The following is a 144,179-nucleotide window of genomic DNA, read 5'->3' as shown; positions in this document are numbered from 1 at the left end:
CTATACCACCCCTACTATACTATAGAACACTATACCACCTCTACTATACTACAGAACACTATACCACCCCTACTATACTACGGAACACTATACCACCCCTACTATACTACGGAACACTATACCACCCCTACTATACTACGGAACGCTATACCACCCCTACTATACTACGGAACACTATACCACCCCTACTATACTATAGAACACTATACCACCTCTACTATACTACAGAACACTATACCACCCCTACTATACTACGGAACACTATACCACCCCTACTATACTACGGAACACTATACCACCCCTACTATACTACAGAACACTATACCACCCCTACTATACTACGGAACACTATACCACCCCTACTATACTACGGAACACTATACCACCCCTACTATACTACGGAACACTATACCATCCCTACTATACTACGGAACACTATACCACCCCTACTATACTACGGAACACTATATCACCCCTACTATACTACAGAACACTATACCACCCCTACTATACTACGGAACACTATACCACCCCTACTATACTACGGAACACTATACCACCCCTACTATACTACAGAACACTATACCATCCCTACTATACTACAGAACACTATACCACCCCTACTATACTACGGAACACTATACCACCCCTACTATACTACAGAACACTATACCAACCCTACTATACTACAGAACACTATACCACCCCTACTATACTACGGAAGTGTTAATATAGGCTAGAGGCAGTGACTTGTATGGGGGAAGGGACCAGGGAGATTAACTATGAGATATTTAGGGATTTTGTCTTAACTAATAGGTTAATCTAGTATATATATATGAACATGAAGAAAATGTAAATGCCCAGTGTGCCCATGCGCTAAGACGGCACTGATCTGGAAATCATGTATAGTGAAGTAAACTTAAAATGTGTGTGACTGAGTGGACTTCCCCATGAAGATGTCTATTGCTATTGTGTTTTATTTAGGGTTTTTTTTTTTAAAAAAAAACCGTAAATAATATGTGAAATTTAGTTACATATACTCATACACTACACTTATAGGGTGCTATGGACAAGTGTAGCCCTCTGTTAGAATATTCTTTGTCTTGAATAGCTAAACTTCTCCAGTGACCAAACAACAATCAAGACCAGAGCTATAAAGTCTTCTTAAGCAGATTTATTCAATAACAAATTAATATACATACAGTACTGGTTGCTGGAACAAATGCTGGTCACAGGTACTGTAGGCTCAGTATTCTTGGTGAGATGAAGGTGAAAGAGACCTTGCCCTTCTTACCATGCATATTTACCCCCTATACCCTCAGTTAGGATACACGTTGTTACTATATATGGACAATATATGAATTTAAGGAATCCTATTGGAGCAGTCATAGGCTACACTGGCATTCCACAGAAGACCCTCTAAGCTACGTCACATAATTGATAACATATGTGCAGAACAAAATAAAAGTATAAAAATGATTTCTTACACCCTCGTATATACAGTAGGTAAACTTGGCCTAGTGGGCTGAGCTGGTAGGGAAGCTGCCAGTAATGTTCCTTGCTATGCTTGTTAAGCAAGTGCATGGATGATGTAGCGCAAGTAACATAGTCCATTTTAGGATGCTATAAACCCTAGGTTTTGGCCATGCAGCTTCACTTTCTGCAGTTCATAAGGAAGTGTTAGTGGAGATGTCTGTGCCGGTTGAGGGAGTCCAAGGTCTGGGTGCCAAGGTAAGCAGTTTTGCACACTGATAAAGATGTTCCTGCAGAGGACAGGCAGGAGGCTATTATGAATATAAGACAAGGAAGAATAAGAGGTGAAAGATTTTTTTTATAGCTGATAAGACAGGGAAACTACATTGGCAGAATGGTTTTATCTGCTGTCAAATTCTAATACCGTATTTGCTCGATTATAAAACGAGTTTTTTTCCAGAACAAATGCTCTGAAAAATACCCCTCGTCTTATAATCGAGGTCGTCTTCTAATCAGACCTCAAAAAAATGTCTGCTGGGGCCATGCTGCTTACCGGGCTTTGGTCGCGAGCAGCGTCTCTGCTACAAGCAGCAGGAGAACAGGAAGCTAGCACAGTCCTCACATAACTCTAACTCCCCCCTCCTTCCTCTGGGGGTGGGGCCAGAGAAGTTGCTCGCACAGCCGGGCCCCTGCAGAAGTCTGCGAGTGGGAGATCTGCAGTTCAGGTAAGGGGGTGGGGGGTTTGAGCTTGTGTGTGTATGTGTGATTAATGGAATGAATGAGTATTTAAATGTTTGTGAATGAGTGTGTGTGATAGCATGGATGTGTAAGGGGGGTGGTGGTGGTAGCATGGCATAGGGAGGCTGTACTCACACTCCTATCATCCCCAGGTTCCAGCATGTACTGGCTGCCTTGACTTGATAGGAGTGTGATTGCTGTTAGCAGCTTATATATATATATATATATATACCTACAGAATTGCATTTTAACCCCCTATATGCCACTCAGCCCCCTGATATGCCTTTTAACGCCCTATATGCCAGAGTGGCATATAGGGGTAGAAGGCATATCATGGGGCACAGTGGCATATAGGAGGGTATAAGACATTTCTGGAGGCAGAGTGGCATATAGAGGGTTAAAAGACACATCATGGGGCAGAGTGGCAAATAGGGGGGTATAAGGCATTTCTGGGGGCAGAGTGGCAAGCCTGGGGGCAGATGTCCATAACTGGGGGGGGCAGGTTGGCAAATAAAAGGAAATAAAATATGTATATTTTTCTCAATCATAGCTTTTATTAAATAAGAAAAAATAGTTTACATGAATTAATATTTACTAGTAAAACTTTTTTCCTATAGGGTAGTCTTATATTCAGGCTTTTTGTTTTTTTCCTAAATTAATATTTTGATTTTCCGGGGGTCGTCTTATAATCTGGGTCGTCTTATAATCGAGCAAATATGGTATTTGTTTCTACTATGTAATACCGTGCAGGGGTTAAGGGAGAAAGTACAATCTAAAACAAACTAAAGGGAAATGTTATAGGCTGATAAGTCCGGATTTACAGTAGGTTTTGCCTTTAGTACTCTCTTTTAAGATTGTTTCTTACTACCTGTCTCTTTCATCATAACAATCATTAAGCTGACACCACCCCATACTTCAATCATATGTGTTCACAGACTTTTGTATATTCACCCTAATAAATACCAGAGATTATTAATTACAGCAGTGACACAATGCCCCGTCATCACCACTGTCTCTCACTGAATGTGATGGACTCAGGGTATGTCAAATATGACAAATACATTCAAGGTTCTGTTCCTAAAAGTGCACCTGCTCTGCTAAATTTTCTAAACATTTTCTAATTATAAGAAACTGTATTTCTTGCAATGTTAAACCCCTTAAGAACCAGTGACATAGGGGATATGTCATGAAAAACTGGATCTTGAGGACCAAGGATGTATCCCCTATGTCATGGAGTTTTGGCATGAAAGCCTAGTCTGACTCCTTACTGCTGGTTCAAAAATGTGTGGCCCCAGACTCTCAGATGGAATGTGACAACGCTATAATAATTGTAAAAGGGATTTAAATACCCAAACAGAAGTTTGGGGCATTTCATCACTGATGTCAACGGGGATTCCTTTTGATGCGGCAGGGACTCGCAGGATCTTATATAGGAGAACCCCTTGATTGCTGTGCTGGGGAACCCTATTAGGTGATTATTACTAAATTTGGAAGTGATTGGAGATAGATTAGCTGCCTGAAAAGTTTTAAAATGACCCTAGTAAAATACCCTGGGTTGTCTTCTGTTCAGTAACACATATCCTGATCAGCCGTAACATTATCTGCCTTATATTGTGTAGGTCCCCCTTTTGCTGCCAAAACAGCCCTGACCTGTCAAGGCATGGAGTCCACTAGACCTCTAAAGGTGTGCTGTGCTATCTGGCACCAAGACTTTGGCAGTAGATCCTTTAAGTCCTGTAAGTTGTGAGGTGGGTTTCCATGGATGCATCCCGGTGCCATGTGTTTTCCCGCACGTTACAGAAGCTCACACACCTGACCATCCACGTGATATGAAAGAAAACATGATTCATCAGACCAGGCCACCTTCTTCCATTTCTCCATGGTCCAGTTCTTATGCCCAGGTGCCCATTGTAGGCACTTTCGGCAGTGGACAGGGGTCAGCATAGGCACACAACAAGCTGCGATGCATTGTGTGTTCTGACACCTTTCTATCAGAACCAGCAATTTGAGATACAGTAGCTCATCTGTTAGCCAGCATTTTCCCCCCACATGCATCAATAAGCCTTGGCAGCCGATGACCCTGTCGCCGGTTTACTGCTTTTCCTTCCTTGGACCACTTTTGATGACCACTGCAGACCAGGAACACCCCACAAGATGCTCTGTCCCAGTCATCTAGTCATCCCAATTTGTCCCTTGTCAAAGTCCCTCAGATCCTTATGCTTGCCCAACTAAACTTTGAGAACTTAAAATAGTGTTAAAAAAGCCTGCATCCTTTAGTGCTTATTTTACAACTTTCCCAGAAATGATTCTTTAAACATGTAAGATTTTACGTTTTGCATGCAACAGGAAAATAGGCATCGTTGTGCCATTGCCACAGACACTAAAGATTCCTTAGAGCTCTCACGTGGTTTTCATGTAATTAAAATGTTAAAGAATAAAATGGCGGTGAGTGTATATATACCCCAGTGGGGTGTGATCACCTCGTAGAATGACCTGCCCCGGTTTTGTGGCAGGGGAACAACTGACGCCCTTGGCCTAGACCAGAAAACATTACTGGTAGGTACTCATGTGTATAGAATAACTCTTGTTCCAGACACTTCGACAACTGTGCTGGAGCTGAATGATGGAATTGGAGAATTTTACTGGTCCAGCCTAGAGACACTATACGGTCTCAAAACTCTACTACTCAATGGCTGAAACCCTACCTAATTGTCTCGGTTCACTACTGACTATTGTTGTCCTTGTATTTCATATATCACAAAGCACATTCCTCACCTGAAAAATCATTTAAATTAATAACAAGACCATTCAAGGCAATGCTAATTTGGGTTCCGTTTTTGTAAGATCAAGAACATAATTTTCCAGCAAATCAGCAGGGTATTGGCACAAGAAGCTTGTTGTTTTGCTTGTCCTCTATTTGTCGTATCTCACTACCATCATTTATTACATCGGTGAAGTATGTGCCTGGCAAATTCCTACAGCTAACACTGCGGATTACCTACAGATCTTGTTTACCAGGAGAAGGGGGCTGACATCACATGCCGAGGATTAATTGTAACATGCCAGTCCTCGCATGTCTGTTTCTGGATGTAAATATATATATATATATATATTTACTCACAGAGTCCATTGCCCACCATTCCGAATATTCCAAGCCCGGTGCTAGTAACCAGCAGTTTTCATACAAAACATTTTCAAAAGATGGTCAGCACTCCAGGTCTTTAAATTGACAATTTCATTTTATTCAAAGTCAAGTCGACGTTTCAGTCATTGCTGACTTTCATCATAGACCCTTCTATGCCATGTCCTGATGAAAATCAGCAATGACTGAAACGTCGACTTGACTTTGAATAAAATGAAATTGTCAATTTAAAGACCTGGAGTGCTGACCATCTTTTGAAAATGTTTTATATATATATATATATATATATATATATATATATATATACCTATATATATATATATATATTTATATATTCACATCCACAAGAATTTCTGCATCCTCTTTTGCAGTGGATTGAACATTAGTAATATCAGTGTCCAAGCCACACATCATTCTACCTTCTGTCATTCTGTCCAATCCATAAATCAATCTGTCTTTCTATCCCACCATTTCTAACAGCTCAACCTTGTGTCCAAGTTTATCACATTAACTCCACAGCATTAAAATTACCAACAATATGTGTTTTAACAAGAAATAATATGTTTATATATGTTGTTAAAGGCCATTGATGATTGTTTCTTGATGCATGATATGTATATATTTAGGCACCTTTTTGTATAATTTTTCATTGATAGTCCCCTAAAGTGGGTGGAAGTCATTTTACTCGTCATACATTTTTTTGTCTTCCACATAACCAAATCATCAAACATTAACAATGTAAATGCTCCCCATCTCAGCAGCCTACACTTCCAACACTCAACTATCACTCACATGTGGAGGAGATACAGGGAGGGACATGGACAATATACCTGAATCATCCCCAGTCACAATGTCATTGCCAACTCCTCCTTGTCTAGACGCAATTGATTTAAAATTGCAGAAACCATTAATGTCCAGTGAGTCACTAGGCATGCCCCCATCATTCCTTTTTTTCTGTCCATATATTTGGGTCAACTCTCTAGATATGTTCATCACGCTCTTGTGGTTTACTTTAGCAGTTTAGCAGTTTTCAGACGCTTATTTATCTTAATTAATCTAACCAATCTTACCAGTTTTAACAAGAATCACAATGCACAAAACAATGATACAAATCAATAGTTTTAAGAAACAAAGACAATTGCATGCGATGTACAGATGGTTAAAAAAATACATCAAACTAGAACTAGCCGTCCATGTCTGATGTTGCCCTGCTGGAGAGATTGGGTGATGGGGCTGAGAGGCAGCTGGGAAAGACACTGGTCTGTTTCAAACCATGAATAAAATAAATAGTGAAGCTCATGATTTTAAGCAGGGAAAATGTGATTCAAGTCTGCTATTGAAATATGTATTTACTTTTGCTGTTATGAGATATATATATATATATATGTGTGTGTGTGTGTGTGTGTGTCTAGGTATGGCATGTTAGTGTAAGTGTGCGTGTCTGGGTATAGTAGTGTGTTTGTGTCTGGGTATGTAATTGTGCACATACCATAACATAATGTATTGTGTGTTTTATATGTATTACAGATATCCAAGAAATGAAACATACATCCAGGACTTTCAAGTCAAAACTGACCAAGTTTCTGTCACAGCCTTTTCAAGAAATGGTACTGATATGATCCCTGTGTTTCTCTATTATCATAGTAGTCCTAGCGTACCAATGATCTGTAAGAATCCACTTTAACCATAACTACGTGTATTACCCCAGCAGGACCTGCATGCTGTATATCACAGATTTTTGCTTGAAATCATCAGCACCCTTATCATTGTAACATTTTCCCAGGCCTGAAAACACTAAGATTTCAATGACTCTTAATTGCCAGGGAGTTCCCTTAACTAATGCATTTCTCCACCTTCACCCCTGGCATTGAACTATGAAGTGATATGGTGTAAAGAGTAGAACTGAAGCCCAGTAGAGTAGCCCAACGTAAGAATAGAAACGTAGAATGTGTCAGCAGATAAGAACCATTCAGTCCATCTAGTCTGCCTAATTTCTGAATACTTTATATAGTCCCTTGCCTTATCCTATATCTAAGATAGCTTTATGCTCATCCCATGCATGCTTAAACTCCTTCACTGTAATAACCTCTACCAGTTCTCCTGGAAGGCTATTCCATGCATCCACCACCCTCCCAGTAAAGTAATACTCCCTGATATTACTTTTAAGCCTTGTCCTTTAAATTTAAGACCATGCCATCTTGCTGCGGTAGTTTTCTTCTTTTAAACTTGCACTCCTCCTTGTTGAACGCAATCTCAGCCCATTCCATATAACTTGAACACGATGGCGATCCGGAACCATTGTGATTTTCCAATAGCTCGATGTTACCCGGTGAACATTTCACCCACTAACGCACCAACTTCCTCATCTCTCCAATGACATCAGCAGAATTCCGGTGATCTCAAGCACTGTCATATTTGTTTCATTTAACTACTTTGAAAGAAGACATGAAGATGAAGAAGGAATGATGAGAACATCAGGCACGAGAGGGCATGTTTTACTGGAAGTCTGTACATGACGAGGCTGAATAAGACACATTTAATCGTTTAGTGACATCAGCAGGGATAGAGTCATTCTGCCCCGTGAAGCTATATGGGCTTTAGGACTTCAGAATTCTAAAGTCAAAAAAAGAGTGTTTATTATATATGATATTTATGACATTATTATATGAGCGTATATACCCCATCACCTTCGATACAGCCGATCGCCTGTAATTTCTTTTATTCTTTTCCCATTTTCTTAGACCCAACCGAAGTACTGGCATCCAGCCTGGGTGTGTACTCAGGATTCATGGCAATTTTATTACAAAGGTGGAGCCCAGGGCAAGGCCCATCTTACAAATGGATAAAGGTGCAGCCTGCTAGCCCATTGTCTTTCTTGTTTAACCTCTTTTCTGCCAGAGGTAATTTCACTCCATTCTAGTACCTCGCGCAGAGCTGCACATGTACCAGCAATTTGTAAGGAGTTAAAGTGGGAAGAAAGTGAATTGTCTCGACACATTACACATCTTTTGGGTGTGGTTCCTTAGGCTTATTTTTTCCTTGAAATATACCACCAAAATATTTCACAACAATGGCTTGCGAACTATAAAATCCTTGAGGAGACACTTAAAGAAAGGAGGGGTGCGAGAACATTTGCTGTCAGACTGAGCTTATCCATGTAATCAATTCTTTGTATTAATGCGGGAGATAATATTATATGATCGGCATTTTGATTTTAATCATATATATAGCGACAAAAACCCAAAATATTATATAGGGATATTATGCTTTAGTCTCTACTCTGGGACTTAGAATAAGCACACTAGCCTACACTAGTCATGTTATTACATGGTCTCTGCTTCTGATTACGATAACGCCGAATAAAGTAACAGTCCACTACAGACATAAACCGTCTTAAAGGGGCAGTTTATAGTCCCTGGCAGCCCCCTAAGTAATCTGTGAGGGTACCTCAGCATAACCCTTAGAAAGTCTTGTCATTTGAATGATTGTTCAGAAATGATCAGCTATGGTACCCAATAAAAACAATAAGATATATGACAGATATATTCACGGAATTTGATGGCGCTATATAAAACAATAAATAATAATAATAATATAAAATGATCACCCAAAGACTGTTGTTGGATTCTAAATAATAATTCAATAACATCTTAAGGTAATATAAAGAAGATGTATCCCTAGAAGTGCAATTCAGAAGGATCCTGACATCTGCACAAGTATAGCAAACCAGCATCAGCCAACATATCAGATTTATTATTTATTCATTTACTGTAGTATGATTCATAGATTGTATATTTTATATATTTCATCAGACATGTGATTCTGGAATAAATATACTTAAGCACTGCGATATAAATATTATTAAATACAGATAACAATCACATTAAGTAACTTTTCTAATGCTATATTACATTAATTCCGCTTAGACTGACAGGTAAATTCAGGATATCACAGTAATAATCTTGTTCAACCCTTATGTTCTTCTAGTGTACCGGAGGTCTATGTTAAAAAATTCCCATCTCCATTCATCAGTCACCCTGTAACTCAATGAATTATTGGAAGACTACCTGACAACATGTCTTAGGGGTTCCAGGTATAATTTTATTGCTTACATTTTGCAGTGTATCCCATTAATATACAAGTACATTATGGTAGTTTCAGGGCAGAGCTAGTTTTTCTTGTTTTTTTTCCCATACAAATGCCAAATCTGGGTGCCCTAAAGGAACTCCTATGAAAAAAATCCACCATGTGATCAGGAGTGTTGTGACATGTGCTTGGGAGGGGTGTGCTTGTTTATGTCTATGACAGCCGTTGCTTACAGAATGGAAGGGCCTGATTGTGTCTGCAAAATACCTATTCACTGATTAGCTTAGTAGGTTCCTAGCAGTACAGGTGCTAAGATTTACCATAATCCATCAGTGGCCCGAGTTATATGAAAAGTGTGCAATGAATGCGTGTTAAATGCCCATCACTGTGGCTCATTAGTAGTAAGTAACTTTTCTGAACAATTTATTCCTATCTATGTATTATATCTGGGTGTATGGCAGAAATATATAGCAGTTGTGCTTGATGTGTCAGGATCAGAAGGGGTGAGATGGAATTATGACATATATCATAGGAACGGCCTTTACAATTGAGACTTTACATTAATTATGATTAATGAAACCTAGATTACGCCGGGCTGACATTTTTGAATGGTTTGATCATTTGTAAAATATTTTAATTTCAGAGTTACATTAACACAGTATCTTGTGCTTAGAGCATAATAAACACCGCCATGCACCTGACCTCCCCTTCCAAACTGATTTATTTACTTAGTATCTTTTTAAATATTTGTGATTTCTGTTATAGCTGGTGGAAAAATCAGGAGAGCGAAGGGAGTTAAATCTGTGGCTTATTGTATAGCACACTATATGTTATATGTAATATATGTTAGATTTTTTTTTTACTTTTGTGAATAATTGATGTTTTCCATCTACAATGTCCCTGTGCCTTGTAGTCTATTGTTCAGGTGTCTCCGCTATTGGCACCTCACTGAGAGGATGTACTTCAAGTATTTTTACATGCAAGCAGATTAGCGTGTCCATGAGTCTTTAAAAACATGGCCAATGCTGTCACCCAAGAGCAAATACCTAGTACAAGCACCCATGAGGTCAGGTGTGCTCCTCTGGTCCCTGAAATGGGGAAATGCGAAGAGGGTGTTACGCTGAGTACTTTCATGCATTTTCAAGGGGAAACGGTATCGCTATTCTATGCATTAAAGTACATATGATGGCTGGAGTGCCACTTTAAGAAAATTTGTATTAAAGAAAATGTGCGTTATTGGATTTTAACGAAGCACATAAATCAGTATTGCACTTGAATATTGCAAGAAACTACACATTCATATTTTAGTTATTATGTAATCATCTTATTACGTACCCAGGAAATATGTTACATATGTCATTTATGTCTCTGGGCTACAATGTCCCAATATTTGTAAACATGGGTGTATTCACCAAGCATTTCCTAATCAATGATATCAATACTGGACATTTGCCTAGATAGTATTTTAATATATATATTTATTAAATCCAACAGTTGATTATCTTACACTATTGTCCTAAACGTAATTACATAATTATTTATATTTATACTGCACTTCTATATGCCTGTCGTCCCTTTAGTGATTTGGCATCCTCCTTATACATGACATCTGTCACAGATTTCCTAGGAAATAAGAATACTGAAGATTATAGTTTGAAATTTCCAGTAAATGTCTTAATTTATACATAATGGTATATTCTACACTAGGCCTGCAGATCCAACACCTTACACACAATGTAAATCAGTAATAAACATCCTGCACCCAACAATATAATATAATACAATATAATTTAACTCTTTAAAGCCAACACATGTATCATACCATAGGAGATGTCATATCCATTCAGGACAATATATAGCATTTGCAAAAAAAGTGTTATGTGGCCCTTGGCTTTTCTCCTTTTGGAAGTTCTAATCCCAGCCTCTATGGCGATTCGGAAAGGAGTATGTGTAATTCATCTGAGGAAATAACGTGTAACCGCTGCCTAGATCTTCGTTCGGGGCATCAATAAATAAAGCAGGAGCGCGCATAAGTATTCTCAAGACCTCAAATGAGCCTATAGCCTTGAAAACTATAAAGCTGCATAATAATGACAAAGGCAACATTTTTCTATATGTTTTCATATATTTCCATAACAACCATGTCACCATTTATAGATTATGTGTCCGTCTTAAGGTTCACAGCATTTTCTCATTTCCGTATTTGCGACTTATGTGGACACAATTAAAGTAAAAGTCATAAGAGTGACATATAGTCCGCGCCAAACGGCTGAATCACAAGACATTTTAACTGGCTGTATCATACTCAATTAGATTTTACCGTTGTGTCCACACCGACGTGCCCTAAATCTATATATAACTAATGTACAGGTGCTAATGACTAGGGACTTTCTGACACGGAAACTCCCTCTAAACCAAGTTTAATGCTATCTGTTCATTTTTTGTAAACTGCAAATTAATTTATCGCTATATATCTAGTAACTGATAAATCAGAAAGCTCAAGAATATCATTTTGGTTTCTATTCGAAAAGGTCAAATAGTCAGCAAATCAATTTGGTTGAAATTAACAGATATTTTGAGCAATATTTAAGCCGACCGTTTGCCAGCTAGGTCAAATCGCCATATGTACTTTCAAACGGCATATTAATGCCAATCTGCAAATGTGGTGATGAATTAACAACCATGTTCATCAAGGATTTACTCATATACCCAAAGTTACGGTAAATTAAAAATAAACTATTGGTGTATTTCTAAAAGCACCGTGTTAATAGTCAAATGAGACTAGCAATATGGGTTGCAGTTTGATTTCTGGGCTATTCTCATACTGATATATGACATATTGAAGCGTAATGAACGTATTGGTACGGGGATACAGCATACACTTCACCAAAATGTGTAGTCTTAGGGCTGACATAAACCTGCCTAAAAGGTGTTTTCATACCTGCCTTCAAATCATATAGTTTATTTTAATATACCGTATATATCACGTGACTTCACACTAGATCAATGATTTATTATAGGTCATAAAATGCCTGAGTAATCAAACATAATAATACCGAAAGATAATTATAAAGTATCATCATGAACTAGGAATTAATTTGTTACAGACTAATTTTTTAAAACTATTTACCATCGCTTACGAATCAAACCAGAGATGGTTTTTGTGTGTGTTTTTCTTCTTTCTTCACCCTTTATCAAGGTCAACGTAGATAGGGGTGACTTGGAGATGCTGAACTTACGTCTATTTTTTCAACCTCATGAACTATGCATCGCCCTCCTCACCTGTTGTTTCTGTATGTCTTCCTGTTATGTTATATACTAATTGTTATGTCCTGTCTACCCTTTAAATCTGATGGTGCTATATAAAACAATTAATAGTTATAATAATAATAATAATACTGTAACTATGTTTCAAAGAGGATCCTGATGGGAAGCCTGGTATTATTCAGTAATGGAAAAAGGTGAATATGTCTCAGCACCTTATTGTGCACTTAGCACTTCTTGGAGTGTGTCTTCTCACATATACACACAGATAGAGATACCCCTTTAAACGTCTCTTGAGAGATGCCTCTTGTATATGGACATTCAACAACATAAAAAAACAAAATAAATGGATGAGTGAGTTAGTGAATGTATACATGTTTAGGTGCAGAAATGGGACAGGCAGGCTGTTGGGGGGGCAGAGGTGGCACGGACAGGGTACCTAAGAGGTAGATGTGGCACAGGCCAGCTATTTCAGGGGAAGAGGTGGCACAGGCAGGCTGTTTTAGAGCCAGAGGCCTACCATGCCAATATCTGGCTTAGTAAATAGTGATGGGGGTTATGCTACACTACCGTCAATGTCTGGCTCAGAGTATAGTGATGGAGGTTATGCTGTATCACCATCAATGTCTGGCTCAGTATGTAGTGATAGGACTTATGCTGTATGTATATGTTTATTTTTACGTTAATAATTATTTTTTTCCAGTTGACATACAGTTTACAAATTTGTAAAATAAATATTCTTGCCAACATACATTTTTTTACATTTTAAAGTGTGTGTGTGGGGGGTGCCACATACATGATCCAAATACTCAGCTGGCAGCTGATTAAAAAATAATACATTAAAACCAACAGAAAACCACTAATCTTGAGGTGTGTGTCTACACTGGATACATTATCTCACATTTGCATTCTAGAGCATCAAATACTTTGTCTAGAAATATTTACACACTAATCCAAGTCTACACATTACTGAAAGTCAAAACGCTCACCTAGCTCATGCACAGAGAGGCTAATGCACAGTGTAACAACCTTTTCAATGCCATATTTCAATGGTATTTTCAACGACATATTTTATTTTAACAATAAAACAGTAACCATGCTAAACCTGAACGACAAACATTACCAACTATTATCAATTTACATAATTTAACAATCTTGGATAGTTTGAACATTTAAAACTTTTTGAGACTATAAAAGCCATATAGTATCTATCTGTATGTATCTAACCATAATTACAGATTATTAACACATTATTTAATTTACCTTGAAATGTTCCTTTAATCTTATTGAAGGTGAAATGGTTTACATAGAAATCGGCAGCAGAAAGGAACCATTCAGACCATCTAGTCTCAAACCTTAATCAGTCCTTGGTCTTATCTTAGAGCCAGAATAGCCATATACCTATCCCATAAATGTTGAAACTAGACTTGTGCATTCGTATTTGGGCGAACTTGAAAACGAACATGAAGGGTGCATTTTTGTTGTTCAGCCCGAATACCGAACATATGAACATGGCGGCGGCGGCGGCAAAACGTATACTAAGACGAAGACACACAATGCGAAGCTGTCTTGAGTCAGGCCGAGGGCAGCACCCAACATAAACAAGTTATTGCCAGGGACTAAAAAGTTTTCATTTACCAAACATGTAGGCTGGTCGTACATATTTAGAATAACTACATGAAATAACAGTGTAGCATAGAAATATTCCCAATTCACAATGATCTTAAAGAGGTGACAATCATTTATATTACAGTCAATTTAAATAGATTATTTCATTTGCAAAAGGAAAAGCATGATTGGTACAAGACCAAATGGTACTTTAAAGGGATATTTGGAAACATGTGGGGCTATGAGAGTTAAGGGTAATTTTCTCTAATTTCACTTTTTTTGCTGTGATACATAGTTTTAATTTATAGAAAGAAACTCCCTGTCTGAATCCAGATCTTTATAAGCATTCCATGACTAATATGAAATCACCGCAGAGCCAATGGACAAAAAGCTTTTACAATTCCAGTATTTTAGAGATCACTATAGTTGTTAAACTTCTTAGTAAACTATCTCTATTAGAAGTCTTACTGTGGGAGCAGACATGGTTATCCAGTGCCACTAAATAACCCCTCTACCCTGATGGATGCCACCTGGTTATTTCAGCTTAGAAAGAAAGCATGGGCCAGGTGAGGGCAGGTCATGTTAGTAATTAGCTATGCATGTTTTGCCACTGACTGCTATTGAACACAACTTAATTAGTGAGAATTACATTTAAAACATACCTCAACAAAACACACGAGAATCCAAACTCACAAAGACATGGCCCATAGACATGGGTGCGATCGCCCTTCATAAAGACTTAAGGTCGAACATTGGGGATCTCATTTCCGTTTCTCCACTCCTCTGCCATGAATGTCTGAGCGTGATGCTAATTGTTCTTTTTTGCTGTGTTTTTTTTTACTATTAACTGTAAAGTAGTATCATGCTAATAAGCTTGTAATACTTTTGGCATATTTATTTTTTGGCTTTTACTGAGTGCACCTCCATTCAATTATATTCCTATTTGACTTATACCTGGAGGGCACGTTCAATATATATTTATTATTTTTTAGTGTGCCATTCATTTTGTATGATTTTTATAGACATAAACACTGTATGTATATATATATATACATATATATATATATATATATATATATATATATATATATATATACACACACAGTCTAGCAAAGATGGTATTGGGCAAACGTATAATTTCATTGAGATCATTGTTTTGCTCTGGTTGCTCATCATCTTTTATTGCATCCTATGAAAGACTTGCTGGCTCAGCGCAGTCTTCCATGGTGAAAATGGGGCGGTTGGGGAGATTAGGACCCTGATGGCATAAGAGGAATGTAGCCTTGTCTATCCTTAGCCCTAGTCAGCCTAGTCCAGAATACATTGTAGTCAGGTTGCAGACTTAATATTCTGGGAAATGTGGTTTAAAACATACATTAGTCTGTTCTAGAGATGAAGCAAGGTTCAACTGTCTGGCACTATTACGTTTCAAAGATATCAAGAATCAGTAAGAAGTTTGTTTCTGCTCAAGTAGTCTCTCGGAGAAGACAGCATATGAATGGGAGAATATAAAGGATGGGTTTTAACTCCATTGAGAACTATCAGCTCTTATTCCCACGTGATGATGATATGATTGCAATTTTTGCATGTTAATTTGGTAAAGATTTCTAAGCTGTACGAAGGTCGACATGTGGCTATACGCTGGTGATTTGACATCTGTGGTTTCCACTTGTGGGTACAGCTGTTATAATTAAGAGCTATTTACCTGAGTTTTCTTTGTAAAGAGCACCAAGAACAGATAAATAAAAATGACTGCAGACAGGTGTGTCTAAATTACTGACGGAAGGGGATGAAAGAAAATGGGAGCAAGGTGTGGAATTGGGAGGTGGACAAGGAGGGATAAAAAAAGAAGGGAAGGGAACGCAATATAGAATTAACCATTTCAGAAAACATATACATACGCTTATGTGGCTCATAAGGTTGCTATCGGCAACACAATAGCCTTAACCAGTGAATTAATTTGAGTTCCCCAGACTTGAATGTGAATTGTACAGGACCAGTCTGTCACCAAGGAACCCACCAAGGAATAATTCATCATAGGACTAGATCTTTCTTATATTTTAGCAAGATTCCAGAATAGAGGGAAGTAGCTACACACATCTCCCTGACGCAGAGACTATTGTATGCCCCCCCAGGCATTCATTTGCTCACCATGTAATGTGACCAAAGATTGGATGACTTTGGTGAGCTGCAGGATGTTCCAAGCCATCCTGGGTTTTGTCCACGTAGCGCATTGACTGTTTCTTAATCAGAGATGTGGTCAGCGAACTGATGGTTGCTGCACAGTACAAACTTATACTGAATGTAATGGTAGTTTTCTTTGACTACAGACTATTATTGTGATACCTAAAGAGGAGTGGAGTGCAAGTTCACATTCAGTTGGCCTTATTCCCGTCTCCATGGTATTCTCAGATGGGCATCAAGACGTTCATTACCTTTATAAAGCACTAAGGATACTCCTAGACAGCGCAAAATATAGCAGGGTATGCTGTCCAGGGGGTGAGCAACTGTCCCTCTGCCACCCCATTCCTAATTCTCCAAACTGGGTCAGCTGTCCTCAAGACAGGCTCATGCTCTGTGCAAGGTGTGTGTCTGTGTGTTACAGTGAGTGTATCTCTGTGTTAGTGTTTGTTAGTGTGTGTGTAACTGTGTTAGTACCGGTATTTTTATCTATATAAGTTACTGTAGGGGACTAAGGGTTCACTTGGCTTTACATGCCGCCTAGGCCAAAAAGTGTCAGCCCTCCCCTGGTCCTTTGTTACATGCGGCTTCATGTAGTAGAGCGCATATTGGTGTTCTGTCTGCTAAAGTTCAGTCATGTTTTACACTGTAGCCTTTAAATATTAACCGACAGCCGACATACAGATTGCATAAACTATATTTTGTTTTCCTCACTGCTTAAAGCACTGCTGGTGGGAGTTTATGCATAGAATTTCAGCCCATATGCCACACAGAGCAAAATAACAATACTGCACCACATAACTATCGGTGCTACATTCTCCTCCATATTTTGTATAAAGTAAATGTAATGAAATAATGACAATGACACAATTTATATTTTTTACAGGCTCTTTGTATTTGTCTAAAAGAGCTTCAGTGAAGCATTGCAAATGGTTTTGAGTGTGTGCAACTTTAGTGCAGGCTTTAAATCACGGACTCCATCAGGTGTCTGTGAGTTTATAATCTAAAGGAATAATATGCGTAATTGAAACAAAAGGACCTTTTTTATTCTTGCAATGGGCCTGGCTTAAGATGGTGGCTAGCAGAGGGCTTGTTTTGTTTAGTGTGGTGTGGGATTTGGGCCTGGTAACTACTTTCACAGAATTGTCCCATTCATCATACTCAAGGAACCCAAAGCATGCTTGGCATCTCCCGTAGTATACATGAACCAGTCTTGTACAACACATAGTAACCAAATGGGACCCTTTCAAGCACAGGAGAAATCCATTCAGTGTTTAAATGCTCCTTAATTTAACTCTGAACAACCTTGTGGACTCTCATTAAAGCCCATAACTTTCAAAGTGCCTCTGGCAGTGGCCCCAGATCTCCAAGTCAGAAAGTCCCAGGGGCACCCCCCATCCGTTTGTGAGCCTTCTCTTGATCATACTCTTTCCTTCTGCTCATCAAATGAGGATAGGTCAACTGGACTCATCTACCATCCACATCATTTGGTTATTTTTCCCTCCTGCCCAGAGACACGTTATGGGCTGAGTCGATGGTGGCAACCATTGTCTTTTTTTAATAGTTTTATAGTTAACATACATTTATTAAGAGGCTTGGGTAGCTGGGGTTCCGTAGCATTCATGCGTAAGCACTGGACACTTTACTCCCCTATTTGTTCACGTATGCTAATTTATTTTACTGGCACATTTATTTACAGCTTGTCTGTGCAACTACTAACTTTGTTTTTGCAGCATTTGGGTGGGAACAGTGAATTTAAATAAAATGTTTTATGTTTTATTGTTTCACAATTTTCTTCTGACATCTATAGAAGTCTGTTTCCTCATTATTTTCCTAATAATTGAGGTAAGTAACATCAGAATGTCACAGGAACAGGATAACGTTGATAAATAGCTTATTGTATATTACCCTTTGATTAACTTGGCATTGTTTTCATATCCATCAATGCCAAGCTGTACTGATGTCATCGTGGGTTTCAAGTAGAGTCATGATTCTGCAGTTATAATTTTATGCAGAAATACATAGGAATTGACATTAGTGCATGTGAAGAGGGTTGACTCTAACTGCTCGCTGGTACAATTAGCAACACGGGTTCAGCAGATTAAGATAAATTTATTGAGAGCATGCCGGCGTGCTGTATAAATGTACTTGGAAGTAATCTTAGAAAGTACTTCTTTACTACGGGGGTGATGGATAATAACATGGCTTCTCTGTTTCAAAAAGGGACTGTCTATTTTTTTTAATTCATTTGTGCCAATTATGTCTCATTTCCTTCTTCCTCCTTCTTTCCCAACCCATGTGTATTGGGTGGTAATAACCTGGTTAAACTACATGACTCTTGGTTCTTGCTCTATCACTTGATCACAGTGAAATGTACCAAAAAAGTGCCAAATGTCACTTTTTTGATAACCAGTGAACCTAACTCCGATGGCTGCTTTATGCATGGCCCTCATTTTGGAAGACTAACTAAAGGACAGAATTATGAACTTGAAATAAATAAAGAATTTTGCAAGCAGGTCAGAAGACCAAGCAGGTCAAAAGACCATGACTGAGCCATACACATGATTTATTTGATAAAATTAGTAGCACATTTCTCCGACGATATGGATTATAAATTGGCTGGTTTGAAGAACAACAGCTACTTGCAATGCATGAACTGTTCTCGTAAAGAAAACCTGTAGTTCTGCATTCCACATTCAGAGAGTAATCAAAAGTTTATATATTTTGCTATAACCTACTTTGGAAATCAGCTACATTGTGCCAACCGTGATCCAAATAACAACCCTTGGTTACTACAAAAATGAATAAAATGAAACTATGCAATAGAGCGATGAAAGGATCTGAAACTCGTATAAATGCCTTACTCTTGCGTCAGCAAGTAGACTTAATCATGTACTAAATCAGCACTAGATATGCATGGATGTCATTGCTGTGATCACATGATTGTTTCTCTAAAACACGCATTCATGCCACTGCAACCTATGGCACAGACCCAAAAACACATAAATACTGAGCTAATTATCACTCTTTATTTATTATTTTTATTACAGAAAAGTACACTGCACTAGTAAACTTTACTAGCGTACACATAACTGCATTTGGAATAATAATGTTACCAAAACGATAATGAAAGCTAAAATATATGTGTCCTAGCTGTGGAAAACATCTCAATTACAGGGGGGGTAACACAACCCTCTGCAATACCCTTCACCCCATTTCTTCCTGGGGCACAAGTGGGCCCTCGAGGCTGGACCTAATAGAAACATAGAATTTGATGGCATATGAAACCCACATGGGCCATCAGTCTGCACCTTTTCCCTGATGTAAGGACTTTTCTCAGTCCTTGATCTCGTCTTAGATTCAGAATGGCTTTATAATGACATCTGCTGTTGATGACTTAGGAGAAGCTTAAGTAGTTTAGTGGTTACATGTTTTCTGGTTTTAGCATAAATTAAGCACAGAAAACCCATATTATGATAAGTACAGAATAGTACCGCAGAAAGATGGCTAATTCATGACGTGTTCTGCTGGCAGAAGTAACTCTATTGGCGTTGTAAAATAACCAGTGAGGCTGCCTGTTCAATGACACAAAACATTCATATAAATTACACAGGCATCATATCAAATTTTCTAGAGCTCAGAAAAACAGCAAATTCAGAAAGACACACATTTCCTCTTGCAATTCACCATGGGAACTTTGATTAATTACCTGTACGAAACTGTAATGAAATATATCTGAGCAGCAAATCTTACAATGAAACAGATGCCAAGAAGATTATGGAGCCTGGCTATGCTAGGGGAAAACATTAAAGTGAAACCGTGTAGTTCTGTTCTTGAAAAAATTATGATCCGGCAGGTTTTGTTTGTTTGGGTTTTTTCTCCCCATTAGTTTCACATTTGTTGTCGGGAGAAATGCCGATATTAGACAACCTGAAGCACTCTGATTTCTGAGGGACGGCAAATTCATGCGCTGTTTGACAGTCAGTAGTTGATAAGTTCTACAACTAGAGCTAAATGCCTTCTCACCACACCATACATTTTTGGGGCGAGAGGTACCTCTTAAATTGCTAGAGTAGCTCAACTAATTACTGATATTTGAGGTTATCTGAATTTTACATTACAGTATTATATAACTGTTATATGCATTGTCATAATAAAATAGTACAGATAGGTTTAATATAGGTACCAGGTTGCATTATATTTTTATTATTATTATTATATTTATAAAGAAAAAATATTTATATAATATTATTTTATAATATTTATTTTTAACAATTTTTAGCCTGGTAAATTGTTATCTGATTAATGACTTTTAGGTCACTGATTACTGATCTGTCTCACTGATCATCAGCCAGTGACCTCATATGGTGTGTGCATATTATATACAAGTACCTTTGCTACAAAATTGAGTGTAAAGTTAAGTGCTTATTATACACAGAGCTATATTATACTCACAATCTTACAGTATACCTGAACACACTCATACACACAAATCACATATACACACTCACGCTATCCCTCATACACATACTTACATTTAGGCCCCTCTCCCAGCTTGCTTCCCTGGCACTGGAAGAGGGCTCATCACCAGTGGTCCAGCAAATGGAGACAGGTCTGTTACGATGTTCCCGTCGCGGTCATCAGGCTCCCCAGAGCTCAAAAGCCTCTAGGCATGTGCCTTGTACCCCTAATGTATAAGGTACCAATTCAAATGAGAGATACCATTTTTGCTGTTTTGTAAAAATAATTAGAGTCATTAGCACTGGTTGTTGTTATAAGCTTTTAAAGGCCCATGGATGCCAAGAAGCATGGGGGGGTGTAAAAAAAAAACTGGCTAGAGATAATTACCAAATTTATTTTTATTCTAATTGATATTTGCTGAGAAAATCTGCAAGAAAAATACCTTATATGGAATCATATAAGATGAAATGGACCTACTATTAACCCTTGCTGGAGAGTTTGTTCTTACCCCCTCTGGCTCACATACAATAAAAATGGTAGGATTTTTGAGAAAATATGAGTGGAATGTGTGAAAGAAATGGTTCACATTGATATCAGTGTGATTTTCTTGTTTAATATACCGTGCGCTTTGAAGAATATTATAACTCCTTGTCCCGTATGTCCTTTGCACAGATACCCTGTAGATTTTATCAGTAAAAATTCATGTGAGAATGGGTTCCAGGTGAGAAAGGCATGCATAAAAAGAAATATGCCTCCAAGGCAAACATGTCAACTTTATTTATTTCAACTCCTTCTTATTTTTGTCACAGGTTTTTCTTCTGTGGCAACAGTGTTGTAATTGGAAGAGTAAGCCCCAAAATTGGTGATAAGAGACATTGTCTTTCTGTGGAATAAAGATGGACAGATATTCTTGCAAGTTGTCGATGGCAGTTGAGGGCAAGTCGTAAGCCCTCACATACAGTTAAAGGGGTAGTTTGCTATCCCCAATATCCTTGTTAAGGAAGAATGCATACTAAAGTACTTTGTAACATACAGTCTTCTTAAACATAAAAAAAATGTACTTACCTGAGGTAGAAGCTGCAGCTGCCCATTTCCTCTGTGGTCCTACGATTCTTGTGGCATGAGCATATCACGTGAAGGGGCAGCATACAGCTAGGGGATGGGGAAAGGAGAACGCTACGAAAATGAACTTGGACCACACGGCTATCATATGCATTAAAGTTCACATCATGGCTGGATGGCGGGATTAATAACTCAACTCCTTCTTTAATAGACACTGTTATTTATCTATCATCCTAGTCAATGGGAGTAGCAGCGGTCAGTGACGCGTGTGATATCTGAACACTGATTTTTGCTACAATGCGATTGATTGTTGGTTCAGTGGCTTCAATGTGATCGCTACCGAGCATGCAGAAGACCTCTACACACCAATGCTTCGTGGTTCCATAGAGGAATCCAGGGGGGTGGAAATAAGACAGAAGTCCAATGTTCTAACTCCAACAACTAACCAATGCATGCTCTATTTTGAATGCAGTAAATGCATTGGAGTGCATGTAAAACCCAGTACTGTATATTATGGTTAAGGATAAATAGTGTAATTAGAAATATAGTAAATACAGTGCATTGGTTTGACATTATGGGAAACATGTCACGATGTCTATGGTATAATAAGAGCCAGAGGCTGAATGGAGTGTAGCAGGTGATCTGTGTGTCAGAGTTTACCTGGAAGTTTTTTTTGTGGTTGAGAAATTGCAATCATGTAAATTTACAAGATCTTTCCACTCAGTAGGGACAACGTGCATAACTAATGTAGGATGAAAGAGACCATTGGGTTTGTGTGAGTGACAGCTCCATCCTGAAGCAGTAGATTCAGCTCATGGTGAGAAGCCCCTGCAGGCACTGTGCAGGTAAACCTCTTTTACTGTGTACAAATTAGTTTAAGGGGGCATAGTCTTTGAACTCTCCGCTCTAGTATGCTGTTGTTTAACAATGATTCTTAGTTGATTAAATAGTTTAATGTCCCTGACAGCCTCCCAAAAGAAGAATGCATATTAAAGCTCCCTGTTCCATGAAACCATAGATAAGAGCAGCCTCAGTTAACCAAAACTAAATTATCTCTGAACAGCTTCTGTTTTTTGGTGGCAACTCCAAGACGAGAGCTCATGAATTCCCATAAAGTAGGAGTATGGGACAGTGGCAAAAAATATTATAGGCTGTCCCTTGAGGAGGACACATCAACTACCTTCCCAACCAATGGTTGTTATAACATTGCAAGAAAAAGAGAGAAAGACATTGTGAACGTAGCATACCTCTCACATGTCTCTAGCTAAGAGGGAAAGACCCTCACAGTACTCACAGTACTCACTGAACATACATATTTCTTCCCCTACTGTCGGATGACCACTGACCACATGGTCCTTTCAGTTAACATAGGATCTTCAACAGCAATAAATACAGGATTTACTTTGTCCCACAGTTTGATTTCTGGATGGTCTCAGTGGTGTATTCTGACCTAGGACAGCAAATCCAATCGTACAGCAGGCCCTCTGCCACATAACCTGTATAGATTGCATTACTTGGAAATCTGTCTCCCCAGTACACCACTTGACACAGTCAATGCATCAGTTGGGGATATGGAAGGCAGGTTCCTATGGGGCAGAGCATCACAATATACTGTTATAGAGCTCAGTAGAAAAATTGGCGGCTGTGGAAGTAAATGCTGAGGGGCAGTTGAGGTGCTGCCATGATCTGGTGTAGGGCAGCCCACAGCCAAAACACACAGCTGGATGGGGTACCCCATAAACAATTTTGTTTTCAATTAGTTTGTGCGGAGTTGGGTCCTTAGTTTGATGGATACATCAGAGAGAAGTGAATGAGCCAAGGCAAGCTATGTGCGAGCCAAGCTGGACTCACCCGCCATATAAAGAAACTACCAAAATACTAGAGAAGGACCTTTAGCTAGCTTGGCTCTGCCCTGCACTCCTCCACTATTGGTGAAGTGAGCCATGCATTTGGACCAAACCCATCCCAGCTTATAGGTGCACAAAATATTTTTAGGAGAGCTGGCACACTGACAACAAACCTCAAAAGATTCCCAATAACCCCATCGTCATGTGTTGTGGCAGATTCTATTGGTTTATGAAAAGCCAGTAGCATAACATCCTACTTGCATAGTTTTGAGGAAATTGAAATACTTTTGAAGTATTTCACTGAATGAGAAGAATGCATAATTTACAAAAGCCTATCTTCGTGTTAAGAGATTTTGAACAGATTTCAGCTCATCTGCCGTGGAATAAATTATGTTATAAAAATACTGCATACTCAGCATACCCTCCTCCTTTCTTCTAGCATCCGTACAAGCTATAAAACAAGTTACAAAGATTTTAAGAGGTTATAAAATATAGATCAAGGTGTTTAGGTGCATGCTGACAAATAGTATATACAAGCCAAGTACAGAATACATATATTTTAGGCAATGGCTTCAGTTGGATCCTGAGAGTTTGAGCAGTGTACGTTTTCAAATAACAGAATAGAAATACCCTCAGTGAAGTCCATCTCCTATTTAACCTACATTATTTGTCAAAATGTCAAAATATGTAAATGACCCCAGAATATACCCGAAAAATGTAAGAAGTTGGGCATCCAGAAACTACTTGGCATTCTGATAACTATCTGAATGACTAACTGTATGTGTTTACCACAAAACACATTTGTTATGTAGTGAGATAATGTCAACAGTTGTGAACCTTTTTTATGCGGATTGTAGGAGACAGGAATTTAGAACATTTTATTATTGTCTTTTATTGATTTGCTAAAAAGTTGAGTTGCAGAGTGATGAAAAAGTTTTCTAAAAACATGTATGCACTATATTATACAGGGACAGTCTTTTTTGCAGGTGAAACTCATTGAGGTTGGCCCTTTTTAATGGATATTGGATGGCGTAGGGTGACATTTATCATCGCATTCCAACCTAAAGCTCGCCATTTAATGAAAAAGTTGAAGAGGGAAGCATGGAGGAAATCTATCCAAGAATCTTAACAGAAAATATTCGTCTTCTATTAATTGCAGAAGCCACAGTACGCTGGTCCTTTCAATTTGACAAACCATGTCTAACTATAATTACTTCCATTTTTTCCACATGTTTTCCCTCGCAGTCCACTGCCGCAAGAGAGGCAAAACTACTTAATGGCCAGGGATATTGATGTAAATCTTGTGCAAGTAGGAAACAGGAAACGCTGTTCCTATCGGCATAGCCATTGATCTATACTCATTCAGCTTTTTCCAATATAATACACATATTCGTTTTATTTTATTTTTCTAACTATTCAATATAATAAACCCATTCACGTTCTAATGCATCTACTCACAGTATTAATCTAATACCCGATTATAAGGAACATAGGACAGTGGCAAAAATACATTATAGGCTGCCCCTTGGAGAAGGATAACATAAAATTAAGTATATTTAGAACACGTTATGCTATGAAAAAAAATCAGACTTGGCCTGGCTGTCGGGCATTTGGTCAGTAGATTGGTTCCCAATAGCGCCTTCCATTCGCCAGTAAGTCCCTTATTTCACCTGATGTACTCCTTTAGCATGCGGCCATCTGCTGGAGTCTAAAAGAGTAGTGTGTGGCCTTGCCAGAACCGGACTGGCAAGTTAAATTGGCACCTTGTATTTTGTTAGTCCATGGTATAACTGCACATTACTGAGTTCTGACTTCACGCAACATTTAAATTCAAAATAAGAAAAATACATGTAGTCAGGACCCCACAACATTTTGTGTTACCCCGCCAGGCTATGTACTATTATCAACTGTTAAGTGAGGGTGCAGAAATCTTAAAAGACATCTCTCTCTCATGTTCACTCACATAAAAACAACTGTAACCTAATCACTTGCTCGGATTTTTTTTCAAACTCATTTATTACATGCAGGTTTGCCTGGGGCAAAAAAGAGTTGATATAATTGGCTCACACAGCCACCTGCCTGCCTTATTTTAACTGATGTAATCTTCAGGCTGTTTCAACATCCTTTCATTAAGAATCCTCCACCTATGACTTGTTCTCCTGATCTAATTCTCAGCCTACAGCAGCAGAACGCTGATGTGCTTCAGTAGAAGGCAAAGAGGAAGGATCGTACATCTCCCACCAGTATTCTAGAACTCAGGCGTGAAAGCCAAAGTGAAATCCTTTTCCCGGTTCACCTGGTTTAATACGGTTTGCTGAAGACAGTTGGTGTGACTTTACCAGGTAGAAGACGGTGGTTGGATGTCTGGTGAGATACATACACATCTTGGGGAGCTTTATCCCAGAGAACCTTTTTCCACTCTATAAGGAGCATAACCAGAACATCAGAGGACACAGGTAGGCTAAAAAAGATGTACAGTGGGCTCACTAGCCAAAAATATTTTATTATTAATTTATCTTTCATGCATTATTATAATGTACCTGTTGTGAAGTTGGTTCACTATGGCTTCAGCTTGTGATTGTCAAAAAACAGATGTATAAGGTAGATTCAGTTATTTGAAAGTACTGAAAACTACAAGTTTTTTAGTAGTAAGTTTTTGAATATTTTGTACATTTCTTATCTCATTGTGTGCCTTGTCATGACACGCATGGTGGTAAATTCAATGCATCAATATCTTTTTCTGCAGCCTATATAGAGACTCATCTGTGGTCCTGAGTATGCTTCAGAGGTTACTGTGTATAAGACAAAAGTAAACTAGTGGGGAACCTAAGTTTTTTTAATGATCAGTCCTCCTTGCCACAATGGTGAATTGATTTTGCTATGTAGGGTATTCTCACTGGCCCTTCAAAATATACTTCAGTGGAAAAATACACTGTTGGACCCTAAAAGAGACAAGGAACCATCTGAACAATAACATAAACCAACTCATGGGATTTCCTGAAATTATTAAAAAAATAAAATCGTTTTGTCACATTTTGTCAATGTAATCATATAAATATGATTGATTTAAGCCTGTTTCTAAAGCAGGTCATAGCCACCCCCAGGTCTTGTTGGTGCAGGTGTGGGCATAAAAAAACTACAAATTAAATTTAGTAGGACCCAAGGAAAGAAACAGACTTCTTGAGAAAATAAATTTCTCATCAAGCGCCTATTTTTTTCAATGCAACATTCAAGACTTTTTTCTTTACTTCATTTTTAACAGTTTTAGCAACTTTGTACGATGCATTGTCAAAGATGTCCAAATACTATTTATTTGTATGCCTAATACAGCTTATCAAATCTTTTTATCACACAGCAGATCAAAATTTAGCACAATATTTATCGATTATAGGATTTAAAACCAAAATGCATTTGGGGGACATTTGGGAATGCTCTATTTAGTTTAGCACAAGCAGGTGTTTTGCAACTTCATGCTGCTGAAGTTTAATGAGTAATGACTAAATACAGAAACATTCTTTATAATTAATAATGATATTACTTTTAATTCAAATAAATTTCTGTTTTTGTAAACAATTCTGCTCTAAATGTACGGTACATTATTATCTATCTACAAATATTGACTTCTCATTTGGAATCAATAAATATCACATATTAAACCAGAAAACCCTGCCGCTGTTACAAGGTGTTTCTGGCACCTTAACTTTGACATGACATTTGTATGAAAGGAAATTTGCCCTTTTTAACATGACAAAGGTATTCTGACCTTTTATTTGTATCCTGTGCTCCAAGCTTGTTGTCTATGAGAATACTTGCTAAAAGACTGATATGATCCTAAAAGATAGGGTGAGTAGAATGGGAATTGTATTAAACAGATTGTTATTCCGAGGGGTGCAGTTTTAAAAGTATCAAACATTAAAGCAGGGGCCTGTCAGGTTATGACGAACATTCTGACAATACGACATATGTGTATCTTCAACAGCTGAGTACAGTTTGAATGAGCGCTCCACCAACTCCATCATGTGAGCTCATTTGCATGCGATTAGGTAAATAATCCATGGTTGTAAATGTTAGGTTGTCAGCAGGTCCCATGATAACCAGACTTAAAATCCATGTGGCCCTAACACCCTTATGTTTCTGAAATAGTGCATGAGATCTACCACACTACAACCAACATCTATTGGTATGGGTAACTATAGCTATTCCTTACAATTCTTGAAGGGTTACCACCTCTATATTTTTACCAGACATATTTTAGTGAATACTGCTTTGCGTGTATAAAGCATATTGATAAATGTTACCCTAAAAGAAAGCCCAACCAAGAAGTTTGCTGTTCCTGGCCGAGATTTTTCACATACATCCCTAAAATGAGTTGTAAAATGTAGACCTCTGCTGGCTCGGAATGGAATGTTATATCACGGCCTGCGAAATGATCTATTCTGTATTAAAGTATCTTCAATAAACACTGTGAAGATTGAAGGTTATTACATAAAATGTGATGTTCCTTTAGGGGTCACTTTATCGCACAGACAACAGTGATGCCTAGGTGTACATGGATGCGTCTTTAAGTGAATTGGTGAATGAGTTGCAGGATAAAAATTAGCAGTAAAGAGTAGGGGGTAGCGATATTTTTACCTTTGGTGGAAAGGATATTAAATATATAAAGGGATTTAGGAGAATTGATAGAACAAGTGGTCCTAAATCTAGAAGGTCAGAGGCTAACATGTGATGTAAGGAGGTTTTACCACTTGAACGTGCATGGGACCAAGGACTGATTAAGAAAAATGGGCAGACAAGATGGGCTGAATGGTTTAGCTTATCTGCCATCAAATATAGATTGTTTGATCTGTAGAGGAAAACTATTATTCTATGACTAAAATGAGTCAATTTCAAATCAATTTGCATACCAAAGAAATGTGTTGGTGTTTTAGTTGTGTATTAATCACACTACTTAATACTAATTTTAAGGCAGAATCTAATTGACCTCTAATTAACCAGTGGGTTGCATGTCCCATTTGGATCTCAATGGATTAATCATGAAGATTTTAGGGAAGGAATCAAATTGGCATCTTGTCATGGATTGTGCTAGGCGTAAAGATTAATAAACACATGACCAGAGATAAAACTGAGCTGAGTGCTTACTGTACGGTGAAACACATTTCACGCATGCGGTACGTGCAAGAATAACACAGGTGGTGATACCTATTCTGGATTTGGGGGCAGGAGTATAGGGCGTTATGTAGTGAAAAGGCATTTAATTAAAAAAAAAGCAAACAATTAACAATAAAAGTAGAATGAGACCGGAAATCCACCCACTACTGCACAGCTTGGGTGATATTACTTAGCAATATTCTGTTCATTATAAGAAGACAATGCCAAGCCATATTACACTAATACTATTTGTGACCACTCTACCTACGTTTTTACTGGGAGGAGGGCTATACCTAAAATAATCCGGATGTGAGTGAGTCACATGTTTCATGTGACTGTATTTAAATAAGTTGTGCAGTGACTTCGAATTCATTGAAGTATTTTGCTGTCTTGAAAATACAATAGGAATATTTTGTGTTTGTGTACAGGAGAACAGACAGTTATCCTCTGATGGATGTTAACAGAACAAATTTCATTTAATGTAATCTCATGGAACCTAAGGACGATTACTCTCCTCTGGATAAAGAGATGGTGAACTCCCATTCCAGTAAGTAAAGTGCTTGTGAGCCTTTTGCTTTAAAAAAAAAAAGAAGTATTGCTGCAAAAATGTATCAAATTCATTATTTCTAAGACAATGTTTGTCAAAAATTGTTGGCGGACAGGAACTGTTAAAGTAGGCATGCAATAGAAATGAACCTCTGGTCTTACAAAACATCTTTTGGGCCACCAGTTGGACAACAATGATGTAAGATGTTTTAAATAATAATAAATACGTCCTATTGGGCAGCTTGTATCTGTGACATCACGAGAGCAGCTCGACAGAATGAACACAGAGCCACCTGTTAGCAAATATACGTTAATACAGATCATAGATGTACTCCGTCTACAGAGCCCAGTAATTCCAGTATCAAGGAGCTCTGTTACTTTTGTTTTATCGTAATACCAAGTATCGCAGGGGCCACAGTCTAGCACCTCTAACTCTTTTCTTACAACAAGGAACCTATGATCGACCTGTTACCTTCACCTGTTCCTTGATACTATTTGTAAGATATGAATCAACCAAGGCTGAAGGATGTTCTTTTCTATCTACACCCAGCTCATTACTCCTGAATTCCCCTTTAATTTAAGAATGAGTCATCGATTAGAATAAAATAAGTCAATTTTTTTTGTTTTTATCAGCTTGTACATGTAAGTTCATGTGCAAAATAAAATGCATTAATAAACACCTTAGTTTAGAAGTTTTCGTTAAACATACGCAAATCCTTCCTCGGAATACGTTTTTAATAATGCAAAATTTTGCCTTTTACAGATTTTTTTTTACAGAGGATTGCCACAAAAACTAAAAAATAAACATCTTAAAGGTTTCTGTGCTATTTTCTGTGCATAAACCTACAGAGAAAAGAATACAATGGCAGAGCTATATGCTTTACATAATAACTAACGCTTAAACAGCACCTTCACACCATACGATTCTCAGACTCAATGTACTGTCTCTGGACTATATGATCTAATAGAACATCATAGAACACAGATGGGGTGATTTGTGATTAAAAAGATGGACCAAGGCTTTCCACGTAGGGTGAGTGCAGTCTGGAAGCTTAGTGCGGCATCCCGTTGAGCATTTTATTGCACATAAATTAGACCCCAGGCTTAATCTCGTACTAAGTGCTGCCCCATCATCAATAAGTCCTACCGCTGAAACAAAAATAGAATAGTTTATTAAAACAATTAAACAGGTGTACATGGTAATAAATCGCCTAGATCAAACGCTTGAAATGTTTGATATCACTGGGTGCCACCAAGGGCCACTCCTTCAGTTATCCTTTAGGCTGTGTCCCTAATAGTCAAAGAGATTAGATTTGAGTGGAGTTGCCAAACCCAGCAAAGAGTGTACAAGTCCTATCCTGAGGCAAAACCAGACTTCTGTTGTAATTCTACTTTAATATATATAATATACATATATGCTACATTAAATTGAATCTGGGCTGTGTTTTGAGATGATAAGATATAAGCATTGATGCTCTCGGTAGTGGATCCCATGTTAGTTAGGAACATGACATATCTGGACTAATATGGGCCTTATGATATACATACATAAATATTCATGTATAAAAGTGATACAAAATTAAGTGGCATTAACACTAAAGCGAATAATAGAATAGCTCATTCAGCAGGTTGTCATGGTGATAAGACTACTTTTCAAACTTTGCATCAGATTAACTCTTTAATCATAACAAGAAATATGCATAAATTCCTGTCAAGCACTTCTGTACTTTTGTATTGCAATTGTTTCATTGCTGATCATTATTAACATCAGTAATCATTAGTTTGTTTTAGTATGTCCTTTTATTCAAAAATATGTATTTTTGTAACTAATTTTAAATTACCATATTTAAAACAGATCTGTCAGTTTTCCACATCATAGAGTTCACAGTTCACTGCAGTATAGTTATACGCCCAATGTAATATGGTTTACATAGAGCTCCGGGAACAGAAAACTATTTAAAATTCAAGTTGTGACACTTTTCTCCGCAGATCTCAGTGTCTTCCTCCTAAATCTCTTCCAGTTTTTTGTATTCAAAAACAAAAGGCGCAAGCTATGGCTAGTTTTAATAAATTCATTTCGTTATGCTTAAAGATTGTGAAGGTGACAGTCACCCTATAAACGTGTAGGATGAGTATTTAGTGGTCAGGTTGGAACTTGTCAGATGTCTGGAATTTTTTTAAAAGAAACTTTTCTAGCTAAGTCTTTCAAAACGGAGAGAGATCTGACACATAAAGGTGCACTTTAATATTAAACAGAAAAAACAACAACTTTAGTTTATACTTGCATTGACACATACTGCATACTAATTTCCAGTTTAATTAAAATCATCTAGACGTACCTCTAATTTTATAAATGTCCAGAGGCTTTGCCCCTGGGCAACAGTGCTTAAAGCTACAGATTTAACTTAGATAGAGTCAGTCCCATCTTTAAAACAGGGCAAAATGGCCAGCTGCCCGGAGTCCAGGCTTCTTATAGGTCCCCCTTGGGTCTCCTCAACAGCCATCATCCAGGGTTGTCTTTACACATATTGGGGCTCAGGGCAAGCTTCTCCCATGGGCTGTCCCACCTTGGCCAATTGTACCTGAATGCAAGGGAGGTAGAGGTCCCTACCTGTGGTCTGGGAACCACCTGCTGGTTCAGATTGCTGGCATATGATGTCATATCTCAGCTCCCTGCATTAGGTGGCAAGCAGAAGAAGGAAATGTGAGTGGTTATTAAATAACCTTTTGGGTGAAAAAATTGGGTCCAGTGATGTTTGGCATTTCCATGGCTTAAGCTGGGAAACTGCTACCAATATCTTAAGCCAGAAATGGAACCGATATCCAGGAATAGTTATCCAGCCCTGCTTTACCATTGTACTGTATGAGACCCATTTAACACTACTAATTGTATGTCAATTGTCTTTTGGCTTTGTTCTTCTTTCCTTTTAAATTCTCTAAATATAATTTTAAATATCTATTTGAATTTGTAGCCATCTGTAAACTTTGCATGTTACCCAAACAGATGTTTTTACATTAAATATTATTATACGGTATATGAATGGAGTGGGGGTCTGCCTTTAAATAACCGGAATCTCTGCTTCTTGGGTTGACTGTTCAGATATGAAAACATTGTTAATCGATGCTCAGATCAGTTGAGAAACACTGATTTATGGTGCATCGTGAACGGTAGATGATTTGGAGAGGAAATACTGACCACGGCAAGAATTTTGTAATGCAAGGTCATAGAAATTAATGTAGTGTAAAACAGGTACATGTCTGCAGAGTAACTTGAGAGCAATCAGATATGTATTATATCAAAATTATTTGCATCTCATTAACCAACAGGCAACAAACCACAGTTACAAACTGGTGTTTTTTTTATTATCTGGATCCTTTCTTTTCAAAATCTTAAAATTGGGCAAATAGTTGAGCATGATAGAAGAAATTTGTATTCTTATAAAACATGTAGGATTAAATATGTTTTACAGTAAATGCAAGCTTCATTTTAGCACTGGTAGTTTGACCTGACATCTTTACAAGATCCAGAAGCATGAGATCCTTATCCATATCTTATGTTATCTGTGTGTGTGTGTGTGTCTGTCTGTCTGTCGAGATAGAGAAATGTACACTGAGAGAGATACAGAGAAAGACTATGAGTATGAATAATAAATTTCAGTCTATCAATTTTGCTCAGCAAGTTTGGAAAAAATGGTTCTCAACATCATTTCGATTATATTTACACCCAAAGACACAAACCATCAAATGAATTAGTTCTGTCTGTTTGTTGGAACTGCAATTTTAAAAGGTATCCGTTGGGGGAATATCTTAAGTTCCCTTCTGATACATCATGCAATAGCCCTTTTGGTTGGAATGGTAAGAGCATAAACATTTGTAGGGGAAACTATTAGCGATGTATTTCCAAGCTCTTCACCAAACAGTGAATTATAAGAATCTTATACGATATGTGAGTTATTATATTCTTATATGTCTTATATGAATACATGTTCTGTAATGGTCCCTTTAAAATCAATGAGAGATAAATCCTTGTCTATAGTACATATAGTACATATAGTGGCGGCTGCCTATAGTACATATCTGACTACAGTATCTATTTAACATTCTACCACTGAACAGTAAAACACATTTTGATCGTAAAATCAGAGATTTTTTGTAACTGGCCTATTGAGTAGTGGTGCAATCGTGCTATTGCAGTATATGCCCCCCATTTTGAGGCAAAGGGGCTAACAGTAACACCACAGCAACCTGCCACCCTAGGAAAAGTCTCCGTAGGCATTAATACATCGCTGCTCTCCGACTTTGGAGAATTTTACAGAGGGTTCGCTGCTTACAAACTACTGTGAGCAAAATAGCCAACGGGGCCTTCAGACGGCGAACAGAAGAGAAAAAAAATGCCCACAGATAATTATATGGTATTATAGGAATAGTAACCTTTTTTTTAATATAAGGAAGAAGGCTAAATCACTTTCAATAACTCCTTAATCCTGCTAATGACTTTTTAACATAATTATTTTTTCCATAATCTTAAGTGTTTTCCTTTTAGTAATTAGAAATTAATTTTTAGCCCCATATACTGCTAATAATCCGCACCTCTCCATATATTTCTGCTAATAACGTGAAAGCAGTTTGGGAAATCAACAGAAATTCCCTTTCTAATATGGTTTATTTCAGACAATGTAAAATACAACACTTAATGCATGTAATACAACAACAACAAAAAAAAAAGATTTGAACTGCATGCCGCAAAAGACAGATAATTACAGGGCTTAGATTTTAGGCGATTCCCAGCAGGTTGGTGGGAGTGACTGAGGATTGGTCGATAATTGATGTTCTGAACAGGTACGGTAGTCCCTGCTTGGAATATTGTACTAAGAAAGCAAAACAGGGGAAAACTGGGTATGCAGTACTTTCATGTGGGTTTACGCCACACCCAGTATAAAACAAGCTGCCACAGCCAAGAACAGAAACAATTAGGGTGGAACAAGGAACACGCCTTTGTAGTAAAGAAAAGGAAGATGGCACACGATCGCTAAGTGAACTAAGAAAGTGGAATGGGGAGTTTTTCTTCTAGAGATGGATCGGGAAGAACATGGAAAGATTAAACAATAGCAACCAGTCATCAAAGCCAAACCTTATGACCAATCCAATATTAGTTCCAATCGGGACAGATGTCAAGGGCTCCATTTCATTAGCAAGACGTAAGAATAATTCCAATCTTATATTAGTATTGGTATGTTCACAAAAAAACACTCATAAACCACAATATAATTAGCAAATTATCTTAGCCAGATTATAGAAAGGGCATTCTGGTCATTTCAAATATTATATTGAAAATCATCCACCCATACTCATTAACACTCTTTTGTGTATAGGCATTGTTGCATCTTTTTTTTCTTTTCATTCATAAATGAATGTATCTTGTCCCATCACAAAAGTATGTCATGATGTAGGTCAGGTGTTTCTCAACTCTATTCTAGTAGAACAGAAGAACAAGCTTTGTCAAAGAGGATCCTCATTCGTCAACCTCAACTACAAGTTTAGAACATATTGTCTAGGAAACAGTAATTATAATAATTACACCTAGAAACAACGCATGGCAGCCCCCTCCTCATAGCACTACTGCTTCTGCCCATTATAAAAAGGAGGCAGGAGGCAAACCACCCCCCACAAAAGAACTGAAAAGGGGCTGGGGAATGAGCAGGATTTGGGCACACCTAGTATGGGACCAAATACCACTCCTCTGCCTAGAGATTATTTACACTGTCCGAGGGGCACGGTAGTCAGTTCTAATTTCCACAAGGCAAAAAAAGGGAGTGTTCCCAGCTATGCTTTTTGGAGGACTGTAACTCTCTTTGATGCCACCTGATGGTAGTTGAAGAGCAACAACAAAAATCAATAGAACAGGAAACTATATTAATTTAAATGCTTTTTTGGCATCATCTATTGGATTCTCATACCGTAAAACTATTCCATGTTTAGAGGTACCCTCTATAACTCTCCAAATCCATTTTCAAGTTTGTTATGTTAACTGTTTGCCTGTGATTCATTTGGTACAAAGCATACGTTTCATTTCTTGACCTACTTATTAATTTACAACCAAAGGCAGAGCCAAAAGAGGAACAATTTCAGGGACAGAGAACACTGGGAATAAGCTAATTATAACAAGTCAACGATATGTTATCCCATTATGTGCATGAATGATCGCATTACACATCGAGAACAGCAAGCTTGGGTAGTAGGCGTGTGTGCAGGTGAAAGAGGAGATTTATTTAGCTTTCGCATTCAGCTGAAGCAATTAATTGTATCTAAGGAACATTCTTTAGAGCTCGGTTGTAATGACATTTTGGTTTCAGGTTGTATGGTCAGAGTGCATTTGAACTTTGTCTTACCACTGGTACAAGGCAGGTCTAGGCTGTCTGGTGCTCCTTGCCCTCACAACTCCTTACTGATGTTCATTTTGAAGCTCGGTAGTCTTGCTATCGTGTCATACATTCTAAACACACACAGGCTGCACACTCCAAAGTTCCCAATGTGATAGATAATAATTTTGCGGCCTTGCAGAAAAGTAAGATCTAAAATGAATTGAAATCTTATTCTTCAACACAGGGAGTTTAAAGTAATACATTTGCCTTCACCTTGGCTTGTCCAGTGTACTTATATCAAAGTATCTGCTCTTAAACATGGAACCCTGCCACACTGGCTGAGAATCATTGGGAGCTGTAGCATCACATAATTCAAATGACAATTAGAGTGAATTTTTTATATTTTAGGGGTTGTAAAGTTCACAGTATTTAGTCAGTACAACAATGGAAATGCATCTTGGTGGTGTTTCTTTATAATATCGTGGGGATCTTTTCTATTTGCTGTTAACCGGAGGTGCTGGGAATCTCTCATTTCTGTTTAAAGTGAGATGCTAGAATGATCTTGTTTCTGGATAATCCGAGATAGTGTAATGTTTGTTGCTTTGTAACCATAGTTGGGAGATCTCATGATGCGATTTAATTTGGGATCTAGAGGGTCTTCAATTATGAAACCCATATGTCTAATGATATCCTGTAACTCTATGATTTGAGATGTCAGGAATGTTTTTATTGAATAATGCATGAGGTCATTTTTGCTCAGAATGTATGCTGCAGCATGCAGCATAGGGTCCTAATCACAGAACTGTCAGACCCAAACCATACTAACCTAATAATTGTACGTGTTCAGGACCTTCCATTATTTCAGCACCTCACAATTAAGCATACAGAGTTGGGGGTGGGGAGGTGGGGTGTACAGCATGAACTCAGCTGGGTCTAAGCCAGACCTTGATATTGCTTATGGGACTGTAATTGTAATCTCCTCGTAATTGTACAATTGTAGGCATACAAGAACTAAATGTATATTTGCACAATGAGAGCCTATACATCACCTACCCTGTAAACAGAAAAACAATTTAGCCCTTAGTCAGTTTAGCCCTTGTAAGTCACCGGTCCTAGTAAAGTCTAATACAGTGAGGGAATTTAACCATGTAGGGTATAGACATAACCTGAATGTAAGACAAGAGCAAGGACTGATTAAGGTTGTTACATCAAGAAAAGTGGGCACACTAGATGGGCTGAATGGTTCTTATCTGCTATCAAATGTTTCTATGTTATATGGGAGGGCCATTAACCAATGTATTAAGAGAAAGATCAATGACAATAAAAGCAGGACTAGGTTGTATTCCAGTAGGGATAAAGATGAAAGCAGAACCATTGATTGTCCCAAAGACTTGTTTGAACCACCGCTCTTTGGACACTATCATCCCAGTCGCTTCTACTTGATATATATTTGATATATGTAGGTTCTACTCTACTGGTGGCTATTTCCAAGACATTTATGGGCCTGCAATGTAATCTAATCTATGTTATCAATCATCCAATAACATGCTCTTAGGTATCACTAATTTCCATTGTAGCATTGTGTCTTCATAAATGGGCCTCATAAAAATAACAGTTAAGAAGGACAGTGACAATATAGTAGTATATGACAATGGACATGGCAACGTGCCAGAGGATATGTGCCATGGCAACGTGCCAGAGGTTCCTTATCCATGCTAAACTAATTAATCAGTTTCTATTATGAAGTACTGCCAGGCTTCTTTCATTGCTTCAGCTATTTCCACTCACTGCTATATTTTTCAGTAGTGACCTGGTAATAAGAGTATAAGGCTGTCATGCGACATTTACAAAATGCTGTAACAAAATAAGCCATTTGTCAAAGACATTTCCAGCTACTGATATTTAATACTAAAACGTCAGCTGAGGGATTTCATGCGTGCTAGACACATCTGCCTTTCTAAACAGATAAGTTCACCAAAAAGTACTTTTGCTTATATTGAGCAGAAACAATAATAATTTTACTAACTAAAAGTGGACAATCGTCGTTAGTTGGCATTCTACACTTTTACCACATTAAATGTTTAATTTAAATGAATAACCCGTTATACACAATGAAAAAATATAACCCAACCTAAGCCTCTATGCAAACAACTGATTCTACAAAGTGGTGTTGAAAGGAATCACATGTTGTAGGACTAATATTGTTGGAAGGTCCATGATAAAAATTGAGCAATTATTTATTTTTAATAGTTTTCATATTATAATATTTAGGCATTTACATCTTGGGTAATCTCTGAAGCATTCTCTTCATTTCTATGACGCATTGCTGGCTTTCCTGAATAGATCGGTGGTGAAACGTGCCACTGGCTCATGTTTGATTAGTTACCCTCAACTTGAGTTTCAAACCAAAGATCCTATACGATTTGGCCAAATTACATATCAAGAGAACTCAACTGTGTGGCACTTTCTAAAAATCTATAGTCTATGAACAGGTTCCTGGTTCAGAAAGGGCAAATTTAATTAATTCTTAACCTGAAGCCTAAAGCCTTAAGTCCTCACACTTCTCCAGTCTTCTTTTTGAAGAGCAGTTCTGGTGCAACGTGGTAAAAGTAAACAGCAGGAGAATTCCCTTGGATGTTCTAATGATAAGCTACGTACAAATCACTTGTAAATTACATATTATAGTGTACACATGAACTTTACATGACACTTCTTATTATTTTACATACCAGCTCTGGGTTCATCACAAATCTATGTTCTATCCTTAGGCCATGTAGAAAAGTCAGCAATAAAAAGGTTTCTTTTTTTATTTTAAGAAATTTCTTAAAATATTTACTGCACATCACTTGCCTGAGGGAAAAAAAATGGAGATTAACATTTTTATTCAGTCTAATAAATCATCCATTTACATTAAAAGATGAAAGGAGAAAATATCTAGTAATGATAATAGATGACAAAAGGTTTGCTTATTTTATTCACTCTTGCAGCGTTTCCATTGGGTAATTATCAAGAACAAAACATTTTTTATTAAAATAAGAAAAACTAAGCAGTTTAAAAAAAAAAGTCTCTGAAGTTGAATTTATCAATTCTGTTATTTTTTTACCTATTGGAGTTTATCCACTGAGTAAGGGGAATCTAATCTAGACCTGGTCTAACTTTTTCAAAATACACTATTAAGTGTTCAAGTTCACATTGCTTCTACAGGTAACATTGACCTTTGCGTGGCTGGGTGACACTTTTTTACGTGAAATTGAGATAGTTTGCAGGATTTTTTGTAGTGTTTTTATTTTATACATATACTATAACGTTTTTCTCTCACATAATTTATTTCATGTCGCCACCAGGCCCGCATTGATATATAAGCTACTCAAAACTAAACATTCATATTTTTTGGACATTCATGAAAATAGGTTACTGTGCTGTGGCTATGTCCCTCAAAAAAATAAGCACTTGTGTAACTCGTCTGGTGCACCAATATAATTTTTTATTATGTGTTACATTTTAAGAGCTTCCGTGTGATTTGTTTACAGATTTTTTGGTCAGCCAGGATTTGGTGCCTTCCTCGATAATGCAAGATCAATCAAATATGAAGTTTGCTTCTGGATCTCTAGATAATGAATGTACTTCCATAAACCAGTCAGATGATGGAATAATGAATCAGAATGGATCTTCTTGTTTACAAATGGTAGGTAAAAGATTATCTAACTTAAGTAAGACCTGGGGCATCCATTATTTACAAAACATGTTACTAAAGCACACCATGGAACTCCATTTATAAACCCCATAATGTGCTTTTGTAATAATTTACATGCTGAATGCTCAAATAATTAAAGAACAAGTTATACATAAGAATATGGGCATCTCTGAATTAAAAAAAAAATAGATTTACCATATCTTTGTATGATATCACTAGTGTTCTCAATTATTTTCTGTAGATTTATAATTTTCTTGCGAGTTTTTCGCAATGCTTAAGAAGTGAAGTTTTCATCCACAGTTGCTGATCTCGTAGGACATAGCATAGGTCTTCAACCTGTTTTTTTTCCTTAAATACAAAATTGTCAACTTTCAAAATAGACAGCAAACATTCTGTATAGGACTTTGCTCTATCCAGAAATGTTTGAGGGAGTTATGTAGAGGTTACAGTACATTCACTGCCTGCAGCACACCTTGACTGTAAGGTGACCCACACATCTAGGAGTATTTTTTGGTTTCATTCTGCAGCTGCGCAGTCAGCTATACATTTTTATGGTGCTCTTTTAATGACCTCCAGAAATCTGATAACTGAACTTAGTGTCATCCTTTATACAAGATAAGGCAATTCAATTTAGGATCTATGGAATGCAGCACTGCCTTCGGGTGCAAAATGGAAGCACTAACGTAGCAGTTTGAGAGGGCAAAGGAGTTCGATGGGTAGAATGACATAACATACAAGTAAACGGCAGCATTCCCACATGTTTGTATAATTGTGTATACATTTTATCCAACCTATGTGATAACATGTATTTTATTGAAATGTATGCTGTAAAATAAATGTTATTTGGTTGTTGTTAGGACACTGTGAGCTATGTAGGACAGACGCATGATGCTGACAGCCAGGCCAACAGAAAGAATTCCGAATCTTCAATGAGTCCTATTCTGTCCTCGTCGCCTCAGGATCACGGCAACATGAGATTCACGATGAAACGTTCTCCAGATGAGGAATATAGGAGGTACAGCTATGATGACAACACAGAAAGAAGCTACAACAAGTACATGAAGAGCAGAAACCAGTACCATCCCTACAAGAGGCAGTATAGTGATGTTTTCCCAGAGACGCTTCATTCTCTATCCCTCACAGAAAAACCTTACAAAAACATGGATGAAATGGAGAGCTTCGACAATGTCTGTGTGCCCTCTGATCCCGAAACATTCTCCACTCATGATATTTCAGCAGATACAACATGGTGCAACACTCTGCAATATAGCTCAGCTCAAGATGAAGGGTCACAGATAATGGTGAGTTTAACTAAGACGTTACTGCGAACCATACTATCCCATCTAAAGGTGTTTATTCACTAAAGTGGCAGGGTTTCAATTCTCTGAATTCACAATGCCTTATAAAAGGGCCATCTCTGGCAAATTTCTCTGCAAAAAGGGGTGAGATGGCCCTACATAAAAAAAGCTCTTGCGAGGTTACAATCTAGACCAGTGAGGTGTTTTATACAGGGAAATCCAACAATTCTTGGAGCAGAAGCTTGCTGTTCCTCCATGATGTAGTGAAATGGTCACTGTCCTGCAACCTCACCCCACTTTAGTGAATAAACCCCAATATGTGAAATCTACCGAAAGGAAGGTAAGCTTTTATTTCACCAGAGTCAAGTCTCTGGTTTCTCCGTGTTTCTTTTCCACTCCTGTTACCTGTTCCTCTAACATGTAGAGCAGAACAGGCATGGGTTACATGCGTATTACGTGTTTGATTGTTTTCCGATACATGTTCTTGATTTATCTGGTCTGGCAAAAAGCAGAATGGTAATTTACTATGAAAGACTGAAGATTGTGTAAAATTCATAACTCTGTACTGAATATTAATACAAGTTATTGGTGTGCACATTCAAAAATGGCTTTATAATACATGTAAATGTAACGATTTCTGCTTTTCAAATTGTGTCTGGCCTCTAATCAATGGGGACAATGTATAAGCATTAAAACAGGGGAAAATATGGTAGTTTCCTAACTAAGGTTAGGAGAATTTACAATAGGTTCCCTCATCCGTTACAAATTAGGAGATTTATGGTCACTTTATTATAAAGTCTGACAAATATAAGACATTCAAAATTGTAAAAAATGATACTGAAAAAATGATGGTATTGTCACCGTGTATTTAAACATTTTCACGCACGTGGATTCTGTATTTCAGTTGTCCATCACTCCCAACAAGTTATAAATCTTTTAAAACTAGTAAATGTAAAAAATACTGAACGTGTATCTTTGGTATCTTTGGTAATGGAGTTGCACATTAGTGCAAAACAATCTGAGGTGTTGCTTGTTCTGTTATTTTCCAAGGTGGGTCGCCATAAATCAGTCGCTCCTGTAAAACTTTTTAGTGCCTTATTGCAGCTGACTCTTGGACTCTGCTGTTGGATAGGAGGATTCTGGTGGTTTCACTTTTTCAGCATCTCTTGGGGCAAGTATAAGGGCTTCTGCTTTGGCGTGTATGCGTGATGGTGACGGGGAGCGCATGATCCCATGATAGCGGACTGGTATATGATATAAAAGCTTATAATCGCTTCAAGCTTGATCTTTGCTTCCTATTTTACCACGGCTGTTTCGTAACATTTCATGCTTAACTTCTGGAGGAAAACCTTCAAGGACTCTGCAAAGACCCACGTGTATTGTTAAAGCCCACTATATGCAGACATTAAAAAATAGGCAATCTGTAAAGAAGAAAAAGTGTATAATATATTAATGGGGAAATAGGAACAACACAAAATGAAGAAGGTGGACAATCTCACGAAAGCAGTCATTTATAATTTATCCATATCTCATTATCTCGCCTACTTTTGGGTTGTTTGTAACTATGAAGCAAATCATAATGATTGGCCCCGGAAATTAAGCCCTGATAATTCATGATGCAAACTGTGTCTCGTCTGGCTGTGTCAGCGTACGGTCTCTGCATGTTTTTTACTGCAGCATGTGCTTACTCTGCGTGTAAACTATATCCCTGCAAGTATACCTAAAATACATACCATAACACTTAGTGTAGCCAAAATAAAGGTAAAATTACAGTGATCATGTTCCCAGAGTTGTCTTTAATGTTGAGCATAAGGGGCAATCACAGCAGCTGCCCCTTGGGTACCCTCACCAAGTAGACACTAAGGCTGTGATGGAGGTCTGTGCCACCAGCATGGACTTCTTCTGAGCCCAGAACGAGACGGCACAATAATGACAAAGAAGTCCAGCAGATGGACCAACCTTCACCTCTTCCATACTGCACTCCCAGGGGCAAACACCAGGGGGGGCGTGCCCAGGGCCCCATTATTATCAAGGACACCCCTGTATATTGCATGTTTAGCACTCATATGGTTAATGAATGTAACATTAGTACAAAGATACATACTGTGCTGTTAGTCACTGGGAGAAGTTATAATTGTGTATTAAATGCATGGAACTGAATATTAAAAAACATTTATGGTGAGTCACAGATTCAACAACTTCAGGTGTAGCTAATAATAAAATGACATGTTAAGCAACCATGTTTATGGGTATGAGAAGTTATCAAGCATCATGTTTAGCCATAGTTCCCCTTTACAACATTTTGCACCGAAATCAACTACATAACCTCGTTGAAGGCCAAGGAGGGAAATCATAAAACCACAATGCGTCACAAGGCCCCGATTCTACCTGTAAAGATTTTTTCCCCCTAACATAATAATTTATCGAATTTTCAGCTGGGGTCAGAGGTCAAGCTGAAGTCACAGTCTATGGTCATGCGGCAACAAGAAAAAGAACAGAGAATGTATTGGTCCCAGTCCCCAACGCAGCAAATATACTGCACGCCACAGACATTTCCACAGGTAAGACCCCACCTCATTTTATTATAAGACCCCAACGTATGATGCCATTATTTATAGGAAACAAAAATGATGCATTTCAAATTCACGATGTGTTCTAAAATGTTGGTGCAGCTAATCGTTATTAATTTTATGATTTCTGAAAAAGCTGTCATTTTGTTAACGCATTTGAGAGTTTACGTTGGACGTATCTGGAGGACTGTATTTTTTAAAAATGATATTATTATACTTGAAGTGGGAGAAGAACTGGGTACCTCCCTTAGAGCGGTGCCAGCTGGATGACAGCATGTTGGCATAACCCTCTGATACTGTAGCAAACAAAACATTCAGGAATAACACGGACTAGCCGGAACATGTTCACCTCTACAGTTACCAACATATATCCACCTGCGGAGTGGCAGCTTGACAAACTACCCCTACTAAAACTTTGACGATACTTCTCCAATGAGGTGTCAAGCCGCCACAAGGCACGGTCTATACGTTAGGGCATAAATCTTCGTGTTAAAAACACTATATTTTCTAAATTACAGTTTAACTCTTATGCATTTAAAATCAGCACAACATATTGTGGCACTTAAAGTGTCAATCTGTCAGCTTTGAGACACCTACCATATAGAAAACTTAACACATCTGCTGAGAAGAACTCTACGACGCGTGTTAAGAAAGGAACTGCATATGGCCGTATTAGCCTTAGAGAAGATGACGTCTTTAGTCTAAGGTTATAGCTTGTATAGACCCAATACAATTTAGTGACCTTAGAAATCTCTTTCTCAACTTGAATTGAATCGTCCAAAGTCACCGGAAAAACCTTTTACATAGAACCCCTAAAAAAATTACTGATTAGGAAGTTGATCAGAGCCTTGACAATTTGGAATGTCTCTATTTTATTGAAAATAGGATAACTAGCACCATAAAACAATATATATATATTGACCTTTGTTTATATAGCTTAGAAACTAGCTGATCATCATGTCAGCACCCAAATGATTAACGAGGCTATTTTGGGCCGTGACCCTGTTAAAATGTATCGGGCCATCTTTATTATAGGATAAAAGGTTGTAATAACGCAGAGGTACATAAGGTATTATGCAATACATATCCTTGGCATCATCACATACAAGATAATAAAATGTAGGCTCAAATTTCTATTTTAGGAAAAGGGTAAACATGTGCTATCAAGTCTGTGCAGTTTTTGCATGTTTCTCTGAATTATTGATCAAATAAGGAAGAATTTACAAGCCTGTGAAACATCCCTTCTGACTAATAATGTGATTCATTCATACATGTTCACGGTTGGTTCTGACTTAATTGCTGTCAAATATATAATGTTCTACTGTGCATAAAAAATAACTGATTTATAATTGTATTAGTGAAATTACTTGCAAATATTTAAATCTAAAGATAATTTACTGCAATACATAGCCAATATATTGCTAGGTCTTGCAAACTGTATATCTCTATGGCAACACCGTCTAGGTATTTTTTTTTGGTGTACCCAGCTTAATGTATAGATCAAATTCTGTGCACTTTAAAGTGCATTCCTGTCATTTTTGTGAAATTATAATGTTTTTATATATAATAATTTTTTTGTGTGAAACTATAGTGAATGTACCCACGTCCTGCAAACTTGACATCAGTATTCTCAGTCCCCTATCTACCTAATATTCAAAACAGGCACTCCAAATATACATATATATATATATATATATATATATATATATTCTAAGTACTTATTTACGTGACATGGAGCTATACCTAAACAGTGACATTGCCCCTTTGGCGCTTGTCCTAAAAACACTCAACAGCAATCATCGATGGGTTAGTAACAGTATACCGGGCACCTTTATAAATCACTCACACCAACATTTCAGAATTTCCTTTTAATGAACCCAGAAAAAGCCCACGTAGATATCTTTCAGGCAAGACCAAACTTTTCGTAAAATGAACGTGATTAATTGCAGACATGCTACAGTCTCCTAGGTGTAGACGTACACATTTTAGCACACTTTTAGCACCTGTACAGTACGTCTTACATCGGTTAGCTTCCCAGCGGAAGGAGTGACAGCCTGGATGTCATCTCCTTAATTCATTATCTGTGAATAAAAGTAAATATTTCAGCATGACAGCGTAGCGCAATGTAAACTATCTGGTTAACGTCCTCACTCTGTGTAATGTGAATAGAGCGATTCTGTATAGAGAAGTTGATGGGTGGAATAGAAGCTCAGTGGTGGTTTAATGCCACGATCCGTTAGATCCGTTGCTGACCTACAGATGACTCCACCGTTTACAGAAAGTCTGGTCATACGGTCAAAAGGGACTTATTTTTAGGTGATATGAGTATTTGGTAATTATTTAAAAATAAAGACAAAAAGTAAAATACTTCAAAAGGTATGCAAGGAACATAAACACATTCTGTACCATGGAGTTCATAGCCTCAGAATGATCTACTGAGTAGCAGATGATCAGGAAATTTACAGGCGTATTGTATTTATATTTTTCTAGCCATTACCTTATGGCAAGTCAGTGTGGTAAGGGGTTTGATCTCTTCCTGGCACTCCATTTACCTGTACAGGTCACGCACCTCCAAGAGCGGTGACCAAGATACATTCCACCGGCTTCTAATGGAAATTACCATTTTTAGTCTTTGTAAAAACAGACTGGGGAAATTGGCTGTTGAGCAAACCCGTAACATGTAGAAGTGGTAAGTGCGCCAGTAGCCAACCATTACATCATAAAGCTAGTCTGGGATCACGTCTGCTATTCCCACCTATAATAAAACTTTTATATGCAGGCACCCTTTGAAGCATGAAAGTTAAACATCACAACTAAACACATGATTTCCAAGCATGTTTTATATTAATCACGCACACCTTTTCATTTTCCTTTCTAGATAAATTAACAGTTTTATTTATTTTTTATAAGATTTTTAAGTTGCTGCCTTCCTTTTCTCAGTGTTTTCCTGAATGCTACTTATTTCTGAAGCAATTTCACGTTGTTTGAGTAAATATCTGGAAATAAGGCGTTTCACAAGCACTGGTCCATGGGCAATGGATAGAATATTTTCTTCCTAACTCAGTGATGGCCAGGCTTTGGACAAGTCGTAGATTACTGATCTTAAGTGGCTTTATGACCATTTTGAGAATTATTGTCCACAATACCCTGAGTGCCAAAGTTAGTCATTATGATTATAGGACCTCAAGTATTGAAGTTACCCTGTTTTCGAAGAGCTTCAGCATTGCAGGGTTATAGGATCTTGTCTTGTGGGTACTTATCAGTGGTAGATCCAGCAGAAAGACTGAAAGGTGCAGTGATCCAACACAGACTTTTTAGGAGAGTAAAATGTTTGAGCTCAGTAAAGATACTACAGATTATGAAAGGCCAACTCCAGTGAGCAGCTCGTTCAAGCTGGGTCAGCAAAATGTAGAATTCAGGTGGGTAGATCACTTTTCAAGAGATCTCTTGACCTGCCTTGATCTCTTGCATAATGTACAGGGATGTTGGTGGTTTCAAAAGTCCAGTCCAGCTGTAAACTCCCAGGTTTGTGAATGCATCTACGAGACCCTCACTGATCAAATGGTGCTAATGCCACAGATATAGTAATTATGAAAAATGATTGGCTCAAATGGTTATGGATAATCATTAGCTATCATTTAAAAATTATGGTTAGGAAAATAGAGTTGCTTACGTCTTTGGTTAAGTCTCTGTTGTTAGATGTAAAACAGATATTTATTTTAAGTACCTCATATCCAGGATACCATTCAGTTCAAAGTAATAAACATGATGTAATGTGACCATTTACTTTGAAACATCCCTTTGTAGTCTGCTTGTCATTAAGTACGTGGAGTTTTAAAAAAAACTTAAATTTCCAAAATTCAGCATGATGAAGGTCACTACAATATTGAATTCTTCACTTCTCTCATGCTGGTGACTCAGATTTGGGTTACCTGATCGGCAAAAGGGTATTTTTTCAAGATGACTTCTTCATAGACAGGAAAATATTAACAAGTTATTATTATTATTTTTATTATTATCACATTTCATTGATAGAGGTCTGGCAGTTTCCATAGAATACAAAATGAATAAAAACTTCAAACATACAGGTACAGAAGGAGAGTGGCTGGCTTAAGCAAGCGTAAATGTTATTTGATTAAATTATGTTAATTATTTCCAGGGAATTCTCACATTAGAGCCGCGCTACATGCACTACCTGTACCTTTACTTAACAGCTGGCAACCGAGCCATAATGTAAAGCACTAGCGTGCCCTTTGGCGCTGGCAATGACATCTATTGCTAATGGCTATTATCAGGCATACGCAAGGTGTTTGCCATCATAGCTCTGGTTTATTTTTTGCAACATTGGCACTGTGACGGATCGTCCTGTGCCCCAGACTGGACACATCCGCCCGTCAGCTCCTTCCCTCTCCCAGTAAGCGGACACGCTGTGGCTGTCCGAAGAAAGCAGTCACAGACCAGCACTTCCCTCAATCATGAGACAGAACTTCATGCTTTGAGGTTAAAACAGAACTCTCTTTATTTGGGAACAAAGGGGCATTTAAACAGTACAAGGGTTTGAGTTACGTCCAATAGACACACAAGGGAATTGCGTCCAATAGACACAAGGGAATTGCGTCCAATAGACACAAGGGAATTGCGTCCAATAGACACAAGGGAATTGCGTCCAATAGACACAAGGGAATTACATCCTGCCCTCCTTTGCATATGACTGAGCATTAGCACTCAGCACAGTAGGGGGTCTCTACTGTAGTCTGTGTAAGGAGGGAGGGGGCAGGACATGTGGCACCTGGACAGGGTAGCAAACAAGGGGAACAAAAGCACACCCCATAATCACAACATATACTGGGAAATGCAGGTATCACAAACAATAATTATTACAGACGGTACCGATTAACCCGTCACATCTCCCCCCCATAGTCCGGCAGACCCGGCTAGACCCCTAACGGGTCGGCTTGGGGCTGTCCGGGAAAGATAGGTGGGCATTAGGTTGTCTCTGCTGCCCATTCTTTGGAGTGTGGCGCTCTGCACCCGGGCCCATAGTCTGTAGGGAGAAGGCTGGCACTCAGGCCCCTCCAGAAACCCATGGCATGGAGGCCTCTGTGACAGTCCCCTAGCTCGATTGCTCCTACAAAGGTAGCGCTTACCCGGCCAACGTCTGCCTCTCCCGGTGCGTATACCAATCGCTGGAGAGAAGTGCCGACTGCCCCTTCTCCCTGGAGGGTACCCAGCCTCTGGGGAGGGATGCCGCCTGCACCCCCTCCCTGTTGCTCCCTCTGCCGCTGGGGAGATGAGCCGACTGCCTTATCTCCCTGGATCCCTGTTGTAGGTGCTGGGCAGAGACCAGAGGTGCTCTGCCCTGTTGCCAGCACTTCTGCTGGGGCTAAGGGATCTTCGGGTCCGGCCTGCAGCTGGGGGGAGGGAACGGTGTCCCTTGCTACCATCTGCTGCTGAGGAGGGAGGGCAGGTTCCTCTGCTCCCGGGATAGTGGGCTGTTGCTGGGGAGACTGGCTGGCTGTGCCATCTCCCGAGTATGCAATCAGCCGCTGGGGAGGGATGCCGCCTGCACCCCCTCCCTGGCTCTTCTTCTGCCGCTGGGGAGATGGGCCGGCTGCCGCATCTCCCAGGATATCTGCCAGCCGCTGGGGAGGAGGGACGATACCCTCAGCTCCCATCATTGGAATCAGCCACTGGGGAGCGCAGACCGGTTCTTCCGCTCCCGGGTCTGTGAGCTGCTTCTGGGGAGACTGACCAGCTCCGCCATCTCCCGGGTCCTCACTCAGCCGCTGGGGAGGAATGCCGCCTGCACCCCCTCCCTGGTGCTCCTTCTGCCGCTGGGGAGATGGGCCGGCTGCCGCATCTCCCGGGATATCTGCCAGCCGCTGGGGAGGAGGGACGATACCTTCAGCTCCCATCATTGGGATCAGCCGCTGGGGAGCGAGGACCGGTTCCTCCGCTCCCGGGTCTGTGAGCTGCCGCTGGGGAGACTGACCAGCTGCGCCATCTCCCGGGTCCTCACTCAGCCGCTGGGGAAGAGTGCCACCTGCACCCCCTTCCTGGTGCTCCTTCTGCCGCTGGGGAGATGGGCCGGCTGCCGCATCTCCCGGGATATCTGCCAGCCGCTGGGGAGGAGGGACGATACCTTCAGCTCCCATCATTGGGATCAGCCGCTGGGGAGCGAGGACCGGTTCCTCCGCTCCCGGGTCTGTGAGCTGCCGCTGGGGAGACTGAACAGCTGTGCCATCTCCCAGGTCCTCACTCAGCCGCTGGGGAGGAATGCTGCCTGCACCACCTCCCTGGTGCTCCTTCTGCAGCTGGGGAGATGGGCCGGCTGCCGCAACTCCCGGGATATCTGCCAGCCGCTGGGGAGGAGGGACAATACCCTCAGCTCCCATCATTGGGATCAGCCGCTGGGGAGCGAGGACCGGTTCCTCCGCTCCCGGGTCTGTGAGCTGCCGCTGGGGAGACTGACCAGCTGCGCCATCTCCCGTGTCCTCACTCAGCCGCTGGGGAGGGTCGCTACCTGTGCCCCCTCCCGGATGCTCGTGCTGGGGAGAGCCAGATAATGGGGGTGTAAGCAGTGCAGGGCAGAGGTCAGCGACTCTCTGCCCGGTTGCCAGTGCTTCTGCTTGTGCAGGGAACGGTGCTGGGCAGAGAACAGCGTCACTCTGCCTTGTGGCCAGCTCTTCCGCTGGTGGTTCCCTGCTAGCAGGTGGGGAACCTTCGCTGTGGGGCGGGCAGAGGCGAGCAGCACTCTGCCCTGTTGCCGGCGTTTCAGCCAGAGCGAGGATTGCTGATGCAGGACAGAGGTCGGCGACGCTCTGCCCGGTTGCCAGTGCTTCTGCTGGTGCAGGGAATGGTGCTGGGCAGAGAACAGCGTCACTCTGCCCTGTGGTCAGCTCTTCCGCTGGGGGTTCCCTGCTAGCAGGTGGGGACCCTTCACTGTGAGGTGGGCAGAGGCCAGCAGCACTCTGCCCTGTTGCCGGCGTTTCAGCCAGAGCGAGGATTGCTGGTGCAGGACAGAGGTCAGCGACTCTCTCTCCGGGTGCCAGCACTTCTGGGTGGTCCTCGTTAGCCGGCGGGAACACTGTGCTGGGGGATGAGCAGAGGCCCGCAGCACTCTGCCCCGTGGCCGGCTCTTCTGCCGGTCTGGCATTTTGCGGTGCTGGGCAGAGGATCGAGTCGCACTGCCCTGGTGGGTCCCTGCTAGCAGGCAGGGACCTTTCACTGTGGGGCGGGCAGAGGCCAGCGGCACTCTGCCCCGCTGCCGGCGCTTCAGCCGGAGTAGGAGGGGCGCATGGTGCTGGGCAGAGAACAGCGTCCCTCTGCCCTGTTGTCTGCGCTTCTGCCGCCTCTAGTGGAAACCCATAGACCGCTGCCTCAAATTCCGGCGACTGCATGCGGTCCATAATCGCCCGGAAGACTTCCTCCCAAAAGTGATTGCCCACTTTCACCTCTTCGGGCTCTGGCTGCAATACCAGGGGCAGAGTGGCTGAACCTTCAAGTCCGGAGGCTTGCCAATTACAATGAGCGGTCTCCGGAGCTCGCTCTGTGACATCTGTCGGCTCACACTGCAGGGCGTAGCTCCCCTCGAACAGCGCCAAGTATTCTGCCTCGAGGCACCATTCTCTGTCTACTAGTCTCTCAAGGTCTTGGCTGAGTTCACTTGTTGCAGTGGGCGGCAGGGCTCTCCGGCGCTTGTCACTAATGTCCCACCATCGGTCCATGTTGCCATTGCCAAAGACACCCCTTTCCTCGAATGCCTCCCACAACAGGCCAGGCCCGCCAACATCCATCCCTTCCGGAGAATGGGGCTTTCTGGACTTTCGCTGCGGGCCTCGGGCTTCCCAGTATATGGCTCGGTACTCCTCTTCGAGCCCAATCTCCTGTCGGACCAGCCTCTCTAGCTCTGCAACCTCACCTGGAGATGCAGGTCCCCCGAACAAGTAGAGCCTCCCATTCACCTGGTCCCTGATTCGTTGTTCTAGGATGGGCAGATGTGTACCTTGGTGGGCGCTCCACTTTTCTAGGGCCGCTCTCCATCTCACAAGCCGGGCTCGGGTCCGTCTCTCAAACTCCCATACTGGAGTCTCCGATTCGAGGGTCTCAACTCCCCTCCAAGTCACCCCGCATCCCGGTGACTGTTCAATCCACTCCATCTGTGGATCCGTTTGGCTCTTCCTCGCCAGGGTATAACTTTGTTCTGCGGCTAGTTGCTTTGGTCCGCTCTGGTCTGGAAGGAGGAGATCCCACCGCTGCCACCAATGTGACGGATCGTCCTGTGCCCCAGACTGGACACATCCGCCCGTCAGCTCCTTCCCTCTCCCAGTAAGCGGACACGCTGTGGCTGTCCGAAGAAAGCAGTCACAGACCAGCACTTCCCTCAATCATGAGACAGAACTTCATGCTTTGAGGTTAAAACAGAACTCTCTTTATTTGGGAACAAAGGGGCATTTAAACAGTACAAGGGTTTGAGTTACGTCCAATAGACACACAAGGGAATTGCGTCCAATAGACACAAGGGAATTGCGTCCAATAGACACAAGGGAATTGCGTCCAATAGACACAAGGGAATTGCGTCCAATAGACACAAGGGAATTGCGTCCAATAGACACAAGGGAATTACATCCTGCCCTCCTTTGCATATGACTGAGCATTAGCACTCAGCACAGTAGGGGGTCTCTACTGTAGTCTGTGTAAGGAGGGAGGGGGCAGGACATGTGGCACCTGGACAGGGTAGCAAACAAGGGGAACAAAAGCACACCCCATAATCACAACATATACTGGGAAATGCAGGTATCACAAACAATAATTATTACAGACGGTACCGATTAACCCGTCACAGGCACATTGCATGTACTTACTCCATGATATAAATTTGCTTAAGTAAATGCTATTTTAACACTAGAGTAATGGCACAGCCACTCAGATCCAAAACCGGATCGATACATGGAGCGAGGATCGCTTTTCCAGGGGGTCCCCGCTGTTCCCCTGCAGCCAAACTGCTCTTGGATTTTGATTTTGATTCAAAAAAGTGTTATGCTTCTCTCTGTGTTGAAATCATGAAGGGTTATTTTCTATGTGCTCCCAAAATTGTGTTAGCTGCCCCCAGATGTAGATAGCAGTCCATAACTAATGTACTTCTTTCTATTTCAGTATCCCACCGGGGGAAGCTACCCTGTGACATACATTTCCACGCCACATTATCCTTATCAAAGGATCGCACCCCAAGCCGGCATGGAGTCCCAGCAGCCTCTGTATCCTAAACCCATCTATTCCTACAGGTAACAGCCATGCCAAAAGCTGCATTAGACATATGACATATATGTGTCTAGAAATGGCCGTGTGCACCATTGGTTATTGTAGGGTGTAATAGAACTGCCATAAATACACTTGTGGTACATGGCATTACATATCAAGTCATGAATAATATAAAAAAACACTGATTGCTTATCTAGTCTAGAAATAAAGTATGTAAGACAATGTGCCTTTATTTCCAAAGCATTCTGATATTCATGGCTTTGAAGAACAGTAAAACTGGAAGCTTGCCTGTGAGCGAGATCTACAATTTTATGACTGAACACTTTCCTTACTTTAAGGTAAGACTAGCACGCCATTCATTTCTCCTATAAACCATAGAATGAACGTCTTTTTAATTGGATCTGGCAGCGTTTAACTAGGATTATACAGGCTAATGTCAAATCGTATGTTAATGCTAATGTTTTTCAGTCTATTAGAGTAATTAGAGGATGAGAGGTACTGGAGATCAGCCTTCTGTCTGTCCTTGCTAGGCCCAAGGTGTCATCACCATAGACTTATTACGTTTTAGATCTATGTGTTAGTGACAAATACAGACCAGCAGCTTGTAGGATATTATGGATATAACATGTTGCCCCAAAGCATTTTTATAATGAAAAGACACGTATGTTCTAGTTAACTTTGCAGATGTCAACCTGTAAATTGGAACTAAAGCAACATTGAACTGCAGGGTATTTAACGTATTATGTTACATTAGAAGCTTCAACTTTGAAGACCATCAACATAACATATTAAGCCTTTTTAACCTTTTTGGGGGATGAAACATCCACAAATGGCCTGACACAGTTGGGTTTTGCATAAAAAAAGTGATTTTTGGTGAGAAGTTCAAAACCATAGCAGTCTCTTTGTACATGTAAACCTATTGAGCGATCTTGATCCAAAGTGGTAAAAGTGGCGCAATGCGCAGGGAACATTTGATTGGCGGCTATTGAAACCGCGCCACTGTTGCCACTTTGAACCACAATCTTAACCCTTTCAGGTATATTCCACAAGGGAACATGAGATTTCTGTGCTGCAGCTACCTCCACAGCTTACCTGTGGCTTTTATTGTTTACCTCTGTCTTGGCAGGTAAAGAACACATTTATAGAAACAGTACAATTTTTTTTTGTTGAGCTGCATTAATGTTCATTTGTGCAAGAAATAAGAGTGATTTAATCTCCCATTAAAATAGTGGCGTATATACAAGAGGGATTTTTTTTAAATATTTCTTTTATTACTGCAGTTAATTTCTTTCTTCCTTGAAATCCAAGCACCTCCCAATACTTAACAGTGTATTAGTGGAAATGAAAATTCCATGTAATTATCTGGGGTGGAAACTTCATGATAGACGGATGAATATACCTGTTATTATGTATCAAGACGCAGACATAGCTAAAAAGACATGATGCATGAAATATGACATTTTTCTGATTGACATGACTCAATTTGTGGGCAGGGCAAGTGGAAATTAGATTAAGACTTTTCCAAAATATATATAATATAGTGCGTAGATTTACATTTTTCCCCATTACAGCTATACTTTAATTAATAAAACTCCATCTTCAGTAGACAGTCACATTAAATTAGCAGTTAAGCTGCATAAGTAATATTATTAGATTTTCCTAAAACTTTAAATACCAAGATGTTTTACATGGCGTCTCTAGAACAGCCATTGATAATTGGTGTTGTTTTTCTATTCAACACTAGTATATATCATGAAGAAAAAAATAGATTTATAAGCAAGTATGTGTTTGTATTCTCTTCCCATGTATATAAAAATTGGACATTTAACATAAAAAAATATATGGCCTCTTCACCATAGCAACCAAAAGAATGCTACATTTCCAAAGGAACACTGCATTGGTTACATTGGTGATAAAACCACATTTTACACTAAATTCCTTTTTCTATAATAAAAAAAAAGAATAATAAAATAAAAGCGTCAAAATTCCAAACAAGAAACAATGACAAGCTATGTCGAATGTATGAAAAAATAAACAAATAAAAGGCTATGGTATAAGTTTAGATTTAGTTCTGTCCTATCACTGTTGCTCGGTTGTCCATGTACCTAGTGTCCAAGTGATGGGCTTTGATGTCTTCACTCCATTCGCATGGTCAGGTGAGAGCATTAGTGTTTCAGTATCCAATGCATCCAGGTATTCAAGTATTATTGTGTTGTGCCATTGTCTTGGTCTTCCATGAAAATATATTTTTAATGTCTCAGTAACATAAGTTAATTTTTATTTATCAAAGAATTCACACAGTTATTCATTAAGGGGCACGCAGATGAAGTTGTATACAATTGAAGGTCATTTTACCTTTATTTTTAAATGGGGCGATGGCATCTGCACATATTAAAATTTAAAAAATATATATTTTGTCAAAATCTGGTACTCACTGCTCATATACACCAATATATATATAACATGGATATCATGCATATATAAAACACTGAATGGATATTTGGCATATGTAGGAAAACATTCTCCTGTTGTTCATGTATGAATTTTCATCCCATGGGTAATTTTGATTATATCACATTTCCATTATTAGTAGCAGCCCTTAATGTGTTAAATACTTGTGTCCATCTGTTTCAGATTTTAATTAGCATTAGTGGCAGATCCAACTAAACAGAATATATATTTTGTCTCATTAGACAGCGCCAGATGGCTGGAAGAATTCGGTTCGTCACAACCTTTCCCTGAACAAGTGCTTTGAAAAAGTTGAAAATAAATCTGGAAGTTCTTCCCGAAAAGGGTGTCTGTGGGCACTGAACCCTGCCAAAATTGATAAAATGCAAGAGGAGCTACAGAAATGGAAAAGAAAAGATCCAATAACTGTGAGAAAAAGCATGGCAAAGCCAGGTGAGCATAATGCAAAATGAAGCCATCATGTTTTCTCACAGAACGAGAGTTTCAAATAACTAAAAAGGAACCAGTTGTATGCCGATATGTAAAAAGCCAATTAAAAGGTATAGGTAGATTAAGGTATTCATTCTGTGATCGAGAAAATCCTTCAAAGACCAATTTGTTGTCCATTAGTTGGCCCCCAGACCCACTCTACACCTACCATGTGTAATTGAGATAAGGAAGAGAGGGGAGAGAAGGAAAGGAGGGAGTGAAAGTAGCAGGGAAAAGAGAGAAGGAGGGGAGAGAGAGTGGGAGAGGAAGAGAGAAGCAGTGGATAGAAAAGGAGGGTAACTGAATGGTGAAACATTGAGAAGAGGGAGACAGAGAGTTGTGAAAGAGATTTTTTATACATCATTTTAATGATACGCTTGTGTATGTTTAGTTGACTTGTTGTAGACTCTGTCCAGCATGTGGTTTAGTTAGAGAGAATAACTATTTTCCCAACAAATGATATAATAATTAATGGCAGTTTCACTGCTCTGGTATAGAATTTAAGAAGTGTAACATTCTTTTTTTTTTCTCTCCAGAAGACCTTGATAAGCTAATAGGAGAGAGGACAGAGAAACTGAGGTCTTCACTCCTGGCCTGTAACCCAGTTGGAATAGTAAATACATCTGCTCCGATGCAAATGTCAATGCAGACAACACTCTGTGAACCCACGCTTTCTCCCACGGTGCCCACATCGCTGCAATCCATGCATGATATCTCTGGGTCTTTGCACACCAAAAAACTACTAGTAGGTCACGAGCCGCCATGTTATTCTTCAGTACCCCATGGATACCCACAGATATCACCTGCTATGATACAACAGCCTCATGCCATGCCACACAATCAATTCTCAAACCTGGAGAACCACAATGAAGTGGGAGAACAGCCCATAAACCCTCAAGACTCCCCAATTCCTGCTCATACTCCACCCCTTCACAACATGAAGATGCTGGTAGACCATTCACCCACTAGAACAACACAAGACAATGAAGGGGAGCTCAGCAATGACATCGATGCCCTCAACCCGTCTCTAACTGACTTTGAGCTTCAAGGTATGAATATACCTTAACGTATTAAGATCATATATATTTAATGCCATGCTTAGATGTTGGTTTAGCGGATCATGTAATGATTTTGAGATTCCCATCAAAGGCTAATTATTGTACCCAGACGTTTATTTAAGTAGGTAGTAACTGATAACCGATCTGCATGTCTTACTGTTAACTAATTATGAGTTCATGCATATGTATGTTCTGTTCTTTATGGAGAGTGTTCAATTGTTGCTGAAGGAACTTTTATAAATGATACTTTTGAATGATTTAATACAGCCTTGCAGAACATTTTCCAAAAGCTTCTATAGTCAAAGGCGATACCATTGTCATAATTTTCTTACAAAATAATTTAGACTGAGCAGACCTTACTGTACATACAGAATCTATTACCACCATTCCTACCAAGAGTTCTGTCTCTCCTGCTCCATTTAGAAGACAAGAAGGGCATGGGCATCCATATTTAGTAAATAAACCCTCCTGCATAAACCTAGCTCTAAATAGCCTCAAAATGGGAATGGGAGTAAAAAAAAAGCCCAGAGATTAAACACATTGACCCAAAGGCCCAATAATCAGATCAAACTTCCTGAGCCTTCAGGTGAAATCCAGATATTTCTTGGGTATGATTATAACAATTAGTTTTCTTTTGAATTAATTTTAAATTCATATATGCTCCACTTTGTGATCTCATACATTGATGCAATTTTCTGTCGCGTTTAAGTACCCATTGTTTTTATTTATATTGACAGGAAATCTTTGGGAAGAGCTAAAGGATGACAGCCTGGCTATGGATCCTTTGAACCTGATCTCTTCTGCTCCAACGCCACCTCCACCACAATATTTCTTTCCCAATGGGGATTGTGTCAACAACAACAACGAGGTTACTACCCCAAGTAGTACGTCTCATATGGGATTAGGCGACATCCGTCTCACTACAGTGTATTCTTCATTCATGGAACTGGATACAGCAATGTCATCATATATCAATACTTCGGGGGCCAAGCACGTTGCAATAGTATAAGTCAGTATTTATTAGACAACCTGGAAATAATTTGGTCTCAGTGGACTGAGGTGAACGTAGCCAAAGGAGACCTGCAGAAACTGTACAAAATATTCTACTACACTTGAGTAGCCTAGTTTGAGAATTATCTTTAATTCGCTCTCACATGGGCTTTTGATGACATTGGTTGATATGATATCAATCAGCATTGTCATATTTTTGTGTTCGGGATAAAAGCTACAAGCAAACATTATTAGTTATGCAAAAAGGGAATGAGCCTCTAGAGTACAAAATGTTTAAGATGGGTGAGAAAAGAAAAAGTACAATACATCCCCGTATCCTCTCTAAATCCACATTTAAGGCATTGGCTGGTTAGTATATAGAAGTCAGGCTTGATGATAAGATCCCATAGGGAAAGGAGGGGATGATGACAGAATCAGTGGTTCTTTAGAGCAATCTAGGCAACTGAAGGGCTAGTCATCCAAAGGGCTAATACTTTTAGTAAGCTAAATGACTGTAATGTATTCTGGCGAATAAGAAGATATACTCTGTTTATAATAAAGTACAGCGGGTGACCATTTCTTAAATGTTTTAAAGAAGCCACGAACTAATCCTGTGCTGAGACTAACAGACCATCGCTGCTTTAGATGCGTCAGTAACAGTTTCCCCAGGCCGCACTTGTTAAACAAAACTAATTCAGATCCGCAGAAATATGAAGAATATTCATATATCAGAAGAATGTGTTGCCACCAGTGTTACTCTTTATGTGACACTTGTCTACAGGGAAAAAGGGACAAAAGGACGTACATTTTAAGACTCATTTCACTCCCATCAATGATAACGAAGCAGTAATACTTGTGGATCACCAAGAAGACCAAAATGTCTATTTCAGAGAATTTCAGAGTCCTAATATATGCAATATAGTGGTGCAGTTTGGGCCTGCATACTTGTCAATTCAAGGAACTCGAAAACATTTCAGTTAGAAATTCATTTTTGCATACAGTATACGCTGATATGCAATCGATGCAGCAAGCGTGCCGTTCCCGAGTATTAGCTGTGCACTCATCGCTTTGTGGTGGATTTTTAACAATGCACTTTTTTAAATAATGTTTGCTTTTCACATAACGATGTCTTCACTATAGGAGATAATAAAGGAAAAGGTTTTTTCTGTCCTTCAAACTATTTTTTTTCTTATCCAAGGATAGGCCGTCGGCAGATGGACTACGATTCCGATGAGCCTACCCTTGTCCTGATCGTTCTAAGTATGTTTATTGATGCAGTATTACCCGACCCAAAAGTGTTTTGATAAGATGGTTCATTTAGCAGTGCATTCAAAGTGCTTTTTCAACATTTTATGCTTTAGAATTAAATTTACGATTCCTTCGATTTCACAAGTGTTCCTCAATATAGCCATTTGAAAACACGAGATAATACGTGTTAAGCTTGATTATTTCAAAAAGACCCTAGTCAAATGAGCAGATATGCTTTCTCAATTAACGTCAATTTAAAAATATATCAATATTTCCCACATTCTCACATGATTTCTTACCTTCCCAAATCCAACATTGTATAGCTCCGTGAACATAAATAAACATATGTCACTACCTGGGAACATCATAAATGAGATAGTATTTAAAGTCTAAGAAATGTTTACCAGTGATAGTCCAAATGGTTCCTACAATGAACATTATCAGGGGATGATGATATTATGGAATGTCACCTCTGTTTAATTACAGTTTGATCTCCAGCATAAGTATATGCTGGAGACATCCCTCCATCCCTTTCCCCCCTTAAACAATGTGCAATATAAATGAATATATATGTTTTGTAGATAGATCACAAATCATATCTGCATTTGTATTCAGGAAACCAGTATTCCAAGTAACTGTAGCACTCTAGCACATCGGCAAATGCCTTGTAGGCCGCTGGCCAAAAGCGTCCCATACTCACCGAGCAGATTGGGTGCGGCAACCTGCTGGATATGCCTGGCCACATGCTGCATGAGCATAAAAATGTAATGTGTGGCCGCGCATATCATCATATGGCCTTAAAGTGCCAGCACCACCCCATCATCGCCAGTCCGGCCCTAACTGTAAGATAAATATATAATACTGTCAGATAAATATATTATACAACCAGTGTTCAAACGCCATTCCCAAACTAGGCAAATACCATGCAATGTATAAATTGTGTAAATACAGGATTACACCAATAAAAAAATGGATAACAGAATGAGATAGAAAGCCTCAAAGTGAACTATATGTTTGGTGGCCCCCTCCTGCACTCTCACGAGAGCTCAGCTTTCTTGCAGAAGACAGTATTCGGGGTTGGCCCTTCATAATGTAGTAGAAGTCTGAACTTAAAATGTTCAACCCTCCTACGAAGTCCCAGGTCCCCAAAGGAAACCAGCAAAAATCCCATTGTGAGCTGGAAACTGGCCTTCTAAATGCCTTATTGAGCCGCTTATATGCTGGGGTTTAATATATTTGCAGCATTATAAAGCCTTTTGCACTAATTTAAAAAAAAAACTATTTGTTAGAAATATGGTCCAGCCAAAATAGCAAAATATTTAGGGAGCTATGTACTTATACTGCAAAGCAAGTAGATTAATAAAGCTTGGGAAACATTGCAAATATGGATATTTTCCTAATTCTACACTTAAACCGGTGCTTTGTTTCAGCTATGATGTAGCCCATGAAGTGGTGCTGGAGAGAATGACATCATTTTGTGGATTATGTATCAGTTACTTGGCAATATCGGTTGCATGATTATATAGAAACATGCAAGTGCAACAGTTGCCTTATGACATTGTGTGCTACATAAATGTTAACGTTACTGTTGTAACAGGCATTGTAGAGTTCCCATTTGGTATTATTAACACAATTTAACTCTCCTTTGTACATAGCCCCCTTAGCATTACCAAAGCACAAGATGTGTTCCTTTTTTTTCCCCAATGTTTTGTATGATAACATCACATTTGTATAAAGCTTCACTAAAAAGCATTGCATTAAAATTAAGTTTGTTGCGTTTTCTTTTTTTAAAGTTTTTTTATAGTACACCTGTTGGTCTCTTTTAGCAAAACAAATTATAAACAAGTATTTTTTATATTAATAATTCTAGGTTATTGTTCACAATGGTAGTGCAATAAAAAGAAAAAGTGATTTTACATTTTTAGCCAAATACTGCCTTTGCTAACTGGTTTTACTGAAAATATACTATCTATGTACTAAGACTAGTGTACTACCTGCGGCTCTTAATGCAGATGTTATAGTGTGGTTGGGGGCAGGGTATGACTGTGGGAATTTTACTGGTGCCAGCTAAAATGTTTTTTTTGAGAAGGAAGAAAGAAACTAGAGGAAAAGGGAGGCAAGAAAGGAAAGAGGGAGTTTGTAGCGCCAGATGTCAATGGGCCAGTTAACAGATCTCAGGCAAGCAGCCCACTAACACTATGGAGGACTGTACCTTCATGGCCTCCATAGTGCATCTCTGCCCATCACCACACATCCGTAAATTACGGAGTGCTGGAAATGACATCATATCCTGGTGCTCAGCAGCAAGGATGACAGGTGGTCTTGCACTAGGTTAGGCCTAGGGTGTAGCTTGTCCAAAGGCTGCACAGTGCCCCCAAATGCTGAACATAGACTAACATGGCCATTGGCCCAGTGGTTTCCAAGACATAAAAGTGAAGCAGGGTATCAGGGCTCACTGAAATCCTTTTTATCAGGGAACACGCGGTTTGTTGGTAGACATAGTAGAGGGAGCAGACGCATCTGCTGCTTTAGCACAGGTCTCAGTTGTTTGCTCTACAATGTCCCAGAAACCGAGCTGAGCACTGGGGTGCAAGATCACAATCCAGCTCCACGGATAAAGCAAAAACTAAGCGAAGCAAGTAACAGAGAGCTTAACCAGATCATGCACCGCTGGACCACCACAATGGAGTCAATCCGAAATGAGCTAAACACAAGGTTGTAAAAGGTGGTCATAATGGGATGCAGGGGAAAATAGATAAATCACTGAATGGAGCCACCAAACGTTTATTTATTTTAATGTAGTGTTTGGCTGTTTTTATATACTTTTTGAGAATTCTAAAATCAGCTGTCATTTTAAATATCTAGACAGGAAAGTAATTAGCTTAATATATTTGTAGACTGTACATTAACGTGACATAATGTAAAGCAGTTTTAAAGTATCAAAGGTTGACAAGATAAGTATTAACGTTTCATATAGAACTTGCCCTTGGGAATTAACTCTTGGCAAGTGTGTTATTCAGTAAGGAAGTATGTAAAATATTAGATGGCTTGAAACAGCATGTTTAGAGATTTAAAATGTTAGTCATAAAGGGCAGAATTTATCATTTAGTAGTAAATTTGTCAGCTGAAAAGTTCCAGAATAGAAGTGTAGCGATGAAATCCCTAATGGAGAGAGCCACTGGCGTAACTACAGGGGTTGCAGCTGCGACCGTGCCTCTAGGGGGTCCGGTGTGACCCTTGCAACCCCTTTTTCCTGTCTCCTTGTACCGGTTCAAAATTGTTTACAAAGTGGTCTCCCAATCAGGACCGCACAGATTCAATGCCAGAACATATGGAAGGGCACCTGTGCTCTTAGGGGTATATTCACGAAACCAGAGTTTGCACAAGAATTTAATAAAGAAAAAAAAAAAACAGTGTAATGGCTTAGAATTTTGAGGTGGAGTTGACGGGTCTATTACACCCAAATTTGATAGTTTGTGAATATTCTTTATTAAATGGCTTAGTCAGGTACTGTATGTCAGTCCCTGATCGGCCCTGTGGCAGAATGAGACAGACACTTACCTGCACAGCTTGGGTCTTCAGTGCGCGGAGTACGGCCACCCACTGCAAGAGTGTAACAGCATAACGTTTAAGACATCAGGGCTACTTCTCATCCCCAATCCAGCCCGGCTGGATGTAATCTTTTTTGAGTATATATTACTGTACCCCAATGTTTTGAAATGATCAAACCAAAAGATGGATGGGGTATAAGTGATCATGTGCCCAACAAAACATGCCAAGTTAACAAAAACAAAAAATTGGCTAAACACCTACTAAATAAAATTAAAAAGGAAGCAAAAAACAAACTTTTTTTGTTTTTGTTTATTTTATTTTTTTATTATTTTTTTTTACAGTAGTCCAAACGTTATTTTCAATAGAAGTTTTTCTTCGTTATCTAATATAAAATATACATACACTTTAATCTCTCACCACTTGAAAAACAAAATAATGAATTTATTCGCCAACGGGGAACGAACACACACTTAAAATAACTGGAGCCGTCTGTTTAGTGGATTTTTTTGTGTGCAATTTGATTATTTTACATGATACTCAAATTTGGTTTATTCTCTTAACAGAGGCAGCAAAATATCCCAATAATGTTTCGGGTCACATTGCAACATATGGGCCAAGGAAATGGCATACGTCCTATGCGGCTGCATTTCCAATTCAGTGTAGAAAGGTCATTAGAATTGCGTGATTGTTTTTTGTGTGTGACAAAAGGATTTGTTTTCTTTTAAGCATTCAGAAAACGGAGTGTGTCTTGTGGATCTCCATGGACCCACTGCTTTACGTACCTTACGGCACTAAATGAAGTAGGGGAAAGGGAGCAGGAGGCCCTAATTATAGGGCAAATAACAGGTCATACAACCACTGTACAAGTCACATAGTGGTTCTTACACAAAACAGGACACCTCAAGATGCGGAATGCACAAGAATTTACTAGTCGGCGTGTAATTTAATAAAATCAATCTTTTTTGCCCATCTTTGGAAACAAAAAATATATCTCTACACAAATATTAAGTCACTATTCCTGCCCCTACTGCTCTTCAAAAACAAGAATTTTTATTCTGTGTAAGCAAAGTAAAGTCTTTACAAAATAAGAATTTCCATCTTTTCCCTATTATAAGCTACATCACCCATGAATACTCCAGACTGAGGAATCTCTCTCTCTCTTCCTCTCCTTCTTCACCTTATTTCAGCTTGGACATGGCTCCATGCTTATTTCACCTTCAGCCACAGAGAAGGAAAGAGTGCACATCGGCCACATACAGAGCATATTATAATGTCAACATTATCTCTCACCCTATAAATGGTAAAACTGCATGAACTGGAAGAACCTTTAAAAAAAATACTCAATTACCAAAACAGAGTGTAAACCTATAGAATTTGGTACACGGAATGCCTCGCAAAAATATTGAATTGTTTTACCATAACCCTATCATATTGTGCCCAATGTAGGCCCTAATTAGTTCTGTAGTACACACGTTTTTTCTTCAACCTCCCTCACAGAACACAGCCTTCTAGAGCAGTGGCTCTCAACCGGTGGGTCGCGACCCCTTTGGGTGTCAAACAGGGTCACCTAAGACCATCGGAAAACACAAATTTCACAATATATAACTACATAATTTTATGGTTGGGGTCACCACAACATGAGGAACTGTATTAAAAGGGTTGCAGCATTAGGAAGGTTGAGAACCACTGTTCTAGAGTGTCTATGCTTTTGGATTCCTTCAATATTACGCCCAGGGTTCATTTGTTCCCGAAGAGTTTTGTAGCTGATGGCTCCCAAGATGTTCACCTATAACCTCCACGCTCTAAGCGAGCCAGGGGACCACCATAAAACAAGCAAGAGTTTGTGGCCTAACTAAAATCTACGGTAGATTGACATCTCCCTGAATATCTAATTTGTAGGGGTTCCAGAGGTAAAATGTACCATAACAACATATAAAACATTTGCATTACAAACAAAATATAGTACTTTACATAGTGTGGATCTATGGATCTTCCTTTCCAAGGTGATAAAGCCTTTACAGAAGATATCACCACTTAATAACCGTATGCCTTTGCACAATACTGTGTATTCCTCTAGTTAGACTCTTCTTTCTAAGTCGTTTTTTTATTTGATCTGTAACATTTTAAACAGTAAATTTACTACACAGTATTTTCTATAATATATAAAAAATGCTTCTGCACAGATCTACGCTAATTGGTTAAAGTTAAATCACAGCACTTAAATGCATATGCATCTCTGATGCTTACAAGGTTAAGAACTTGATGATCACTTTGCACATTTTGTAGACATATTAGACTCCGAGAGAGAAAAAAAAAAAAGCCATGTCTCCTAAAAATAAATGTGTCCATGGGATTGCCCTTGGGGCCAGTTTGCTAAACTTGGGAACAAGTTATAGAAACCCCTTTCAGGAGTGCTTGGGAATTCACTTTTGAATGGGCACTGAACGCAGAAACGCATGTCGTAGGAAACAGGCACCGTTTTAAATACCATGAGAAAACCACAAGGGCAAAAAAACGAATTCTGTGGCTTTACCCCGCGTCTACAACAAAGTCTACGATGTTCTCAGGCAAATGTCTCCTTTCACTTCTTTCTTGTGTGTCACTTAATGATAAATCATCTGTCTGTCAATGGGAAGCTGCTGGTTTAAGGTTTCTACTGATAAAACCTCAATATCAATTGAATTCTATAGAATATTGCTCGAGATTACCAATTATACCTTAATGTAACTCATCAACTCCTTGCAAAGTACAAATCAGTCAACGTATATTAACGTTAACCCCAACCATCTTATTGACAGGCTACCATTTTGCTTGACAGTCCAAAACAGATTTATGACAGGACCTCACAGAGACAACTGTAGACAACAACGTAGGCTATCAAATACAAAGAACATTGTAACCTTCACATCAAATGTACTCCTTTGTAGATTCAAGCAGTGTTATATCCTAGGCACACCTACACGGGCACTAAATCTCTCCCTAAAATTCACACTGTAACGTTTTAGAGATATGAAGGACAGAATTAAAAAAACAAAATGTTAAAGATATTTTAGATTGAAAACAAAAGCTCTGGAAATTTAGCTCTGAATAGAACGTTTTATTCCAATAAGAGTTCCAGAAGGCAAGGAAAGATACTTTAAATTCTTCCTGCGTTCTACGCCAGCCTCCAGCCTGAACATGCAAAACAGCAAACTTGGGTGCTTGCGAGTGTTACTAAATGATCTTCCATACAGAATCAGCCTCCCTTTAAAATAGGAAAGTGCAAGGTTTGCATCTAGATGTCAACTGCTCAAGATACTTTAATTTGAGCAAAATCAACATATATATGTGTTATGTTCAGCACAATGGTTTCATCGCATTTCACCAGGGAAATGCATACATGAAGGCTTGCTTTAAACACCACTCTTCTGCATGACGTGGTCAACAATCCAATGTGTTAGAGGATAGCTGGTTACTCCATACCAGTGGGTCTCCCACATGAGCATCAGGTCACCCAAAAAGACATCAAAATGTACAATCCTGAGCAGCTCCAGTAATTATAACAATATTAAAAATATAACTAATATGTAAAACCATTAAATCTGGAATATACCAAACAGAACAGGAAAAAAAAAAGTTTGGGATCTTGGCATGAGACCACAGACTGTTCCTAATCATTTGAATGCTGAAGCAAGAGAGCAACTGCAATGCATTTACAGTATGCAAAGACCATATCTGACGGTTAACATGGGCTGTATGTGCAAAAAAGAAAAGAAAAACAAACTGTTTTTTTTTTGTTCTGTAGTATTTTGGTTTAAGTTGAAGTTTATAAGTAAATATGGTGAAGGTTATAAGGAATTTAAAAAAAAAAAGTCTACTTACAGGGTCGATCACTTCTGTATACATTGGTGCAGTCATATCTAAACTTAAATCTATAGCTTTGTATTCCAGACTTTGGTCAATGAAGGATCTAAGCATGTGTAATAATTGTTGTAAACGTGTTTAGCACAAATACCTTCTCATCAGACACAAGTCAGAAAAGGAAAACCTGACCTACTCAAAAGAAAATCTTATTTATGTTGAAGGCCTTCTGCTCTGGCGTATATAAGTACTTATATAGGCGTGTATATATCTTTATCCTTTTAGCAGTTATGGTTCCTTTGCAAAAAAAATGGCCTATATTTTCATCTGTGAATCTATCAATACATCCAAAATAATAAATACAATACACCTTAAAGAAAAACGTGTGCACAACAAGGCCAGACAATCCCAGTTACAAAATGTCACACTGTTGTCCTAATTCAGTGAATTCGAGGACTTCTAAATGATGTTCACTTTTATTACCAACTTGGTACTGGACAGAGATGAACATAAGTGACTTTAACCTAGAGTTTGCAATCAAACACCTCAGACAGCCCGATCCGTCTCTACACACACCTTCTAAAAGCATTTGACAGAGCTGTCCAAACATCTGCGATTGTTTTATAGTTATGTGTAAATTCATGAACACATGCCCAAAAGGAAGAACAGATTAGATCTTTGGCTTGGATTTCTTTACAACAATGGTTTGGTCCAAGCTTATACTTCAAAATAGGACTCTATTTTTGTGTAGAATGAATAGAAGAAGGAAAAAAAGGTCAATGATCAATGATAGTTGTGAGCTTGAAGAGCACAAATTATATGACACAGAATAGTTCTAAAGAGACTTCAAAATAGTCCTCTGGAGTTTCAGATCGTTAAAGCAGGAGCAAAAAATTTCACATTCTTGTCTGAAAGACTATTCTTACTTTCATGATGTCCAAGTCGTTGAATGAGAAGGTTCTTACACCCGCTACAAATGCTGGGGAAACAGATTGAGGCTCAATCACAAAACCTCTACAAGCAAACAGTAGAACTGTCGCTTGGATTGATTGCCTACAGAAAAGGGAAAAAATACATAATCTCTATAGGGGAAGGGAGATTGTTGGTGGTTTGCCTCACTTATATCTTCTTACTGAGAGGTCACGGGCCTCCGCTATATGAATAATCTGCCTTATTGTGCATCACAAGTTTGTTGTCCACAAAGTAGAAACTGTCCGATTGTGTCTCGTAGGGGTGTGTGATCATCTCACGAACTGCAAGATAAAAGTAAAACCACACAAAGTTATTATATTTAAACCATACACCCCCCCAACCAATTACTAAAACCATATCTTCACCTTCTAGTGTCTCAATGTCTAAATATTATCCTCTAGATTGTAAGCTCGTTGGAGCAGGGCCCTCCTCACCTGTTGTCTCTGTAAGTCAAATTGTTATGTTATATACTACTTATGTCCTGTCTACCCATTGTACACCGCTACGGAGTTTGATGGCGCTATATAAAACAATAAATAATAATAATATTATATCTGGGAGGTTCAACACGACTGTGGCACTGGTGAAGGTCACACTTATTTACATCGTTACCACAGCAATGTTTTGTTTTAAATGAAGGCATTATCTGGTATTATAACTTTAAATGGACGGACCGACCAAGCAAAGGAGATGGGAAAAGATTCTTACAAATACCTCAATGAAATTGAACAGGAAAAAACATTAAAAGTAAAATATTTAAATTTAAAAAGGGACATTCAGCTATCATATGCATATCCACTGAGAAACCGTATATAAAAACATTTCAGTATCCATTTACTGTACTTGCAATGCGACAGGCGCAATGGTGAGGTGAAATCTTTTCTATTGAGGAAAATCTTCCCATTTTTAATGGTTTGGGTAGATGCCTTGACTACCCGGCCCTTCCAGTGGCATTTACAGTCTGTGTAGGACACCAGTCATGTGTCCTGAGATTATAATATTTCAGTAAATGTAGAAATTCTGCATAGCACGGCCTCAGATCCCGGTATATACTCACTAAGATCCTCCGAGAGCTGTGGAAACTCGTAGATATGTTCACATGTGTTTTTACTGCTTGGGATGCAGAAACCAAACTCAAAGTCAAAGCTTTTCAAGAGCTGCTCACGGAAATAATGCCTCTCAATCATTCGGAAATTATTAATGGGTTTATCCCCTACTGTAAATTCAACCCTGGAAAAAAGCATAGAGAAATCACAAAAAACAATCATTTTCCCCACTAGAAACACAATAGGAGGGGAGGGAGAGCAGGAGAGATATTGCCGTGTGTGTGTGTGGTAAAGCATGTTAGTATGTTGGGTGCATGTGCAAATATGTTGCTGTGTGTGCTAGTATGCATGTAATTTGTTACAGTGTGTGTGTCCTCAGTAAGTGCGCGTAAGTATGGTACTGTGTGTGCGTGTATATTACTGTGTATGTTAGTATGTGTGTAATGTGGTACTGTGTGTGTGCGTACATTACTGTGTATGTTAGTATGTGTGTAATATGGTACTGTGTGTGTGTGCGTGCATTACTGCGTATGTTAGTATGTGTGTAATATGGTACTGTGTGTGCGTACATTACTGTGTATGTTAGTATGTGTGTAATATGGTACTGTGTGTGTGTGCATGCATTACTGCGTATGTTAGTATGTGTGTAATATGGTACTGTGTGTGTGTGCGTGCATTACTGCGTATGTTAGTATGTGTGTAATATGGTACGGTGTGTGTGCGTGCATTACTGCGTATGTTAGTATGTGTGTAATATGGTACTGTGTGTGTGTGTACATTACTGTGTATGTTAGTATGTGTGTAATATGGTACTGTGTGTGCGTGCATTACTGTGTATGTTAGTATGTGTGTAATATGGTACTGTGTGTGCGTGCATTACTGTGTATGTTAGTATGTGTGTAATATGGTACTGTGTGTGCGTGCATTACTGTGTATGTTAGTATGTGTGTAATATGGTACCGTGTGTTTGCGTACAAGTATGTTACAGTGCACGTCTGCGAGTATGTTACAGTGGGTGTGTGTACTGTGTGGGCATTTTTTGTTACGCCATCGATACGACACCACATGAAAGGAATTGAGTTATACAATCAATCAACACCTACAATAGCAACCAATTGGCATGATTCAAATTGTGGACTCCCCTTGTGTTAACTGAGCTGCCTGGACATTTGGCATCTTGGCCAAAATATATTCCTAATATAGGGGACCAGCGTTTAAATCACGCCATCGGGTATCCGCATTGAAAGTGCTTGCATAAACTTACGTGGCACCGACTTGGCGCAGTCTGAGAAAAGCGGGCGTAAACTGATACCGAACAAATCGGCCAGCGTTTGGGTCGGCATCCTTTTTATCTCCTTCACGTTCTGGAACATACAAATTAGCATTAGTCACACATACAGACTTTTGCAGGAATCCGTAATTAGTCCCAGAGCATTTAATTAAAGCACTTAAATGCCCCAAAAAATCTAAATGTTTTATGTTTGTATACAGTTTATTTCGTGGAGGAGCGACATACAGAAAGTCTCCTGGGACTGAGCTGACCAAAGGACGTGCGTTGTAGGCTCCTTGCCAAGTCTGTTCGTTTCCCACATATTACCGTATTTGATGAATCTGAAATTTGTTTTATCTGCAATAGGCTGAAAAACTTACTAGTGTTGTCAATTCAGTGTGATGTGGACACTAATCTTATCGATAACGCCCCAGGATTACACCTGAAGACTGCAAGAACATTCACTGTACTGAATGCACAACCATGTAGACCTAACAGAGAGAAGGACTGTCTACTGCAGACTCCAACACTGTGGGGCACGGCGTTCACAGGTGGACATACAGGTAAGAACTGGCTGATAACCACATACACCATAAATGTAGGACGGACACAATCTGAGGATTGCCATGTACTCCAACAGTATATTAAAAAAAAAGGGGGGGTTTGACGATCAGCCATAACACCGACAACCTTTTTGAGAAAATACAGAATAGCTGGAGGGCCGCGGAGATCATTAGCCCTGCTAATGTAGACTGGGAGTGAAGCATAATTTACCCCAAAGCTTCTGCAGCTGCCCACAACTGTCTCCTTCAACTGCAATTCAGATTGCAAATAGAAAAATCCTGTGAGTTGAAGCTCACTAGGGCTACATAATGGAACAGCAGACAGATCCATCATGAGAGAGGGAAGGTAAGTCGATTTATAATGGTCTGCAGGTTGTACAATAACATGAAGACTTACGGTAAAGGATACTTTTCTTTACGTTCGGATAAATTCTTTTGAATTCATTGTGTTCTCCGTGTGTATTTGTGGTGTTGTCTACGTGGCCAAATTTGGTCATGATGTGTGTGATTGGAGTATATCAATTAAATAAAATGGCGGGCACACAATGTACGCAATAAGAAATAATTCTTCTAATAATAATAAACAGAGGGGATGGGTGCATACATTCATTTGCCGTCTCATCACACAAAAATAATAGCGCTAACAAAAATATAGAATATGGCACACCAACACAAGAGAATGCAACAAATATATTCTATAGAAGTTCTGCTGTGGCCTGGAGTCTCCACCATGCGATTTTCCGAAGTAGAATCTTTCAATTTCTTCAGCTTACTGTGTAATCCCTGTGATTTGTTTTTTGATACAAGAACCAAATACAGTATATGCTATCAATGATTATATTATATACAAGCATACATACACACATATATCTCAACAAATGTATGTATAGAAAAAAACAGCAGGAAAAAAAGATCAGAGCCCAGAATGAGATCCATGCAATCTCTACTTGGCTACTGTTGTAACTTAAAGACACTAATGGACAATAATGCGGGTTGTGATATTTATTACTGTTACATTTAATCACAAATACTCTCATATTGACTAAATCTTGTCTGGATCCAAAGTTTATGCATTACTGAATAAGATTGGGCCCTCAAAGTCAGAACAGAAAAATCAGAGGCAACATGCGTTGCTTTTTTATTTTTCGCCACTAGGTGGTGATATAAGTACGCAACATAATATATTTTCACATGGATATTGCCGATTTGAAGCTGGAAATACCGTATATAGTAACACAGGTCACCAACACCTGTTTCACGTGTTCTCTGTAGCGCTTAAGAATTATAGATGAAGCTACAAAGAATGATATGATATGGCCAATATACAACGGGCCTCTGTACATCTTCCATAGACTCTATGTAGGCCAGCTGCTCTTTTAATCATATTTACAAATGTTTAACAGAACTGGCAAGTCCCTTTAACAAAAAAAAAAATGCAGGTCTAAGCCATAACTTCACATCACTCTTATATCTCAGGCTCAAAACAATGTCAATGATTCTAAACTAACCATAATATTCTTAGATTTATTATTATTATTATATTAATTTGATGGGGGAAGAAGATGAAGAAAGAAAGGCTCATTGCTCAATACTTCTTTTTCACTTACCGGATGCTGGAGGTTTAGTGATTTCAAACAAAACTGTTCCAGACTCCATATCCCGAATTTTGAATCTGGTAAAATCTATCTTGTAGATGTTTTCTTCAGGAGTACATAGATAGTCTAAATTTTAATAAGAAAAAAAACAGTAGTTTACTTTTAGTTGACAGAATATTTATGTATAAAGAACAGTACTGGCACAGACTGGTAAAAAAAACGGGTATAATCAATCTTAGTAACCAGTTTTTAAACAAATATCCCAATATGTGTTTACACAAACTTGCATATATAAAGTTATTTAAGCAATCAACGCAGAAACAAGCTAGGCCCACTCAGTTTTGGCTAAAGTTTTGGCCCATGCCAGCGTTCGAAATAGCCATCACCTTTGAATCCATGTGGCCGAACATTGGAGGTCATGTTAAATACCCACAAGTGCTTGATCTTAACATTCTAGACACTAGGTCTGTTCCAGTACAGTTCTCTCCGACACACACACACACTGCAGTAAACAATCAAACCTATTTTCATTTAATATAGCACCGTCCTATTCTGTAGCGCTGTACAATGGATAGAGAGGCCATAACAAGTAGTATATAATAATTTGACTTACAGAAACATCAGATGAGGAGGGCCCTGCTCAAACAAGCTTACAATCTAGAGGCAGTTCGGGAGCATTACACAAGAGGTAAACGTGCCATTGTTATGGATGGACCAGCCACTCTATTATAAGTATTGCTGGGGAGGGAGAAGGAAAGGTGAGGAATATGGGAGGGTGTTAATGTTAGACTTGAGCGCTGGCCAAGTCTTCATGTACGGCTTCAAGAGAAAAAAAAATCTCCGTATTCCACAAATATTCACTCGTTCTCATGTTCTTTTCGAGCAAAAAACACTTCTTCGGGTTTGTTTTTTTCTTTTAAAAAAAAGTACGAAACTTGGCCTGGGGGTTTCAGGAGTTGATCCCCAGGCTAAGTTTCAGTGTCAGGAGTCAAAGGTCCATATGAGAGACGCTATTAGTCACCGGCACCACTCCTGCCCTTCACTGGTTGATGCCAGTGGAGGCCCCTGCCGGCGACCAATAGAGTTGTTCGTAAGGATCTTTAACTCCCGACACCAAAACTTTGCCTGGGGATCGACTCCTGAAACAGGCCAAGTTTCGGCATCAGAAGTTAAAGGTCTGTATGTGCGACTCTATTGTCGTCGTTCGTATAAACCTTTAACTCCTGGAGCAGGGAGACCAATGCTCTCCCCAGGCCAAGTTGCTCCGACCTGTACCTGGCAAAGCGCAGGGAAAGATATACCTCAGAGCAACTTGGCCTGGGGAGACTAATGGCTTTAGCATCATGAGTTAAAGATCTGTAAGAGCGACTCTATTGGTCGCCACCAGGGGGCTCATCTGGTATCAACCAATGAAGAGCAGCTGCCCTTCATTGGTTGATGGCAGAGGAGCCCCCTGCCGGCAACCAATAGAGTCACTCTTACAGACTTAAAATCCTGTCCGAAAGCTGCTGCGTATTTTTACAGTGTTAACCCCTGCAAAAAAAAAAAATGGAAAAAACACACACAAATATTCACCTGAAAATAACATGCGAACAGGTGATTATTCATAGAAAATGAAGATTTGTTTTTTCCTTTAGACTAACATTAAGACTTGGCCGGCGCCCAAGTCTAGTATAAATACCCGTGTACCCAAACAAGGCCACTAACAGTCCAGTTAAACGTGTTGGGGCACTGGGAAGCATGTATGCCTTTATTCTTCTTCTTTTAGAGAGAACACAAAATAAATAAATGCAATGTTTTAAAATGGGAGGTAAAAAAGGAAAACATTTACTATTAGGCAAAATAATTAGAGAAAATAAAAAAAAAACTTAGCAGACATGGATAAGCCACACAATCCTGAGACGCATATAAACTGAATCTGAGATACTCATCAAAACATTTGTTCCAATTATTGTAGATAGTAAAGTTTATGCTTACATAGAATGCGCGTAAAAACACACTTCTGTTCTAGTGCTAAAGACAGAGTATAAAAACCCTTTATGCAAAAATTGGTAGATTTTTAACATACTTTGTTAAAGCAATTTCCTAAACTTCTCAATAAACACATTGGCAATTTTAACACATCATCAAACACAACTCAGCAGGCAATAGCGAAATTAATATAAACACATCAAGCGCTGGGTTATAAGGAGGAGTGAAATTAGTGAGCTCCATAGGTCCAAGGTAGCTACAGCTGGCGAGCCAAGATCCAAATTAATCTAGAAGCTTTTTCATCACGTAATTTGTAAATGCCGATCGACTGCTAGCATGCAAACGGTAAGCTGCTTTGCGGCTTCGGTAAACCTACATTCCTGAAATAGAACAAGCTTAAGAACGCCATATCTAAGTAACCGTCTACAAGGCATTGTATCCCCAAACACAGGACCCACATTTTCTTTTTTACCCGGCTCGAGCCCTTACACCAAAAAAAAAAAAAAAAACAACATTAAAATGATTGGTTAGAAGAAAAAAGTCATATTAAGAGCCCATTGTGCCACAGATTAGAGAAGCTAATGCGTGCTTCACTGATCTCTACTTCAGCAAAATCTAAGAAGGGTCTTGGGGAAAAAGGCTTATCGTTAACTTATCAGGTAGCTGCTAGCCCATACGTGTCAGTAGGCAGCCCTAATTCTTAAGCAATCCCTTAATACAACAGATCTGAATTGAAACCAATGGCGCCCAGATTATGCCACTGGCACACTATGCTCTCAGGCAGGCTACTGGGCCACTAAGAGTGTGAGCTTAGGTGCCACATTTTTGTGGGCGCAAAGAGAATGTGCCTTTGTTTAGGCATTACTGTTTCTTAGGACCACCGCTTATTAAAGATGTCCGCTAAAAGGTCCTACCATCAAGTGGGATTCATGATCCACGTAAGGGGGCTTTCACTGGATAATACATATAATACCGGACATATAAATTAGATTCAGGGGTAGGTATTACATTTGCCAACACACTTTCTATTTGCCAGCCATTAAATTGCTCACACTGCTTCTGCTCCTTAGCTATGCTAATGTAGTAGGACTAAAGAAAGGCTAATTAAAATTCACAGGGGGACGACACTGGAACCGTCTTGCTCTCGATTAGATGATCTTCACAAAGACGTGCTCTGCGGTATAAACTAGGAAGACAATTTAAAAGCTTTTTGTTCCCTTGCGTTTACTGCTTTAAAAAAAAAAAAACTAAACAATGTCCAGGGGATTCTTGTACTTTATTCTTCAGTCACAGAGCTATTTATCGCATAGAGCAGTCGCATACAATGCAGTTTTCTAAGGACAGTCCCATCACCTGGGTGCCCTAAATTCTGGTGACAGCTATTAACTATTTCACAGCCCAGGGCATAACATGGAGGAAACCGGGCTGATGGTTCCCCAATAATAGTTGGGAAACTAATATCGCACTTATAATACCCCGGTAAGCAGTCATCTCTTCTGTATTTACCCCTGTTGGGCAACAAAGAGCATGCATGTTATAGCCTCTTCTCACCATACGGGTACGGATTTGTTTGCACATTATTATTATTATTATTATTATTATTTATTGTTTTATATAGCGCCATCAAATTCTGTAGCGCTGTACAATGGGTGGACAGGACATAACAAGTAGTATGTAACATAACAATTTGACTTACAGAAACAACATGAGCTTACAGTCTCTGCAATAAGTGTACTATTATATAGGATGCGATGTAACCTACACCAGGCCGCGGTTACCCTTTCTCCATGTCTAGCCGTACCAGATCAGATTATGTAGAGCGCACCTGGGTATATTCCCAAAGGTAAGCGCTGGGCCACAGTAACGGGAAGTTACGCCCCTCAAAAGGGAGGCTTTTTTGTTGTTTATTCGTGCCCAGGTTAATTAGTCAATGTTTTCCAACAGAATTCCTCCTCTCCTGGCACCATAGCAACAGAGCAGCTCCCTGCCCTGGCAGCATTTGTTGCCATGGCAACACTGTTGGTGGATCACAGAATGGAAAGATAAAATGCTCTTCTTCCTTGGTACACAGCCTAGACATGCAGTACCTTCCCTCCGGGAGTGCCCTGGAAAAAGCTTCCAATCAAAATAAATCAAAGACATATGCGTGCATTATATATATATATATATATATATATATATATATATATATATATATATATATATATATATATTATATATAGTTCCAAACTACACTCTCCTTTAAAGGCCCATTACAGAGGGTGCTGGCGGGTTTGACATCACTGTCAGTGGGTGACGAAACCCCCAGTTTGTCAGGTTTTCCCTTGCTGGATGCATTGTTGTGGCAGTAGATAAATGGTATGGTCTCCCAGCAGATGTGGTAGAGGCTAATGCAGTGAGGGAATTTAAACATGCATGGGAAAGGCATCAATCTATCCTGAATCTCAGAAAAGACCAAGGACAGATCATGATATGGTCATTTCTGTAGTGCTGTACCCTGCATGGGCATCTAAACATGTGCGTGGCTTTTACATGCCCGCAGCGGCCTCCACAGCTTCATATACTAAATCCAGGTCCAAACTTGACAAGAAAAGTGTGATTCGGGGCCATAACCTTTTTTTTTATTTTTATTTTCAACTTTGAAGAGTTACATTTGAATAGTTTCCATAATGTAATGATATAATTGTATAGCATTAACCGTACGCCCCTGCGTGTTAAGATAATAAACCTTACAAGTTCTCCAATTCTTTTCTGTCCTTTTAAAGCTTAAAGTTACTAAAAGATTCAGCAGGCCGATTGTACAGCGCTGTGGAATATGCTGGTGCTATATGAAGCAACATAAACAACAAATACAACAACTGTCTTCTGGTTTCTATAGCAACAGTTAATCAGTGCCTGTGTTGAAGGCATATAACAATTAAGCATTCCTGTCAGAAAACATAAAAATGAAACAAAAATTTTCCATGATTAATTATTTCTTGGAAGAGTTTGCCACGCTGTACTAAATTATATTTTGTTGCATTTAGTTATAAAAGTCCAATTAAGACTACGTCCGGACAGAGACGCATGCATATATGTATGTACGTATGTATGTATGTATGTATGTATATATATTTTGTACAGCGGGAAATTACTTTCAAGGGATCCATGTATAATGTGGATATAGAGGTAAAAGGTGATAATTGTTAGCCTTATTTGCATGCGCCTACCCAGAATCCCTTGTTGTTGTGGCAGCACCATGAGATTTCTGAGGAAAAAACAAGCCTTCTGGTTTGTCTGGTGTCTGTAGATGTTTAATAATTGAGTGTGTAATCATGAGTAATTGAGTGTGTAATAATGAGTAATTGAGTGTGTAATAATGAGTAATTAAGTGTTTAATAATGCTTCTACTACCCCATTTTCTAGTGGAATGGTTTTGCATCACCTTTACCTACCATAAAAATAACTTTTGTTAGGTATTAAATATTCCAGTCTATGCTAATCACTGTAAATAATAAAAAGCAACAAAATAAAATAAAGACAAGCAAGACTAAAATTTGGTGGAAACAAAGAAAACGATGAAAGGCACGGTGCAGCAGCATTAATACTTTTGAGTTGAGGCAGACCACAATGTCACGGCAGTCATATTGCTTCCATTGCCTGTATCACTTTGTTTCTTTATGGATGTATATATCAAATATAAATGTAATTCCTCATATCCATATCCATTTCAAATTAGGGGAAAACACCAGCCATCAGATGCACTTTAATCATAGCGGAGAGGTAACTTTAAAATGTCTGTGGTGTGGCAGGTTCTGCATAATGCCCCCATATGCAATCACCCATTGTTCGCCCCATATGCAATCACCCATTGTTCGCCCCCATATGCAATCACCCATTGCCCACCCCCAAGTATTTTCCTTGCACGAATATACTCAACACCAGTCATCTCTAGCACTGGCTTAAAGGATGTTACAGACAGGGGGTCTATTGAGACCCTCATGCACTTGTTGGAAAATCTCATTGATTTCAATAGGAGCGCGTTTAGCAGCCAAAAACAGTGGCAAAAATATTCTGACTATGAAAGAGGGTAGCTTCTACTTAAGGCAAGTGATTTTATTTTGTTTTCATTTTTTAAAGAATTTGTATCAAGGATTCCAATAAAAAGACTCAAATGATTGCTGGAACCAGAAAAAAGGAGGATAGCATGAAAAAGCCCCACTTCATGAACAAAAATAGTTCCAGACCCAGTTTAAAAAGAATAAGACCTTTGTTAGTGGCTTCTGGGTGCAGTGGTTCTTTAAGGCCGCCCTATGATCAACACATACTAACAAGCAAACTCTAACACCCACTCACTGAACCACCGTACACTTACATACACTCACACACTGTGTGTGCTCCTCTCTCCCTCACAAGCGCAACTAACCGTAGGCTCACCCCTAACACTCCAACACCATATCCTAACACACAAACTCATAACACCATACCCTGACACCCACACATGCTAACACCAAATGCTAACATGATAACAACCGCGGCATCACCCCCTGCCCCCCCACACTGTAGGCCCTGGTCAAGACTGCATTATACATATCCCATAAATGTTTAAATTCCCCTCAACAATCTCTACCACTGCTGGGGGAAAGCTCTTAAAAACTCACTAAATTTCATGAGTTCTGGTCCTAGAACATCTCCTCCTACTGAATCTGATTTGGTTGAATCTGGAAAGGGGCATTTATAGAATGTTGATTATGCCAAAAGACAAGTTACTCCCAAAGCCCAATCTTCAACGCTGCAGCTGCTTATTAGAGATCTGTAATTTTATAAGTGTTCTATTACAGTACTGTAAACTACAAGTATGGGGCTTGGAGGGATATATGGTCCTCCCTGGGGACGGGGGTCCTCTTTATACTGGTTTCTAGCTGGAATCGAATTAAACATTAAAGGTGGGAACAACATGCGCCTGTGAGACGTTTACAGATCTCCCATGAGCAGAGGACACAAGGGATATTTTAGAATACACTAAATAATTAGCACAGCAAGAGAGGGTCATGACGCAACACAAGATACACTTAGCTGGGGCGACAATGCAGAGAACACGTGTGTTAAGATACAGGCCGGTGTACACTACGGTGGCCCAGAAGAGCTTTTCCCAACACATGTAAGGTAACAAGAGAAATCGAGACAGTAGAAAGGCTCCAAGGCGAAGTATACGTTCCAAAGATAGAGCTTATCGTAAATAAATCATGGACCAAAGAAGCCCTATTTTTTATAACGATGCTGCTAAATTTAGTATTAGGCGGCTATATAACAATTCAAAGGTATACGCTGGTATACATTTGGAAGGTTTCCCAGATCCCCGGTTGGACCAGACAAGTAGCCTCCCCTGCGTGCCTGCGCACGAAGCGCACCCACTGGTTTCAATGGGGCCACTTTCCTGTACCGAGCAGCCTAAACTGGAGAGAGCGGAGGGGGGTGATTGTGCAGCTGCAGCATTAGCAGGGAGGTTAAACGAAAATGCTGAGTACGTTTAATATGCATTCATGTTTGATGAAGCTGCTTGGTGCAGTAAACGGCCCTTTTAAAGTTCAGGAGAGTCAAAGTTCCGGGTACGAGGCTAATTGTTGATCTCTAATGAAGCTAATTTTATATGTTTATTTGGTGTTCCGCTTTACATAATTTAGGAGACATTTAGCGCCCTAACACCACATGGTATATCCAGGTAAGTTCATGGGAAAGTTCCCAAAAGGCAAGTCCAGCCTTCGTATTATTATTGAATTATATCTTCTCGTTATCGTCAGCAGCTCTGTTAACGCACACGATAGCTGGATGCTATTAAAGTGCCTACCAAAGTCCTTCAATATATACCGGTACATTTCAAGTCCAGAGGCAGAAATGTAACATGTGATGTGATGCGATGCAACAGTTACATTATAATTTTGGGCATTTCCAATATAATAGACTATCGCCTAACACTTCCGCCACGTAGGGTGTACATCTACTCCAAATATAAAGGGACAGTCCATCCGTTAAATGCACTTTAATGCATAGCTGTGTTTACATTTTTGGGTTGCAGAATCCCCCATATGCATTTGCCCCGATGCCCACCCCCCAGGTAAATGCCCTGCGGGAGATGTGTTCAACTGGTTTACCTTCAGTTAGCTCGGCTAACACTGCCAACGGGAGCTGCCATTGATTTCAGTGGGAGTATTTTCCTGCAACTGATTGGGTGCTTCAGGCAGCCAATCGGTGGCAAGAATTGTCAGTCCCTGGAGAAGGAGGGCAGCCTCTTCTGTGTCAGGTAAGCGGTTTATTTTATTTTTTCACTTAAATGTCATTATTATATTAAAGTTTCTTGTTCCTTGCAATAGTTAAGTTGGCAGTAGCAACTTCTTAGGAGAGCTAAATAAAAGGGTCCACACCATGGTCTTGAACGCTAGGAGACAAATGTCTTTCTTGGCAGGCAGGTAGATCGGAGAGTGCCTCCTCTTTTTTAAGCTACAATCTTTTAATGCTAAAGCAATTAATTAAGCTAAAATGAGCTACCATTTTCTTGACGTAATCCCGAATTTAATCCAGTTGTATAACTCACAAGGAGGTTTTACGGGCAGGTGGGGAGGGATTTTAATGCACAAAATCCTACTAATCAGGGCCAATGCTTCTGTTCAACTATCCGTTTGGACTTCCATACAAACTCTACTACAGTAACCAAGCCATCGCTGATAGGACATCAGATAAAATTTGTGATTCAAAAAAAAAACTAAGCAAAATCAGCGAGATTATACCCAGCAGTTGTTAGTCAAGCACAAACTCTAAAGGTCTAGTTCACAATTATTGATACCAAATGATGTAGGTAAAAGTAGAGTACCGGTAATTGTAGAGGTCTGGCATAATTCAGCAACAGCAGTTAGCAACAGTCAAGTCCTTACTCCTGGACTTCTAAGTGGACCCCAGTTTTCAGGGGGTCCAGAAGCTCCAGAATAACTTGTTATCAACTACAACCAGGCCTTCCTTCCATGTTTAGATGAACTGGGACATTGCACTCATCATATGTATGTTGATAGCAGACTTCTAGAGGGTCCAAGATAACCCCCACACCCATCCTTTATATGCTTGCATACAAAGCGCTCCCATAGATTTCAGGAGGCTGTATGGAGCAGTACTTTAAGATGATTTGTGTGTTGGTGGGGCTGTATGGGGCACGGAAGGCTCCCTTTAAGGAAGCGGTTGTAAATAAAAAACACTAATAAAAGAGGACCACAATGTCCCTTCATCAGGCGCTGTCCAAAGTATTGGCACACTGCAAACTGCAGCTACTATTTAATGCCGACGATGCTTGGCTTAGGTGATGGGAGCATCTTTATACTCCCTTTGGGACTCAGCAACTTCTCTACAGCGTTACCTGTGCAAGTTGGTCATTAGAACAATAAATAAAATACGTTATGTTGTGATAAAATCTTGTTCTAGTTGTTCTAATGATTTTTTCATGTATAATAAATGAGCATGTATAGATTATTAATATCAGCGCAGAACAAGTTAAATATGTTGGGAAGGGGGAATTATGGTTTGAACTGCTATGTTATCAGACTAAACACTCACACATAATGAATTGGCAGCTCATAAAAGGACTTTGGTAACACCGCTGCAAAACAATTAGGACTGAAAATTGCTTCCTGGCCTCTGGAATTAATTTCCATCAGCTTGAAACAATAATACTACCAGCAAAAACTAGCTGGAAAAAAATAATATATATATATATATATATATATATATATATATATATATATATATATATATATATATGCATGCATCTGCTTCTATAGCAAAGGGACACCTTCTTAAAGGCCCCCTTTAATGCATACGATCCCTGAGCGTTAATTTCTAAAGATTATTTTTATCCGAGCACATAGAGGGATTCATATAGGGGTACATTTATTTTGGCCTGTCTCCCCACCTCCTTTCTTTGCAGGAGAAAGCATTCAATTGAAGCATTTGCCTCCGAGCAGCTCCGTCGCTGGGGCATTCAAGATTTCCAGGGGGTGTAATGTGACCCCTCTCAGCCATGCTTTCAATGGGAGATTTTTCCCGCCAGTGATCATCATTTTCAGCACTTTTTTTTTTATACCAAACAGAAAATGTGTATTAAATACTTTAATGGGCATTCATATTTGATGAGTTTGTTTGGAGGCAGCAAAATCTCCCTTTAAATAATTGGTGTAGCGTTTTGAACATCTATTGTCATAATTCTAGCAGTCATCAATCCTCCTCTCTAAAAAAAAAAATAATAATAATAATAACAAAAAAATTTTTTAACATACGCTCAGTGTCTAATCAATAGGTGCCATCAGCTGGCCATTTTCTGGCTTCGGACCATGATTTAAATTTTAGCCACAATCTCAACAGAAAAATAAAAATTTGTTTAAAAAATGAGAATATGCAATATGTACTTTACAGTGAAATATTAATTTATAGTAAAAAAAAAAAGGGACTCATGGATACAGCGAATCAGTAAATACGTTGTTTCGGTACACATAGTATTTATACCCTGTGTATCCATTTCTTGCTATAAAAAAATTAAAAACAAGTTTTATTCTAGTAGAACATATTTAGAAAACCTGCGCATGAGTCATTTTCAAACGATTAGCGAACACATCAATCCTTAACCATACTCAAGGCTGACACGCAACTGGAAAATCCTTTAACGCCTCTCTACTCGCTGAAATAGTATGGGAACCCTCACCCAGATTATAATGGGTAATCCCTTAATCCATCAGGCACCAGACATTGTTCCACGTATAACCAAGGAACACCAGTGACGTGCGCTGCGATAACGCCACCCGATCGTCTGCAAAAAACATTAACGACTACAAACCATGTGACGGCAAACCGCTGCTCAAGAAATATTTACCTAAAACATCGTATAATTCTTATATATAGGTATTAGAATTGGAAAATATGGCTCTTACGGGGGAAAATGACATCATGAAATGATGTCACAACGTGTGGTTTTTTTTTTTTTAGTGATGGCTAAAAGAAACAGGGAAAGGTTATTGTGGTATATACACAAGATATGAGAACATAACAGGGAGTGTGAATTGTTGTGAACCCAACTAATAGCATTGAAATTAAACTATGCCCTGAAAAGCGGAACACAACAAAAGATTAGGTGCCCTAAAGGGACAGTCCAGCCGTCATATACACTTTAACGCATCGGACAGCTGAGGGGTCTCTAACTTTAAGCAGCCAACCAGCGGCCAGAATTGTTGGACCACAGGGGTGGAGGGCAACTTTTTGTTTTGGAAGAATGCATATAAAGTACTCACAGAGAGGCACTAAAACAGAAAAAAAACTGCAACGCAAGACTTCTAACACAATGTAGGATGTGGCATCATAACCCGTTTGTGCTTCCGGCTTTGTGACACCACATTCAGGAAGAGATCTGTGACGAAAAAAAAGTTACCGAGCTTTCTAATTTCTGAACAGCAAATATAGTTTCAAATAAATAGCTAAAAAAAAAAAACCTTTACATTTGATCAGGACTGTTATTGTCCCGTTTCACTGTTTTAGGCACTAATGTTATTTAATGCGGGTGAACGTTTCAAAAGGAAAACAAACATTGGGGAGTTTATTTCAAGACATTAACGCAGCAGAACAAAAGACGGAGCGATTATACTAAAAAGCCTCATAAATGGTATTTGCATAAGGATTTTATGTGAAAATGTTCGCGTTTATTCAAAAGACAGTCTGGAGCTTCCCGACCCCATCAGGCACAGACTATATTCTTAATACACATTCCGTGGCAGTGGACTATAGGACTATAGATGACAGCGTGACAGAGGAGGCAAGTAAAGCTTTGCGATGAAGTCACAGAGGCATCCAAGCCATAAGGTAGATGCGGCTCATACAGAAACGTATTGTCATAGCGGTTTGTCTTAGTCTGTCAATTCTGGACTTAGCCCATCTTATGTATTGTAAGAAGTGCTGCGTAAATTGTTGGCGCTATATAAATAAAAGATAATAATAATAATAATGCAGGTAAATTTCACGGGTTATACCCATTTTGCCTAGAAGTTCGCCTTGACGTTGCAAGGTTGGCTTGTGTTCCGTGACTTGGGCCAGTCGTACAGGAAGCCAACGATCTAACATATAGACCCACTATAGGAACTTCTGTAAATCCGGGAATACAAAGTGTATCTCGGTCCTATTCAATAATGACCGGCTTGCTCTCCAGCGCCTTGGCTTTATTTTGCATTAATAAGTCCCATCCCCATTGAGCTTCTGCTGCAGGAAGAGGTTGCCCAGCCCTGTGTTATGTTTATCTAACTCTGAGATTGTGTCAGTCCCCTGGCCCATTAAATTATGCATTATACAGGGCCAACTCAGCCCTTAAACCTGGAACTTGTCAGCGTTGGCCTTTCATGGTGACTTTAGTGAATTAACGCTCTGTGTTCAGGACATACACACACACATATACATATACATATATACATATATATATATATATATATATATATATATATATATTGTGACAGAATGACCTGTCATACAGGGGCCCAAGGTACTCAGAGATGGCTCCAGCCTGGCTGCCAAACAGGCAGGAACTCCATTGTTAAACTAATCCCATTAACAGGATGGCTACCAGGGGGATATTCAGTAGCTAAAGGGGATTAAAGGTTGGGTTGTCTACCTGTACTTGTTTATCAATGTTAATTTATGTTAATGAAGTTCTGTGGTTATATCAGTCCATGTTTTACATCAATAAACTGTTCATTCCTGCTGTACTCAGTTCAAGGTAGTTGTGTCTACTTATTGGGTACACATAGCAGGGTTCCAAGGTGCGCATGCTGGCTGGTGCTGGAAGTGATTCCGGGGACAACAGGAGGATACATGTGGGTGATCTCTGGGAGTTACTACAGCTCTCTTGGTGAACCCGTTACACACACACACACACACACACACACACACAATGTGTTTTAAAATAACATGCTGCTCCACTTAGACAAAAAACATTAATTGCTTTTCTCTTGCAAATAAAACTTTAGCAGATCTGTAATTTTTTTCTCTTTCCCCTGAAGGTTTAATCAGGTGAATACAGAGAATCTTTTAAGAAGCTTTCACAGTTGCTATGGCAACAGCCTATCCGTGCCTGCTTTTGTGTCACGTGGCAATTAAGCTAATTTATGAATGAGGTAACATTTTACATGATGAAAGAAGAATTTTCGGGAGAGGACTGGACATCCAGTAGTACTGGAAACAAGGTTATACGTTAAATACAGTAGAGTTTGTGAAATATCATTTTTAGGCAGGCAGTTATGGTCTGTAAACTACATTTTGTGTGTTTCTTCGAAATATCACAGACAAAAAATAATAATTAATAATAATAATTTCAGCATTGAATGGGTGATTCACGAACGTATACATTTACATTTTGAAACATTTTTTAGTGTTTTAATTAAACATTTTTAGCGTCCAGAGTTATGTTGCATACAGTTATATAAATATATATTTGCCATATTCTGCTGGAAAGTATTTAATAATATTTGTTACATTTTTATACGTTTATCTAATAACATAATCATTTCATTCCGGGTTAACGTGTTTTGACCTGAAATGCTTTTTCTTATGTTAAGCGTAAGTGGTTTGTATAATTGGACACAACTAAACGACAGCAGCAGGGTGACGGCGGGGCCCTAATACACTGGGGGCCCCTTAAAACTGCAATAGGCCACCTGGGGCTGGAAGCCACTTGTACACAGTATGAACCCATCAATGTGCTGTTTTGGGTGAAATTGGTTTAAATTCATCATTTAAGTGATACATTATTGGGCCAAACTCTCTGCCTGGACCTAATGAGACCCGCAGGATGCCAAATGGCGTTCAAGTGATCAGCGATCCAGTCCGGGTTTTAATCCGCTTTTCTCAACAGGTAAAACAGGTCTGTGAACCCTACCGACGCCTCGGAGCGAGGAATAAAGGGGGGCAGGTGGGTCACAGTGCGTGCCGAGTGATGCCCCCGGACCCCCACCCCACTCACCGGCTGTGATCTTCTGCAGCCCCAGTACATCCTCCGGTGTGATGTGCGGCTTTCGGAGCAGCTGCTCCTCCGTGCTGCCCGCGGCCACCACCTGCCCCCCGCTTGGCTTCACCTTCATGCCGCCCTCCTGCGTCCTGCTGCCGGGGAGAGTGTCAGTGCCCAGGGAGGAAGAGCTCATTCTCCGGGAAGGGGGAACCGAGAAATCGCCGGGAGGAAGGAAACGAGAACGAGAGAGACGGATCGCACAAGTGAGGACAGAAGGAGGAGGAGGGACTCAATGACCTGCCCGCCCGACTCAGTCTTAAATCCCGCTAGCGTGCGACAAACATAAGAACACGGGATCGCGTAATGCTGAAGCGCCCACCGGCGCACGAAGCTTTTATTGCTGTGGCTGTTGGTTTAACGTAAATAAATCACTGCTTGCGCCCGCCCGCTTCACTATTATGACACGGGCAGCGCTTCTAATAACATAGTAACCGGGGAGAGGATGTGTTACTATACGAATAGAGAAACGCTTAGGGGAAATCTCGCTTATTTATAATGTCCTGTAATACCATACTGGCCTCTGATTGGCTGAGAAAGAACAAGGGCTGTGTTGTGGCGGCATAGTGATCTGCTCCACAGTATGTTTTATTGCTAAAGGCCTAGGCACAGGGTGGGCATTGATTGCAGGGCGAACCCAATACTTGCTGTAAAACTTGTATCTGCTGTTGACGCTCCTTGTCAAACAACGTTCACAGTACTTAATGTGAAAAATATTACAATTAGAAGAGTAAAGCATTATGTGAATGCGCTGTGGCAGTTTATGTCTTTCTGTGGCAGTTAAAAAGCCATGAGCCATTACAATTTTGGATTTTGACCAGGTAGACAGGGAACTTGTCTTGTGAAGGTCTGCAAATCTATATAAGATCAAGTCTCTGTGAAACTTCTATCGCCATGAGCTGTTCTCATTTGAACAAACACTTGTTCCCATTATATAGATTTACTTAAATTAGGTCTTGTTAGAGGGCTGGCAGCTTCTGGCTCAGGGGCAAGTAAAGAGAACTGGCCCTCTTCCCCCCTCCAACATATGCATTGGCACACATATTATACAAACCTACACACTAACACACGCTTACACATACTTACACTAACATACACTTATACTCACTAACATACGTACACAATCATGCTCACACACTCCTCACACCACTTACGCATTCATGCTCACACACAGACACATTCACATCCATGCTAACACACTAACATGCATACACAAACGGCTAAGTGACCCCAAACATTTTAATGGCAGTTTACATGCCAACACAAAAATGCTTACACATTCATGCTCACAAAGACATGCACTGATCACTCTGCACACAGCACGGGGGAAGGGGGATACACCACTCCTGCAGGTAAGTGGTGTGGGGCACAGGCAGAATGTTAGGGGGCAAAGATGGCACAGGCAAGCTACTTGGGGCCACTGACAAGCTGTATGGTAAACATGGCACTGACAGGTTGTTTGGGGACAGATATCGTGCAGACAAGCTGTTTGGGGGCTAAGATGACACCAATAAGCTATTTGGATACACTGGCCAGTTGTGACAACGATGGCACAGACAAGCGGTATGGGGGATAAGATGGTATTCACAAGCTGGTTGAGGGCAAAGCTGGCACTGTGGGACATGTTGCTTAGTGAAGTCAGGGGGCCCGGTGGCAATTTTTACACCAGAGCCCTGTGTTTTCTATTTATGCCCCTGCCTCACAGCTAATCAATAGAGAAAACCGTGATAAATTAAAGGGACCGTCCAGCTATGGAGAGTGTTATGGCTGTAATGTCTCTTTAATGGTGAGCCTTTTACAAATACATGTGTCAGTCACTGGTAATTGTCAATCTGCCTCTTTTGAAATCATTGCATATAAATCCCACACAGGGTCTAGGATCAAGCAGTGGTGCTGAACAATTAACATACGGACTATGTTTTCAGATCAATGGAAAACAGACTTCATAGCAGAGACTCTCTGGTTCATAAAGGCACTGTTATCCTTTGATACAAAACACACTATTAAACTATTCTTTCATAACCGTATGTACAAAGCTTTCTGTCTGCAGGATATATTTATGCAGGGCTACGCTGAATGCTATTATGCACTATTTGAAAGCCATGTTCAGATCAAATTTACCAAAGCTCATTAAATGCACATTTTTTTGTTACAAAATCAGTTGTGTTTTCATAAAATATTTCCCATTTTTTGCTGAACTTCAATGGTAAATAATAAACTATATTTTTATATGACCCCCCCCACACACGTTCTATTCGTAAATAGTTTATGTAAAGGTGCCCATTAGACCGCTAACTTTGATCACGGCTGATTTTCACAAACAGATCACGGATATCCCACAAGCACTAAGGTCTGGTGCATACAGAGAACATGTATGTTTGGGGGAATTTCTACCCGGGTTACAAGGAAATAAATCATTATCCTTAAACTGCAACCCTTGCTAGTCTGTTCTCTAAAGAAACTGTCTATTCAACCTGTTGTGCCTCTGTCTAAGAGAAATTGTATGTTAACACAGACACCGAGTCTTTCCAATAAACCATTGGAACCAACCTTCTAGACTGGAAATTCCACTCATTTTGGCAGGTTAAGCAATGTTTTTTTTGTGTTTATTTAAAATGTTGTATTTTAATTTTTGATCCATAAACATATTTGTTTAAACCTTGTGTCTGTAAATCCTAAGGTCAGCTAAGGTAAAGGTGTGGATTACTTTGTTGTGCGCAGTGGCAAGGTGAAACATTTTTAGTGTTGTTTTAAGCAAACCTTTACCCCACCCCATATCCCCTTGCGCTTTATAGCTTCTTGGGTTTGCCTCTTTTTATTTTATTGTTTCTTAATCTCTAAAAGGGACCGTTTACTGACTGCCCTCCTCCTTCCTCATCTGGCAGTTCCCATTGAAATCAATGGGAGCATACCCTGCGCATGCTCACTGAGATTTTACCAGACTCTGCATTGTTTACCAAGCCAGTGCTGGAGCTGACTGGTGGTAATTATATCACATGCAGGGAGATATATTTCGCCAACCATATCTCATGCATGGAAAATAGCTGAGTGTAGGGCAAAAGGGGTACATATGAGAGATTAAGCAGAATCCCCAATGCATTTGCAAAGGGGGCATCACAAAAATGTAAAGGGACCATGGAGCTATCATATGTAATAAATGTATTTATTTTTAAATTTGTACCCTTCGTGACAATGGCTGTTAACATTTTTGGGGCGTTTAGCTGTAATTTTCTTAGCTGTAAATTTTCATTTACTGCACCCACACAATCCATATATTGTTTTTTTAGGGCTTTATTAGGACACCATTATTTTGATCAAGTCATCTAATTTACTATATATATATATATATATATATTTATATATATATATTCAACCTGTTGTGTCCCTGTCTAATGACGTTGACAGTAAATTATATATATATATAAATATGGTTAAAGCCCACTTTAACCCCATGACATGCCAGACACATTTATCGTCAGTGACTATGCATTTCCATGACGTGCCTGGCATGTCAACTGTCGCAAAGAGGTTAAAGTGGATGTAATGGCTGGACGTTCCCTTTAAGCAATCTATTTTGTCGGGCAGACGCTGGCAGGATTCAAAGCTGAAAATAGCGTTTCCGAAGAACATTGGGCAGTGCTGTCTACCAGGAAGCGGTAAAACACTACTCCTTTTTATACACGAATATCAATGAAGCCTCTCTGGTCACTAAAAAATATTCTGGTTATTACTGTCCCCATAATACAGGGAGACGATGTTCTTCACGCCATTGAAACTCACCACCTACACACAGTGAAAAGCCCGGCAGCACACAGATTATACTGAAGCTTGAGATGAGTTTGGTATAACAGGGAGGGCAAATTAAGGTGAAGTCAAAGATCATTATGACAGTGTAACAATTTAATTGATATCCTTATTAAAATGATCTTGTAATTTGAGATAAGCATTTTATTTTTTTTACTCTTGTGAACGTATAGCTCTGTATTACATTAGAGAGGATGAGAGCGTTGCGTGGGTCTATTGTGGATTCAACTCATCTCCAGGATGAATGAGCAAGCTAGCCCTGTATAATGCATAATTCAATGGGTCAGGAGACTGATGGGTTCTCACCGATTTAACTAAATGCTATACAGGGCCAGCCAAGCTCTTGTGAATAAGGTGTCATTGTACAGACATTTCATTACACATCAGAAACTAATTGAGACAGGACTGGTTTGGTTTCAAGAATCAGTTTTTGTTGGAAGGGCCATCAGAAATGTATAAAAAAATAAATTCATTTAAGCTTAGTGATAATGGCTTAACCATGCAATAGAAATATCCATCTATGGTAAAAATCCATCTTAATTGACTCATTGCCATAATCAATGGATTTTCACCATGCAGGCTCTGGGGTGGGACAATGGGATTCAGAACAGACCATGCATTACAACAGCTTGTTCCAATACTAAAGCTGCTTATGGCAAGCATACTACTACTCGGCACTGGGGTGGGTGCAATAACAAGCAGTTAGTGGGTGTTCTGAACCTTACATGGCAGCTGCTATCTCACTGAATTGGATGAGAGTTGCCATAACGAGGGACAGCAGGCTCACTGTCTCTCTGTTAAAACATTCTGTTATATACATAAAAAAACACAATCTGTTTTGTTTTAAACACACATCATGATACACCTCACTGCAAGACCGATACGAGTGAGCCCTTACACAAATGCAACTAATTTCATGTATTATTAGGTTAAATTTGCAGGGGAGCTGTGCTTTGAACTGTCTGATTCCGCTATGCATCATGACGGGCCAACTCCATAAAGTTTCTCTGCAAGCATGCGTGATCTGACCCTGCATAATGCATAGCGCAGTCATCAAAGTGACTTTCAATGCGTTTTGAAGGTTTATACAGAAGCTCACCAGAGGGAAGATGAAAAAAGCAACTCTCCTGCCAACATCCTCTTTAGTGAATATACTTGCTTGTTTTGTTCTGTTACAACACTTTAGGGGGTGGTTTATCTAACTTGCACATCTCTTCCTCAAACAAACACTGCACCCAAAAAAAGAACACAAAATAAGCCCACACTGAATGCCGTGCATGCATATCATATGGTTTAAGGCTCTCATCAGATATTATTTTGGTATTTACAGTCATCACAACAATGATGAATGGCAGCTTTAGTAATAATGCTTTTTTGTACATAATTTTACAAGATACTTGGAAATTCCAAATATAATATTTTGAGGCAGTCTTGTGACTTTGTTCAAACAAAATTCAATTAATCCTATTAAAGCATCACCATCATAGTTTCATAGCCAGATCATTCACAAGACACATGTAACCAAGCTGTAGCTTTTTATGTTTTATTATTATTTAAGAGAAAAATGTTTGGGGTACAAAATTAAACCTTACATGGGAATTCACTGGTTATGTGATTCTGAGCAACAAGAGAAATGACATAGTAAACGGTAAAAGATTAAAAATCGGAATTTCTCATCATTTTAATCACTCCAGTGTCCAGCCTCCCGAGATGTAGCTCAGCGGAGCGGAGCGCAGGTACTCATATCTTAATCATCATTAATGTTACAGCAGAGTTCCAGTTACCAAGGTCAAAAATATCCCCCTGGTCAGCCCTCGCAATACACTTTTGTAAGACAGAAGGCTGCCTGCAGCTGAAAGATACTGATGGACTATAAATATTTTGGGGCATTTTCAACACTACAATATGGGGATGAGAACAACATGCACCCGCAAAATTATGTGAAGAAAGAAGTATACACATTGCAGATGGGTAATTATTGTTCCTACAAACTTTATGCAGTTCATCGTTTAGGATAAATTCCCAGGCAATATCATTAGGTGATGGATAGCAAACACATTTAAGTACAATGAAGCCAGATTGTATAAAGAATGCCCTGAGATTCGGTTGCTTCGTTAGGTACCTCTTAATTCACCCAACCAGGGAAGCCGCCCTGCAGCCTCTATCAGTAGTAAAGTTCATCGGTTGCATGCTCTATATGCACATATTAAGAGGCAGCCATATGTACATGCTTGCGAACAAAAATAGTTCTGGGGAGGGGGTAGAGAGCCAAACTGTTTCATTGACCGATCAGACTTATGCATAAAAGCTAAGCCATGGGTTTTCTTGGCACCGTCCTAGTTAACAGCCAAGCAGAAAATAAAAAAATATCACATGCTCAGGCAATTATTAAATACATTCTCTAGTGGTTTTGTTGGTTGCGTTGTAATCCTGTTGAGGATTCAGATATTGAATGGTTGTGTCTCAGTCACTTTTGTTTGATTCCTTCTTGTTAGCCTTGTATTCCTTGGCTATCTTTAGAAGAGAAAGCAAGATGGGGACAGCCATGGGTAAGAAGAGAGGTATGTAAATGGCAAATTTCTGATCATCTGGAAAGTATAAGAGGTGGATGAGAGAAGGATCAAAGAACGCCTTTTCTGAAGATGCAATGGCATCTTTGCTAGCCTGGAAGGCAAACTCCAGCCGCCCGGCTTCCAGCTCGGATAAGGCTATCTCAACAGAGGATACGGCACGGTACACCTAAAGCCAAAAAAAGTGAAATGTGTTGAAACATATCTATATAAATACATACATACATATACACGTATACACACATGCACCATATATAGCATTCATTATTGGCAGTAATAGACTGGTAGTGCTAATGTTTTAACCAACATTTGGTGATTTTTACAGTCAAGCCTATAAAAGGTGTAATATGAAATGTTTAAGCAGTGTTAAACAGTTTGTTTCTCCACAATTCTTAAAGTGAATGACAAGAGAGTCTATTACTTTAACTTCTGGAGCCACAGCCCGGTAGGCAAGCTGTTGGGCAGGCTGCGCGTGCGCCTCTATTGTTTCCCACAATCCTGTGCACGCTCTTCCATGCTTTGACGTATGTGTGTTTGCAGTCCCACCTGATGGTCATACTAATGGGCTCTATTCACCAAAATGTGAGTTTGCGGGAGAGTTGTGCTTCAGCGCCTTGACTTCACTATACATTATACATTATGAAGGGCCAATCCCGGTGAACTGCAGGAAGAGCTTGGCGGGCCCTGAGCTTGGCCAACTCTCCTGCCTACCGAATGCACCCAGTGAAAAGTTTAATATAACACAATGCTCTCCAGCAGTATTTCCAATATAGAAAAATACTAACACAATACTGGGACCATTATATGCAGCACACATCTCCATGCTCAGTGTTAGTCTCTACCTACGAAGAAGATAGATTGTATACATCCCAACAGATAATGCAGAATACTGTGTCAGAAGCACCGATTGCAGTCTCTTGGTGCCCCGTCCTCTATAAACGACTGTGAAAGCCGCTTGTTACAGCAGTAACCACGCAACTCACCTCAGAGGCCACATTATCATTAATAACAATGTTCCCAATCTGATCCAGAAGCTGAGCCAGGGAAGTCAAAGTTGTGGTCACTGTAGCTATATTTTCAACAGCCCTTGACCAGAGGAGTTTGTCAAGTTCCCAGTCAGTCAATCCCTCATTGCCTGGACTTTCCAGCAGATAGTTCTCTGGCACATAGACCTTTGAAATGCCTAAAAGGAGTCTGGAGTTAAATGGAAAGGGATATCAAAAGAGACTGTTCAGTAAGGCAATTATTGGAAATGCCACTCCACACCATTATCTCAACAACATTTTAATTCCATTATACAGCTGCATATAGCTGCAAATAAAATGATGTACATTGGTAGGGCACACTAGGATATGAGAGATCCGATCAATGCCAGTAAATGCGAGCAAAGAAGTAGAGATCTCCCAAAATACATTTTAAAGCACACGGGTAATAATGAAAACCTGTGGCTGGTAAAGATTGCAGCAAAGAATGTACAAGAACAGTAAAAATACCAGCCCTTTTTGTAATCTCTTTCCAAAAACAAGTACGTGGCAAACAAAAGAGTAAAAGGAAGCAGTATTAAGGGAGAAGACACATAAAACAACAGAACATAGTGGTGTAGAAGTATTCTCCATAATTACACCAAATCAGGAGTTACACAAGCATTAAATACTGGAGTTTTAACAAAAACCTACCGTAGCTGTGTGAGGAAAACTTCCATCACCCGCATCATGTCAATATCAACCCGTATCGGAAATTCCTCTTCTTCCTGGCTTCCGTAATCCACATTATAGACCTGGCAAAAGACAACCGTTGTTCACCATTCTACAACCACAAATGTTTTTAGACTGAGCTGCATTTATTTAGCTCTCAAAGACGCATAGGAGGATTGACAACATAAATATACTGAATGAGATGGTTTTAAATGAGAAATGTATATTTGGGAGACACGCAAGACAGCCAGGGGCAAGTGTCAAACCACGTGGCTTTCAATGACCCATTTTAACGCATTAGCAATTAATTAATATGGGATTCAATTAATACAGTATGTGAATAAATGACACTAAAAAGAATATGAACAGCACACACAGGCAAAATATCCATATTATCTCCATGTATAAAAAATATGCATGTATGTAGGCTAATATATACTATAAGTGTAAAACTGGAATAATTGCTACATTATGCATGCTTTAATTCATTAAAATCTTAATTAAAATTGTTGTAAATCTGACCATGATCCCTCCCCATCGCGGGCTGTGAAAGGCGTTGCTTGGTACTCTGCTCCCATCTTTATCCTGAATGTGGAGAGGAGAGTGAAAGTATTCAGGTACATACAGCAGGAAGTTCAGGACGGGGTACAGAGAGGCAGCACTTGAACCTGCAGAGAAAAAGAAAAATCAGAGGCTCGTAAGTTTCATATATTGTTCCAGCATTCAATAGCACTTTAGATAACTTAGCCCTGCGATACCTGCAATCATTTCATGGTAAGATTTCAGATTCTACCTTCTACCTCTTTACACGTTACATAAAACATTTAATGCAAACCCCCCCCCCCATTACATTGCTAATGCCCCAATGTCCTTACCAAGCCTCGCCTCTACCGGGTTTATGACGTGTGGAAGATTGTGTGCATTCAGGATGTAGCTGGAGGTAGATTTTTCGAAGCGAGGGGTTACGCCAAGGACCGCATAATACAATATCTGAAACAGATGCAGATCTTTGTGAATAACCTGGCAAAATGAATGTCCTCATCAGAATGTATTTAGCTACATATACGGGTCTGGGGCGCCACATCAACGCCTATTTTTTGACATTGACACCCACGCCCATCTCCACAGACACAATAGCATATAGCAGCTGGGGAGGTATTGCCCCATCTAAAAGCCCCTAAATTTCAACTTTCACAAAGAATGGTAGTTTTGTGTTGCGTACCTGTATTAACACTAATATAGCTCCCAAACTCTCATAGCAATATTATTCTACAAGGGGACGATGGCCAACTACTACACCCTTATTTCCCGAATTTGCTCGTTATTCACAGAATTTCAAACAAGCTGGTCCTTTTACATGTGGTCCATGAAATACTTTTCAAAATGCATATACGACTAGATGTCAAGATGTTATTTGGTCTATCCAACCGTATAATAGGTAGTAGGATAAATGCACACTAATGGGTCAAGGGTGTTATGCAGGTTTCCATCATATTTTTGTGGTTTTGCAACCAACCTGAGAATCAACAGAGAAGTTGGCCACTGGATTCAGCTTATCCAAGAAAGGCTGGATATATTGATCTGATGCCGAGCTGATGTTCCAGTTCAGGTCATGAGACTTAGGATCTGGGTTTAGCAAGCTGAATGTGATCTCGTAGCCTGGTAGAAGGAAAATCACAAATGAAAGAAACAGCCAAGAAACAAAAATCTATCTGTAAGCACTATAGGAAAGCTGGCTTTTCCATACCTGGGCTGGTTTTGAATGCTCGCCTACTGTTTTCAAAGTCGTCTTTGCTGAACCTGCCGATAGGGATTCTATTAGACAGAGCTGCTGTAACAGCTTCTTCGGTGAATGACAAGGTCTGAATAACAGGCTGCAGTTTCTTGTAAAGGGTCTGGAGGATCTCTTCAGTATGAAGGGATGGATTCGGTGAGTACTTAACCAGAGCTCTCCGGTGTTTCCCAATATACACACTGACTCCCTGGAAACAGAAGAGCCGAATTAATAGGTTCTTCCATTCCAAAAAGCTCCCGGAGAACCACACCACGTGTAAAAGATGGACACCACACAATAGTTTTCCAAGCTTTCTCTGTCCTTAGCAATTTCACGATAATTGCAAGTCTCCAAGGTATATTTCTACAATCCCTTCCCATGACCAGTTCTGTAACACAATAGTTACATCAACATACACCATTCCGTACACAATGTTATAATTTTTGTCTATTGCTTAGCTGCAATACATTATATATATATATATATATATATATATATACACACACACATATATATATATATATATATATATATATATATATATATATATACACATACATACATGGCATCACCAAACTTTACTTAAGAAGGAATGTTTGGTGATGACATGTATATTCACTTATACTTCTATATATTGATGAAAATATTTAATGTATTCAACTAATTACATAAGTGTATATTGAATAATATTGTGTACTGAATTATGCATAGATTGTGTAATGTAATAGTTGTATCAATCTATAATGATTATGATAAATATTACACTTTATTGTTATTACATGCAATCTGTATTTAAAATCCTGCGAGTAACATAGTAACAGGTGGATGGCTCCTGTCATACGGCTGGTCTGTAGTTCCCAGTCAGTCAATCCCTCATTGCCTGCCATTTTCTTTTTTCATTTTTTTGTGCATCCTGCTACAGTTCTTCTACATATGCCAAAAAGGATTTTTTTTTATTTTTAATTTCTGTGTGATCGTAATTTTCCATGTTGCCCACACTTGGAGCTCTTTGTTCGTTTCAGCAATTGGTGAAGCACCAGATGTGTCATCAAATGTCAGGTTATGGAGCTTCAAACATGAGATTGAAGTACAAGGCCAATTACGTCTAACCCAGAGGAAACGGGGCTGCACGTGCCCTATTGTTCATTGTCAATACATTTTATATTTACTTATCAGTATCACGTGCATTATCCTGGTATTAATGAAATCATCAACATGGTGTCAGAATTTTTTTTCACTCTAACAATAGAAATAATGAAAACTGAAAAACGAATGAAATCTTGCATTGTCTCTCTTCCTATTTAACCTAAAACGCTTTACTTTTAGAATATTACCACTGTATAGCGACACTGCTGTAAACTCACTGTTGGTTTTCAAAGTTAAACTCTGGTTAACAAACAGAGCTGTGGGGGCTCATTCACTCCGCCACAACCTATGAGCTGAGGAGAAAACACGTCAACACCCTAACTTAAGTTTTACGAAAGGCCTGTTGAACTTTTCCCGTAAGAGGGGCTGAGTTGGTCTAAGAAAATAAATAGGTTAGTTAAAACGGTAAGATAAAGTACCATTGGATAAAACGTTTTGACTCCTCTGCAAATCTTGGTGTGCACCCTTCACATTACCTTGGAATAAAGCTCAGACGTTTCTGGTACAATAAAGATGGCTATTGAGCCCAAGGTTCCTTTACTCAGCTGCTGGAGCGTTTCATCAGCATCTGATCCAAAAAAAAAAAATTCAGCATGTCATCCATATAGATTTATCGTGGCGAACACATCTCATGATAAGATATACGTTTCTACTTTTGTCTAAACCATACTGTGATAAAGGCATTCCATTAATAGACAAGAAAAAGAATTGACCTTATTTTACATTAGAAAACTTATAATATTGTCATTTCAATTTTGGCTTTTGACAAGATAATGCCAATAATTTGGACCAAAATATTCAGTAAAAGGACCACATGATGCTTTCTAGAACTGGGATGCCCTCTTGTGGTGAGAGTTGCACAGGAGCATTTTAGAGTGCTGTGAAAAAGTATTTGACCCCTTCCCGATTACTTCTATTTTTTTTTATTTTTTTGTAACGGCCCCATGGCTTCCAAAATCTTTCACATCAGACTCATCCGTCCACAAAACATTATCCCTTGAGGGTCAGAAAGATGTTTTTTTGGCAAACGTGAGATGAGCCTTTGTGTTATTTGGTCAGCAGTGGTTTACTTGAGGCCTGCGGTTATTTACATGTTAGTCTGGGTTGTTTTGCAAGCTTGTGGATGAGTAGTCGATTTTCCCCATTTTTCTCCATCTGTAGATAATGTCTCTCGCCACACTTTGCGGGAGCCCCAGAACATTATGGTTTTGTAACACTTTCCAGACGGATATCAATGTTCTTGAATTTCTTTGGATCGTGGCAACGTGCAGCTTTTTGAGACCTTTTAGCCTACTTTACCATTTAATTGAGGTTTAGATTCAACAGGACTGGCAGTAATCACACCTGGGTTTTTCTAGTGAACACAAACCCAATTATCAATTCACTTTGGTTAATTGGTTGATTTGGTAACTAAGGGGGCAATTACTTTTTCGTATAGGGCCAGGCAGGTTGGATAGCTTTTTTCCTTCTGTACACAAAATCATCAGTTATCTTTTTAATAATTTTTTGATGATCTTCAACATTTGAGTGTGACAAATATGCTAAAATAGAAGAAATTACAAAGGGGTTAAACTTCCCTTACCAGTTTCTGAGACCATGGGCCAACTAATTGGCCGGCATGAGGCTTCTGACCTCATGGGTCGCTTATTCACATAATGTTTTGATCATGTAAGTACCTTGCAATGTATATAGCCCCAGGGCCTCCTCTTCCTCACTACTAGTCCTTCGGTACTTGATCTCATAACGACAATTGAAACTGGTGTGAGCTGTGGTGAAAAAAAAGCATAAATAATAAAAAAAAAAAAAGTACACTTACATGACTATATAAGGGTTTGATGGACTGCACATTCAATATGGATTTAAACATTGGAGGAGAAGTATACATATTTTATTTCCAAAGATATTAAGTATTAATGGAGAGAAAAAAAAATGCCCCTGACTGTCAAACGCCTTCACAGGTTTGATTGGAATATGCAACATCCCAGCTATATTGCCGTCAGGTACGGAGTTTCTTCTCTAAGCTGTGAGTTTGTCTGAGAAATGTCAATTTATTACTATCCTGGTGAGTTTCTCCTGAAAGGACTGCAGAGTTGACCCCCTGCGTAATTTGTGATTGTTATTTCAACGCACTGCTTAGTTAATGAGACAAATGTTTGGGTCAATTAATCCTATCTATTTTAATCTATTTTGCAAAAACAAAATGCTCTAATATAGTGCTTTCCTCCTCAAGAACACAGACATTGAGTATCTACTTTTCCGCTGTACCTTAATATGATAGCTCTGTGTTAGGCTTTATGAAACAGAATTCATGCTTGCATTCAGTTTAAAATCTGTAGAATTTGGTAATACTATAAATAAGAGTGATTTCATTTAAAAAAAACCACAACTATTACAGCAAAAGAGAGATCTTATTGTTTTAATTGATACTTGCTCAATGATCGTTTCAGTGATAAAATTGAAAATTGTGCTGGAAAAAACCCAAAGCTGTTCTTTTTTAAAAGAAGAGAACATTTAGCATTATTAACATCTACCAATTAAGTTTGATTTTTTTGGTGGATACCATTCTGGCAGCTTTAAATCAGAGAGCATGTGGTTATATATTTACTTTGCATTCCATTTACGCTCACGGACAGGCTTTGTTAAATTGATTGACCGTCATATTTTCCTGATTTAGTTTTCATTTATCTTTTTCATCCATCTTTATTATGTGTTTGAAATTCTCATAGACCTGCATTGCTCCCTATCGTCAGATACCATTCTTTGCAGCTTTCACTAATGCTGGAGCGTGTCTCCGTGCGTCTCTGGTATGAATAATTAGCGATTAATACTGGTAACTGTAACCAACGCATATGTCTGGGAAAACAATATACGTTTTATGTAACACATATCAGACTTTTCTTTTCAAACAGTTTATAATACTCACAGTTCAGAACAATCTGCTTCTCCTTTGGTTCTGATGGAGGGACTCTCCTTTGCTGCTCTGCTGTTAACGTGCCTTTTGCAAATATGACTTCTATAGGGACGGTGAGCTGGAGCTAATAAATAAACAGAAGCTCAATGAGAATAGCATTAACATTCAATGCAAGCAAGGTTTGGAAGTATTTTTAAAATTAAGCTAAAATTCCAACTACCAAAATTCTAACCGCCCTTCAAATTTTTGTTGCGTCTATTCTGCGGAATCTACATATATGCAAGGTGGTCTGAAAAGCCCTCTCTCCCCAATGATTTCCCCCGAGCTAATGCTCGTAATTGCAGTGACCATGGGATATAAACAGCTGAGGGACACTGGGTTCTGGTCTTGAGGCCACCCATCTGATTATACATGTGGCTGCAGGAGGCTAGAAAGGTGCAACAGAAATTTGGTTGATCCCTTTGTGAATAATTTGGGACTGGCACAGGGAGACAGGAACGCAGGGAGCACCAGAGATGTAAGCTGGGGGCCCATGGCTTGCAGGGAGAGCAGCTTTAAATAGCTGTATAGAAAGCATATTGAGGTAAGGGAGTGCCGTGTTATTAGGAACTATGTGTTTTCATATGCATCTTATTTAAGCTTGATGTGTTTTTTTTTTTTATTTGCTTTAAAATGCAGGGTTTGTCCCTTTCCTAAACAAAAAATATTGGGGCCAGAGCCTGACACATGCAGTGTGCCCCAAAAATGGCACCATGAAATATGAGGCTTGTATTAGACAGTCCCTTTAAGCAAGTGCTGTCAACATTAAACTGATGAATACCATTTAAATTATACATCATAATCAGCTGTCATATTTACTGGAAACGCAGAAGTCGCACAAAAAATCACAACCATTAACGTGCATCATTATACCCATTAACCTTTGATATTATTGACCCCAGAAAACGATTTTTTTTAAAAATGTATTAAAGCTACACAGCTGGCGTCAGCCTTAGCAGAGCAATCCAACCACACCATTCACACACATTGAATGTGATGTATGCATTCTATACACTGCTGGGAGATATTTGTCAAACCGGCTAGCAGAACGAGGAATGCACGGTTGCCGGGTTTCAAATGGCCTAAGTGGCAACTCTCGTTAGTAAGAAATACAACGGGGAGGATACGCCCATGAGTGACAGTCTACAACACAGAGCCCGAATACCCTCTGTCTCAGAAAAGCCCCATTTAAGGGTTTGATTTACGACCACATACGGTCATTTTATTTATCGCCCGTCTCTCACCTGGAGGATGTCCAGCTGACTGATCTCGTTATACGGCAGGGAGGCTCTGTAGGTCTCCGTTGTTTTCCACCAAAGAGGAAGCCCCAGAACGGCGGTTATAAAAGCAATGGAGAGGGCAGCGCGTTTCCCCCGGGACACCTCTGTCGCAAAAGAAGAAATATATATTCCGATCACTGATACATCGTCTTACTTGAGTATACGGTCCTAACGCGGCGTTAGCGGAACTCACCGGCAGCTACAGCGGCTGTCACGGGCGCAGCCATCTTTCTTCCTACTTGTCAAACCGGCCACTTTGTGATTGGCAGGGTACACAACCAATGACAAGCAGGATTCTCCTGTTTACCCAATGAGTATTCCCGTTCTATGACGGTTGCCAAGGGACACGGAAACGGAAGAAAGTAAGCAGGAAATGGGCTGGATGAGAGCCGCGAGCGAGAATCCGGTTTCGTACGCCCTGAATCCTGTTTAACTGCACGATACTCGTGATATTAGCATACACAAATGTAGCTTTATAGTCTGGGTTCTAATGAGAGGCTCCCGGTACATATAATTCTCTTGTCACGGTTTTAATTATTTCAGGAGCTCGTGCAATCGCACCAAGCGGTGAGTCCGCGCCCTCCAGTGACTTGCGCCCCGTGTTTCTCGCTTGGGTTTGGAGGCTCTTTGGGTGAGATTTCTGGCGGGAAGTGAGAGCCGAGCTGAAAACAGAAGAAAATGGCACACTCCAACGAGACAACCGACAGGATCCTTCTGGAGCCCTACAAGTATTTGCTTCAGCTTCCCGGTAAACAAGTTAGGACGAAGCTATCTCAGGCCTTCAACCACTGGCTCAACGTCCCAGAAGACAAGATACGAGTCATAATTGAAGTAACAGAGATGCTGCACAATGCCAGCCTGCTTATCGATGATATCGAGGACAACTCCAAGCTTAGACGAGGGTTTCCGGTGGCTCACAGTATCTACGGCATCCCTTCGGTAATTAACTCTGCAAATTACGTCTATATTCTTGGCTTGGAGAAGGTTCTTACCCTGAACCATCCAGATGCGGTCACCGTGTTCACCCAGCAGCTGCTGGAGCTTCATCGAGGTCAAGGGTTAGACATCTACTGGCGAGATACCTACACCTGTCCCACAGAATCTGAATATAAGGCTATGGTGCTGCAGAAGACAGGGGGGCTTTTTGGCTTAGCCGTGGGTCTCATGCAGTTGTTCTCCACGTACGACAAGAACTTAAAGCCGCTACTCAACACCCTCGGGTTATTCTTCCAGATCAGAGACGATTACGCCAATTTGAACTCTAAAGAGTACAGCGAAAATAAAAGCTTTTGCGAAGACCTCACCGAAGGCAAGTTTTCGTTCCCAACGATACACGCGATCTGGACGAAACCCGAAAGTACCCAGGTCCAAAATATCTTGCGACAGCGGACGGAGAACGTAGACATTAAGAAATACTGCGTTCATTATCTTGAGAAAGTGGGCTCCTTTGCATACACAAGGCAAACTTTGAAAGAACTGGAAAATGAGGCGTATGAACAGATTGAATCTCTAGGAGGAAACCCTGAGCTAGTTTCATTGATTAAGCATCTGAGCACAGTTTATGAGAATTAACAGTATTATCCTGCTTGCCAAATAATATTTTAAGAAATGGTTAATGGCTTTCTAATTAGACATCATGTTAGCTGATTATATTAACCAATATTTGCTTTGCCATATGCAATTTTCTGGTGGCAGCAACAGTTATTATTATTAAAGAACTTGATATTAACAATTTGTCGTTTTAATATGAAATGCCTTGAAGCTTCTCTCAGGAACAATTTAAAAGTTCTAAATTAGAAAGCATCACCATTTACTATAATAAGTGAACATCTTTGCAAAACAAGTTACTATCTTTGGAAAATGTGTGTGTGTGTGTGTATATATATATATATGTATATATATATATATATATATATATATATATATATATATATATATATATATATATATATATATATATATATATATATATATTATATGCCTTCAAGTTTTTAATGTTTAGTTTTTTTCTGGTCTTAAATTTAGACTGAAAATGAGAGGAAAAACGGTTTTCTTAAATAAGGCTGGCCGTTTATATTCTTGTCCAAAAAGCACTAGTTGGATTATTGTTACATTTTTTTCTATTAATAAAATGTTAAAGTAAACATTAATAATGTTAAACGTACAGTATTTAGCTATCTTAGCATATTAAAATATCCTAAAACTACATCCATGCTTTCTCCTTGCAGAGTGCCTTGTCTCTGAAGACTTGATGCTCCGCAGGAAGTATATATATATTATATACACACTATATTAATAGTAGTATTTTACATGTAAATGCATTTCTAAAGGGTTAATAATACGTAGTATTTTTAATGTCTAAAATAATTATAAACCCCCAAGAAAAAGCCTTAAATTACATATCCCTGAAAACGAAAAAAAAAAATCTTTTTAATGCTGCCCATGCACCAAATCAGCATGTAAAGGGAAATAAAATATGATTGGGGTGGGAATAGATGTTGTAAATCAGAATGTATCTGTTTTAAATAGTTTTAGCTACAATACAATCAGTGCTAGTACCGTATTTTTAAGGTTTGTATCCTTTCCATTTAATATAATTAACAGGTATCTTCACCCTATGAGCCTGTTTATATCATACATATACATATGTATATATAATATATTTGATATATGACTTAAATCATGTATTAAATTACAACCTGATCTAAGCTTTTCAGAGTGGCAAACTGCTTCTTAAAATGTAACAGCTTGAGGATTTACTGGCCTGATCTCACGGTAAAGCTTGGAACAGAACCGTAGAGAAACTATTACTGTCACTAAAACATTGCTGGAAAATAAATGTCTTATGTTCTAAAACACAAAACATTAAATTGACCAGAATAGGACATATATATGTAAGATGGAATCCACAATATTCCTCAATAAAAAAATGTATAATATGAATGTCTAAAAGACGTGTATGTATGCATATATTATATATACAGTATATTCCATATAAAATCTCTTTTGCAGCGCATATCTGTAGTATATTTGCTAAAACAAAATCCACTGTTTTTGCTAAAGTGGCAAAGAGATTTTGCATGATTTTACAGAGAGGCGCGTTGTACATCTCTCAACGCCAACTAATATCGACATTTGTCTTTTCTCCATTCAAACAAGTGCTTTAATTTCCTTTTTTTTTAGTTTTTATTATAACGCTTTATATTGTTGTGCCAAAGAGGAGCCCAGATTTAGAGTTTTCTATTTGTATGTCTTTTGATACTGTTCAATATACTCAATAAAAAACACGTAGTTGGATGGAAGCGGCTTCGTACGTAAAACCTATAGCAAACATAAATGAAGAGAGACGATTTCAATGACTCCCCATCTAAGCAATCTGCATTTCTTCATACTAATAATAATTCAAAATAAATACTATTCAAATAAACGGCAAGCACTGTACAGTCAGGGGGTTTTGTTACACGAGTCTGGGGGGACAGCTGCTTTTCCTGGATTTTTTTTTTTTTTACCAAAAAAAAGGTTTTTTACTTCACTGTAGCTGTTTTATTAGTCCTTATATTGCATAAAAGTGATGTTTAAGGCTGCACTGATTGACATAAATTATGGTTTTGGTACCTTTTGTTTTTTAATGTTCCATATATTAAAAAATAAAGAATAAAGGTAATCGGATCACTGGAATGGAGTCTTATTTTCAGTAGCAGCACGTAAAGGTTACACGTTTCATGTGATATTGAGTAGAGAAAGGGCACGGTTAGCTCTGCTATATGTAGTTCACGCACTTGGATTTACGAATCACCATTTGAATTCTGTATTATACAGGGTCACGTCAGCCATTCTTGTAATACAAACTTGCTGCTGTTGATCCGTTTATATTTGGTGCTGAAGTCAGTGAGTTGAAGCTGCGAATCTTCTATACGCTACGGTATAGTCTGGTTCGGCACAGACAAGCTTTGGCCAAAACTAGCGAATACACTGATTTCTAATGCAGCTCATTTATATCTGCATACCTGTTTTCTGGAAGTGTCCGGCACTTTTGTAAGTGGAATTTTACTAAATAATTCAAGCGTTGGGCTATTGCATATGAGTATGGAAACTCGCTCACCCAGTGCTGTTCTGCGTATTGTGATGCTGTAACCTGGGAATCTAGGAATAATACTCTTATAGATCGCCACCTTAAATCATGCTATAAATATTTCTTGGAAGTCCTCTTTGTCCTGTTCATATTACGCCAGGGACTACTTATAGTCTATAGTGATGTGAGAAGGGGGCACTGATCGGCTTGAAAATTAGTTTATATTTTTCAAGGTTTCTCTATTCAAGTGGAAAATACTATAGATCCGTTTAAATCAGATAACATGCTAGAGAAAATGACTTTTGCAAGTTAACTTTTCTGGCATTCTATTAGGCGTTGATTTAGTGATATATTAATTCATTCGTACAAATCTAAATCTACTTCTACATCTTACTGATGTTTGGAATAATTTCTCACTGTTGACTTAAAGCACACAGTAGGGATGCAGATTCTTGCACACAGAGGCATAAAACACGCAAGCGGCGTGTTTACAAATTGTCAGGTGCAAACCGCTTCACAAGCCGCGACATTACGCTCCCGGGGTTTATCATCAGGCGCTGTCTAGGTTTATGATATTTTAATGCATGATTTATCCTGTCAGTTGTGGCTTGCAACACCCGCAGCCCTGTATAGATAAATAACGGACCTTGTGAGCCGGATAAACTTACTTCTCAGTCCTTGGTTGTTTTGAATAAATCTGTAAGCTTCACATCAACCACCCACTGAGTGGAAGGTAAAGGCAAGGTAGAATCCATGTATGGTTATGAAATTGAATTTGATTTAACCTTCAGAATATTAGAATAAAAAGTTTAAAGCGAGTGGAGATTCCCCAGCTGCTGCTTCCAGCCAGACACCCACCACATGACTTCTCCGCTTAGGATTTTGGTAGCGCTGCAGTTCTTTTCCATGTTGTACAGTATGAATTTTACACCAAACACTTACTATTCAGAATGACAGTTATACAACATGATTTCCCCGTCACTCATTGATCTTTTAGGGATCGACACTTTGACACAAACTCAACAATGCGTGTTTTCACTAGAATTTATTTTACTATTTGGTGTATCAGTTGCATACAGCAAGACACAAAACACGAATATTCACATCGTTATCACCCCCTCTGCCAAGAACCCATCCCAGTGGATAAACTCCACCAAGCTGTGGCAAGGATTTGCTTCTTACATAGGAGTATTGCACAGCCACTCACACTCACATTACAGGTGAACCATAAAGTGCAACACCCTTCACAGAACGGGCCCCGAGAAGGGAGCCACGGGGCTCTAGAGGACTGCCACGTGTCAGACACTACAGGTGCTTCCTACAGTGCATGACTATGCTGAACATTCATCCAACCTTGAATTTCTACTATCTAGAATAGTTACCTTCTCAAAGTGTTAGTATCAGCAGAACTAGAACAGATGCCTGGGCAATAAAAGTGAACCATTTAAAAATAATCAAACATTCTGTTAGGCCTAGCACGTAATGCCACTACACTTGTGCGAAAACCGGTCCTTCCTCCATCAGGACCAGGCTGCAAGGTGCTCACATTATAAGGTTAGGAGACGTTGGGTCGGCTAGTTGACATTTTGCTGCAGGGGTTTCCACGAAGATGCTGCTTGCAGGAGGGATGCGGTGGAGGCGTCTTATGCGTCGGAGCCAAGTAGACGGCTGAGATCAGTATGCGTGATTGGCCACAAACAGGGACTGGCTGGCGGCCCCAGCTCCGGAAGCATCATGTTCGTATTTGCCGCAGGCTGCAAGCCCATTAATCTGCAGAGAGACCGGGGTAAGGTTCAGTGAGATACGACTACATATACTGTCTCGAAAGCACCTTGGGCAATGTTACTTTACCAGAACAAACTAGAGAGCAAGAAGCCAGAAGCCTGTTGCAATTTAACATTTCTTGTTCTTAAACGTTGTTACCTCTGCACGTTTCAGGAACTCTTCTGTAGCTGCGTTCTCGTTCTCCTTCTTGCCCCGCCAAGCGTTGAGTGCAGAGGCCTGCAGCGCACGTCCATAGGAGAAAGTAAGGGCCCAAGGCCGAGCCAGAGGACAGTTGTTAATTGCATTAAGGTTAATAGAGGCTTCCTCTTCACTTTGTCCACCAGACAGGAAAGTAACACCTGAAGCAGACAAAAAAAATAAATAAAAAAAATTCAGACCATATCTAGTCTATCACCGATACCTTTTAGGGCAGCAACATTATCACAAACCTATTAGACTTAACATATATATAAACAGATAAGCGGCCTACATTATATTGTGTTTGCCCGAGCCCTTAGCTCACCTGGTACTGCAGGAGGCACGGTGCGCCGCAGAGCAGTTACAGTTGCCATGGCAATCTCCTGAGAAGTGTACTTATTGGGACAAGCGTGGCCAGCTGTTACCATATTGGGTTTCAGTAGTGTCCCCTCCAGATACACATGATGGTCACTCAGAGCCTTGTATACAGCAGCAAGCACCTAAAACACAACCAACAGGTTCATCGCCAGGCCTAGATCTAATGTTACATGATATGCCAGGACGTGACTAGAAGGAGCACAAAATATTGGAATCTAAAACAAAGAATAAGCAGGTGTCTGTATTGTACACGCGCCTTTTCTTCCAACAGTTACATAATAAGCTACTGATGCCCTGTGGGATATAATGAAGCTATATATAAAATAATAAAACACGGCGCCACCAGGACCAGCACACACCTTCTCTGTCACATACTGGCAACGTTTCAAGTCATGGTTTCCATCAGGAAGAATCTCTGGTTCCACGATGGGGACAATTCCATTCTGTAAGAGAAGGAGCAATACATCAGCAAAGTAGTACGTTGCAAATGTTGTAGGTAACGTGACCCAGGAACACCTTGTATGCCACCCAGGCAAAGTAGGACACGTTAATATAGTAATTTTTGTCAAACACCACAGTCTGCCTGGGCACTCTACAACTTAACACGCTAGAGTGCTTCTGGACCTTTGGCTCAGGGATTTAACATTTTAATTAGCTCTAATTCTTAGAAACTGTTTAAATAGAACAACCATATTAAAATGCTTGCGTCTTAGCTTTGAAACACCTGAATGTTCAAAACAGCAAAAACCGCATTTTGCAAAAGAACAGTTCTGGATGATGTGATTTCAGAGCAGTGACATCACGACACATTATAAACGCTCATCCCCAATACGCTTCTGCCGCATCAGTAAGACTTCTTCAGTCTCCGCAGCCATTGAATTATACATTATATATTATATAGGGCCACCTCAGCCCTTCATGAATATTGAAGCGGGCAAGCTGAAACCACAACTCACCCTTCAGTGAAAAAACCCCATGTGGTTAGAACATGCCGTGATATTCTGTTCAGGATGACCACAGTGTAGAATTTAGGAAAAGTACAAATCAATGTCCCATGTGTACTGCAGTCAAACGTTTTAATAATCTTGAACTCAAATTGTAATGTTTTATGAACGGGTCATTTTAAGGTGGTATCTGTAGGTGCCCCTTGTTCTTTAAGATTCAAGCGGTTATGATCACATCACTTTAAATGTATTAGTTATGAATATATAGAGACTTCATACCTGTTGGCAAATGCTGGCATAACGAGCCAGAACATTTGCATTTTCCATGATCGCAAGGGAAGATGGCGTAGTGTCGCTAATTTTCAAAACAGAGCGCCATTTCGCAAAGTCAGCTCCATCTTTCTTGTACTGAGCGCAACGCTCTGCCAATCCATCCAAACCTGGTTAAAAAAAAAATATCATATTATATATATATATATATATATATATATATATATATATATATATATATATATATATATATATATATATATATATATATATATATATATATATATATATATATATATATATATATATATATATATATATATATATATATAACCCCTCAATCTAGAGGCCGATAAATTTTAATAGGGGCATCAAAGCTTAGATTTGCAACATATGTATTTTGCTTACCTTGAGTAGTGGTTTCTCCATTGGTGCCAGCAAGAGGAACGACACCTTTGTCTACCTGCCAGAAACAAATAGACGCCATTAATAAAGATCTGCGGTGCGCATGCACAGGAAAGTGACATTACAGTAACATACGAGGCCAACAGTGCCTTCCTCGGCCAGTTGCATGGAATCCGCTGCCTGGTAATGTGGAATATTCAAGGCAATAGAGAAGCTACAGAAAGAAGAGCGTGAAGGGCGATAACATGCTGTTATCTACTCAAAAGTGCTAATAATAGAGACAGCAAGAAGGCCCCATCACTGCTCCTTCATTCCAACCACACCAGACTTTTCTAAAACTCAGCACAGCATTCTTGCAACAAAAAGTCACCGGCAGCCATAAAAAAAAAAAAAATAAAAAATAAAAAAAAAAAAAAAAAAATATTTATATATATAATCTTGCCACCCGACATAAAGACAACATTTTAATGTTAGCAAATAAGCATGACTTTGTATTAATATTTTTAGTTTTGTCCGATTACTGCTCCAACATCACGTCTCTGAAAGCACACACGGCATTCCATGCAGGTTCTCCTCTTTCCCATAATCCCTCCGTGAAGATTAGATGAAGCTGAAGTGAAAAATATATAAACCCTGTAGACGCACAGAGTTCCTTAGTTTGCCAAAAGTTCTATTATCTCACCTTGATCCCTACGAGGATGCCTTTATCTTTGATCATCTTGACAAAGCCGGTTCCACAATCGCCGTTCTGGTACATCGTCTCGTGGAAGAAGATGACGCCGCCGATGCATTTCTCCATACGATCATCGCCCTTGAAGAGGAGCTGGCGGTACAGGCGTCTATTCTCCTCGGTATTCTCTACTCCAATCCCGGTAAAACGTTTAGCCATGCTCCCTACGCACAGCACAATTCATGTCACAACCAGCATAAATATCACAATACACACCGTGCCTTAATATCTAGATAACATCCGAATTCCCCCGTCACGTCTATTCCCCAGACCGAGGACATCCCCACAAAATCCATACCGCAAGACACTCACCCACAGATTCATCGGCAGCCAGGATCCCCTTCCCGTCAGCTACAATTTGTTTGGCAATGTCTGCCAACTCTTTCTTCTGCTCAGCAGAGAGCGCTGGATATTGGTGAGTCATTTTCTTTAATCTGTACGGGATAAAAAAGGTAGGAATCGCCAGTTTTAGTCTCAAGCTGAGCACAGACACCCATGGGCCAGAATATTTGGCCAGCACTTCAAAGCATAAACTTCTTTAAGAGTTTAGAGAAAGAGGAGTCTCCAGCTAAACACAACATGTCACAGGGTGCAAGAAAAAATAAAACGCTAAAAGATCCATCCGCTGTTCTTTAATGCCTTCTTACTTTACTCAACATAAATATAAACTAATCAGGGATTGCAGAACATCTAGCACAGCAAAAAGATTACTTCCAACAACACTATAAAGTCACCTTCAACTATACAAAGTGAACAGAAACACGACAGATTATATTTTATATACACACACACACAAAAACATGAACATTTAGGAAGAATAAAATAAGGAGGGAGCAGTAAGTGCATCGCACCATACATTAGGTAATTGTGCATGGCAGATTATTACAACCGCAAAACAAATAAAAAAAAAAAAAAAATTACAAAAATAAATTTTGCCAGATTCCATAATGTACTTAAGCTTAGGATCATTTTCTAAAAATATATTTTCTATGGTATCAATGAATCTGTTTCCAATCTTTTAATTTCAAGAATAAATAATTTTTTTTTTTTTTTACAAAATAGAGAAATGGCACATATTGGATAACAGATACGCCATGTTTATTCTTCTTAGCATAATGTTGATAGATTGCCTCATTAATTAAGGACACCCAGTAGCCCTGACATCACACTTGGCTGCCATAGTAACCCACCAGCAGCCCCTGTGTCAGTTCAATTGAACACCATCCAGGAAACCAATAGATTGGGATAAGTCTATGCCCTTTATAGATCTAACAAGGTCACAACCTCTGTGTCATATTTTCCCAATTTGTTGGCAAAAATTAGTTATGCGTTCTTCAATCTAGAGTGTATTTGTGTGAAAACCTAAAAAGGATACGATTTAAGAGTTGAATCATGTGCATTGGTAGAATTGTAGCCCGTTAACATTAACATGACCCAGATCAGTCTATAGAGATTATCAGCCTCTGGTGCCATGACCTTGCCGTGTCCTTCCCTACCGCTAGGACGGACGAGGGATGTAACCCTGTGAGGAAACGGCAGCGCCACGGACATATTTTAAATTATTACATTCCCAATCACACAATTTACCCTAATATAAATGGTTCATTGATCACCTAATATATATATATATATATATATATATATATATATATATATATATATATATATATATATATATATATATATATATATATATATATATATATATATATATATTATATAAATAAAAACTACAAGCACTGTAATTCATCTGTAAATAAACGCGAGTCTCTCTAATTTTTGTGCAATTGTAGTTATTGAGCTCTTTATAGAAGAAGAAGTGAAATGAGACGATTCAGAGCACAATTTATCTACAGCCCTCCTAGTTTTCAACGAACGCAGCTTTAGAATTGAGTTATTCGGAAACGACAAGCTGTCAGCGGCAGCCGCCTCCGGCGTTACACAAATAAAATGTGTGTTACTATTAAAAATAAGAACTCCTGCTGCACCTGAATCTCATCAGGTGACAGAGATCTGGGCCTGGCAGCCATCTTCATACACAGCACTGTAGACAGGTCCATCCTTACAATATGGCTGTCCTCATATCCCAACTGTAAATAACAGATTTGATGACCCAAGACCCCCGATTACTGACATCAAAATCCTGCCTCTGACGTCATTCTAATGAACGCCGAGATCACAGGCTGAGCTTCTGCAGAATATGATGAAAAGCAGAGCTGTCAATCACCCACCTGTAACGTTAGTAACCCCGCCCCCCATTAACTCTACGCCAGCCAAGAGATGCTCGTTTATGTAACAATTGGTAAACTATTGGTACTTCTCCGAATGTAACGGGTGTGAAGTGACACTGCATAAAACGCCACCCCTAAGCTGCTACGGCTCCTTCATGGACCAAATCACACAGAGAATTAATGAAAGCGCCACTGCGTGCATCCACCTGCCGCTGAACGAAAACACTAATACGGCCACCGGACAGGACGGAGCTCCCCGGTACTCACCGTGTAACGCACTCTGTACCGAAGGCAAACAAATCCAGTAGACGGTAATTCTGCTGCAGAGCTACGTGACTCCGGAGCTCTAATACCCCGTGCGGCCCCGCCCCGCTCAGATGATTGGGAGTAAGAGACAAGTCGCCATGGAGAGGTGAGACGTCACTGCCGAGCATCCTCTCCTCCTCTCGGTGCTGTGCTGCTGTGCACACGGGAGATGCTTGGCCGGGGCTGGAAAGAAATGAGCGTTTTAGTGTATAGCGTAAGTATTGTGAATAAACTTATCATCGGGGCCCTCGTTACGTCATCATTCATAGTTAAGCGTGCGGCGGATGGGTACAAGAGAAGCCCGGGGACCAGAGGAGATAAAAGGGCAGAGTAGAGGAGATAAAAGGGCAGAGTAGAGGAGATAAAAGGGCAGGGTAGAGGAGATAAAAGGGCAGGGTAGAGGAGATAAAAGGGCAGAGTAGAGGAGATAAAAGGGCAGGGTAGAGGAGATAAAAGGGCAGAGTAGAGGAGATAAAAGGGCAGGGTAGAGGAGATAAAAGGGCAGAGTAGAGGAGATAAAAGGGCAGGGTAGAGGAGATAAAAGGGCAGAGTAGAGGAGATAAAAGGGCAGAGTAGAGGAGATAAAAGGGCAGGGTAGAGGAGATAAAAGGGCAGGGTAGAGGAGATAAAAGGGCAGAGTAGAGGAGAATAAAGTTTCTTATATGTGCTGTCAAACTCATCTCTCTCCCCTCTCTCCCTCCCTCCCTGAATGGAGCTGGTTACAGCAGTGACATTGAGAATTTGGGCCATTGAGTAGTATTTCTGAGCCGTGTCCCTTACACAGCACTGGCCATTAGCCAATAGGCGGATACCTATTGGGTTAACAAACAGAACATATACATAATCATATAGGTGCTTTGATACTTGGCTCACAGTAACCGTCAGTGTGCTTATTCTCTACCGCATGGCCCCCAGCGATTCCCACCTCTCCCTAGTAAAGTTTTATATCCCATTTACCTCAACTACCCCAGGAGTTTTACCAGAGTTTCCAGATTCATACTTCCCAAGTATCCATCTTTAGGATGCACAGTCCCTCTGGGCTCCCGTAATGTCTCTCTTTTCTAGGATTTGCTGGGAATGAATGTATCGCAGCCACATGTAGAAAATAAAATACTAAGTTCTTTTGATGCTTGCCCAGATGCTCATATGTGACATGTAGATAGGTAGATTATATTATATAGAAAGAATAATTATCATAAATAATCCTAAATAAATCTAGGGAATTAAATGTCAGGTTAATATACTTAATATACTTATAACTCCCCTTTTAGTATTTATGAATTAACGCCTTTTAATAAGAATTTTGGGTAATTGCGTTGAATTTGTGGACAGATCTGCGGGACGCCGTCATGTCACATTCTATCCACCGCCTTCTCAGCGGCTGCCGGCTCTTTGGATACCCCTCTGCCTGCCTGCCTGCCTGCCTGCCTGTCTGCGGGAAATCAATCATTGTAATTCTGGATTTTAATATTGATTCTTTTTGGCACTAGAGCAAAACAGCAGAGCTAATGACAGTAAAAGTAAATTATCGCTCAGCATCAATTAGAAAAAGAACTTGGGATAGAATTGTATTTTTTTTTCAGCGTAGAGCCTTATTTATGCAGCTTACACAGATTCACAAATAATAAATGATCCAGATATGTCCGACATCAAAAAAGACCAATATTGATGTTAACGGCGGATATTTTTTTAACGGCAGTAAACACTTATTTATAGTTTGTGGATGCTCGGTGCTCAGGATGGATTTTGTCAATAAAACAGCCAAGATGAGATCATTAGAAACAGTGAAGTCAATGGAAGCACCTTGAAGCTACCTTCATCTTTCAGTTAGAAGGATGCTTTTTATGGCTCAAGCAGTGTCCTCCCCCACCAGCAAGGACAAAGCTACCTCCCTGAGGTCATCGGAAGAATAATCGCTCTAACCCGTCTTTAACTGGATAACTGGTATTGGACAGACCATGGCATCACTCGTCAACACAACACAAGATATGTAATCCAAATATACATGTTATTTTACGACATCATTTTGTAAACAATTATATTCACAGAACTAGATCATCACGCGGTGGCCCAAGGGACTACCGACACCATTATATTTTTCTATTCTTCCTACTCCTCCTCTTACAATTTACTCTAGCTGGGAGATCAATCACTGCATTGCAGCATCACATCTATCTACCACGTCACGGTTATAAAGATAACGCGACTTAATGGAGGGGAACACATTCAGGATAACTAACTTCCTCCGTTAAAATGACTTATAATGCATGCTGACCATATATCAATCAAATAAAGTGTTTTGGAGATATTTATTTTATGAGAGACTATTGATGGCTATATACCGGCCTATTTATTTATTTAGGGTATACTCCTGTAGGATGGAAGAACGCAGGGTACCACACTGTATATTGTACTTGTATACAGACAAGCGGCTCACGGTGGATGAATCTCAGCACAGGCTCAGCTCCTGCATCTAACGATTGAAAGGGATGTTGCAGCGCCCATACATTTCATTGCATTCCTGTCTAATTATAGCTAAAAACCCAAAGTTTGTTTTCTGTCCAAGACACTCATTTTGCACATTTAATGAAATAAAAATAGTTCTGGCATTTTACAAATATATCAAGGAGTCCTCAGATAGTCTTAAAGCAGCCAGCAGCCATCTACCTTTCCTTAATGAGAAATAAAATTAAATTGAGGTAGAAGCTGCAGCCCTACAGGTTCCCTCCTCCTCAGTCCAACAATGTTGGAATCAGCCATTTGGTGACAGGAAAGTGTTGCCATTGAAATCACACTCAGAGGTTTGCATATTTGCAAAAGGAACACCACAAACTGTTAAAGGAGCCACACAGCTATCATGTGGGGAGAGAGAGGATATATCTATCTATCTATCTATCTATCTATCTATCTATCTATCTATATACACACACACACACACATATATACACACACACACACACACAGTTTATCATTTCTTGCCATGTGTAGCTTTTTATATTGTAGGTTATAAGATATATATATCCCCTACAACCACATGACTTATGTAGCCCATGACAATATCCAGATAAAAATGATATACTGGTAAATACATTTAAAAAAACCCATAAATGCTTCTTCAGTTTGTATTTCATATTTCCAAACTTGATGCAGGGATAAAAGTCTCCCAAGCCATTAAAAGGATTCCAGGTCATGCTAAGACAGAAGAGTTCCAGAGGATCACGGGCAAGAATTTACATGAAACAGAAAGGGACGATAAATTAAATATTTAAAAAGGGGCTTAGGATAAAGAATTGTGTATGAAAGTCAATTAAAAAAAAAACAAAAACAAAGTTGGCATCTAAAATCATCAAGTATACAGAGATGTTGACTCAGAATAGTGATGAGAGTTGTAGATTCCACAAGTGTAAAGGGGTTCATACACAAGAAATTGCCCTGTTTTGTAGGGCTACCATCCTTTCAGTTTCTGGTGAAGTCGAGCTTAAGTGGACTATTAACCCATATACCTCCCCCTAAATATATATCTTTACATTCAAATCACACTAACCTTAAACTCTGTATATCCAACAGTGTTTAGTGCTAAACGTCCCAACGCTTAAGCTCTCCATACCCGTCATCAATTTATGTTTCTAGTTCCACCATCTCCTAACTCGCAAAATATCTTTATAAAACTGTTTTATGCTAATTTCAGAATAAGTGAATCATGAAATACATACATTTTGTCTATTAATTTTTTTCACTTTTTTTTCTCCCTAGTACAGTAGATGAATATTCAGCATCACCTGTATGCCGGTCTTCACCTAAGCAAGGCTATGTGACCAATAATTCTGTGCTTCTACTTAGTGTTTAGTAATAACTTAACGACGGTGAATATAAAAGTACATGAAACTTAAAACGGACATGAAAGGATGCACAGATTACACACAAAAAAACCCTTTTAATTGTAAGTATTTTAGTATTTACAACATACATATTCACATATACAATACCTAAATGAGTTAGACAATAAATATATAAAATGTACACTGATTAAATAGATTTCTTTTTTGGAGATCACCACCCCGGTATTGCAGGTAGAGAATATTTCTTTAGACGAGGTTTTCACTCGAGATATCCCATAACTTGTCTTAATTCTTTACAGCTGGAGACGACTTCAGGTATACGAAGGAGCGTCTAGAGGGAAAAATGGAAGGCATCAGTGTGGACAAAGGATTAACCCTTGGAGAGACATGCAAAGTATTGTGCATGATTGATTGACCATGACTCATCTACCAATATCAAAAATTTTCATTCTTTAACCTCTCACACCTATTCGATTGTGCTATCACTCACTATAGTCAAAACATAAAAATTGTCAAATTTTTTAAATATTGAATAGATTAGGAGAAAAAGGCAGTAGGTGAGATGGATAACCCCACTGCATTATCTATTATAACAGGCCAACCAAAGCAAATGTCTTCTGCAATGCATGATTAAAATGTGTAAGGACAAGATTCATGCTGCTTTACCTCAGCATTTAGTGAATATGTATAAATATATAAATCTGCTTTACAATGATACCACTAAAGATTACATGTATGCCGCTGGCATTTAAAAGGCACCACTAAGCTATGATTTGTATTAAATGTGCATGCGATGGCTGGGAGCGTATGGGAGAAATCCTCAATCTCACACCCCAAAATCAGCAGCACATTTCATGTCTCTAGGAAGAAGAGGAGATAAACTTTGAAAATAGGTCTCCCTACAAGGATTAAAAAATGAGTACAATTTACCCGCTCCAGCTGAAAAAATGATTTTCTGAACACGTCTAATGGAAACTAACAACCACATCTCACCTCTCTTATCCTCTCGATAATATCATCCAGCTTCTTCAGCTCTGCCTCGGAACGCTTAAGATTCCCTTCCAGAATATCCCTCTGCGCAGAGAACACAAACACGTTGTAAGCATGTTTATAGGGCGACTTGCAGACTGCAAGTTAAACGGCAATAACCTTTCCATAACACACCATGTATTTCTAGCTCTGACTACAGCCATACTTAATACATTACTTACATGTCTCAAAGCTCGATGGACTATTTCAGACTTGGAATTTTCGGTCTCTACCAGCATCAGCCTTAGCTTTGTCAACTGTAGAAACACAAGAGAAACATTTGAATAGACCGGCACCCGTTTTATTTTACTAAGAGGCCGGCAGAAAAGTAGAATGGCTTCCCAAAGGTAGTGGCTGAGACTAATACAGCGAGGAAGTTTAAACATGGATCGATATCCTGAATCTAAAACATAAAAAAGTAAGGAGGGGATATAGCATAACTTATTGTGTGTGCTTATCTAGAATCAAATTATCTAGGTTGTTCATTGGGTAAAGTGTCGGGCACCCACTGATCTCAGTCAATTTATAAACAAGTGAGGCAGCGACACTGAATCCTGCAAATGTGGTCTGTAATTATAAATTAACAACCATTCTCACAATCCACGCACAGCTGTGGTAAACCTTCATCACTGCCATTCACATACCGCCAGCTGTGCTATAAAATATCTGGATACAATCATACTGATTGGATTTCATAGAAACAGAGTTTGATGGTTGATAAGAACCATTTGGCCCATCTAGTATGCCCATTTCTCCTGACCCAAAACACTCAGTCCTTCGTCTTGCCATAGGGCTATCCCAAGCATATTCAAATTCTCTAACTGTATAAGTCTCTATAGTGTGTGACGGGAGGCCGTTTCATGTATCCATCACACGCCAAGCAAAACTTCCTTATTACATTTAAACCTCTAGTTTTAGAGTTTCACCTATTGTTCTAAGCCTTCTCCTTTTAAATAAAACATCCCCTCCCATAGGTTGTTAAACCTCTACTTAAATGTTTCCATTTGTCTCTTCCAAGCTATACACATTGAAAGCCTTTAGTCTTTCCTAATAGTTTTTATCTTGCAAGCCATTCACCATTTTGGTAGCCCTTATCTGAACTGCCTTCCAATATCCATATCCTTCTGGGAGTCTCCTCCTGTACACAATACTCTATGCGAGATGTGACCGGAGACCTTTAAAGCGGCCGCATCTCTTTCTGCTACTGCTAATACATCCAGCCATACAACCGAGCACCCTGAAGTTCAAGCAGAACACTCATGCTTCCCTGTTTCTCCTTTATCTCTTTTTTTATATACAACCCCCTTCATTTAATTATTCTTAGTTTATTTTTTACTCTATCCCTATCATATTATATATATTATATATATTACACAGTGTTGGGAATCTTTTGCTCCAGAACTACATTAGTAACCCTCGTCGTATCCCGTATCTCTTTTAAAGCAGGCTTACATCCTTGTGCAGAAGTAGCTTCTCCTGAATCCACTCCATCCCCGCATCCGTTCGATTCTTTGCCAGTTCATCTTTAAGAAGACGGACCTCATTCTCACACAACTGCAGGGAGCGCTTTAACTGGGAGTTCTCCTCACAAATTTCCTAAAAATAAAAAAAAATAAAATGTATACGCCGCATAAAGACATTTTGTTGTCATAGCCAACAAAGCTTAAAGAAATCTGGTGTTTTTATAAAGAGTAATTCATTCTAGGACAGAGTGGAAAATCTGGAGCAATTGGAGACTGGTCCACATATAACTCAGCAACAGAATTGCTTTTTATACATAACCCACATTAAAAAGAACAGAAGAGTTTTGGGGTCAAAAACAAAAAAAAGCTAGTTGTGGCAATTTGATAGACCATAGCAACAGGGAAGAACTTAAGCAGAAGTGAACTGCAAACCAGCTATCGCAGGCGATATAGATCCAAATCATATACTGTCTGCAGCAAACTGCTAATGTCTGAGTAAAATATATACAGATATATATCATTCAGTACAACTAGAACATGTGATCATTCATAAATAGTTTGCCAATATTTCAAATTTGAAGCAAATCAATATATTAGTTACACAAACATTTGGCAGACCATTCCTCTCGTAAAAAAATAAAACACCAGAGGAATATTCATTAAGGCCTTTGATTAAACGCGTGGTACAAAGACGTTTCATTTTACCGTGCTTCCCGCTGTTGCCTTATGAAATAAATCTTTGATGGCCTATTTTGAGAATTACTGGCCGGTACCAAACGTTATTGGATTTCATACCACAACAACTAAATATGATCAAATCATCCTGTGAACGGTCTCCCGTGTAGATATTTGAGAAGTAAAATATTGTTACCTCTCGCTCTCTTTCCCTGCTTAGCTGCTGCAGTATCTTCTGCTCTTGCTGATGCACGATACCCTCCAGCTCCCGGATGCACTGAAGAAGAAGCAAGACGCTAATGAAAAGTCCTTATTGTATAAGAGACTAGGGCTGCAACTAACGATTATTTTAATAATCGATTAGTTGGCCGATTATTTTTTCGATTAATCGATTAATCGGATAAAAAAAAAACAATATGCAAATTTTTCGTTTATTTAAAATAATTTAATGAACTGGATGTTAAAAAACAACTTAAAATTTACATTAACATTCTTATTTTGTTATGATGTAATAAAAAACAATATTTTCAAAGTACAAGAACCCAAACACAATATTTATGAAACAAAATAACCCCAAACGTTCTGAAAAGAGGTGGACTATTACTGTTCAAGAAACTTTGCCCCAGCCCTGGCACTTTGCACCCAGCACTTTGCACCCAGCACTTTGCACTTTCCACCCAGCACTTTGCCCCCAGCACTTTGCACCCAGCCCTGGCACTTTGCACCCAGCCCTGGCACTTTGCACCCAGCACTTTGCACCCAGCACTTTGCACCCAGCACTTTGCCCCAGCCCTGGCACTTTGCATCCAGCACTTTGCACTCAGCACTTTGCACCAGCACTTTGCACTTTGCACCCAGCCCTGGCACTTTGCACCCAGCACTTTGTACTCAGCACTTTGCCCCAGCCCTGGCACTTTGCACCCAGCCCTGGCACTTTGCAGCCAGCCCTGGCACTTTGCACCCAGCACTGGCACTTTGCACCCAGCACTGGCACTTTGCACTGTGCCCCTGCACCCAGTCTCCAACTCTGCCCTGCACCCAGCCCTGCCCCCACATTCTGCCCTGCCCCCGCACTCTGCCCTGCACCCACACTCACACCCTGCCCTGCATCCCCACCCCCACTCTGCCCTGCACCCAGTCTCCCACTCTGCCCTGCACCCACACTCACACCCTGCCCTGCATCCCCACCCCCACTCTGCCCTGCACCCAGTCTCCCACTCTGCCCTGCACCCACACTCACACCCTGCATCCCCACCCCCACTCTGCCCTGCACCCAGTCTCCTGCCCTGCACCCCCACTCACACCCTGCCCTGCATCCCCTGAACCGCTCTGAGCGAATGGAGCCACTCGCACAGAGCGAACCGCTCTGAGCGAATGGAGCCACTCGCACAGAGCGAACCGCTCTGAGCGAATGGAGCCACTCGCACAGAGCGAACCGCTCTGTGCGAATGGAGCCACTCGCACAGAGCGAACCGCTCTGTGCGAATGGAGCCACTCGCACAGAGCGAACCGCTCTGTGCGAATGGAGCCACTCGCACAGAGCGAACCGCTCTGTGCGAATGGAGCCACTCGCACAGAGCGAACCGCTCTGTGCGAATGGAGCCACTCGCACAGAGCGAACCGCTCTGTGCGAATGGAGCCACTCGCACAGAGCGAACCGCTCTGTGCGAATGGAGCCACTCGCACAGAGCGAACCGCTCTGAGCGAATGGAGCCACTCGCACAGAGCGAACCGCTCTGAGCGAATGGAGCCACTCGCACAGAGCGAACCGCTCTGAGCGAATGGAGCCACTCGCACAGAGCGAACCGCTCTGAGCGAATGGAGCCACTCGCACAGAGCGAACCGCTCTGTGCGAATGGAGCCACTCGCACAGAGCGAACCGCTCTGTGCGAATGGAGCCACTCGCACAGAGCGATTCGCTCTGTGCAAGTGGCTCTGTGCGATCTGTGCACATAGACATGAAGAATACTTACCTCCGGAACGCGTCACATCCGTCACGTAGTTAAAAGAAGGCGGAGACTGCAGAGCGTGTAGCAGAAGCGGGGAACGCTCGCGGAGGTAAGTAAAAGGAGCCGAGTGCTCCAACAACGAATCGATCACTCGATTAATCGATAACGGAAATCGTCGACAACGATTTCCGTTATCGATTATTATCGATTTTATCGATTCGTTGTTTCAGCCCTATAAGAGACAATATTCCGATTGCCAAGATAATCGTACCTGTTGCTTGCTGTTTAGCATCTCATTCAAGTTTTGATTTTTCCTTCCAAGAATTTCAATCTCTTCCTTCAGGTTCCGGATGTCCGATCGGTCTTGGAACTGTGTACTCTGTAGATCCTCTTTAAGAGCAAATCTGAAGACAATTTTTTTTTTATAATACGTAAATACATATACACACACACACGAAAGGAAATGGATGGCCAAACCCCATCACAAAATTACAGCTTCTCTACATACATTTCCTGTTTTAGGTCTTTAATTATTTGCTGCTTGGCTTCTAACAGTTTTGACGATGATGCAGTAAAGTCCGACACAGAATCATTCAGCTCATGAAGTAAGTCCAGCAAGCTTTCCTCAGATTCTCCTAAAGAGACAAATGGTACAAATTGGCATTGTGTTTGCATGGGGATAACCATCATTGTTGAGGTCCATGCTTTGGTTTTAACGATTTGATGGAAAATCCATTTTAAAAAAGGGACATGGGATGATTATTATGCTGCAGAAGCAAATACAACATTTAATTCAGACGAAGATCACTGAACAGGACAGATAGGACTATACACTATAAATTAGACAGTGGAGAATGCATAACTGGGTAGAACTAAGCTTGTTCCACATTCACCTAAAGACAAGTATTACTGAACTTAACGCCTTTATGTCCAAGATAGCTGCTGCCAGATTGTGTATAGCGAACATCTGCGTTCAGAAATGTATTTTTAAAAAAACAGTACAGTAAAAAAACAAAAATCGCCCTTGCAGTACAAAGAAAGGGATGATGTTTCCATTACTGTCACGCGGTAAAGCAAATATTACTCACCGGCAGATGGCGAGCCGAGCGGCTGAACAAGAGTAAATGCACTGGTTTTACTCCAGATGCTTCCTGTTTTCCTGGGTTCAGAGTCTGAAACAAGACATGGTGGATTTATTGTCTACCAGAGAACCAACTATCATAATTGAACTATAATGAAAAATGGATTATAAACCTCACCTGCTATGTGTTCATCAATTTGAGCTCTTAGGAGACTTTCCTCTAGAGAATCTGGGGCGAACACAGAGCCAGGGCCGGGTGTGTGGGGTACACTGGAAGAATCTGCCTGCTAGAAGTGAGAAAAAAAAACCCCACATCCGGTTTAATTGCGAGGACATGAGAATAGCACGTTGGTACTAAACTCACATTACAAGACCCTGTCAGGACCCGAGGCCTAGAAGCTGTAAGACTGCCTACTATTCATCCCCTAACCAAGCACTCTTCTGGAGCCCTCAACTTGGAAGGTTGCCACTTGGGTCTCCACCAACCAATTCTAACAACTTCACTTTGTCTTGCCAACTTACATAAGCTGCCTCAGAACATTCCCTGAATGCAGACGCACACATCCCCATTTGTTCGCTATTATACCAGGATTCTAATAAACCCTCATTCCTCTCATATTTGGCACCGGCCAGCTCTCAGATACTCCTGTTCTAGAACAATTGGCGCACCAGATACTAACCTAAGTGTATACTATACTAAGTCGTGGTCAATTTGAATCATGCTGCAGCTTAAAAACATTTTTGAAGACCACAGTTTGTGACATTTGTGCATACCTCCCCCTGTAGCGCTTCTTTTATAGATCGGGTTAGCTCCTGCACAGTCTCCTTGAGTTTGGAGACTTCCACGGACGATTCAGAGAGATCTTTTCCCATTTTTAGAAGCAAATCCTGGTCCGCAATCTTTGTGGAAGACAGCTGGTCCTGGAGTTCTTGTAGTTCACTCCTGGAAATATCACATAAATAATTAAGATATTTTTTCTTGAACTCATTAAAAGGAGGAAACTGTTTTTTGTTATTTATACCATCTATATTAATATTGCATTATAGTGGGGGTCAGGGAAAATAAAATGTACATTTGTTCCCAAAATGCCAAACCTGCTTGTACTAGCAGAAGACGCCAACATCAGACTATATAAGAAAGGTAGAGTTTCACTTCAAAACATGCTTCAAAACGTTGAATTTACTTGAGGTGAATTTGCATTAAACTTATTTATTAGAAGAAATCCACATACGTAAAAATATTATTATTATGAGAAAGAACACACTATAGTTATACAGAGTACTGCGATATGAGAGCGGCATATCCTTACTGTAGCTTGTTGATTATGTCCTTCTGAGTCTCACACTGCAGGTTTCGTTCCCGTAAAGCAAACAGATTGTTTTTTAGCTGTGATTCCGTTTCCGATACCTGCTCGCGGCACACACTGTTTTCTTGCTCAAGAAACTAGGGGAAAGATTTAGATAAAAGCAGAGAGTAAACATTTAAGCATTTTGATCCACATAAGTAACTCACGGCACCAACAATGCCAATTAGGATATTCTAAAGAAAAAAAAAACAACTGCATCAAAAAAAGTAATGCTCTGGATTTACTTAGCCCAATTTTACCCCAAATTGCATTTTAAATGCCATAATAAACGCACAAAAGGATGAGATGACTTACCTCTATGCTTTCCATGTACATTGCTATTTGGGAAGCATGCTGTCTCACCAGGTCTTGCAACTGCATCTGAAGAGCGTTATTCTGCTGAACGGCCTCCGACACCTCCAGCTCCAATCTAAACAAGTAGGGAAAAAAACATCACGCTACAACTTGTACTATTACTCAAGTCATTAGAAATAAATGCGTGCAGACATATTCCTTCACATTTTTCAAGAATGCATTACAATCAAGCTCCAGCAAATAAAATGAAGACTCATTTAAACCATGTTTGTAAACTACTTAAAAGTGAATACCCCACACTGTGGCATAGACAGACCCCACTGCTCTGGGAAAAAACAGAGTCTTGGTGGCTGAAAAAAATGTTGTTGCAGAAGACATAGTTTAAAAAAATAAATAAGTACCTGGGCACAGTTGTATTAGTTAGTTCCCTATTTTCATCCTGAATTTCCACTCCCCTGAAATAAAAAGAACAGCCAAAACATTAATCTATTGATTTTCTTCCAACTTTCATAAGATGAAATTCACTCTGCCAAAAAGTTATTTGGTGGAAGTATGGACCGTATGCATGTGCCTCCTTACAGGTTCTTGATCTCGCACTTTAGCCTTACCGAGCATTAGCCTCACAAAGCTCGCTCTCTAGTAGTTTACAAGAGGACTCCTTGGCAGAAAGCTCTTCACTAAGATCTGAATTCTCTTGCTTTAGCTGATCTATTTCAGATTCAAGCTTACAAAGATGCTCCATCAGGGATGTCAACTCTGTAAAGAGAAAGCAAAAAAAACAAAACAGGTTCTTGAGTCTGTTGTCAGGTGGAAGAAGAATTGTACCTAGTAATTTTCTTCTAACCTATACCTCTGTTAGCACAATATTTTACACATACCTGCACTTAGATGAGCGTTCTCGCTCTTCAGATGGTCATTTTTGGATTTCATGTCATTAAGCTGGATGCATAACTGCAAAGAACAAAAACAAAAAGCCAGTAAGAGATTCCACAGATATCCATCTTGAGGTCTCAAACTTTTTTTAGCAGACAACCATGGTTCAGTTATAAAAGTACCCAAAATTCTCAGGAATAATAATAAGTAGATGTGTATAACACACAGGTATAAAACTTTGCACTCAATTTTGTAGAAAAAACAATTACACAGTTGGCCGTCGATAGATTGTAGCAGCAGGGAGAAGTTGCTTTGTAAACAATGCAATAACTTGGGCACTAGAAAGCACCGTACTAACTTTTTCCACGACAACTCACCTCTTCATTTTCCTGGTAGGCCGCGTCTCTCTCGCCTTTCAGCGTATCATAATTCTGTACAGAATTTTGTGTCCTCTCTTTCATAACTTCAAACATTTGCCAGTGTTGGGATATCAACTGCCTGGCATTAGAACACTGAAAATAATGGGTGGGAAAAATGTAACCTACTGGAACAAAGTACAGATCATCAATTTATATTCTAAGCATGTAAAGCGTTCGTTACCTGTAACTGCAGCTTGTTTCTGTCTTCTTCCATCTGACTGCAAACAGACTGGGCCATGAAAACAAAATCTCCTAGATCCACGCTATATGAATGCTACAAAGGAAAACAATAAGCAGTCTGAGGACAAAATGTATCAAGCAAGTAAGGTAACTATCGCACGCTCATTGCCGTCTCCTAACCCCAATGAATAAGACCCATATATAAAAGGCTCATATCTAAAAATACTAATCCCGTGATGATTTATCTGTAATTAAGCATCAAGTGTCCAACTATTCTGCATGGCAGTAGAACTATGTAGGTCAAATGTATAATTGAAAATGTTTGTTTGGGGAATAAAAAGAGCAGCGCTAGAAACGAGTTACAGAGGTGTATATCCAAAGGCTTTATCCGCAGACTTCCATATCTAGATTCCACATGTAAAAAGCGTACAAATCAAGCTTTCACCAGCCTTAACCATCTCAGCCACCATACCTGCTGCTTGTAAGCTTGCTGGACAGCCTCGCCAAGCCGTTTCTCAGCTTCCAAGTCCCGCTGCAGTTGGGCTATGACCTTAGAGGAGTGACCTTCAAGATCTTTGAGACACTGATCCATCTGCGCTTAAAGAGAAGGAAACAATCTATCCAAATGCACTATAATATGGCCCAAATAACTCGCACAAGTATCAACATTGCATTTAATGCTCAAGCTTAAAAAATAACATTACACAGAGATTAAAGCCGAGAAATAAAAGGAAAACCGGAGGGCATGGGTTGGGTGTAATTACCGCTTCCTTGGCCCACAGAGCATTTTCCATGCGCTTTTTCATCTCATCTCTCTGAAGCATGCTGGATTGCATCTTCTCCTTCATCTTGTTTAATAAAGCCATATGATCGGACAAAAGTTCCCGTGCGTGGCTTACCTTAAACAGAACAGGTTTAAAAGGATGGATTTAGCTGCAATCCTCTAATAAGCTTTAGTAAGGTGTCAGATTCTCATATCTAGGCAAGCAGAGTTTAAAGAGTCGACCAATATCCATGTAATGAGCTGAAGTCAGACTTTAGCAGATATCTACAGTTCACTTATAAAATTAAGTACCATAAATGCTTCGCTATAATGTGCACGCATGTAATAAGGTATAACTTTACACTGAATTTTGTAGGAAAAAACTAAGTACTTGTGTATAATATGCACTAATCAGATTAGGTTACTGGCTAATGATCAGTGCCTTAAAGGGTCATGAATCAGGTAGCAATTTATTAGGCTAAAAATAAATATTGAAAAATATATCTGTAACCAGCAATTAGATAGTAACCAGCATTTAATAAAAATGTAGACATATTTCATATTAATGATTCTTTCCATTGATGAGAAGGGTAATCTGCTGCCATTGCCACATTGAAGGGGTTAGTAATCACTTTCATGCAGTATAAAACACATTTGTACCAGAGTATATGACACATCCCCTCTTCAAAACTGATGTCAATTGTGCATTTTATACGTAACTCGCATTCCAAATTTAAACTATAGACCCAGAGAAGACTTTTGTTATATTTTCTAGTGCGCAAAGGGTTAGTTTTTTGTGGTGGTGCATAATTTATTATCTTTCCTAATTTGACAGACTGCAACATAAGGACATCTAAGCTTCATCTAGTAAAGTAAAATATGAAAGCAGTCATAAATTAAACTATGGAAAGTATAAGAAACTAAACTGAATTAGGATGCCACAATTCATCCATCTTGTTTTAAAACAGACTCCAGTTACCGATAAAATGGCACAGCGAGTCTATCACATCTAGAAGTATAAGAAGCAACTTGATGCAAAGTAGATCAGCCTACAGAAGAGTTATCCTTTACACAACCTTACTCAGTTGAAGACATAATGCCACATTTATCCGGCTGAATTATCCGGTTTATGACTCATGATAGGAAGACAATGCAAAGAATGGGGGCATCTCACCGTCTGATGCAAGTATATTTTATCCTTTTGTGTTACATCATACATCCTTTCAGCAAACTCAATCACGGAGGTGGATTGGCTCTTGTGTGATTCCTGGAATATAAAAGACAATTAGTTTGTATCACCCTAAAAACAAGGCCGGGCTCCTTATATCAGACAACAAAAAGATAATTCTTACCAGAGCGTTGAATTGGACATCAATGAAGGCATTACCATCATGAAAAAATCACAATGATCTAGTCTGAATAATGTTTAATTGATCTATACATTGTACTGAGACAACCTAACCATACAACAAGCAAATGGAACGATCACCAGAGAAATATTTAAACACTTAATTGACTTTACTTATTGTCTAGACATGACAAAATAAAAATGCAGAGGTTGATTTAAATTATGACATCATTCACATGAGATCTTGTCATTCTACATGATTGTCCTCGCCTAGGGATATCATTCAGCCTTCTGATTTTAAAGTTAGTTCTTACCAAAGTCTGCATAGCTTCCCCAAGAACCTGCTTCAGCTGCTGCTCTTCTTGGTGTGAGCGCCGCATCGACTGAAGCCTCTCCATTGTTTTTATATACAGATTGTGATAATATTTCTCATCCTGTAAAAAAGGGATCTAATTAGAAAGACTAAAATAAAATAATTGGATGCTTTGGTAACCTTAACATAGTAGTAATAAAAATAAAAACGTAGATGTTAGCAAGCAATTATTTTTCTGTTCACAGGCTATTTGTATTCAGCGCTGGCCCAGAACTGTCACACTTTTTAATTATACTGAAACAAAACAAAGCTAATTTTTTTATCGTACCAAAATCTGTTCAGACGTTTAAATCAAGCTTTAAAAAAGTCTGCAATTTCACACAGATAGTGTTACCAAATGCTATTCCAGAAAGGACATCAGCGAGGCCAAATTATTCTTGTACTTTCAAAATACCGTTCCTGGGCACAACAGTCTTCAAAGGGTTTCCTATGACTTACCGCGGAGGTGTACGTGACACAGGTCTGTGTAGAGCACTCTCTCTGTTCAGAGGGTCTCGAACAGCCTAGATCCTGTTGCCACCCTTGAAGCTGACGTGAAAGAACCTCGATCACAATCAAAGCACCTTCTAACCTATCCATCAGCTCCTCTCGAGATGCATCACTTAATGAGTCGCGAGAAAAGCTAAAAAGAAAGAAACCTCTGAAGTGAAGCAGATATTCAGCTAGACATATAAAACATCCAAAACTTAAAGTAGAACATCACTTACTTCCAAAATAATGAATCAGTCTCCGAAGCATTATCTCTCGCGCTTTTCTCTCCCTTTGCAATAAACTCCCATGAAGTGTTTATGCTTTTGTTCAGTAGCATGATGGGTGTTGTCCAGGTTGTATCAGTAGAGGTTGATATGGGTGTTATACATGTCCCAACCGAGTCTCTGTCCTCTCGATTTTTTTCACGGCTCAGCACCGGAGCATTAAGAGCCTTTAGCTGTGGCTTTAATATTGGAGAGGAAAAACCGCTCTTTGCGGATGAAACATCTCTCATATTTTGGGAGCCGTAATTAGTGCCAAGGCTCCGCTGTCTAATATTGTTGAGAGACAGAAGAGGTGTGAGCGCCTCAACCACTGAAGTTACAACAGAGATGTAATCATGGTCTAAATTATGAGCAGTTACTTCTTTCAGACTCTTTCCTTCTTCTGACAAAACGGCATCCGGAAGCTGGTCTTTAACAAGGGATAGAGAATCAGTTTCGTTAACACATGTTTCATTGCCAGTGTTGTCCAACAGATCCTCTTTTGGAAGGATACTCATCTCAGACAGCAAGCGTTCCTCAGGTGTAAGTGTCTCTGCACTTAAAACAGAGATGCCGTCGTGGACAAACCGTTCTGCAACACCTTTAAAACACTTTACTTCCTTTGATGAAATGGAATCCGGATTGTCGCCTTCTACAAGGGATATACAGCCATTTGCCGTTTCTTTAACAACGGTGCCATCGTCGGCGTTGGCCAACAGCTCTACTTCCTGAAGGATGCTGGCTTCAGTAGGCAAGCCGTCAAAGCACGCATCACTCGGAAAGCTCTGTCCTGCGTTTACATTTGTTACTGCGAAATCTTCAAGACTAGCCTTGCTCAAATCTGGATCTAGATCATTGAAGGCTTGTGAAGAATTATTTCCAGCCGTGTGCTGTGCTGTAACAGTCACATCTTGAAGTGCGTATTCATGTTTATCAGACAAAGTAACGTTTTGTGAAAAATCCGGTTGAAGACACACCAAGGTATGGTCAGGGAGCGTTTCATCTGGAGCCCGAATGTCCCATTCTTTTGAAAGAAGAATATCATCGGTCGATTTCTGTAGATAAACTTTGTTGGGTTCATCTTTCGTTGCAGGAGAATCACATTTTTTCTGGTTAAGGGATGGGTTTGAAACCAGATTAGGAGAAGCTGGTCGAGAGGCTAGCTCAACAATCAGGTCTCCTGTAACATCAAGAAGTTCATCAACATTGTATGTGTGGTCAGCTAGAGCATTTAACACCTTGTCAAGTTCAGCCGTAAACTCAGTTTCCTTAATAGCCACACAGTCTACTGTTGAGGTTGCGGGTAGACATACATTTGTTGGGATCACTTCCCCCATAATACCTCTTCCTTCGAAATATGTACTATTTTTACTTAGAATATTGCAGGACCCATGAAGATCATCAGAAAACTTTGATGAAGTATCTAAATCACTACATTCTGAAACTTCCACATTGTCTTTTCCATCAAGAAACTCTGTGCTTAAATCTTTACCCAATACATTGCAGCTTTCATCATCTTCACCTAACTGAGACGTTTTAGCCACGTCAATGTTTATAAGATTCCTAGCTGCACTGTCATGACACTCATCAGAACCTCCATGGTGTAAAGAATTTTTTATTTCTCTTCTGTTGTCATGCGATTCCATTTTAAGAGTCACATCATCTCCTTTTTTGGGTTCCATTTTAGTTGATGTTCTTTTTGCAGAAATGCTTGACAGTGATTTGTTGCATTGTACATGGAGTCCCTGGGCAGGACTGTCTTCACCAGAAGGAAGATTAGAACATTTATTACTAATAGCCGGCGCTTGTACATTCAGTTCAGCAAATCTGGTCTCCAAAAGAGAACATTTTTGTATTTTCTTCGGCCTGTTTGCCAAACAGTCTGTCAATACAACTTTAGGGTAGCGGTCAACCCACACACGTACAGGTGTATCTGTGTTACAATTGGAAGTGTCCTATTGAAAAGAAACAGCATTTGAACTTGTCAATCACAACAGAGTACTGCAACACGAGCGATAAGCATGTACAAGGCGAGACACCTCTTACCTTTAATAGCGGGTTGCTTGTAGGAGTAAGGCACAAAGGTTTGGCAGAAGCAGATCTTGTGATTCTTCGGTCAGAAAGACCAATTTGTTGAGTTGTGAGATCCTGTAGGGGAGTTCGTCCAACAGATTTACGATGCACCTAAAAAAAATAAATATATATTGGAATAGCCCACAAAAGGTATGTTATAATAATATTCCCGCCTCCATGAGGAGGATGAAGCTTTAAAAATAATGTAGGGGTCCATTAAAACCTAATAATCACCAAAATAATTGATTCCATATACACTAGCCACCTTATATGCCTTAATGCATATGATAGCTGCAGGTCTTTCAATATTTCTTGGTGTCCCCTTTACAAACTTACGCAGACCCCCCCCCATATGCATTAGCCCATGTGGCTGAACAAGTTTGCCTTTATTAAAATAAGTGGTATGCACACAAAATAAAGCAGTGATTTACTTACAGTATTTACAGACGGCATCTGGTTTTCAGTAGACACATGCTTTTTTGGGGATAGCATGCTTCCTTTTTACGAGTCAGTCTAGTAAAAGAAGAAAACGTCAGATTCTGTTATTATACACTCAGACTTTCAGGGATTATATCGATAGTTTGTAACAGACATTACAATATGTGCTTTACCATGTAATATGTAACAAACATACAGTCCGTCAGAGTCATTATATCAGCAGCAAAGATGATCAAATACAATCAACATTCAGTACAAAGATAAAGTAATATATGAAATAAGCCCATGTCAATAAATAAGAAAAAATTGGCAGGATATAAGATTTGAGGAACATCAAAACCGAAAGCTAATAAATTACTAATAGATATCTTTGATAGATCTAAAGTAATATAAATAAGAGATTTCCTGACGGATCAGCATTTTTGAAGTATGAAATAATGTATTGATTATTAGTTAAAACAAAGCTAGTGATTTTTTTTCCAGCAAAGAGCATGCCTAATCCTCAGTCCTCCCCGGCATTTTGTGACCTCATCACGTACATGCCACCGATGAAGCGAAGAGGTCACAAAACACAAAGCAGGACTGAGGGCTAGAAACACTCTGCTCGAGAGACCTTCTAGACCATTTTGGGTTGGTTTCACCAGTGACAGCCTGAGAGCAGCTGGATCGTTTGGATGCATCGCAGCAGCCGTGTTTCTTCCTGGACCGCTTTATTTTGGATGAAGTGCTTGCTTTAATCGTCTGAAACGCGAGCGCAATTAAGTGTGTTTTTCAATAAAGATTAATAAACCTACACTATAAACTTTCAATTTGAGAGTTTGCATTTACGTATATGTTTGAGTGAAGAGGAAATTGTTTGAAGGAGATGCTGAAGGATCTGGGTTTTTTATTGATGTGGGTTATGCGAGCGCTGCTCATGGATCAATTTATATAAAGAGCACCACAACATTCAATAGCGCTATTACAATGGGGGGGGGGACACTATACAGCTTGAAAGTAGGGTCCTGTTGGTGGAAGCTTAGGACCCCAATATTCCCTGGCAGCAGTGGCACCTCCAGATGCTAGCCTTTGCTATGATAACACATGCACACAATCCTACTTACTCTAACTTCTATTTACCCCCCACCCCTTAGGCATTTGCGGATGACGTGCCACGTTTATATTTTAGTCTAATGTACTGGAAATACAGGATATTATGAATATATAGGACATTGTATGTGCTAAAACAACCTTCCGTCTAGAAACAGACGGCACCTAGGGCTGGTAGTGCTGCTATCTGTAGGCTAGCTTTAGCTAGAGAAAACTAGTACGTCACACGCCCCCGCTTCTTACACCCGCACGAGTTTGGCAGAGGACGCCATTGCGCAGTGGGATAAAACGCGCCCTTTAGCCACGGAGCCCGTTACCGGAGTAAAATAGTTTCATTCCTACATACCGGGGACTTCGAAACGCCGTACCCGCCAGCAATTCAAACCTTCTTAGTCGTCATTTATTGGTTATGCTTGCGCCAATCACAAATCAGGATCCGCATGCGATTCAAGCCTCGTTCTCATAAGACCAAGTGCGTGAAATGGAACTTCAAATATTTCCGCTCTATCGTTTGTTTACATCCGGTCTTTTGTAGCGTGATAAAGTTACTCCGAATTTTTAAACTTGTTTATTTTTTTCCCTTCACATTTAGCCATTTATTGCATTCAGAATAACCATAGAAAACACAACACGGCGCTGTTTTAGTGATTTTACTGATGTTTTAATGTAGTTGATTGTAAATTAGCAAGTGGTTGCTTTTATCCCTGGCGTGTAACCAACCAGGGATAAAAGCCTGGACCGTGACAGGCACTGATGTAGAAGATTTTTTTTCCTTGAAGTGTGGTGAATGAGGGTTGTGGAAAACGTCTATCGTGCTAATGTTAATGTGTATACGGCATTGTCGGTTTTGAAAGGTATATTTAGGTGGGAGGATTTTATTTCGGTTTGCGGATTTGTAATATAGCAGCCCTTTTATCTCTCCAATGTGTTTTAACACGTGTTAATCTTATTGTCTAACTGTATATTATATCACCTTTTAAAACTTTTTTTTAAAAGGTGATAATATATACCGTTTGCGGTTTTAACAGCTTCCACTCTTCTGGGAATTTCTGCGGGAATTTGTGTCAATTCATCCAGTATAGTGATGTCCGGATCATGAACGAATCGTTCATTTGATCCGGTTCTTTTTAGTGATCCGGATGAATCGGTTCACTAGACTGAACGATTCGTTTGTAGCGGTTCAGTCTGTGAATCATGCAGCTGTAACCTGATCCTAGAGCTGTGAGTCATCTGCAGAGCACTCAGACACAGACTCTGGGGTCAGGTTACAGCTCATTAATTCACACAGGAACGATGACTCAGAGAGTCGTTCAAAGAGTCGAATGATTCGAATCTTACAGGGATCCGGATCTTACAAGGATCCGAATCTTACAGAGATTCGAATCATTCAGAGAATATTACCGATACCATACTTTTATAAATAAATACATTAATAATGTTCACACTGCCCCCAGGATTTAGATTCCCCTGAGTTTGTCCCCCTTTGCCTATAACTGCACCTACAGTTAACTTTATTAAATTAATTAAATTAACCCTTATACCCCATCAACCATAACTGTCCCTGAAATTAACCGTAAAGATCCCATTAACCATAACGGCCCCTGAAATTAACCCTAAAGACCCCATTAACCATAACGGCCCCTGAAATTAACCCTTAATACTCCATTAACCATAACTGCCCCTAAATTAATTGCATGTACTCCAGATAAATTACCTAATAAATTGGTATGGTTGATGGGGTCTTTAGTGTTAATTTAGGGGCAGTTATGCTTAATGGGGTGTTTAGGGATAATTTAGGGGCAGTTATGCTTAATGGGGTCTTTAGTGTTAATTTAGGGGCAGTTATGCTTAATGAGGTGTTTAGGGTTAATTTTGGGGTAGTTATGCTTAATGGGGTCTTTAGTGTTAATTTAGGGGCAGTTATGCTTAATGAGGTGTTTAGGGTTAATTTGGGGGCAGTTATGCTTAACGGGGTGTTTAGGGTTAATTTAGGGGCAGTTATGCTTAATGGGGTGTTTAGGGTTAATTTGGGGGCAGTTATGGTTAATGGGGTGTTAAGGGTTAATTTTAGGGGCAGTCATGGTTGATGGGGTGTTAAGGGTTAATTGTAGGGGCAGTCATGGTTGATGGGGTGTTTAGGGTTAATTTAATGGTGAGGGTTAATTTAATTAATTTAATAAAGTTAGCTTAAGGTGCAGTTGCAGGTAAAGGGGAATGTAAATCCTGGGGGCAGTGATTATTAATGTATTATTTATAACAGTCTGGTGATATTCTCTGAATGATTAGAATCCCAATGAAGGCAGAGAGTCGTTCAAAGATCCGGATCTTACAGTGATCCGGATCTTACAGTGATCCGGATCACTGTAAGATTCGAATCTTTGAACGACTCTCTGCCTTCATTGACATCACTGGAGGCAGGGGGGAGGATTCATAATGAAAGGGGCGGGGCCAATTGTTAGTGTGCCTGCACGGAGTTACTGGAAAACATGAATCCGGATCATGAATCGGATCATTTCAGTGAACGAATCGAAATGATCCGATTCACTTTAATGATCCGAACTTCCCATCACTAATCCAGTAGAGCATTTGTGAGGTCAGGCACTGATGTTGGACGAGAAGACCCGGCTCACACTCTCCAGCTAATCCGAAGGGTATTGGATGGGGTTGAGGTCAGGACTATGTGCAGCCGGTCAATGTCTTCCTCACCAAACTCATCCAATCATGTCCTTATGGGCTTTACTTTGTGCTCTGGGGCACAGTCATGCTGAAATAGAAAAGGACCTTCCCCAAACTGTTCCCATAAGGTTGGAAACATAGCATTGTCCAAAATGCTAAAGGAGACATACCAAAACATTTTGGACAATGCTATGCTTCCAACTTGGTTGGGGAAACAGTTTGGGGAAGGGAATGTTTGAAAGGCAGTGGCAGGATAGTTTAGAAGAAGCCCAGCAAATAAACACACTTTAATGAAATTTGCACATTTAGGCTGGGCATGGAAACGGCAAATTTTCTGTTAGATTACAGTCAAAATCCTCAAACATGTCTATTGTTGACGAATCTGTTGATCCTGTTTTCCTTATGGTCAGGACAAGGTCAACCGGAAACTTCTGTAATAGTGCGGGGTCAAAAGAAATTCCTCTGAAAAAGCGATGGCTCTTGAACTGGTGGAGGTAACGCAGTCGCTGCCTTGGGATGCGGCACAGAAGCTAGGGATAAAAAGAAAAAAATACTATGAAAACAAGTCCATGGATGCACCAGAATTGGGCCAAAACTGGAATCTATGATTATTTTCCAAGTAGAAAACCAGTTTGTCTTTATTGGTGTATTACTTTACATCAGGCCGCTGATTCATTTTACTCACTGGGGTGAAAACAATTCCTCTAATTCTGTCAAACGATGCAGAGGAATTAATTTCTTGTTGCCTTCATATGCCTTTGATCCCTAAACAATAACTTCATGTATTTCACATTTTATTACAATCATTTTTTTAATGCCCACATTACTGATGATGATTTGTTGACCTCATTTCCCTGGTGGCCTCAGAAAGGGGGAGTCCAGAATAATCAATAGAATCATTATGCCAAAGTCAGGGTAAAAACCCTAATCCATAACAAGGATCCCGCTAAAGTTGCTTTACAGTTTGAGGTTTGATTTCTGAAGTTTAATTTAAAAAGTCAAAGGTGAGAATTATGTTGAAAAAAATACTTGTCTAATTAAAAATCAAGTATCCTAGTACCTGTAAGGTAAGGCATCCTATGTACGAAATCATAGTGTATAACTTTCCTGTTGGCAGATAGCTCGGCCACATTAATGGAGCCATCTTCAGCTCATATTCATTCTAGTGAATTCGATAAATCTCGATGGTAGATTTTCCATTGCATAACTGAGGGTCCCAGGGGTGCTGTAGAATAGATCACGAGGAGCAAATAAACACTGGACCCTCTTCCCAAACTTAGTAAGACAGATGGAAAGAAGCAGCAGTAGGGCACCCTAAATAGTTTAGGGCATGGGGCCCTCACCTTAGATACAGCAGCAGAATTTACTAATGTAGGTTGTGGCAAGATTACATATTCTTCTTGTGATATTAATGGTGGGAAGACCAGCTCATTAGTAATAAAGGTACACATTTTATTACCTCTTTTAAGAGGTGGGATAGTGCTTGGCTCAGGCACTGAGGGACTTCAAACGTTGCTTGATTAACACTCTCCAGCATACTCATGTGATCCTTCTCAGGGGCAGCAGGAAACTGTAGAAGGAGCAGAAAAGTCAGAACGTCAGGGATGCTGTTGAATGTCTTGGTAATGAATGTATATTAACAATAGTTTCACTCATCATTTAAAACAATGATCCTTATTGCTCACCTCTCCAGTCGACAAGGCAAACAACAGTACTCCTAAGGACCACCAGTCAGCTGAGTGGCTGTATGGACCTCCAGAAAGGACTTCAGGTGCTAAATGAAGGAGAAATAAAAGAAGTCTATAAAACATTTTTTCCTGATCATTTCTACTTCCCCGACCTATCTGTCACCTGTGGTGGCTGCATCATCCACTGGAGTCTATTGTTCCAATAAATCTGAAGGTCGTGGTGACTTGGCTAATAGGTTAGGTCCACAGGTTTGTACATTTGTATTTATGTGCATTGTAGTAATAGATAACCCAAGAAGCACTGTGTTCACCTTTCTCACTTACATGCACTTGTTTTGCTGTGATGCACCTAACACCAGACAAATGGTATGTTAAGTTCCAGACCTCATTACTTCTCAAATCATTTAAATTATGCTGACTATAGATGTTTATTGTATCCTGATATTTACATCTGGTGGATGCTTTCTTTATTGTGTTCAGATTACTACAAGGACTGCCTTTACTACTTTACCTAGAGGGCTTTTATATATTATATTTGTTCTATATTTGCTTTGATTTGATTTTGCACGTGTGAATATATTTATTACCTATTTTTTTTTTCATATGCGGCAATTCTATTCTGGACCCGGCTCAGTATAATTATACTGTATTAATGATATTTATATTGTGTGCGCACTATTTGTGGGTTTTTTTTGTTGGTTTGAGATGTTTGGTATCATCTTGTAGGCACCACCATTAACCCCTTAATGACAAAGCCCGTACATGTACGGGCTCAAAATGCATTGTTTTCAATGGGTTTAGGGGCCGCCCATTGTCCTTAAGGGGTTAATATTCACTATTTTTTTTATAATGGATGAATAAGCACCGTGTTGCATCATATCCTTTTTTTAATGCCAATATTACCTTTATAAAGACCTTCTTACCCATATATTGAAGGGTACCACAAATGGTATGTGCTCGCTCCCCATAGGGTAGGTGCCTGGCAAGGCCGAAGTCTGATAATTTTAAATGCCCTGGAGAAAGAACCATACACATAATCTTAAAGGGGACCAATATCTTAAAGGCTTCAATCTTTTTTTTCTCATTACTAGCATCGGATTAAAAATAGATTTTCATTTTTTTTTTATTTTCTTGCGCACTATGAGCCGTGTCTGTATCACATGTCGTCTTACAGGAAAAAGATGATAAAAAGTTTTCTTTTCTTAAACTCTGCTACTTTTTGCATACAATTATTATTATTATTATTATTGACAAACACCCTTACCATGGGTGAACAATAAAATGGCTCAGTTTTAATCATATGACTGACAATGGCAGACCCAGATAATTAAAGTCTTTTGGTACAAAATCAGATAAAACCTCCATTACTGTATACAGCACTCGGTTTTATGCTCTGGGAAGTGCGTAAGTGCAAGTTAAGTTTACAACATAATGAGAAAAAGCCTCTGTTACCTCTTTCATCCAGCAGTACATTTTCCATCTGTAATGTTAAAGTGATTGAAATGAAAAGGTTATTCCTGATGGTTTTATTACATTTGGCAACATTTGTATTTATGAAGAATTTTCTTACTTTTACATCACGGTGGACAATCCCCAGGTCATGAAGATATGCTGTTGGAGAACGATGACATGTTACTCATTAGTATGTCCCACTTATGGTTTGTAACAGCAATCATTTTCTATGTGGTTCTCCATGTTGGCAAACACTTTTTTGTTTGTTTAATGAGTATTCTACTTGTAATTACACAGTTTTTTCAATATTTATTGTGTATTTACCTACTCTAAATGGACAACAGAATTGGGACACCTGACCATTACACCAACAGGGACTTTTATGACATTGCATTGTAAATACATAGTAATATATGTAGTTGCAGCTATAACAGCGTCCACTCTTCTGGGAAGGCTTTACACAAGGTTTTGGAGTTTCTGTGGTAATTTGTGCCCATTCGCCCAGTAGAGGATTTGTGAGGTTAGGCATTGATGTTGGATGAGAACGCCTGGCTCGCAATCTCCATTCCAGTTCATCCCAAAGGTGTTCGATGGGATTGAGGTCAGGGCTCTGTGCGGCCAGTCAAGTTCTTCCACAGCAAACTCATCCAACCATGTCTTTATTGTCCTTGCTTTGGGCAATCGGGCGCAATAATGCTGGAATAAAAAAGGGCCTTCCCCAAACTGTTCCCACAGTTGGAAGCATTGCATTGTCCAAAATATCTTGGCATGTCCTCTTTCACATAAAAATGAGAAAATCAATTCTCTTTCCCTACAAATCTATCCCGAAAGAACATGCATTGGGGCGGCAAATTGCTGCCCCTGTCAAAGTGCTGCCTAGCTCCCATGGACCCACCAGGACCAATGTAAGGACTGGCTCTGGGTCACAATGTCCCCTTTCTGCCAATTCAAACATTTTCAAAACCGCAGAATAGGTTGAATTTTATTCTAATGGTTATAAAAGATTTATAGTCAGTTTGAAACTTGAAGACATGAAGTTAAAGCCAAGGAAAAAGCTATTTAACCCAACACGATGGGCAGACTAGATGAGCCAAATGGCTATTATCTGCTGTCAAATTCTAGGTTTCTATAAACAAGACAAATTAGAATTGTTGCATAATTTCTATCCCCAATGGTTCAGCCATTAATTTAAAACTAGACATTTGCTCTCACAAAAAGAAATATGAAAATATTTCATATGAAATATGAAGCAATTCACCCCTGTGTAGACTCACCTAATACTGTTACGAGCTCTGCAGCAAATATTCGCACAGTGTCTTCATCAATACGCTTAGAAGAAGTCCATAATGAATAGAGGTCCCCAAAGCTGCAGTATGAGCACACTACAGAATAAAGAAAACATAAAAAATCTAAAGCACAGCTATTAAATAAACCAGTTGCTATCAAATTCTGTGTTTCAAAGATGGATTAACACTGAACCAAGATACAGTTTTAACAGGTTTAAAATGGGTGTAATGGGAAACTAGGACTCAAGAACCTAATTCCATGAATGCATTCAGAACATTAGCGCTACAAAGACATGAAAAATTAATTATTTTTTTTTTACTAAAAACAAATATGTGGTGGCTGCATAATACACAAGTACCATAAAATATTTAATTATGTTAATGTTTTATTACTTTTACCTTTTGATTTGTATTATCGGCAGCTTGTTATGTTTCCAGTAGATGGAAAATGATTAGTTTGGGAGACTTACTGATAAAGAGATGCTGTTGTCCTTGCCAGCTTTCCCCTAAGCACTGAATAAAGGGATGCTTGACCAGGCGCTGACATAAAAAATAAACAAAGTTATTATATTACAGGTTACAAGCTGACAACGAGAATTCTGCAGCATCTCTAGTAAACCTACCTGAATGCTGACCTCCTCTTTGCATTGTTTCAATGTGTTGCGGCGCAGGACCTCAACTTTGGGTAAAACCTAAAAATAAAATAAAATTTAAAAAAAAAAGAAGTTGCACTTGCGCAGTCTTCATCTGTGTATGAAATTAACCATTTCTAAAGGATATAGATACTGACCTTCAATGCAAAGACCTTCTGTTGCGTGCGGTCCAAAACCTTCAGCACTGGACCAAGGGAACCTTTCGCTACACAGCCTAGAATCTGCAGCAGGGAGAGAATGAAAAATGGGCGTTTTGTAAAGTTGAAAATGTGGGCTTACAACATTGACCCAAAGCTAAAAGGCCTCCGATGCCCAACTGCTGATATATTGATAGAACCTGGATATATTTGTGTTCGAATTTAATTTCCTTGTGTTTCCGCGACAGGCTAAAAATATATTATATATATATTATATATTTTACAAAAGCATGGAAAGGTCGGAAGAAATCTTCATATGAATTTCATTTCAGCTATACATTGTATACATTGATTATTATTTCTCACTAAAGCGCTCGGTATCATATTTGTATGACTCCTATACTTTACAAATGTTCACATTCACAAGAATTTACACTTTGCTTGCAGTTTCGCAAAGTGAGAATTTTCATCTCGACTTACACTTAAATTGGCGTTTGCGTCGTTTACATATTACACCTGACTTCAAATTATATAATTGATTTCACATTATTATGGTCCTTGACCACTACAAGGAATCTAAACAATCTAACCACAGTGTATTAAGTAAAGCAGTACACGTTTGCCAGCTGCATAGTGTTACTGTTCTGTATCCTGCTTATACTAATGCAGCTTGATGAACATTCATGCGCACAAATTAGGCTCAGCTTTTCACCTTAAACTCTATTTTTTCCTGAGTTTTAACCTGAAGCAAATGCGGTTATCTAAAATACTAACTGAAAATTGATAACCTTTAACTCTTGTTGCTCTGCAACCGGCCAAAGTGGGAACTCCGGCAGGAATAGGGAGATATAATGAGGTGAAGGCCACTCCTTTGACTTCTCCCCTTGCGGATTAGAAGGCTGGGGCGTCCTGAACTTCTCCCTTAATGTCCTTCCTGTGTCCCACAACCGACTCAGTCCAGAGACAACCAAGTGATCTCCAGCCAATTGCCCTTTCCATGGAGGAACCAAAATATTGGTCAAAGACGATCTGCCCTGCAAAATAAGTCATGAAAAGCTCATAACGGCACATTAAAATCTGTGCTATACTTAGTAACAAAATTACAATTCTGTACACAAAATAAATGTTTTCATAAATTAATTTTAAAAGATGAAACGTTACAGTACTCATAACACTGAGTCGATTCTAATAAGAAAACCAGCCCGATCATAGCTAGAAGAACCACGGACAACGAAGGCAGGCCACAGGATGCATTATATGGCCGTCCATACTTACTATAGCTCTTTGGTGGAATATATGTGTAAGCATGTACAGAAGCGGCACCAGTTTAGCCCCCTGTCTAGTGTTGGGTAACCAGATTGTCAAAAGGGAGCCCCCAGTATCCGGTTGTTACCAAAAGTAAATGACATTTCTTTGTATTTCATTTACTATTTTTTTTGCTTTAAATAACTTTATTTAAAGTTGTTACGTGTAGTGAACTTGTATAATAAAAAGCCCCTTTCAATTTATTTTATTGTGTGCTGCTTTAAAAAATAATAGTAATATTAAATTATATAAATGTTATTTATGTTTATATCTCAGACAAAAAGGTTTATATCCTTTAGTACAGATACATTTCAATTTCATTCCAACAAATACAGTGTATACTTTGCAAATAACCTGTTAGAATTATAAAAATAAATTAAATAAATAAAATAAATCAAAAACATTCAGAGATTTTTCTTAAAAACGACTCGAACGAGCCTAGGGATTTATGGAAACGTAATCTGGGTCTGACCCTAATGTTTTATGTTTTGACTGATTGTCTCTGCCCTAAAATGGGCTTTTAATAATAAAAAAATATATTAGAACAAAACAAATAGCTTCCTTACCTTGGTGTCACTGCTTGCAGCCCCCATGTCCCATAGATCAAACAGCCTACATCAATCCAAGGCAAGCTCTCGCTGATGACCATCTCTCGCCCTCCCCTAAAAAGGTTTTGATCTCCATGGGGGTCACATGTTCAGTTAATCCGCTTCTGTTTGACAAATTTAATCTTCTCAAAGCACAACTCGTTACTTAAGCATCAATCTCGAGTGCTGCATTAAACACAAGGGCGCAGCATCGCTCGTGGATTTTTAGGAATCTGCTCTCTTGATAGCAGGACCCAAAAGGATCCTCCGCAAGATCCATTTGCACCAACATTACTCGTGGCCAAGAACAATGTCCTACAGCACTAGGAAAATAAATATGAAAAAGGCGGCAGGTTCCATGATGCTTTATCAAGGATTTGTCAATGGGTCTGATGGCTTTTACCCCAATCTCAGGGTGAAAGGACAGATTGCGAGGATAACAAACTCCCTAATGTTCTTCTCTGTTTTAATGATATCTAAGCTTCCCAGTTGGCGCTTTTCCCACTGGTATAAGATGATACATTTGGAATATCTTTACATCATGATAAGTAGCTTGCATTGACTATTATAACCATTTGGTTTCCACCATTTATAACTTTGGCTTGCAGAAGATGTGTTTGGGCAAACTTCTTCTGCAAGCCAAATGTATCGGTTTGTCCTAGTCTGTTAATTCTAGTTTTGTCATCCCTCTTGAATATATTTATTCACAGCTTAACCCACAGCCCAGTCTATTTGCAACCACATTTGCCCAATCCCCGTACATTTTGCCCCCAAAAATATATATTTTTTTCTTCTTGGGGGGAATGATGCCGTAGTCTTCAACCTAACAGTATATAGGATGTAAATCAGGCCCTGTTAAGAGTTGGATAAGGTTAGCCATCCCAGACAGCCAAAAGGGATACACATGTTCTGCAGGGCAACCTTTGACAAGCGTTGTAAAACGCACGCAATACTTTAATTTTATTGCCTGCAGTAGTGTCATGCCACCCGTTCGATAATTAAATTAATTAAAAGCATCCCTCACAGATTCCCTAAGCTCTATGGTAGTTTTCTGTAGGGTACTCAAAAACTGCCTGTGATGGCACATTATTCTAATGGTCCTATATAAAACAATAAATTATTATTTATTCTGTTCAGCAGGATAGTTTGCTAGTATTGTTCAGCACTATACTCTTCAAACCACCTGTGAATACGTGTTCCCCTTCAGTGCACTCTAGCGTTGACCAAGTCCACACAAGATGTGCCACGAAGAAAGAGGTCCTCCATGGCTCAGTAGGTGCGAGTCGGTGGCACTCCCATTGTCTGTGTGCTCGACCTCCGATTCCAGTCCATAAAAGCTTATATTCGCTCTAGATTATGACTATTCCATTGAAATAAACACACAACACACAAAATTCCCGGTTTAAAAGTAACAATAAGATTTTTAATCATTGTTGGTGGAAAGCAATCCGTACCAAAAGTGCAAATATCTGCAGTTGACAGCAGGAGTTTATACAACTATGTAGCAGCATCGACTGCACCCTGCCCCTCCTCAATGTATATAAATACGTATTTATATCATTATAAAAGTTAAACGCCACCTTTCTTAAATCGTCGTCATTCAATGCACGGTGACAAAGACATTGATGGTGGACATTTAACTTTAGAAATGCACTAATCCCCTGTGTCATGAAAAGAAAAAGAAAAAAAAAGTTAAAATTAAGTAGGGAAAATCTGAAGAAAAACAGGCACAGAAATAATACAATTATTAGAATTACAAATTAATTTCTGGAAAAATATTTTTTTTTCATTCCCATGAAGCCATTTGTTGTATCAAAGTCTTTTAATTACTCAGATTTTCTGGCAGCCAACAGGTTAAACTCTCCCAAAATGCTTCATTGGTGGAAAGGTAGAGAAGCGGGGATGAAGCAATCATTTTTAGGCACTGACAGTTGCTGATCTAGAGTAGTCATTCAAATGTGTTTAAAAAAAAAAATCTATCATGTAAATATTGCTCCAGACTTTCTGCACTAATGAGCGACTGATTGTTAAAACATACAGGGAATATTGTGCAC

At 39.5% G+C, this 144,179-nt stretch overlaps 7 protein-coding genes and 1 long non-coding RNA gene across 8 annotated transcripts; 2 read left to right on the top strand and 6 right to left on the bottom strand.

Annotated features, from left to right (window-relative positions):
* The first annotated feature begins 26,007 nt into the window (after window positions 1-26,007).
* On the top strand, window positions 26,008-58,248 carry FOXN1 (forkhead box N1). Its single transcript, XM_053457084.1, has 10 exons — window positions 26,008-26,318; window positions 29,439-29,557; window positions 39,449-39,603; window positions 40,470-40,913; window positions 43,346-43,471; window positions 52,637-52,764; window positions 52,983-53,079; window positions 55,435-55,642; window positions 56,215-56,727; window positions 57,474-58,248. The coding sequence occupies exons 2-10, from the start codon at window positions 29,500-29,502 to the stop codon at window positions 57,743-57,745; spliced, it is 2,001 nt and encodes a 666-aa protein (XP_053313059.1). The 5' UTR covers window positions 26,008-26,318; window positions 29,439-29,499; the 3' UTR covers window positions 57,746-58,248.
* Window positions 58,249-66,972: 8,724 nt separating this feature from the next.
* On the bottom strand, window positions 66,973-86,418 carry UNC119 (unc-119 lipid binding chaperone). Its single transcript, XM_053457397.1, has 5 exons — window positions 85,797-86,418; window positions 71,825-71,938; window positions 69,649-69,748; window positions 68,396-68,568; window positions 66,973-67,619 (listed from the first exon to the last, which is right to left on the bottom strand). The coding sequence occupies exons 1-5, from the start codon at window positions 85,972-85,974 to the stop codon at window positions 67,507-67,509; spliced, it is 678 nt and encodes a 225-aa protein (XP_053313372.1). The 5' UTR covers window positions 85,975-86,418; the 3' UTR covers window positions 66,973-67,506.
* A 4,740-nt stretch (window positions 86,419-91,158) lies between these two features.
* On the bottom strand, window positions 91,159-101,314 carry PIGS (phosphatidylinositol glycan anchor biosynthesis class S). The gene is made up of 12 exons (XM_053457197.1): window positions 101,250-101,314; window positions 101,021-101,160; window positions 99,750-99,861; window positions 98,503-98,592; window positions 97,303-97,394; window positions 95,654-95,888; window positions 95,423-95,565; window positions 94,782-94,896; window positions 94,429-94,574; window positions 93,889-93,989; window positions 93,196-93,406; window positions 91,159-92,381 (listed from the first exon to the last, which is right to left on the bottom strand). Exons 1-12 carry the CDS (start codon window positions 101,281-101,283, stop codon window positions 92,106-92,108), a joined length of 1,695 nt encoding a protein of 564 aa, XP_053313172.1. The 5' UTR covers window positions 101,284-101,314; the 3' UTR covers window positions 91,159-92,105.
* A 244-nt stretch (window positions 101,315-101,558) lies between these two features.
* Window positions 101,559-102,917, top strand: GGPS1 (geranylgeranyl diphosphate synthase 1). Its single transcript, XM_053457080.1, has one exon. It carries the CDS (start codon window positions 101,735-101,737, stop codon window positions 102,626-102,628), a length of 894 nt encoding a protein of 297 aa, XP_053313055.1. The 5' UTR covers window positions 101,559-101,734; the 3' UTR covers window positions 102,629-102,917.
* A 3,241-nt stretch (window positions 102,918-106,158) lies between these two features.
* Window positions 106,159-112,422, bottom strand: ALDOC (aldolase, fructose-bisphosphate C). The gene is made up of 9 exons (XM_053457077.1): window positions 112,316-112,422; window positions 110,130-110,251; window positions 109,770-109,981; window positions 109,091-109,145; window positions 108,692-108,852; window positions 107,828-107,911; window positions 107,416-107,590; window positions 107,052-107,251; window positions 106,159-106,898 (listed from the first exon to the last, which is right to left on the bottom strand). The coding sequence occupies exons 2-9, from the start codon at window positions 110,239-110,241 to the stop codon at window positions 106,803-106,805; spliced, it is 1,095 nt and encodes a 364-aa protein (XP_053313052.1). The 5' UTR covers window positions 110,242-110,251; window positions 112,316-112,422; the 3' UTR covers window positions 106,159-106,802.
* Window positions 112,423-116,286: 3,864 nt separating this feature from the next.
* Window positions 116,287-130,423, bottom strand: SPAG5 (sperm associated antigen 5). Its single transcript, XM_053455857.1, has 23 exons — window positions 128,715-130,423; window positions 128,446-128,629; window positions 127,949-128,068; window positions 127,461-127,553; window positions 126,288-126,422; window positions 125,996-126,115; window positions 125,525-125,617; window positions 125,302-125,436; window positions 124,930-125,002; window positions 124,660-124,807; window positions 124,453-124,506; window positions 124,052-124,166; window positions 123,701-123,834; window positions 123,165-123,333; window positions 122,564-122,677; window positions 122,398-122,509; window positions 121,818-121,944; window positions 121,581-121,713; window positions 119,557-119,637; window positions 118,675-118,818; window positions 117,405-117,479; window positions 117,187-117,267; window positions 116,287-116,524 (listed from the first exon to the last, which is right to left on the bottom strand). Exons 1-23 carry the CDS (start codon window positions 130,421-130,423, stop codon window positions 116,453-116,455), a joined length of 4,221 nt encoding a protein of 1,406 aa, XP_053311832.1. The 3' UTR covers window positions 116,287-116,452.
* A 184-nt stretch (window positions 130,424-130,607) lies between these two features.
* Window positions 130,608-132,747, bottom strand: LOC128474693 (uncharacterized). Its single transcript, XR_008346390.1, has 4 exons — window positions 132,688-132,747; window positions 131,250-131,327; window positions 130,788-130,925; window positions 130,608-130,696 (listed from the first exon to the last, which is right to left on the bottom strand). It is a non-coding gene; the product is annotated as an uncharacterized LOC128474693 (long non-coding RNA).
* Window positions 132,748-135,200: 2,453 nt separating this feature from the next.
* RSKR (ribosomal protein S6 kinase related) lies at window positions 135,201-142,131 on the bottom strand. The gene is made up of 12 exons (XM_053457079.1): window positions 142,105-142,131; window positions 141,022-141,267; window positions 140,234-140,317; window positions 140,067-140,135; window positions 139,914-139,983; window positions 139,432-139,539; window positions 138,276-138,316; window positions 138,158-138,185; window positions 137,629-137,718; window positions 136,703-136,791; window positions 136,477-136,587; window positions 135,201-135,547 (listed from the first exon to the last, which is right to left on the bottom strand). The coding sequence occupies exons 1-12, from the start codon at window positions 142,129-142,131 to the stop codon at window positions 135,323-135,325; spliced, it is 1,188 nt and encodes a 395-aa protein (XP_053313054.1). The 3' UTR covers window positions 135,201-135,322.
* Between the last annotated feature and the right edge of the window lie 2,048 nt (window positions 142,132-144,179).

The sequence above is a fragment of the Spea bombifrons genome, chromosome 2 (assembly GCF_027358695.1).
Source record: "Spea bombifrons isolate aSpeBom1 chromosome 2, aSpeBom1.2.pri, whole genome shotgun sequence".
In the NCBI taxonomy this organism is placed as follows: Eukaryota; Metazoa; Chordata; class Amphibia; order Anura; family Pelobatidae; genus Spea; species Spea bombifrons.
Note: the sequence above shows the minus strand (reverse complement) of the source record. Positions and strands in the feature narration are given on the sequence as shown.

What these genes read in the sequence shown, in the direction of transcription:
- FOXN1 (XM_053457084.1), top strand. Translation starts at nt 29,500, where the DNA reads ATGGAACCTAAGGACGATTACTCTCCTCTGGATAAAGAGATGGTGAAC. An exon ending in GATCTTCTTGTTTACAAATG is followed by an intron (nt 39,604 to 40,469) that starts GTAGGTAAAAGA and finishes GGTTGTTGTTAG; the next exon opens with GACACTGTGAGCTATGTAGG. An exon ending in AAACCCATCTATTCCTACAG is followed by an intron (nt 52,765 to 52,982) that starts GTAACAGCCATG and finishes TTATTTCCAAAG; the next exon opens with CATTCTGATATTCATGGCTT.
- UNC119 (XM_053457397.1), bottom strand. Translation starts at nt 85,974, where the DNA reads ATGAGCTCTTCCTCCCTGGGCACTGACACTCTCCCCGGCAGCAGGACG. An exon ending in GCTGCAGAAGATCACAGCCG is followed by an intron (nt 71,939 to 85,796) that starts GTGAGTGGGGTG and finishes ATTAAAATTTAG; the next exon opens with ACTATCTATGTACTCCTGAA. An exon ending in CACTAAACCTCCAGCATCCG is followed by an intron (nt 69,749 to 71,824) that starts GTAAGTGAAAAA and finishes TGTATGTTCCAG; the next exon opens with AACGTGAAGGAGATAAAAAG.
- PIGS (XM_053457197.1), bottom strand. Translation starts at nt 101,283, where the DNA reads ATGGCTGCGCCCGTGACAGCCGCTGTAGCTGCCG. An exon ending in GGGGCTATATACATTGCAAG is followed by an intron (nt 97,395 to 98,502) that starts GTACTTACATGA and finishes TTTTTGGATCAG; the next exon opens with ATGCTGATGAAACGCTCCAG. An exon ending in AGCATTCAAAACCAGCCCAG is followed by an intron (nt 95,566 to 95,653) that starts GTATGGAAAAGC and finishes TCCTTCTACCAG; the next exon opens with GCTACGAGATCACATTCAGC.
- GGPS1 (XM_053457080.1), top strand. Translation starts at nt 101,735, where the DNA reads ATGGCACACTCCAACGAGACAACCGACAGGATCCTTCTGGAGCCCTAC.
- ALDOC (XM_053457077.1), bottom strand. Translation starts at nt 110,241, where the DNA reads ATGACTCACCAATATCCAGCGCTCTCTGCTGAGCAGAAGAAAGAGTTG. An exon ending in TGGAGAAACCACTACTCAAG is followed by an intron (nt 108,853 to 109,090) that starts GTAAGCAAAATA and finishes TTTTTTAACCAG; the next exon opens with GTTTGGATGGATTGGCAGAG. An exon ending in ATGCCAGCATTTGCCAACAG is followed by an intron (nt 107,912 to 108,691) that starts GTATGAAGTCTC and finishes CTTCTCTTACAG; the next exon opens with AATGGAATTGTCCCCATCGT.
- SPAG5 (XM_053455857.1), bottom strand. Translation starts at nt 130,423, where the DNA reads ATGGAACCCAAAAAAGGAGATGATGTGACTCTTAAAATGGAATCGCAT. An exon ending in AGCAAGCTTACAAGCAGCAG is followed by an intron (nt 125,618 to 125,995) that starts GTATGGTGGCTG and finishes TTTCCTTTGTAG; the next exon opens with CATTCATATAGCGTGGATCT. An exon ending in TCCATCGAGCTTTGAGACAT is followed by an intron (nt 117,268 to 117,404) that starts GTAAGTAATGTA and finishes TTCTCTGCGCAG; the next exon opens with AGGGATATTCTGGAAGGGAA.
- RSKR (XM_053457079.1), bottom strand. Translation starts at nt 142,131, where the DNA reads ATGGGGGCTGCAAGCAGTGACACCAAG. An exon ending in AAGAGGAGGTCAGCATTCAG is followed by an intron (nt 139,984 to 140,066) that starts GTAGGTTTACTA and finishes TTTTTATGTCAG; the next exon opens with CGCCTGGTCAAGCATCCCTT. An exon ending in TTGTCCACCGTGATGTAAAA is followed by an intron (nt 138,186 to 138,275) that starts GTAAGAAAATTC and finishes TTAACATTACAG; the next exon opens with ATGGAAAATGTACTGCTGGA.